General features: G+C 37.4%; 5 protein-coding genes and 1 long non-coding RNA gene across 7 annotated transcripts; 2 read left to right on the top strand and 4 right to left on the bottom strand.

The window, feature by feature from the left end:
* Positions 1–18393: 18393 nt before the first annotated feature.
* ndufa4l2a (NDUFA4 mitochondrial complex associated like 2a) lies at positions 18394–20552 on the bottom strand. Its single transcript, XM_060881335.1, has 4 exons — positions 20355–20552; positions 20004–20089; positions 19670–19730; positions 18394–19463 (listed from the first exon to the last, which is right to left on the bottom strand). Exons 1-4 carry the CDS (start codon positions 20394–20396, stop codon positions 19407–19409), a joined length of 246 nt encoding a protein of 81 aa, XP_060737318.1. The 5' UTR covers positions 20397–20552; the 3' UTR covers positions 18394–19406.
* Positions 20553–22818: 2266 nt separating this feature from the next.
* actr5 (actin related protein 5) lies at positions 22819–29215 on the bottom strand. The gene is made up of 9 exons (XM_060882361.1): positions 28796–29215; positions 28390–28622; positions 27501–27670; positions 27135–27352; positions 26886–27023; positions 25907–26008; positions 25580–25719; positions 24958–25090; positions 22819–23649 (listed from the first exon to the last, which is right to left on the bottom strand). Exons 1-9 carry the CDS (start codon positions 29177–29179, stop codon positions 23335–23337), a joined length of 1833 nt encoding a protein of 610 aa, XP_060738344.1. The 5' UTR covers positions 29180–29215; the 3' UTR covers positions 22819–23334.
* Positions 29216–35573: 6358 nt separating this feature from the next.
* LOC132853700 (vesicular inhibitory amino acid transporter-like) lies at positions 35574–39233 on the top strand. The gene is made up of 2 exons (XM_060881633.1): positions 35574–36232; positions 37560–39233. The coding sequence occupies exons 1-2, from the start codon at positions 35858–35860 to the stop codon at positions 38745–38747; spliced, it is 1563 nt and encodes a 520-aa protein (XP_060737616.1). The 5' UTR covers positions 35574–35857; the 3' UTR covers positions 38748–39233.
* A 9133-nt stretch (positions 39234–48366) lies between these two features.
* Positions 48367–49870, bottom strand: LOC132854079 (uncharacterized). The gene is made up of 3 exons (XR_009649225.1): positions 49759–49870; positions 49619–49679; positions 48367–48863 (listed from the first exon to the last, which is right to left on the bottom strand). It is a non-coding gene; the product is annotated as an uncharacterized LOC132854079 (long non-coding RNA).
* A 1474-nt stretch (positions 49871–51344) lies between these two features.
* Positions 51345–76147, top strand: bpifcl (BPI fold containing family C, like). 2 transcript variants are annotated; one of them, XM_060881278.1, is made up of 16 exons: positions 51345–51464; positions 51623–51750; positions 53447–53558; positions 57764–57892; positions 59053–59205; positions 59725–59788; positions 59882–59939; positions 62385–62476; positions 62824–63000; positions 72972–73031; positions 73587–73754; positions 74369–74436; positions 74545–74587; positions 74687–74750; positions 74845–74921; positions 75797–76147. In XM_060881278.1, exons 1-16 carry the CDS (start codon positions 51400–51402, stop codon positions 75860–75862), a joined length of 1524 nt encoding a protein of 507 aa, XP_060737261.1. In that variant the 5' UTR covers positions 51345–51399; the 3' UTR covers positions 75863–76147. The 2 variants fall into 2 exon arrangements, with proteins under 2 accessions (XP_060737261.1, XP_060737260.1); XM_060881277.1 differs by having other exon boundaries at positions 51346–51464; positions 51620–51750.
* A 557-nt stretch (positions 76148–76704) lies between these two features.
* si:dkey-11f4.7 (piezo-type mechanosensitive ion channel component 2) lies at positions 76705–121581 on the bottom strand. The gene is made up of 48 exons (XM_060881346.1): positions 121515–121581; positions 120651–120864; positions 120311–120476; positions 118358–118459; positions 117919–118045; positions 117502–117665; positions 115399–115662; positions 113519–113624; positions 112923–113110; positions 111483–111631; positions 111206–111373; positions 110978–111019; positions 110526–110558; positions 110310–110413; positions 110015–110178; positions 108200–108376; positions 107921–108067; positions 106661–106861; positions 106353–106557; positions 105629–105730; positions 105337–105502; positions 104473–104716; positions 103856–103952; positions 103105–103264; positions 102835–102924; positions 102284–102384; positions 99524–99636; positions 99316–99424; positions 99003–99074; positions 98210–98376; positions 97830–98023; positions 95474–95653; positions 95080–95343; positions 93289–93547; positions 92131–92319; positions 90632–90830; positions 84597–84729; positions 84017–84164; positions 83715–83929; positions 82634–82792; positions 81122–81269; positions 80805–80993; positions 80615–80707; positions 79544–79713; positions 79318–79434; positions 78762–78841; positions 77610–77829; positions 76705–77049 (listed from the first exon to the last, which is right to left on the bottom strand). The coding sequence occupies exons 1-48, from the start codon at positions 121564–121566 to the stop codon at positions 76794–76796; spliced, it is 7407 nt and encodes a 2468-aa protein (XP_060737329.1). The 5' UTR covers positions 121567–121581; the 3' UTR covers positions 76705–76793.
* Positions 121582–121896: the final 315 nt, after the last annotated feature.

The raw sequence follows: 121896 nt of genomic DNA on the forward strand, positions 1-121896 counted from the left end.
ATGCGGACTGAGTCGAAAACCACTCCCAGGAACATAATACGTTGGCTGGGGAGCAGTGAGCTCTTGGCAAAATTGACCCCGAGTCCTAGGCACTCTAAGTGGCTCAGGAGCACAGATCTGTGGTGGTCTAGCTCGGTTCGCGACTGGGCTAGAATGAGCCAGTCGTCGAGATAGTTCAGAATGCGGATTCCCATCTGTCTCAGAGGGGAAAGTGCCGCGTTCATGCACTTCGTGAAAGTGCGTGGAGCTAGAGACAGCCCAAAGGGAAGGACTGCATATTGGTAAGCCACACCCTCGAACGCGAATCTCAAGAATCGTCTGTGATGTGGGGCTATCTGGATGTGAAAGTAAGCGTCTTTCAGATCCAGCGAGAAGAACCAGTCCTCGGGGCAAATCTGCGTGAGGATCTGCTTCAGTGTCAACATCCTGAACTTCCGTTTCATGAGGGAGAGGTTCAGGAGTCTGAGGTCTAAGATGGGTCTGAGACCGGCATCTTTCTTGGGGACAATGAAATAACGGCTGTAGAACCCCGACCCGCTTTCTGAGGGAGGAACCATCTCTATGGCTCCCTTCCTCAACAGCGTCAGCACTTCGGTGCGGAGGACTTGGGCGGCGTCCGGCTTTACCAAAGTGGGAATCACCCCGCGAAAACGTGGGGGTCTCCGGGCGAACTGCAGTGAGTAGCCGCATTTTATTATTCCCAACACCCAAGTGACAAGGGGCTGGATAATGTCGGGTGGCAGGCCACTGATTAGGGGCCTGAACACTGACAAGTGTGGAAGAGGAAAATTGCTCTCTTTTAGAAAATGTGAAATCTTTATTGTGTTTGTCATAACAGTGCTTTGCGTGGACGCAACAACGGTGGGCCCAGGTCGCATAGCCAGCAGGCAAGAGAGCTTCTGGGGTGGTCCAGCCGTGGCGGGACTTTGCTCTTTCCTCTTCCTTCCCAAACGATCAGGAGGATTTAGAGGGCGTCGGGTCCAGCACAATCCTCTGCCGGGGGCCCTGACGTCCAGGCGGTTTAGCGCGCTTGGTGGGGCGAGCTGGGTGCTGCTCCTTAGGGGGCGCCACCTGGGGGGCAGAAGGGACAGGTTTGAGTCGGCGCAGTCCTGGGGCGACTCGGGGCGGAGGTGGAGCGCTTGGGCAGGAAGTGCCGCATAGCCTGGGACGACTTCTGTGCTGCGGTGAAGCGCTCCGTAAACCCTTCTACGGCCGGCCCGAAGAGACCGGATGGAGAGACTGGGGCATCTAGAAAGGCCACTTTGTCGCTCTCCTTAATCTCAGTGAGATTAAGCCAGAGGTGGCGCTCCAGCACAACCAGGTTGGCCATGGATCGTCCAATGGCTTGGGCTGTGGTTTTTGTGGCGCGCAGGGCCAGATCTGTGGCGCTGCGGAGGTCGCAAAAAGCAGGTTCACTAGGGCTCGACTCATCCAGGGAACGGAGAAGCTTTGCCTGGAACACCTGTAGAATGGCCATGGTGTGTAGTGCTGAAGCGGCTTGGCCCGCAGAAGTGTACGCTCTGCCAGCCATGGCAGATGTCATCCTGCAGGGCTTTGAAGGAAGGGCTCTCTTGCTTTTCCACCCCACAGCCGCGGGGGGGCAGAGATGAGCAGCCACGGCCTCGTCCAGGGGCGGCAATTGCTCATAGCCCTTCTCCTGAGAGCCGTCTACTGCGCCGAGAGCTGCAGAGGAAGTGCGTAGGCAGGCCGAGTAGGGGGCACGCCACGACTTTGTGAGCTCATCGTGCACCTCAGGGAAGAACGGGGCAGAACGCTGGCGGGGGGCCTGGCGGCTTCCCGGCAGGAACCACTCGTCCAGCCTGCTGCGCGTCGGCTCCTCAGGAGGGGCCCACTCCAGATGGAGATCTTCGACGGCTCTGGAGAGGATGCGGAGAAGCTCGGCATCCATCCCAGCTTTGGCGTCGATGGGCTCTCGCGACGGCAAGTGGGCGGGGTTAGAATCACCGGCCCAGTCTTCCGTTTCAGAAGCCGCGAGTGACATGGAGTCATCAAGCGGCTCGTCCTCCGATCCGCCAAATGAGACGAGGTCACTCACTTCAGCTGAGGGACGCTGCTCTGGGCGTGAGAAGAGGACGGGGGACGGCTCTCTCGTTGGGGAGGGTGAGGCACGCGGGCGCAGAGCCGGCGTGAGCTCACCCAAACCCGGGCGCTGAGCCCCTCTTCCCCGCTGTCGCTTCCTGGCCGGCTCGCGGGAGGAAAAGGACGGGGGGGCGTGAGGGGCGGGGTCACTTTCATTAAAGAAAGCGATCCGAGAGCGCAGAGAGGCGAGACTCATGCTCTCACAGAAGCAGCATGAGGACTCAGTGAGTGCAGTTTCAGCGTGGGATTTACCCAGGCAGGAAACGCACTCATCATGGCCGTCATTCTCATGCAGAGGGACTCTGCATATGCCACAGTTGTGACGCGGCATGGCCGCCGCCGTTAAAACGGCGTTTTTTGTAGGAATGCTCTTTTAGAGCGGTGAAAACCGCTGGAAAGCTCTTTTTTGTGATCGCCGGATGGCGGCAGGAGATCGCTGAGAAGCGGCTGCAAGCAGGAAGCCGGCAACCCGAGAACGGCGCACGAAACGGCTGTCTATAGAGCGCCGGCGCTGCAAGCGGTCGGCGGTCTCAGCTGGTCCGCTGCGGTGCCTATTCAACGGCGAAAAATCCAGCGAAGGCGTTCAGAAGAAATTCAGCGAAGTGAAGTCGTCGCTGAAGGAGTAAGATCTGATTTCCTCTGGCGATTTGCCTGCTTATATAGCTATACGCCCCGCCCCTTTTTAGCGGGCTTTGGCGCGCTGCATCGCCACAGGCTCGCGCAGCTACGCAGCGCCGTCATTGGTTTTAAAAAAGTTTACAGATTAAACCAATGGCAGTGCAGTTGCACTGCGTTATTGAAAAAAGGCTTCAGTATTGAGGAAAAAAGGAGCTTTTCCCCCATACGCAGTATGAGTGGAGTATCGAAAGGGAACATTTCCTGACTCGCTGCTCCAAAACACTTTAAAGTGGCTCAGTATTATAGCTCTGGTGACTGTGCATTGTGATTGGTCTATGTTTCAGTTTCATTGGCCAATCCCAGTATAAAAGTTTAAAAGACAAACATTTATATATATATATAACAGTACTATACAGTAGCTCATTTTACTATTGTTTAAATAGAAATGTAAATGTATGTATCTTGATGATACATTTTACACAGTATATTTATTGATCACAATTGAGAGGAAAAACTAATGATTTGCGGAGAAACTGGAAAGAATTATAACTGATTCTTAAATCCATAATTTATATAATATTTAAAAGAAATTAATTGCATAACATCACTATTTGTGCAAAAATATCCTATCTTCATAGATATTGTGTTTGGATGGTCAGTTGTGGCTAGGTTTTGTAAGTATGTGCAACACTCTATTGACATTGTTTTATCTGGTATTTCTACTGTGCATAGGTCCTGGGGTATTGGAGGCCTGCAAATGTTTGGAGAGAAATGTCACAAAAATGAATGACTCATGGCAGCTTATCTGCTTAGTTTCATATGTTATTCAGAAACAATTTCAATTTCTAAATAAAGCAGCTATTTTTCTATCACATTTCTGCTTGTGTGTGTGTGTGTGTGTGTGTGAGAGAGAGAGAGAGAGAGAGGGAGAAAGAATATCCAATTTGTATGCATATATGATCAGCTCTTTACTTCTACCTGCTGATTTTAAAATAGACCTCATGGTGGCAACTGATCTTGATTTTGTAGAAATATTCGAATACAATTTCAAAAAACTGTAAAATTTTACAATCCGTAACATTAACATCTCTTGGATAGGGATGTTAATGTTACAGATTGTAAAATGTTACAGTTTGAGTGCATTTTGCTTATAAATAGTAAGAGTAGCTAACTACAGTACAAACCTGATATATTTTTTAATAATTTTTTCTTTCTCATAATTGTACCATCAGAACATAATTAAAGGGCAAAATAAATCCAGGCTGAATGGGATTTGATATACCTGACCTTATTATGTAATGTATCTCTATTTGACCCAAAATTTGAATATCATGATGCATTTTACAAGCACAGACTCTGGTAACACTAGTGAGTATTTTCAGAAAATGGTATGACAGTGCTGACTCCAGTAACATATGACTTGTATCTATAGCAGGTACACTTGATGACCTGCAACATGATATGTGTGCCAAAATAAAATAGCATGTCTGCAGTCAACTTAGAGACTATAAGGTACCATTTACTCAGATAGAAACTAAAACACCTGCAACCTACAAGTACATGTGTAACACTCCTTTCCACTCCTGCCTGATAAGAGTGCTCTGGGTTTGCTATGTCCATGATTATACTGACTAACGGAAGAAAAAAGTATTATTTGAATTAATTATAAGTTATTTTGTAAACAAAATAATATATGACTTGAATAACTATTAGAATATGAATGTAAACAAGTCAAAGAGAAGGAGTGTAAACAGCTTGTATGAACAACGGAAGGAAATAAATCAAACATGCCAAGAGAAGTTTACGCAAATGAAATTAGCATTTTAAATTTAACAATACTAAACAAATTGGCATTTAGTTGAGAATGTGAAAAGGAAAAAAAACAAAAAACAAATATTAATCACTTGATGCTATAGCAAGTTATTTCAAATACCCAACAGTATCATTTCACAAACATGAACCCTTATCAATACGAAAATAAAACACTAAAACAATGCTATTAGCATAAAGAAAGAAACAAAAAAAAACACAAAGAGAAAAAACTTGGCAGGCCTGAATGATCGTGATTATTGTGGCACAAATCTACCTTGCCCCTTCTCCTAAAAACAATGAAACTTTATACTCACAGTCTCATGACCAATACCTGTAGTCCTGAGTGCAATCTAGAAACAATCTCCCAGGAAACAAAAAACTCAGTAACTCAGAATTTACTATTTGTCCAAAGCACTTACTAGAAACAGTGTCCGGCCAAAACTGACAGGAGTAAAAGTGGCAAAACGTCTGCAGAGGTTTTTTCTAACAAGCAACACCTCAGTGTGGCACTCCAGCACAAAATATCAGACAACTTCTTTCCTAGTCTTCAATTCCCCCATGCCATCACAAATAAACTGAACAGACAATGACCCAATGGGTCGCTTTAAATGATAAATTAAACTCTCTATGAAGCTAGGGTGTAATTTCCATGACCTTTGACACTTACATACTTAGACACTATACACACATACAACTACTGTATAACACACAAAAAAGAATGTTGAACATTTAAGTTGACTACATCCTCTCCCTCATGTCCCCATGAGAACTCTCTCTCTCGCTCTCTTTGTTGAGCTATACCTGCTACTCTCAATCTCCTAGTGTTCTGAGATTCTAGTCTGATTGCCTCGTCTTCCAGACCTACTTCATCAGTCCTGACATTCTAGAACTGTTTGGAGTCTTGCTGCCTGGTGTGCACTCTGCCTAGGATTGAGCTGCATGGTCAGACACTCCTGGGACTGCTGTGGATGGGGCCGCCTGGAGACTGTCATGCCTTCTTTGAACCAATGTTACGTCAGTCAGCTGTATGGTTAGGTCTATATCAGCAATCATTTGAAGACTTTGGCAGGAAGGAATTAGTGTTGAGTCTATGGTAAACTCAGAATTTTCGCTGACCCATTAGTTCCTGAAGAGCTCTCAGTTGCACAACTATAAACTATTGTAGAAAGGAATTTATTTACAGTACATTTACGTTATATACTGTCCAGTGTTACCCAAATGAGGATGGGTTCCCTTCTGAGCCTTGTTCTTCTCAACTCTATGTCTATGTGAACACTGGTGCTTCAACCTCTACCTGAACCACTCTGTAATCCCTACATGCTTTACACAGTCAACTTTCATTCCTGTCACAAAGAAACCCTATCTCAGTAGCCCTGAGCTCAGTTGTGATGAAGTGCATCATCATATCCTTTATACCCAAAAATGTGGACTTACTACAATTTGCATATCATTCCAACTGCTCATTCCAACCACAAAGGAGACCATAACGTACCTCCTTCATTCAGCCCTGAGTCACCTGGACAGTAGAAAGGGGAATTTTGTCAAAATACAGTTGACAACTACAGTTCAGCATTTAATATCAAAATTCCCTTTAAACTCCCAACCAAATTGGAGGTTACTGGTTACAAAATAAGAGACATGAAAACTAGAATGCAAGACAAAACCCAAAACCTATGTTACATTGCAAACTCAAACAAAACGGCAAACACTTAGGGTTAAATACACACAGGAAACTCATGACAACAAGAACTGAAGAACACATGACTACAACAACCAATCACAACATGACACATACACAAGACAAGACCTGGGCCATGAATCATCTGCAGACCTTTGCAATTAAGCAGAAGGTCCTGGTGCAGTGGTGGACCTAGATTGTGGAGCACTGGCTGAAGAGGTGGCCAAGGCAGAACAAAAAGTTCATGAACAACCTCCATGGTCACGGTATGGCATACGTGAGACTCTGGAACGACCTCCGTGGTCACATCATGGCAGAAGTGAGACTCGGAAATGACCTCTGTGGTCGCATCATGGCATATGTGAAACTTTGGAATGACCTCTGTGGTTGCATCATTGCATACTTGAAACTCAGGAACAACCTTTATTTTATGGTTGTATCATGGCAGACGAGGAACTCAGAAATGACCTCTGTGGTCGTATCATGGCAGATAGGAAACTCGTGTTGAAGTGGCCTTTGAATCAGACTATTAAGCTCATGAAAAATATGTAGCCCAAACGTACCAAATGGCCATAGCAGCAATGTGGAATATAGTGGTCAGTAACCCTTGGCTTGTGAGGACTACAGGGATACCTGCAGTATGTACTGACACAAGCAGGGCATCCTTCAGACTGGACATTAATCTCTTGTACGTATGGGAAACCTTGACGTCTTCATACATAACACTCATGACGACTCTGGGCACTGATATGGTGTCTAGGGTGGCTAATAACTCTGAGACAACCACCTTAAAGGCTGGAGAATCTGGAACAATGTCCATGACTTCTGAAGGCTCTGCTGTGTCAGCCATCTTGGCTGAGGGCTCTAGCATGGCAGCCATTTTGTGGGGAGGCTCAGGAGTTGTGGCCATGTTGTGAACAGGCACTGATCCGGCAGACATAACATGAACAGACTTTGGTTTGGCAGGCATAACATGAAGAGGCTTTGGCATATCAGGCATGACAAGGGCAGGCTTTAGATGATCTTTGTGTTTCTCCTCCATGACACCCACAGTGAAAGCAGATCCACTCAACCTCAAAGCAAATTCTGTGTATTGCTCTACAGTCCAGTGTGGGGAACATGATGGCATTAAACATGAAATTTCTCTTGATAAACCAAACCAAAAATGTCCCTGAGAGCTGAGTCATTACATTTTACCTGATAGCAAATTTCACAGGATTCATCCACAAAGTCCTCTATAGGTGGAGTCCCCTAATGAAGGTATGAAATCCTCACTGCTGGACCGATAGCGTGGGTGGTTGTCCTGTCACGTGTGTTGGCATAGGATCCAAATGCAGGTAGAAGATTTTAATGAAACAAAAGCACAAAGTAATCCAGTCAGGGTCAATGGAATGAGAATGTTGAGCACATGAAACAGCCATTACAGGTTACAAAATAAAAGACATGAAAACCAGAATGCAAGACAAACCCCAAAACCTAGGCTACATTGGTATGTTTACTTTTAAAATATATTTTTAAATATGCCTGTACATATTTACATGCCTGCTGGTTTGGGTTGTGTGGTTTAAAGGTTTAATGGAAGTCTTTTACTTTATATAGCATGGATTATACAGGAATGGATTATAGGAACTTTAATGGAAGTCTTTTACTTTATATCACATGGATTATACAGGAATGGATTATAGGAGCTATATTTTTTAATTAAATTCAGTTTATTTGTATAGCACAATACACATTGTCTCAAAGCAGCTTTACAGAAGTATTTTTTTTACAGAATATTTTAGTTAGGTTACCTTATATTTCTAATATCTAATATGGCAAGGAAAAACTTCCTCAAATAGAAACCTTGAGAACCAGGCTCAGAAGGGAACCATCCTCATTTAAGTGACACCAAAGTCAACTGGGGTTTCAAAGTAAAATGTGCTGTTCAAGCTATTTTCAAGAAGCACAAGGAAATGTGCAATGTCTCTCTCTCTTTGAACACTTTGGCAGGAAGGAATTAGTGTTAATCCATAATGAACAGTAATTACCCTGAACTATTATTTCCTTAGGAACTCTTGGTTGCACAATTTCACTTGACTATGAAGCGTTACACATAAACTGAAGAGGATAAATGAAAAAAAAAAAATGTTGAAAAAACACTATAAAACATATTATAAAACAAACTATATACACTTCACTTGCCTCTAGCAGATTTACACTAAGCACCTCTTATGTTCTACTTCAGCATGAATTGGCAGTCACCTTATAAATCCATCCATGTTGCCAAAGTAGAAGGGTGCTGGTATGGTATAGTGCTACAATCTGCTGTCTGGTAGTTTCAGGGTGTCTTCTTTTTTTCATTTACTAAATGATATTCAGCTGAATGATTTTTGACTCTCAGTGATTTCCAGTGACTGGAAACCCAGCTGCCAGTTTTTATCTATAAATTTACAGCAAAATATTTTATAATGTACAGTAAATAGACATGTTAATATAACAGAGTTACACATGTCTCTGTTCACCAATAAATAAATGTGATATTCAAATTGTTTCTTTCCTTTGCTTTTCACATGACAGACTTTCTATTGGATGAATAGTTCCTGCTGATGTTAGAACTATACTGTAAAGAACAAAATCTCTGAGAGTATTGGAGGAGGCATACGGCTCGTCTAGTGAAACAGCTAATAAGTAAAAGGTTATATTGTATACATTGACAGTTGTGAAGATTTTAGATTGTATATTGTATATATTGCATACCTTGTCAGTTGTGAAGAGATTTACAACTCATCTGGTCTTGCAATCCTACCACCTGCCCATTGGAACCACTCCCTTCCACTATGACCAAGACATTCTGCCCTTTATCACCACGATCATCAATGGATCCCTAACATCTGGTCATGTACCAACTACCTTCAAGAGCACAAGGGTTATTCCCATCCTGAAGAAACCTGCTTTGAATCCATCAGAAACCAGTAACTACAGACAAGTATCAATTCTTTCCCTTTCAAAAACTCTTAGTATATAGAGTTTATAGAGTATATAGTATATAGAGTATTCAAAAACGCATAGTCTATATTCAACTGTCTGCCTATCTCTCACAGAACAACCTCCAAGATCCCATCCGGTCTGGCTTTAAAGCAGCACATTCAACAGACAGCCCTTTTGGATGTCTCTGAAAAACTACATGCTGCCAGATCAGACAAGCTGTCATATGTCCTCGTCCTCCTCGACCTTTCAGCAGTGTTTGATACTGTCAACCACAAAACTCTCTTGTCCACCCTCAGGAGTCTTGAAATTTGCAGATCAGCATGGAATGGTTTGCTTCCTACCTGGAAGGTCGCTCATATCAGGGAAAAACAGCTTCTGTTTGGATCTCAGCATGTCTTGTAGACACATCATCATGGATGATGGCTCATCATTTTTATCTCAATCCTAGCAAAATTTTAATTGCTGATCATCCCAGGTGATTCATCCCCAGGTCATGATCTTGCATATCCCTGCATAACAATCTTGGGGTAACCATGGACGATCAACTGTCCTTTTCCACGCATGTTGCTAATGTGACACGCTCCGGTTCCTTCTCTACAACATTAGAAGGATTTGTCCATTTTTGTCCGCACAGGCTGCTCAGGCACTTGTTCACTCTCTTGTCAAGACTGGACTACTGCAACACACTTATGGCAGGTCTACCTATGTACGCAATTTGTCCTCTCCAAATAAACCAAAATGCAGCTGCATGACTTGTTTTCAACCTGCCTATGTTCTTGCATACCACCCCGCTGATGCGATCCCTCTACTGACTTCCGGTAGCTGCACGCCTCAGATTCATTACACTGATGCTTGCATACAAAGCCAAAAATGGACCATCTCCCTCTTAACTCAAAACCCTCATCACTCCTTGCACTGCACCTCACACCCTCAGAGCTACCAGCAATGCTCGACTGGTCTCACCATCTCTCAGGGTAAGAATACAACAAGACTCTTTTCTGTTCTGACACCAAGGTGGTGGAATCAACTTCCCCTAGATGGTTGAAGACCTACTTCTTCATGAAATACTTGAACTAGCACTTTCTCCCCTGTTTGTTGTGTGTGTATTTAAAAAAAATAAAATATATATGTTTTTTTGCTGTAAATTTAGGTGCTGCTTGGACTTGTTATCCTGATTGTAAGAAAAGAAAATCCACCAAAAGTATACAATGTAAATCTTGTAATATGTAAAACCTTAAAAATCCATATCCAGTACTGCTTATTACTAGTACTGCTAACCAGGTCCTGGACACATTGCCAACCCACTGGATTAATGAGATCATTTGTTGAATGATTCGTTAGACTCATTAAAACAAATAATTCTTGATTTGTTAGTATTCATGAGTAATTTATTAATAAAAGTTTATTAAAGTTATTTGTTTGAAAATCTGACTTCACCTGTTGTGCTGAAAATGCTTGGAAGATAGCAAAGACAGCGAACTAACAAGACAAAATGTTTTTGTGATTGAAGAAAAAGAATGATTACCACAAAATAAAGCATTAATTTCAGGCTAAACACCAAAATATAGTTTCTTTCACTGTTTTGCTGTAGATTCAGCTGAGGTGCTCAATAGAGGTGCAGCCCACATTAGGAATATTCAGCTAATATGCACTATTCACTGATGCTTTATGTAGTGCGCTCTGCACAATGGGACACGGAAGAATAAGCACAGAGACTGAAGAAAAGCAAACAGTGAGGTGGCTTTATTGTACTTTAAGGTAAAGGTGCAATTTCAGTGCAGCCAAAACCCCTGATAAGGTGAAAACAAACATGTCCCTCCTTTTCCAGGGTGATAGGGGCTCTTGTGCAGGGATCCAGGGTCCCAGCCGAGGAAGCATGAGGGTGGACAGCAGTAGTGAGGTGAAGCAGTCCTCTCCAGGAGCGTGGCTCAGGCTCAGCAGGCAGGCAGTGCGTCCTATGGAAGCAAATCTGTCCAGAAGGGAGAGCAACAGCACATCAGTAATCCAATTTTTCCCCCCTTACTGCTTTCTAGCCACAGAGCCTGGCTCTCCACTGTGTTGAAATACAGTTATTGGCTGTATCATAGAAAATGTTGAGCATCCATCCACCTGACACATCCCAAAGTCCAATATTGTGTTACATTATAATGATTTGCAGCAATATGGAAATTTTGTCTCTTTAATCTCTTTTTTTTATATTTATGGGGAAAGTGCTTCAAAGATGGAAACATGTCCTGCATTTCCAGGCAGATTACCATGTTTCTTGGGTCATAAGAGATGAGGGCCCTTCCAAGAATTTTGTGATGGCAGCATGCCCCAAGACAGGGACCCAAGTTTGGAACCAGGATCTGCCAGAAAATGAAGAGTACAAAGTATGCAGCATGTAACCCTACACCTATGGTGGGTGGATCAGGTGGTGAGAACCATTATAACTAAGCCTTTCAAAGCCTAGGGAAGGGCTGCATAAGGCCTTTAGAGGCCTGACACTAGGTTGAAAAGCACATCTGGTGAGGTAGGCGATGGTGCCCCAAAAAAGCGTTAAAGAAGGGAAGTGGACCACTCTCAGAGGCTTGAGCCCTCAAGCATCCATCCTCTTTTTAATTTAAATGGCAGAGATAACTGATCTTAAGTCTCCTCTCCCCATGTGAAGACACTACCCTAGCACAGAGTCTGATACAGACAACATTAGGTTCTCATCTGGCTCAGAAGAAATTTGTTAGCTGGATCTGTGCATAATTTCTTAATTTCGATCAAACGCTTGTTAATCTCTTCTATGTATATATTAAACTTTAGAGCAATATACTATTTATATATATCAGGGATCAGCTCGGACTTTCGGCCATATGCTGTTGTTGTTGTTGTTGTTGTCACGTGTCTGCCCCGCCTTCGTCTGCTCCTCCCTGTCTCCACACCTGTTCCCAATTGTGTCTCATTGTCTTTTGTATAAATGTGAGTCGCGTTGCCGATGGCAGCGTGGATTCATTGGTTACGTTTAGTCAAGGTTAGGTTTCGTCATTTGTATTATCGTAGTCCTCGTCATTTACTGTCATTGTCTTTATCATTTATTAAACCCTATTCATTTGAAGCTATCCTGTGTACGGGTCCGTCTCCTTCCTTCCCTGGTTGTGACTATATAGTGAGGGGGAAAAAATTTAGCTAACGTTATATTATGAATATGTTTTCGTAAGTAAAAGTAGATGGCCTTGTCCCAACTTTTTGTTGTGTTGATGCCTAATTTAATGTGAAAACTTAATGTGAAAATGCTACATTTTCTCAGTTTAAACATTTAATATGTTATATATGTTGTATTCTGAATAAAATATGAAATTTGAAACTTCCACATCATTGCATTCTGTTTTTATTCACAATTTTTGGAGTGTCCCAAAAGTGTCCCAACTTTTTTGGAATCGGGGTTGTACATGGAAGTAAAACTGCAATACAAGAAAAAAGTACAACTGCTGTAAGATTAAGTATAATTTTAGGTTTGCATAATAAAGAAGAACAGATGCAGTATGACTTCAGTTCAATGATAAACTGTAATGCGTATAAAGTAATTGCAGTCAATACACAACGCACTACATGTGTATAAGCAGTATAGGGCACTATAGGCATCTAGTGGCCAGATCATTGTATTACACATGTTTTCCTTTATGTTTGATGGCACCAATCGGCCAACATTTAATTACATGTCAAATGTTCTAGTACTATTTTTGACTTAAATAGTGCATTAATTTAAAAATACTATGAACGTTTTTTTTTATATATATTTTTATTTAAATAGAATTACAAGCAACTATTATTAAACTAGTACATTCTTTTTAAAAACGATAAAATTATTATACATCTCATGTTCAGTTTTGACCGCCAAAAACACAAATGTATACCAGAGATTTAAATGAATTATGTGTCCTTTGTGTTTCAATTAGAACTAATCTAAGAACAGCAATACGTTTTAATGCCTCAGCCAGTTACAGTATATAGTTCTGTATGAAGAGTCCATAAACAAGATCACAAGAAACGCGCTGAGAGAGTGGAAATGTAATAAAATCCAATTCTTATAGTCAGCAATTGTTCTTAATTCTATTAAAAAGTGAAAATGGTCACTGATGCTCAGGATGACAACAAGAAAGGGCCAGGGGATGTAACTTTTTAAACAGGATGATGATGTGTAAATATTTTCATAATTCATATCAAGAGCATATTTGTCATTTAGTACTGACCTTTATATGCCACAGACAGTACTTTTCCAGAATTCATTAAGTACTGTTTTCTCTGAACATCCAATTATAAAAGTTTACACTTTCTGGCTTTAAGTGCATCAAGATGCTTTCTTGAGCATCAAGATGCTTTCTTGAGCATGTGCACTGCTCAAATTTGATTGTTTCTCTCTGTTTTTTCCAGAAATGCATCCTGCTGAACAAAAGCTAAAATGTACAAAAATACAGTGTAAAGAAATAATGATGCCCCAGAAGGAGAGCAGGTAAGTTGTTCTGTCTGAATACTCAGAACCGAACTGGAAGTTGTGCATTAAAATCTAGCTCTTTGTATAAAACATTGAGTTTTTTCTGTATGTTCTCCTGTTTCTGTTATATTTCATCAATTACATCAAAATTGGAGCATGAGTGAGATTTAAGAGAAGTCAGTTATCAGCACTATGTTACCAAGTTAGCATTTGCTTATGACTTTTGGGTGAGAAACTCTTGCCACCCACTCTCTGAAAGGGAGAAAAGCACCAAATGCAGAGACCAGCAAGTGAGCTGGCTCACAATGTCTCCTTTTTAGTAGGTGACTTCTAATGTACTTTCTAAAGTAATTTTACAGGAGTTCAGGTGTATCAGTTCATATTGTGTGGTGTCACAGTATCTGTGAATGTAACCACTTCTAAAGCAAAATAATTTATACAAGACTCCATTTCATATATGGGAGAGTTTAGACAAAAAAAAATCCTTAATGAAAAACATTTTTGTGAAACATTCTATACTAGAATATTCTTCTAGTAGTTTACACTAGAATATAGTGACAATCATTGAAACACAAGGAACAAAAAGTAAAAAATTCCCAAAGGCAAGAAAAATAATCCACAGTAAAAGCTCCATGATAGAAAGGGCGGGGCTAACACCAGGGCGGGGCTAACACACATGATACAAAAAACAAAGGCACATGGCACAGATAAACAAAGCCTGCCAGTATGTCCCCCTGGTGTTCACGCAGGGAATAGTTAAATAGTTATATTTATATATTTTTTATATACTGTATTATATATTTCATAGAATTAAATAGTCACAGCCATACCTGACACTGCCAGAAGAATTGTTCGGAAGACAAAAAAAACCCATAAACAACTTTGAGAGAAATACAGGCTGCTCTAGAAAAAAGTGGTGTTGTTGCACTTTAAGAAGGAACTTGAACACAAATGACCTTCATGGTCGAATTGCCAGGAGAAAGCCGTTACTGCACTCATGCCACAAAAAGGCCTACCTTTAGTACACCAGATAGCACCTAGACAAGTCTCACAGCTTATGGAGCAGAACCATTTAGAGTGATGAGATCAAAAAGTAACTTTATTGTCACAACCATAAACACTACTGTATGTTTGGAGAGGAGTCAACAAGTCCTAGTTTTTTTCTTGTCATTACTATGTGCCACTGACTTACTGTGTCTTACTTACTATACTATGTCTGACTGACTCAACTGACTTACTCAGTTAACATCTGGCAAGTTCAATGAGTTATAGAAGTAATGTTAATGGGTCGGTCAAGGAAACAGTGTGGCTTAGTGGTTAGTACATTTGCCTCATGCCTTCAGGGTTGGGAATTTTATTCCTGCCTTTACCCTGTGTGCAGCATGTTCTCCCTGTACTTCAGAGTTTTTTCTCTCCAGTCCAAAGATAAGCATTCTTGGCTGATTGTCATCTCTAAGTAGGGTGTGAGTGTGTAATTGTGTGCTATGATGGGGTAGAACACCATCCTGGGTGTTCCACACTTTGTGCCCCAATTCCCCAGAATAGATTAAAGGATCCCCACTACCCTGTCTATTATAATCAGTACAGAAAATGAAAAAAGTTTGAATGAATACAATCCCTCCCTCTGTGGATTAATCTGATGGGTAAATGTGGCACTTACACTGCTACAACACTGTGATAGTAGACAGACCTTAGTAACTTTATAGTTAGTGTCATTGTCAAGCTTGGACATTCCCAGCTGGAACATTATTTGGTGTTCCGGCAGTTTGTGCTTAGTGCAATGTGTCATTGTTTATGTTCTGTATTCATGTGTGTTTGCCCTTCCTTACCCTTAATTTCTTCTTGCCCCTGAACACCTTTCCCATATGTGTCTGTAATTACCCTGTCTATTTATTCCTGCCGCATTGCATCATTGGAGTCCTTGCCTTTGAGTTGGTGTCTTGAGTTTCTGTGGTTTTGTTTCTTTGTTCCAGGTCCTGTATTTATTTTCTAGCTGTGTCACGTACCAGCCTAGTTTCCCCTAGTTTGTGTTTTTTTGCTCTTTGTTAATAAATTGTGCCGGTTTTGTTAACCCTTCATTTGATTTTGGATTTTTACCACTGAAAGGAACCATTCCACTGACAAATGGATGATATTTGAGTAAGAAAAACTCACAAAAAATCTGATCTTTGAAGTTTCCTGTGTGGCAGTAGCTCAAGAACACTATTTTTGAATGTTACTTATGTGTGTTGAGAAAAAGGTTTCTGTATCATTGATTAGACATTCGAGTACAATCGAGTACTGATGTTGCTAACCCTAAAATCAAAGTCTTGTTAAATTTTTATTTACTTTTTTTTTTTTGTTTTCTTTTTTAAAAGGAAACCTGCATGTATTAGTTCTAAGTTACAGTTCAAATCAATATGATTTAATCAGACAAATATTTCAAAAAGCCTTTGACACAAAGAATCTTAACAGAAATCTTAGTCCAGACATATAATGCCTGCATCTGTCCTCAGAGTGGGAATTTAATGTCACACTGTTCCCACTGAAAGACACTGTTTCATTCCCCTGAGAGAAGAGCTCATCCACACATGATCTTATCTGAACATTCTATCCCATTCTTTCAAATATGTTAAAATTTATAGACCAATGCTGACATTGCTACTCGCTATTAATATATAAATACATATTTAGATCAAAAGGTAAAATTAAAAGAAAGTAAAATACACTCTTTTGAGTACATTCAAAATTCTTGAATTAGCAATGCTTGTGCAATGCTTCTGGTTGATTGTCTTATTTTCAAAATGGCTTGCTTTCTATAGACAGATCTCTGAACTTCATGTTGGATTATTCTTTTTAACAACAAATGCAGTTTTCACACACACAAAAAAATAAAAAAAACTGACGTCAATCAAGAATAGATTTAACAGAGAATTTCTGTGCAATAAGAAACATATCAGTTATAAGTTCAAATATTTTGTACATGTAAAAAAAAGTCTGGGTTCAAACAAAAGGTGCTAGGTTATTAGCTGTATTATACATCTTGATGTACAAATCAAGAAATGAACGCTGAACTTCTGTTATATAATTTCATATTCATCTTTTGATTTCAAGCCCAATTTTCTTAGTATAGTGTAAAAAGATAAGAAGTGGCCTTGCTGTTCCAGTAACTTTGAAGAAAGACTGTATATCTCAGTTAGAATTGTTATTGTTTACCCTTGCTGTCCTCACCTCAATGCAGAACAGCTATGCATCTGTTATCTGTTATATATTCATATTTTCAAATGAATCCTACTCAAGTTTTTTATCATTATATGTCAGATGGCATTTGTAAATTATACAGCTGTAGTTTGCTTTAATCTCTCTCTCTCTCTCTCTCTCTCTCTCTCTCTCTCTCTCTCTCTCTCTTTCTCTTGCTCTCTCTGTGACAAATAGTAACTAAACCCTCTGTCCTATTTGGGCCCTTGCTGTCCCTTAATAAGTGGCATGCTTGTGACAAATTGCAAACACTGTAGTGTCTTTGATGCTTTGATGCTAGACAGTAGAGCATTCAGCTTTTCCATATTTAAAATCGTCTTTCTTTATTCTTTCTATCTAAAAAGGCACATGCCTTTTTTGATAACACAATTAAGTTCACAATATCTTATTGTTACTGTGATTTCTACAGCATCAGAGACAGTTGTGGAGGCCTGTTTTACTTCTAGCTACAAATTACCCTGGATTTATTTTGCCCTAATTTTTTAACAAAGCCAGACACTCCTTGAAGCTTTTGATCTCTTTTTTCCAGGGCTCTAGCATCTTGCACATATGGCACAATGTGCAAGACCATTTCAAAGACAAAATTATATTCAGCTGTTATTTACACACAAATACATTTACAGTAAGGGCAATATCAGGAAACACACTTGATTAGTTTATTAATTTTGGCAATTTTCGAAAGTTAGTTGCACCAAATTAAGAAAACACTGAGTTTGTTTTCAGAAACACAGGATCGGACTGAGGGAGGATTCTGTAAACAGCAACAACTACACACTTCCTATGTGTCTTGAGGCTATTCCGGTTGTGGAGAGCAGAGAGATTTGAAGATGTAATTGATAAATTGTAATAGGAGTATAGAAATTCAGAAACAAGCATAACAGAGCCTACATACAACATTTTAATGTGGATATGTTATATCTGCAAAATCCTTTAATGGAAAGCATTTTTTACACACGGCCAAGCTGTAGTCAAAAGCTCAACTCAAATCAATGAAGTAATAAACATCTGTTTCTTGCTGCCCTCCTCCCTCTCTCACTTTCTCATGACCTGTGTGTTTATAGTGCAAACCCAGGGAGGCCACTCTCTAAATGATGGTGTATGCTGATCTCTCAGTTCTGTTTACTTTGCATTCTACAAATAGGATTGCTTTTCACAGGAAGTTTACAGAATTTCATGTTTTTCTGACAATGTTCCTTCTGTGTAGGAACATGTGCAACTGTCAGTGCACCAACACAAAGACATACCATGAGTAAAGTACTTTATCCCAAAGAAGTGCATGTGTAGTGTGCACCAGAAACGTTCAGAGAAAGCCACCTAATTTGCTCTTTGTGTCAATACGGTGTTTTTTGCAATTGTTTACACATATGGTGACTCTGTGGTCCCTTGCCCAAAAACACAAAAAAACCCTAAAATTTCTATCCAAAATGACACACATATGCGTAGTATGAATAGTTCTGTCTACAGTCCGACAACACCCTGATGTGCTCAACAAAAAATAACACTATGAATACCCCATTAGTAAGTTTATTAAAGATTGTTACAGCAATGTTTACCTACTCAAAAATATGCAAACACACACATATCCAATACAGTAACAAACAGTCATTACAATATTTCCAATACAATATTACAATATTATATATAATATTTTCAAAACATACTACTTTTGAACATGTTGTTAAAAGCACATATTGTTAAAAGCACTATACAAATAAGTTGAAATGAACTGAAATTTATCTTTCCATGAATAACCTCCAATGCTGGGATATGTGAAGAAAGGATTTCACTGTACTATAATGAATATGTGACAAAATAAAGGCTTCTATTCTAATAGACTTACCCAACATTAACAGAGTTTTTCTTTTTTTAGTTCTAATTCAATATCCATTATTTCCAACAAATGCTGCAGCAATCTAAATTTCTAAATGAATGTTTGAATCTAAGCCAGCACCACTTCATGTCAATGATACAATGCTGCTTTACATGGATAATGGTGATAGCATGAATGGTGGGCTTTTGAAATAAGCACTTACTCATGTCTACACCATAACATCAGCATATCCAGGTGCCCCTTTGTCTTGGTCCTTATCTAATCACTGCTAACAAGCAGAAAATTCCATACATCCATCATCAAAGTTGTGTGTCATTCAAACATAAAAGATACACACAGACTGTAGTCTGGTGCCTGGTCCTTTCTTTAGACCAAGTACATTGTTCAACCCCCTTACAGACACTCAATATAGACACCATGTTAAAGACATATATTAGGTTTCATTTTTATTAATAATCTGGATCTTATAACAGTTAAAATCCAAACAACAAAGACATCTTAGATATGTGCAAAAAGAAAACTAAATATAGGCTTGTCTATCTCATTATGTTACCTTTGTGGAAGTATATTACAGTACAAAACCACATTGCATTACCTCAGTTAATTATTTTCTTAGTCAATCAACAATAATCTATATTTAAAATCCATGAAATACCCATTCTTTTGAGACAATGTTGATTATTAACATCTTCTGAGTTTTAGAAGTCAGGTCCTTCCTTTTTCAGGTTTTTGTAGTCTGTGTTTATAGCTAAAAACTAAATAAATATACAATACAGAGAGTAAACTTTAAATGCAACCACAAATAACTTGTTATATTCAAAAGAAAAATTGTTAGCAAATAATTAACCTTTAATAGATAATGAGCTATTATTATTAACACAGAAAAAAAATCATTCATGATCATTTTTCCTCTGTACAAAAGTAATTGATAAAAGGAAGATATTACATGTCTCACACACACCTTATACTGATAGGTAGGGCTGAGCTGATTCCATGGCTCCGGGTTGCTGGATTTGTTCCATCTATTAACATGGGAAAAAAGCAGCCATTTCACACCAAGAGGTGGGAAATGACACAGTACAAATTAAACATTAGCAAAGTTTTAAATAACATTAGGCATTTTTTTGATATCTGATACCTAGTGTTTATGGACAAAATCTCCTCATACCCATAGGATATTTCCTATTTCTCTGTTTTGCTTATGCATATAATTATATTTACTTGACTGAAACTAAATATCCGGCATCAGAATTACATAGGAAATATAGAAATAAATTGCAGTGAGTGGGCCTTACGTAACATGGGGTCCCTTGGCTAGCCGAACCAGATAAAGTGCAGCGCCTCCAATACCCAGGCAGATGAAAAAAAACTGTGGAATAAGCTGAAATAGAGCAAAAGAAAAATGGGTTAGTAATAACATTTTTAGGATACAATTATATAAATAGTCTAACCAAACTTAAATCTGTGAATATTAAAAAAAATTAAGAATAAATTATATAAACAGATTGCTTTATGTTCTATCATTTATTTCATTATGTATGCCCAATGTATTAATAAAGACGTGTTGCATGTAATCAGTATATCACATTCCTTTAAAGAGAATAAAATTTTTTTTAATATTGTAGTAATAAAATTCACAAACTTACTCCAGGGTGTTTCCTGGCATGATCACACATGGTTCGAAACATAGCTGCAATGTTCAACAAACAGAGACAAGAGGTAAATCCGTGGCAGGAGGGAGAAAAGGGGAAAATTTATGAGGTGGGAAGAAAGAGAGAGTGAGTGAGAGAGAGGGGGGAGGTAGATAGGTAAGAGAGAAACAAAGACAGCGTTATAAAGACAGGCTAAAGAATGAGTAAAAGAGAGAGAGAGAGAGAGAGAGAGAGAGAGAGAGAGAGAGAGAGAAAGAGAGGGGAGGAGAATAGCAGAAGAGAAACAGAGACATCCCACCAATGAAGGCTTTTATATTTTTGCAGATAAATCTAGTGAAACATACTTCAGAAATTGTATTTGTTACTATACTTCAGTAATATTTTCTGCATATTCATACATGATGTGAGTACTATGGAAATTGATAACATGTATGTGATTGCTAACTTGATAAGTTGATAATATAAAGGTCTTACATTTTTATTTAAGTATACTTTTTTAAATCTCAAAACTTTCTTCTTTTTCATACATCTAATGACTACATGCTAAACATCAGTCAAATGGGCTTAATTTAGTGTGTAATCATTTAATTTAAATACATCAGTGTAGAGAATACTATCAAAAGTTGTGCCAAATTTGACATCTGTGTACAAATTTTCCTCCTACATAATGTACATGCCGCACTTTGAATCATCTTGCCTGACCTCAATGAAATGTTTCAATATGCTTCTGTAAGATTTGTGTGACCTGAGGTATCTCCGCTGTCTCTCTGGAATGCATGAACTCACATGATCTCATATGAAAAAGCATGTCTAGGTAAGTTGACATTATGTTTTGCTAATTTTCTAATGTTCACTGGCTATATTTAACTAAGCTAGTGTGCTAGCTTAATCTAATACCAGATTAAACATCTATTGTAGATCTATAACAAGCACCAATTCCATCATTTAACATAAATGGCAAGTTTATGAACAACGGAAGATGCAGAGACGATATATTTCTGAAAGATAGAGAAAAAATATAGGATATCAAAGCAAATTGCATCATTTATGATGTTGATTTTTCTTCTTACAGTGAATATACTTTAGTACAGTCAGTAAAGTGAGAAGGTGTTATTCTACCATGAAATACTGATTTATGTGAAAAATAATTAAAACTTCAAAGAACTTTAAAGTTCATCATTTCGGTAATGTGATTTTTAGGTCAGTGTGTTATGAGTAACAATGCATGCTTTTTGAGTGATTTTGAACAAGCTCAAATTATTTAGAATAAAATGTGAAAATAACTTGATCTTGTGTTAACCACAGACCTAACTTTAGGCTTATATACAAAAATGCAGACGCATAAATGAAATTCTGCAGCACTCTATAACGTAGCAAATATAAAGTAAAGTACCCCTGAGGCTGGCAAAAGTATTTTACTGCTACTAAACACCAAATGCCATAGACATAAATACATCCTTGAACTTTGTCACAGTTGAATGAAGAGGTGTAGTACTTTTTGCCAGGCTTTCTGCACCCAGTATGAGCCTCTTAAAACCCCTCCATACAGTACATGCCTATGTATTCATATAGGATTCTGAAATTTGCATCATTGTCAGTAGCCCTTTTGTTATTTTTTATTCATGTGATCACCTGGGAGTGGTGGGAACTTTCCCTATGGATATTCAATTTGTGTATATATATATATATATATATATATATATATATCTATCTATCTATATATATATAGATAGATAGATAGATAGATAGATAGATAGATAAACAGACAATGCTCTTGTACGTAAAATGACCCCATGTAGACTTGGTTTGCCAAGATTTTTGTAGAAGTACTTTAGTGGCCTGCAGAGAGCCCTGACCTGAACCCCACTGAACATCTTTGGGATGAATGGGAATGCTGACTGTACACCAGGTCGCTTCACACTGACATCAGTGCCTGACCTCAATAAAACGTTTGCGGCTGAATAAGCACGAAGAGTTGAAGTTATTATTACAGCAAGGGAAGAGAACAGGGTATTGAAATCTGGAATAGGGTGTTTAACAAGCACATATTAGATTGATGGTCAGGTGTCAGCAAACTTTTGGCCGTATATTTGAATTCACCTTTTGCTTAAATATAGCATCTTCTCAAAATTCTAAACTAATACGAAGCCGAACTGTTCCTGCTTGTTTTTTATGAAAACGAACCCAAATATAGTAGACATTATATATTTCTTATTCTTGTACTTATTTTTTTTTTTTAAATAAAGCTGTGATTTTCTCTTTTTCACAGATCTGTTCTCATTCTGACACCTTAATGCTAACCAACATAAACAAACTAGCACACAAATCTGCTGTATAATGACTTGTTTTCATATCATATTTAAACTGTGGTGTTTGAAAAATAATTTCCACAAACTGGTTTCAGTTCAAAACCTGCTTTACTGAAAACTGAATGCACTTTCAAAAAAACAATTCTCTTAAAAAGTTACTACATATTAAATAAAAAAAAATGTAATTTACAAAACTACAAAATTCTATATCATATAATGAAACATGAAAAAATGATCTATTTTCAACATGTATGTATGTGAGCAATAATTTTATTTTCCCCAGGAAATCTAAGAATTTGATCATTTGAATGATTAGATTATATGCCCAGGGGGCCTTGTAGAAACAAGCAGCATTAAAAAAAAAATTAATGTTTTGTATATTGTTATAAAACTACACCATCTCAATACCCAGTGCTTCAGAAGACATAGTCCAGCTTAATACACTCGCTGTCCATGTGGCCCTATTTGAGAGGGTTTCTGAATATACAGACAACGAAGAAGAAGAATAGAATGGATCTGTTCAAAGAAATCCCAATTACCATTATTCTTATCTATAGCTTGTATTGTCTGAATTGTGTGTATATATGCTGAAATACAACTGTAAACTCATCCATTAATTCATCATCAAATCAAGGAACACTGGAGAACATGAGGGGACACTGTATCTATTGGGACACTTTAATCCCTGACGTTCCGCGGTTTGGTTCACAGGCCACATCAGTGTTCAAGCTTATTGTTGAAGTGCAAACATCCTGAGCATATTCTGTTGCTGAAAATGACAGTTCATTGCTGCGTGCTGCTGGTTTGCTGATGCACATGGGGATGAAGATGTTAGATGTGCAGTGCTCACTCAGGTACTCTCCTCCTTTCTCTTCATAGTCCTGTCGGGTGATCCAGCCATGAGATTCAGACTCATTTTTTAAAGCCCATTCACGTGCCCCAAACCAGGCATCCAGAGATGGCTGAGATGCCAATGAGACCTGCAAAAGTAAAAAAAAATAGTTGTTTTTCATGCTACAATGTTTAACCAAAACATAATTCTCCAAAATGTTTAGACATTTGTGTAAATTGTCTGATGCCAATATTAAGAATTAATAAAATAAATTAAGATAGATTAAGATTTTGAAATTTATATAAACATCAATCATGGTAATTTATGCTTGTAGATACTGACACAGTTTAGAACAGGGGACAATAAGGGAGACAGTTTTGTACCATTCTGTAGAAATTATGTGTGAAAGTCTCAGCCATTCTGGTATAATCAATCAAATAATTGGCTTATTAGATAATTGAATGAATGTGTAGATTTACAGTACATGAGTCCCTAATAAAGGAACTGTGAGTATATATCGTCGCTGTCGGGCGGAATCCTTGTATCTCCAAAACCGTTATTTTTCAGGAAATTAAAAAAACGCTGTACCTTATCTGCAGTGCACAGGGTTTAGTCTGCGTTACAGTAGATTGTCTTGCGCTAAATTCCTGTCCTCAGATGAGCACCAGAACTAGCGGGGGTCAAGATTTTTTTTTCTTTGAGCCCAGTGTTTTGAAGACATTTACCTCAGAAGACGTGTTGATTCGTTGCGACTCTTATTAAGGAGAAATATGCTGCGAAGCTCTCCCGTGGAGTGAGGAAGAGGTGGACAATGGAGTTATGAGATTTGTGCTCAAGCTATTTTCAAGACTTTAGATTGGTTAATAACTTGTAATAATAACAGACCCACGTGGGGACTGACCAATAGCATCGATATGTGAAAAAATATGAAATTGACAAAATTTGGACATACAGTCAAAGGTTTCAGCCAGACAGCGACGATATGTATGTATGCATGTATATACACACATTAACACACACATGTATGTGTGTATGAACATAAAGTCCCTTGTTCTACACTAAGTAACCTCTCTGTTGATCTGGAAAATACCGTGAAAGAAAATACCACCTTTTTTTTTTTTTTTTTTTTTTTTTTTTTTTACAGATTTTCAAATGTTGATGTCACCAATCTAATCCAGGTAGACCATCTTGATCTAACTGAGCCAAATTGATCTTGTGATACCATCCAATCGCATTCATTAACGTGCTTATAGGTGTCTTCATTATAACTACGCCAAATGATCAAAATATCACCAATGCTATGGCTAACCCTTCAATATTGCCCTCCCCGGGAAAGGAAATGTGCAGAGGGAAAAAAGTTTAATAATAAATAATTTTAAAAAACTTGTATCTCCTCCAAATTGCAAAGAAAAAAAACACTACTACAAAGCACTGTGTAAATGTATCCCTCTGTTACCTTAAAGTGTGACTGGAAAGGCCTCATAGCAAGCAGTTCTCTCTCAACTCTCTCTTTAACTCCAGGATAAAGGAGGTTTCCTCCAGTCAGATAAACATTTTCAGCTAACGTTGCCTGCAGTTGTGGAGTGTACCTGCACAACACAAATGCAGTGCACTTCTGAGTATCAAAACCCACTACATACATACACTTAAGCTATCATTAATTATCATATCAATGCTAGGTTGACCACATTCAGTAAACAAACATAAAAACAAACAGGTAATAACATATTGTATATTGACAGAACTAAAAATAAAGTAGTACATCCAGTGTTTAATCCCTATTAAATATTTATAGAAAACCAAAATGTAATCGAAATGGATTCCTAGTGAAAAACACTGCCATCTGGTGGTCAAATAATATATAAAATAAACCATTTATTCTCAATGTAAATCATACATATTAATAATGCAGCTAATAGAGTTAAACAGTCAACCCATAATTTATCTATTTAATGATCTACAACTGTCAACCCTTCAGTAGTGAATGATATGATCATCTTTCTAGACTAATTTTGAATCTTTAAATCTAAGTTCATCAACCTGATCTGCTTGGTCAGAAATGTAAGAAATACACTCACTGTTCTAGTACAAACTGTAGCGCCTCAGTGAGGCCCATCTGCTCCTCACCAATCAGATAAGGACGAAACAGAACCTCTGGAACCCGCAGTCTCTCAGTTCCCACAAACAGCTGGTGGTACTCTGCCATGTTAAACACTGGCTGCAAACAAAACATGTGAAGGAAGTAAAAATAATGGCAATTAGGTCAAGCATATCTAATAACTACGAAGAAAGTTGAACTTAGGGCATCCAAAAAAGGGTCTCAGGGACCCTGGAGGCTATCCTGGAGCAAACATGCAAACTACTAAGCCACCTAACATAACTTTAAAATAGTAATATGATATTACCTGGAAATGATCAGCTTTTTCTGCTTCAGAGCTCTCTTTATTTACATCAACATCCATGTCACCTTCATCCACAGGCTGCTCCAACTGCTCCAACTCTGTAATCTAAGAACGTACAAAAACAACCACACACAAGCAGAGACACACCTATTAACATACCTATTAGCTACAACTATATCATTACAAAGCACAGATGTTCTCCATTCAAAACAGGAAGTACAGTAAAAGTACTCTTACTTTTTTCTAAACTGCTACATCTATTACACTGAGGGAATTATCCATTTGACATTTTTTCTCTCATTTCTATTAATAGGGGAAAATATCACAAGGGTTTATATATTTATGTACCGGTTTGTCAGTAAAATTAACCCCACCCTTGTATTCTTAATACTGTGTGTTGTTTCCCACATGATCAGCAATGTGTCCTGTTTGTCCTAAGCAGTTAAAATGCCCACAGTTCCTCAGAAAAATCCTCCAGGTCCTGCACAGTCATTGCTTTTCCAGCATCTTCTACATATTTGATCCCTTTTCCAACAGAGGCTATATATATATATAAATAATCACGCACAAAGGACAACGGAGGGACTCATACACAACTACAACAAAACAAATATTCTGTTTAAAGATCTTTTTTCATTTAGTACTACCCTTTGAAAACTACATAAGATATTTACAACACCACTTTACACAGATCATCAGTATGTTTTTTTGTTTTTTTTTAAACATTCTGACTTTTTAAAAATTCTGCAAGACAAGAGCTGCATTTTGCTTTGTTAAACATAAAATATCTGAATAAAGCAAAATACACAAAAATGTATGCCATTAAAAAAATGCAACTCGAAAGTCTGGAAATGTGAGTCGACCAAAAATGTTTTCCATTTTGGACATCTTTTCACTTAAATGAAACTGTCTACATCGTGAACTTGATCACCGTGTAGTTCAGTCTCCCTTCAGCATCCTAACACACACTCAGATAAAATACCTCTGCTCGAGCTAGTCTGTGCTGCTCCACACTCAGACTGAGTTTGTTAATGTATGATTGTAATTCCTCAGCTGAGTCCATGTTCAGCTCCATCAGTCGTCTGTGAAATTGCTCCACTGCTCCCTCCTCCAGGAGCTCCTGCACAAAGAGAATGAGTGAGAGAAAGAGACAGAGAGAACGAGCAGAATGTGTGGCCCCATTAGAATACAACAGGACCTCACTGGCTATTTCTCTGCATGTTGTAGATACCTGCACAGTAAGCAACGTATGCAGTCTTTTCTGATCTTGCTGCAGTCTCTCTTCTCTGTGCCGATTACTCAGCTCCTCAAGCCGGCGAAGCTGCTGCACTCGTTTCTCCTGCCTCTCCTCCACACTAGCATACATCCCTGCTACCTTCCCCGAGAATGGCAGCTGCATGCGGTGAACCTCAGCCTCGTAAAACTCAGCACTACGCCACTTCTCCAACTCTGTACAGAGAAATTTTCAAAACAGTGAAACTTTTCAGCTGTGGACCTTTACACTACAGCATTTATGATTTCTATGGCATCTATCGTCAGGATAATGCTGCTGCAGTGTTGTCAATGTATAATGCACTAGATGATGGTAAGTTTTTACCCTGCTCATAATCCACGGCAACATAGCAGTGTTGATGCATCAGCTCCTCCATACGGCTGGGTGTGATGGCAGCCTGATGAGCAGGATATTTCAGCTGAAGAAGTCTCTGCATATACGCTGCAGCATGACTTCCTCCAACATTTATTCTCTTACAGTTAACAGCGTCCAATCTGTATAAAAATCAAGAAGCTTTTATTGTCATTTCAACTATATATAGCTGGTGCAGTACACTGTGAAATTGAATAACCTTCCTTCAGGACAATGGTGCTAAATAAAACACAGAGTACATAAAACAACACAAAAATAAGGACTAAGTAGAAATGAAAACAGTTTCACATAAAGTGCATCTGTGGAACAGTGCAAGGCAGGAGATGCGCAGAACACTACAGTAGCAGACACAGAACAGCACTGACTAAACATTTTGACAAAAACATTTTGTAGCGTGCAAGCGAAGATACAAGTGCACACCAATGAACAATCTGGAAAATACATAAATAGGCATCAGTAGTAATTTTTACAGGCAGGGTTTCAGTAGGTAGGTATGTTTGTAGAGTGTATATAAAACACTGTGTATGTGTGAGTGTGCGTGTGTGGGGGGGCACGTATCTTTGTTGAAGCATGTTTTTATTTTTTTTTTACAATTATTTTTTTCACTTACTGTAAAAAATGCTGTAAAAAATGACCTATAAATCATTATATAAGGATCATTATTATAGGAACATAATTTAAATCCAAGCAAGCTGTCCAACAGATACAGAAATAAAGTATGTCAGGTTTTGTAACATAAAAGCTACGCCCTTGCATAATAAATATATATTTTTTTTCCTTCTTTACATTAAGCAGGATAAAGTACTGACAGGGAAACAGAAGACAAGCCAAAGCTCTGCACCTGCCATTGATGATAGGCAATATGTGAGAACAGTGATATCCTGAAGACAACACCAAGCCAGTGTGTGGTTTATTGAATTGTGTGCTGCTGTAGTACAAACTGAAGAGGCTGTCAACACCATACGCCACTCGAGGTACTCCATAACACTCAAACAGCAGTTCAGACATCATCTGCCGGCAGTGAAGCGGGTTGCAAGGAGCCTCAGTAAAGACCAGGGGATGGTCCACATGACCCTGATCAGAAAGAACAGATAGTTAGAACATTACAGTCTGTTTTCAGTCACCCAGGTAATGTTGCAGTAGTGGGTCAGGACAAGTGAACTTGTGCCTTAAGATTCAGAAGGCATTCTGTTGTCCTTGGTGTCCAGGAACACAACAGGTATAAACAAGTTCGTGTCCTACAGTACCTCCGTTCCAATCCCGAGGTGTAGAAAGATGTAGTCCAACATAAGCTCTTGGATCTCAAAATTAACAACAACATTGCGGTCGAACTGACTCTTAAGCAGCCACCGGAGCGGCTCCAGATTCGGGATGTCGTTGCCGACCTGCGTTTCACTGCGTGCGGCTCCTCTGCTTCTCGCCGCTACCGATTTAAACAGCAGCACCGGAAGAGAATATTCTTCTCCTTTACAAGCCCAACCGGCTCGCGTTTGGAAAGATCCATTATCCACTACTATCGGAACGGGAGAAGGGTGTAAACATTCGGGTTTGACTTCGAACACGGGGTCAGGGGAACACTTAGCGTCGTGAAACGTAAATATTTTGCACGGAGGACCTGTGGCGGACGTCATTTTCAAATGGGTGTCACTTCAAAATAGGTCCGGATCGTTTTGTGTCAGCGTTTAATGTTCCTATTAAAAATGCTGCGTTTTGTAAAGGAGAGAGAGAGAGAGAGAGAGAGAGAGAGAGAGAGAGCGCGGGGGATCAGACCCTGGATCTGTGAGGAGGCAAAGCTGTCATATGCAACACACTGCTTCCTTAAATAAACTACTATGTAGGGAATAACACATCATAACATTCGGTAATAGGAAGAGAATCTACAATGACATGCATTTTAACCACTCATACATAAAGAGAGTCTACACACCTCAATTCTACACACAGAAATTCCAGATTTTCCTGGAAATTTCAGATTTTTGTAATGTAAAAAAAGTCATAAAGCAACCAACAAACTTAGTGATAAATAAATAAAAAGTGATCTTGGTTTCATCTAATTGCTGAAGAGCCCAAAGTGGAGAAAATGGGCCGCCACTGTGACATCACCAAGAACATAATGTCCCTCAAATATACATGAAAAATCAAGAAGAAAACGTATGGAGGCTGCAAAGAAACATACAGCATAGCAACATTAAAGGATTTGCAGGATCTGGCAAGTACTGGTCAATCCCTGCAGGTGGCAACAATCTCCTGTATTTTTCAGTCTGGAACAATCTAGTATATACAGTTTTTGAGGAAAATACAGTTTCCTCAAATAGTGTAGCAATGTGTTATGGTCTGATGAGACCCAGCACACTCTTTGGATATACCTTTTAAGATATATTTGGTCAAAAATAAAAATACCTTATCCCGGAAGTACACCATACATGCACAAAAATACAATGGTGGAAACATCATGCTCTGAGGTTGCATCTCTTTAGCTGACAGGCTCCTCTCAAGAGTGAATCATGAATAGCTCCAAATACCAATTTCTGGGAAAATATTGTAATATGATTACATTTATTTACATTATAACAGTAATTAAAAAAGACAAACTGCAAAAGAAAAATGCTAAATGACTGTCATTTAGTGGCATTTAGTGAAAGGCAATGCAGTTCTTTATTTAGTGTCTGTATATTCACGGTTCACTGCTCAAACACAAAGATTTAGCTCTAGTGACATTCATGAGCAGAACTAGGTCATTGCTGAAACGAGCGCAGAAAGGCACACATAGACATGCATACTCTTAAAGTAGGTGGAAAAAATGAGAGAAAGCGAGAGCAAGAGGGAAAGAGAGAGACAAAGAGAGAGAGAGAGAGAGAGAGAGAGAGAGAGAGAGAGAGAGAGAGAGAGAGATTAAGACTTGACTTAAACATCTCTTTAAAAAAGAAAGTGAGAAAAAATGAAAAAGAAAAAATTGAGGTCATGCAGTAGTAACTCAAATGATCGATGGAAAAACTAAAAAGAAAGTGCTGTTTCACATAAGTCACTGCACAGATGTATTCAGAAAACTATCATAATCAGCTTTACAATGCAATTATTTTTTAACCCACATATACTGTGAGTGTCAGTGTCAATATTCAGCCACAATGTAGTTTATCCATTCACTAAGCATTTGGAATGGATTTTGTGCTCAGAACAGTTCTCAGATCACAGGTCTCCAGTTCCTTGAAGGCTGTTAAAATCCCTTCTCTGGAGCAATGTTTAAACTGCATGCTGGCAACTCCTTGGATGACGTCTAATTCTTGAAGGATTCCAAAGTGATAATTTTTAGTGACAGTCCACCAGTTATTATAGGGCCCAGCATGAAGACCATATATTCCTGTTGTTGGGCCTGGCGAGGGTTCCATGACGACAAGTTGCTTCAATTACGATAAGCTCCACTTCCATTCCAGAATCCCTCTGCTCTGATGTTAGAACAGGGAAGTTCTTTAGCACTTATGCATTGTTCCTCTGAGTTTTCAGCAGTGTAGGGCAAAAATCCACCACCAATCCACACGTCCATATCTGTCCCTTAGATTGGGCGTCTGATCTTTATGTTCCGTGCATATCTCTTTTGCCAAAACACATTCAATTGTGAGGAGTTTGAAAACAGCTGTGTTTGGAAACCTGTTTCTCATTTTCTGAAATATGTAAAACCAGTCCAAAAGTTCAGGAGAAATCAAACAGGTGCTAACTTTCACCCACATGTGTTTGTCCATGAGAAAGAAGGAGGAAATGAAGATAGACATGCAAATAACCACAGCACTGCCCTGAGTCTCACTCTTTTCAGCAGAATCAGTCACACAAATCTCCACATTCAAAACTCTGAAGATTTTCAGAACTTACGTACACCATATAAGAGTTATCTTTATGAAAGATAACAGTTGCACTTACTTACTAAGTTCTTAGCTCTGTCTTTGTTTTATGTAACACCATGGTCCTGGAGAAATGTCTCATTTCAACAACAGCTATATATGGTTGAAATGACAATAAAAGCTTCTTGACTTGACTTGACTTGACTCCACAGTCACTCCGGGTTCTGGCACATACCTGCACCCATTATGGAGGGAGAGGGTTGACCTTCCCTGTGTGGGAGCAGCCACCATGGCGGCGTCTACAACATCACGTAACAAACGGGGAAAACTCAGACACACACACACACACACACACACACACACACACACACACACACACACACACACAGAACCACTTTACCATCAATATCTAAAGAGAAGGAAAAACACTTAAGAAACACTATTTTCTCTGCTTACTCGTGCCGAAGCACATCACTCTCGCACAGACTCCCAGCAGGACTCTTAAGTTCTTCCACAGTAGCCTCTATATAATCCTTGTCCATTCAGAGTTCACTTTGTGCATAGGGGCAATTTCATGCTGGAACATGTTTGGGCCTTTTAATTTCAGTGAAAAGAAATCACAATGCTGTACATTGAAGGCATTTAGAACAATTATTTGCTGTCAACTAAAGCCCATTAAGTTTAAGCCCACTGACAAGGGCAAAAGGATATTATACAATCAAGTTATATGCATATCTGTGACAGATACAGTAAAAGTGAATGGAGAAACCACTAGATGGTACCTGCTATAAGGCTTTAGCTGGATGTCCATATGATGTGAACCATTTCCCCTCCTCTCCTTTTTGTCTAGGTTAATACATTTTTTTCCCAGTATTACACTGGCCTGATTGCATATACATTTAGGCATTTAGGCGGAAACTTCCCACAAATTATGTGCATCTCATTAACTAGATCTAGTGCACAACTCGATTTCTAAAACTCTATCCTTACATTAACTGTTTGACTGCAGCAATTCCCAATCTATACTAATGGCGTATAAAGCAGACATAGGAGTGTGTCACAGCCCCACAAATGCCATTTCTCTGGAGGCTGATGAAGTTATAGATTGTACTGTAAAGAAGCCTCAGGGTGGACATTTTTCTTGTGCTAGAGCACCTTAATGTGCTAAATTTTGCTTTCAACATGCCTGTAATATTAAGGAGACAATAAAAATTACATAGATAATATACGTTTTTTTTACTTGAAAGAAAAAAGTTTCTATTTGTTTTTGTAAGCACAATGTTATAAGTTTTCTGCCAGTAGACTGGAAAAGTGGCCTATACAGTCAGGTTTATTGCAACTATTTGTAACAAGCTTTTTTTGTTGAACAGATGAAAAAAAAAAGATGGGGTCAGGTAATCAATCTTTATAATTATGATGCAAGGAGCGACGAATATATATATAGTAATATAATTACTGTACTGTATATCATAACTATCTAATAATCCACACATGTTTTGATTATTGTCCTCATTTTCCAGTCACTGATTGTGTGGTTACAACTGAAATCAATATTGTGTCTGGAAACTTGTCACAACTCATAAAACCCATAATGTAAGCATTATTCCACAGGATGTATGACAGTGTGCATGTTCCTTTGTTTATCATAGCACCTGTCCATGTAGTGCTTTCGGCATGTCCTTGTCATATTTTATTTGAGAATGCATCCATGAAGTCACATGATCACATGGTGTCTCTCAAAAGGCTTAGCTGAATCAATGTTGACTTGTGCTTATTAGAGCAAGAAAGACATAAAACAAAGCTTAGAAAACAAAATTACAAATTACCTGAAAAGTTTATCCTATATTACAAGCTACCTTATGTTCATTTTTGGACAATAATTACTGCTACAATTATCTCCACTGCAACAATAAGAGGGACTTTTATTGCCCTCAGTCAGATGCACTTATACACACATGCACACATAGAAACACAAGCTTGCGTGCATGCTTATTCATACGTCCCACCCCGCCTCCTCATCCCTAAAGTCTGCTCTCTTTTGTCCTTTTCCACAACTTGCTTTGTTTGATGCAGGTGCAGTTGAATTGTGTGACTGGCTGCACAAAGATTCAGAATGTTTCATTGTTCTTCAGTGCCTAAACTGACCAGACAAATTATAATAACTATTATTATTATTATTATTATTATTATTATTATTATTATTATATTAAAATTAATGATTATTAAGTGCATTGCAGAGTAAAAGGTTATCGCCTTTTTCTGTGTTCTCTAGGTTCCTTCCACTTCAAAATTGTAATTTTGTAATTGTCTTGAATGGGTCTGTGAGTGTGTGCAATATAATAAAATAATAGATATCAAGCTTTCAGGAATCAGATGTGTGTGTGTGTGTGTGTGTGTGTGTGTGTGTGTGTGTGTGTGTGTGTGTGTGTGTGAGAGAGAGAGAGAGAGAGAGAGAGAGAGAGAGAGAGAGAGAGAGAGAGAGATGACAGGAGGTAGAGAACGAACCTCTGAGAGAGACAGATCCTCTGACATCTACTGTAGGCTGCTGCTATATTTAGCGTATATATATATATGTGTGTGTGTGTGTGTGTGTGTGTGTGTGTGTGTGTGTGTGTGTGTGTGTGTGTGTGTGTGTTTGCGTGCGTGTGTGTGTGTGTGTGTGTGTGTGTGTGTGTGTGTGTGTGTGTGTGTGTGTGTGTGTGTGTACATATGTATATCATTTCTGAGATTTGTGTAAGTTTTGTGGACAGGGGATTTACGGGATGTTAATGTGAAATTTGTAATAAATAAAGGTTTTAAAAATGCTGTTCCGAATCGGGCTTCACTAAGCTTGGTTACTGTGTGCTGACCGTGGTCCTGAATTTATACTGACTGTGTCCACAAAGAGGGGCTTTTTAAATTCAAATATTATTTGTCAGATAGAAGACTATACCCAGGTGGACACGCAGTGAAATGCCACGACTGTCCGCGGCATAAAAATCGAATAAAATAGACTAAAACACTATAAAATAAATTATGACTGAAATGGTTGTGCAAGAAATAAAAGAATCTGTTATTTTAAAAGTACATTCAACAAAAGTGAATGAATGAATGAATGAATGAATGAATGAATGAATGAATGAATGAATGAACGCGTAAACGTTTGGTTGATGGATGGGTGCATAGATAGAAGAATGAAATGTAATAAAATTAAACAGCAACTCCAACATCTGTGAAAAATTAATAGCCTTTAGTAACCGATTCATGAAAGTTTTCGTTTGAACCATAAAATGTGTTATTATTATTCATCAATAGCTTAGAAATAAAAGATGAATATAAATAGCTAAACAAAAATAACCCTAGTTATTTGAATAGCTTTTTTTTTTTACCAACAAATTGAATTTTAAAACTATGATTATTATGATTCAATAGGTAAATGTTCTCACTTTCACTGTGTTGGAGACGAGCCTGTGGCTTCTTTAACACACTCGAGTGTGTGTAGTTTAAGATACATGATCCTATATAATAACAATACTACAACAATAGTATCTTATATACTAATAATATAATAAGAATACTCTGTATATTATTATGCGTTCACTCCCAAATGAACAACAGAAACATCTCACATAGCTTATTTTATATTCATAACTTCGCACATATGTCATATTAGGCATATCATTGATATCACATGAACGGGTTGGCAAAGGTGGGAAAAGATCTAGCTCGAGCTAATGTGAGATGGCCATAGGAAAGTAAAAACAGCATGAATGCCAGATGATCAGAAGGACGTAGCTGGCACAGTTTGAAAAAATGCATGTTTCACCATGTTACTATCAACTGTTATCACTTTAGAATGAATGTATTCTGTATTCCTCAAGAGTTTCATATTTCTATTCTTAATATTTCTATTCTAATACTTTTAATAATGAATTCTTTTCAAGACTTGAGAATTAATAGTTTATTATTAATGAATAAAATCCTTGAAAAGGGTTAACTATGTACTATTGCGTACTATTTATGTATTATTAATTTATGTATCACATAAAATGATTCATTCTAGTATAAAGTTGATAAATCATAACGACTTCGTATAGTATAAAAATTGACGCAAACCATGCCAGTAGCTGCACACACACACGCACAAACACACGCACACACACACGCACACACAGGCACACACACACACACACACACACACGCACTCGTGCGCAACTGGCCACACTGAGGAGTCGGTATGCGTCTACTACTGGACTAGATTTTAAAAGAAAACTACTTTTCTGTATTAGATTACACAATTCTTTCTTTGCCTTCGGATAAAAAATGAATTTCATAAAGAAAATATCAGGACGGATACTTTGAAGAGGAAAGACTTTAAACGGAATATGCAAAAGGGATGATTCGTGTTCGTTGATCTAGCTGCTTTGTTTTCGTAAAAAAAAAAAGGTGATTGTTTTATAATTATTGATCACCCGATCATCGACTAATTGAATAATTATGGCCCATCTAATACAGCACACGGTTTCAAATAAAATCTTTAGTCTAATGAACAGCGCGTCACATAAATCCGGAGCGAAGGTGAGCAGAGTGTTTGCGCGCCTTGGCTTCCAAACGGCCACCGATGATGAAGCTCTCGCTTTCGCCGATTGTGATGGCCTGGATTACGATTACAGACGTGGGCTAAGAATGGACGAAGTAAAGAGGAGCGACGAAACAGGTGGAATGGTGGTGGGAGACAGTCATTACCAAAGACACAGCACTAGTCCCTCTGAATCCCGAAAAAACAGCGACTCGAGTGAGGTGGAAGGAGCACAAGACAAACGGAAAATCACAGCATGGGATGCGGGCTGGAACGTCACCAATGCCATTCAGGTGCACAGCAGTTGCTCCAAATAGTTTTCCACATGTAGTTAAAAAATGATATCCATAATTCCCTTAATGCATAATTTGTTTCAGTCTACTATATATTATTTTTAAATCGGTGTAGAAAATGAGACATTGCAAACAAAATGTATTATCCAAAATAGTGAAAGAGATTCATATTAATAGTTAATAAAATAAAAAAAAGAAAAATAGGTTATAGGTATTATAACAATCATTCTGATAAAATAATAATTCTGATAAAATAATTCAGACGAGCTGCAATAAAACCCAATGTTTTTAACTATTTTTTATCAACTGAATTTATTTTTTATTTTTTTGCAAAGATGTTAAATGCATTCATTGAAAGACTGTAAACACTTGTTTTCATGTTTAAACATCATCACTCCCGGAAGGACCTCGTTCTATCACATCCGATTTTATTCAGTTTCGCTTGGGGCAAATTGGGGGCGATATCACGATTTCAAGTCTCCTTCACGTCGCACCCTGGACCGGTTTTCTAGACAATATTAAAAATAAAAACTATTAAAAAATACTAAAAGAACAGCAAATAATCAAATCAATGTTTTCAAACTGGCAATCCAACACATAAAAATACTCAAAAGGGAACCTCATCTATGTGACACCAAATATTGTGATGATAAAAAAATGTTCCCTTCTGTAATTGTATTCTATGTGGTCATAAGATGCAATGCATAACCAGAAAATTCATTTTAGTTATAACATGAAGTCTGTCTTGTTGACGTTATCACCTGTTCAATGGAAACAGCAGTAATTGTAGTTGCAGTCCAAAGCCTTCTCGAAGTGTCTCCAAGTGATCCATAGCTGCCTCCAACTGTGTCAGAGAGGGAGGGAGAGAATGAGAGAGATTTACACTATTCACAAAAGGCTTGGTTTAATAAATGTGCTTTCAGCCCTAAACACAGTGACTGTATGTGAGAACTGCTAACTTTGTTTATATCAAGTTTACTACTTGAGGTACCAACCACCAGCCTTTAATAGCCTTTTTGATCAGGTACTGCAGCGCAAGACCATTCAATACATTTTTACAATACAGAAATGGTTCTGTTATTATTAGCACACTATATGTATACTGTTTTTTTTTTTTTTTTTACCACTAAGACAGCCCAAAACAGCTTTTCTTAAGATACACTACATGTTGTATGCAACTTGCTGTTAGTAGTTAACAGCATAGATGTTCATTATACAGTAGTGTTTGATGTCTGCCATTGCAATGTTTCCTGTTTCAAACATTTGTGCTATATTGAAAGTATGTGTCATGTTTATTTAAGTAATTGTAATTATTTTTACACTGCAGGGTATGTTTGTGTTGGGCCTTCCCTATGCTGTCCTGCATGGTGGCTACCTGGGCCTCTTCCTCATCATCTTCTCAGCTGTGGTGTGCTGTTACACAGGCAAGATTCTCATCATGTGCCTCTATGAGGAGAATGAGGAGGGAGAGCGTGTACGTGTGCGTGACACTTATGTGGACATTGCTAATGCTTGCTGTGCGCCACGCTTCCCAGTGCTTGGTGGCCATGTTGTGAATGTGGCGCAGATCATTGAGCTGGTGATGACATGCATCCTTTATGTGGTTGTGAGTGGTAATCTAATGTATAACAGCTTTCCGGGCTTGCCCGTGTCACAGAAGACCTGGTCAGTGTTTGCTGCATTGGCTCTCCTGCCGTGCGCCTTCCTGCGCAACCTGAAGGCCGTTTCCAAGCTAAGTATGCTGTGTACAATTGTGCACTTCATCATCAATGTGATGGTGATTGCCTTCTGCCTGTCACATGCACAGGACTGGGCATGGGACAAGGTCAAGTTCTACATTGATGTCAAGAAGTTCCCTATCTCTATTGGCATTGTTGTTTTTAGCTACACATCACAAATCTTTCTGCCCTCACTTGAAGGCAACATGCAAAAGCCTGCTGAGTTTCACTGCATGTTGGAGTGGACACATATTGCTGCCTGCATCCTCAAGGGCCTGTTTGCCCTTGTAGCCTACCTCACATGGGCCGACGACACAAAAGAGGTGATTACAGATAATCTGCCACCTGGCATACGGATGTGGGTGAATATCTTTTTGGTGGCCAAGGCATTGCTCTCCTACCCACTGCCCTTCTTTGCTGCTGTAGATATCTTAGAAAAGTCCCTCTTTCAAGATGGAAATGGGACCCCATTTCCAAACTGCTATGGAACAGATGGGAGGCTTAAGTCTTGGGGGCTTGCCATGAGAATTGGACTTGTTGTTTTCACCCTTCTCATGGCTATCTTTGTTCCGCACTTTGCTTTGCTCATGGGCCTCACTGGAAGTCTCACTGGTGCTGGACTTTGCTTCATGCTACCCTGCTTATTCCACCTGAAGCTTCTCTGGCGCAAGCTTTTTTGGCATGAGGTCTTTTTTGACATTTCCATCTGTATAATAGGAAGCATATGCAGCATATCAGGGTTTATTTATTCCACTGAAGGACTCATTGAGGCCTTTAAGTATAACACCCCAGATTAAGGATATTATAGATTTTCTTAAATGCTAATGCAATGTTCCTTATTTGTATAAATGTCCATATTAGAGATGTGTTTCATTTTAAATTTATGTGTCCTTTTAAAACAATGCTGGTTTTTAATTATGTTGATTTATTTTCTTTACCAAAGGTGTTCAGATTCTTCAAACAAATTTAAAAATCATTTAGATCTAGGATTTTAAAAATTTTAATAGGAGAGAAATCCAAGTAACAAATGAGCTGAGTTTACCAAATATACACTGTCAGAAACTCTATGTAAAATTGCTGTAATAGACCGTATTTTATATTGTCCCCATTTTATATGTTTAGTTATATTGTTTTGTTACACGTGTGTGTAGTAATGAGTGATTCTTTGGTGCACATTGGGCTATGGAAAAGTGACTGAGTTGTTTAATGTAACCCAAACCTAGGATGGCCTTGTGGTGTGTTCATAATGTGTACTAGAATAAAGAGAGTGTACACCCTGAAGATATCCCTGAAGTCAATAAACTGAATATTTGTTTCATCAGTGACCATTTGGCTTTGTATAACAAATACATACAGTATATCCTCTAGTGCTCTTAAATATACTGAAGTGGTATTGCTCTCTCTCTTTGTGTATTTTTGTGTGTTACAGGTTTTCAAAAAATGAGCTCAGAAGGGTGAAGGCTATCACATGCTTCCTCCAAGACACACAAAACTATTACATCTTTAATCAAACTACACCTGGTGCAGTGTTACAACAAAAACACACTTTGTAAGGTATACATATATAAACTCAAAGACATCCACAGTTAGCTAATGACCTAATTGCCATGGGAGAGACCAACGCCATCCTTCACACCCAAAAATCATAATTAGCCATGCACCTTTGGATTCCAGGTCACAGATGGCATTGGCATAATAAAACTTAGAATCTCCCGGTGATAGCAGATGACAGCAACTTCTCCTATGTAAAATTAAACAAAATCCTATCTATGCTATGCAGTGTTGAAATTAGCTGACTACATTTTTAGTACTATTGCCTATATAATTTTAATTCATATAATCTATTTCATGTGCAATAATGGAGATAAAGTGAGTTATATGTATATTATATGCTGAGACATCAATAAAATGCACAATGAGTTTTTGTGATATGGTGCCTGTCATTGATAGGAGGAGAAGGCAGATTCAAGTGCAGGTATTTATTATTACAATAAAAAAACGGAACTAACTAACGGTGAAACATGAATACCAGAAAATACCAGAAACATATAGGAACAAGGCTAAGGTAAATAAACAAAAACATGAGATCAAAATGTGCCTAACAAAGAGAGTGTGAGAAATGGGAACTTAAATAGTGTAACTAATGACACATTACAAAACTGGTGATCAGGATCAAGCACAATGCAGCCACTAGCAGTATAGGGAAGTGTAGTAGAATCTTCAGTGGAACAAAGAGGTGAAAAAACTTCCTCAGTGGAGCAGGTGAGCAGTACAACACAGGAGAACATAATCAAGGCAGTAAATGGAATCAATAAGACGGGAGATTCAAGGTAGCACCAGCGTACGTGTTGGCTTGCCGTCTGCTCCACCAAATCTTAACTTTTCTTAAGAATACTGTCTTTGAATGCTAACATTTGACCATCAGATTTTGTTGCTTACTAAAAACTCAATGGAGTCTCCAGGGATACAATCAAGAATGTGGCCTGTTGTGCCTAATCAGTGCACTTCAATGGTCTTGCACCTGCCTGTGGTGTGTGTTCGCCGGTTGCCCTGGTGTATTAATAACAAAAAGGAAACTACGCATTAAGAGGGGAAATCACGGAGGTCTCTAAGTGAGGATTAGGAGAGAACTGAGTTCTTCTCTAATATAGCTATCATCATGCACTCACAGTATCAGGCAAACTGGCCTCTATTTGGCTCAGCATTCGTCGGATTTAATATATGCTATCATCTGCCCATTATTTCGGCCTTGACCTGGAAGCCTGACCTTCAGGCCCCTGTGAGACTGTGCATCAGAGGAGGGGGAGTGATCCCTCTAACAGTCAAAGCACATCCAGCACAGGTTTAATAAAGGATTCAAGTACATTGCTGCAGTCATGACTGAAAGAAAAATAAATAATTTTGAGTTATTTCACTCAAGCAGGGTGTCTTCTGGAGTTTTTTTTAGCAGAATCCTTTCAGAGAGGCAAACATTATCCAGGTACCAAGTGATGATTAGGTTATTTGAATACAAAAAGTCACGTCACATTTATTTACATACTTTATCAGACTATATACAATCCAGATGTTTCAGATATGAGATTACAGTATTCTATGGGAAGCAGAATATTACACTGTGTAAACTAGACAATTTAGTTTAAATGGTAGGAATTTATATTAAAACATTTTATATATTTTTATTTAGCCTACATTTATCTATCTATTTAACTATGACAGCCTCTCTGCCAGCGTCTTTCTTGACATTTGGTTTAACACCTGGCATTTTAAGACAAAGATCATGTAAACGCTGTGAAAGCGACTCCTATCTGAAATGCAGGATGTCTACTTGGCCACATCTGAGTTAGCTGCTGCACCACTAGAAGCTACCCCAACAGCTGTCCTAAGGTCTGTGTCAGTCCCTGCAGCAAGCTGTTCATCCAGTCCCGGCCCTGCGCATAGGCAGAATAGGCAAATGCTATGGGCACCGCCCACCACTAGGGGCGCCCGTGCGCCCAAATTATTATTTATATATATATATATATATATATATATATATATATATATATATATATATATATATATATATATATATATATATATATATATATATATATATATATATATATATATATATGTATATATATTTTATTACCTGAGAAGTATTTTATTTATATATTTATTATATATATTTTATTGCTGTAAGAAAGGCAAGGAAAGCAAGGTCTCCATAATATAGTTTTTTTATATAGTTTGTGCGTGTTTCCAAAATATTTTCAAAATAAAGAAAAACAGGACAAAGCTGTGCAGTTTGTTTCTGTGTAAGTTTATGAACAAAATGATCGGAACACAATTGTCTGTGATTCCAGGGGCACCAGGGAAATTTTGCCTAGGGCAGCAAATTGGCCAGGGTCGGCCCTGTGTTCATCCTCAGTGACTGCTCCCATGACCCCATGTACTACATCAGCACAGCAAAACCAATAAGGAAGCAGTAATTCTATAATTGAAATCTGTTGCTATGCTGAGGAGAAAGTAGTTGCCTGGAACCAAGACCCATTAGTGTGGTGGAAAACTCTTAAATAAACCTTTTGCTGGTTGTTTAATATTAATAATGATGACTATTAAATTACGCTATAAGATCACTCAGTATCGGATCGCTGTTGATTAAAAAGAAAATAATTGGTATCACTCTACTGTTCATTTAATTGTTGCTAGATTAGAATCCCCTAGATGTGATGAAAGAAGAAGAGGTGGAGAAGCTTTGATCTTCAAAAAAAAACAGTTTAAATTACAGACAATTACAGACAATTGACAGACAGCTGTAAGGCTTTTTACTGGTACAAAAAAAAGATCATATTACCCCAGGTTTGGCCTCTCTTCACTGGCTCCCAGTTCACTTTAGAATACAATTCAAGATTCTTTTAATTGTTTTTATAGCACTAATGGGACAGGCAGCCACTAACATTAAAGACCTAATTCATTCGTACTCAGCACCTCGGTCCCTTAGGTATTTTAAACAAGCTCTCCTACACGTTCCTAGATCTTGCGTTATAGCGGATAAAATATAGCGTTAAAAGCGGATATAGCATTTACAGTAGCTGCCTTATGGAATCTGGTCCCTCCAGACATTTTATTCGCTGGTTTCCCAGCCTCTTAAACTGACATTAGTGCTTATTGTTTAACTAATTATTTATTTTTACATCTTTGTTCTTTTCACTCATAGTTGGATAATATAATTTTAGCATGTGTTGCAATTTTTTGAAATTAGAACAATAACAATATGAACATTGCAAAAGGAGTTATCAAGACATTACTCTAATGACATATCAGAATATTTGTAAATGCAAATTTCAGTTACATGATATATACAATAAAAAAGCTTAATATACATTATATAGATTACAGACAAGGTTTTACAAAGAAGGTGAAAAAGCAGGTAAGCTCCTGTACAGACAATTAAAACAAGAAAAAGCTAATAACATTAACACGGCCATCAAGAAAGGAGATACTATGGTATCAATGTCAAATAAAATAAATTAAGTCTTTCAGAAGTACTATAAACAATTATATACATCTTCAGTATGGATGCCAGAAGCTGAAACAATTTTTTTCTGGTATAAAGAATTAAAAAAAGAAAGAAAAATCCTCCGCCATGGGCCTGCACACCCCTTGCGCATGAAGTGAGGCGACGTCCTCTTCGGTGAACTGGAAACAGAGCGACAGAACAGGTGTGTGGAGACAGGGAGGAGTGAACAAAGGTGGGGCAGACACGTGATACGGAACAGTAACAACTGCACATGGCCAAAAGTCAGGGCTGAGTCCTGACAATACCAGTCTCCCTGATCTTTTTGACTTATTTTTCTCAGATTTCTACCACAGATCTGATTTCACCATTTCATCCCATCAGTATTCTCTCACAATGCTCTGGAGCTAAATGGGAATTAAATTCTGTGATAATACACTCAAGATTTGCAGCAAATTTCATACACTATGCAAGACATTGTATTACAGTCAGTCATATGCATCAGTGTGGAAAAATACTGAAATCTGTATTGGCAAGCCAGATTTGTTTTGAAAACAATGGCAGTTTAAAGGGATAAATGTAATTGGTGATCTATATGCAAAATTAAATTTATCTGTCATACACTGATTTGTCGAAGAAATACAGCATGGTGAACCAAGGGAATTTTTGGAAATATCTGCAGATCAGACATTCAAGTGATAACCCTGTGTGTGTCTATTTTAAGTTGCCACATGAAGCTCAGACTGCTTCTATGTGTTATAAAGTGATGCTTAATGTGACTGCGGATAACTGTGGTAACCTGAAAAGAATATGGCAAAAATATTTGGGGATTGTTTGGAATACATACCATCTAGACATCATAGTATGGGTATAACTAAAAATAATTTATGTTGGAAATGTAAGAAAGAAGAGGGTACTTATCTATATGGGATATGGGAATGCCCTTTTGTTCACCCTTTTTGGTGTAAAGTTCTTAGAGTACTTAAAGAGTGATTGTGCTCTAATTTACCTGTGGAACCACAACTATGCTTTCTTGGAGATTAGTCAGTGGTACCCAACATAGCAAAAAATGGATTTACCCTTATTAAGATTGGGTGTATCACTACTGCTGGGAGGATTTTACACAAATGGAAATGCCTCCAAACCCCAGATCTGAAAGACTGGATTGATGGAATGATGGTCTTCTTCTTCTTCTTTTTGCTCTTCTATTTGAGCTTGGGATTCTAAGTGGAAAGCTAGACCATTTGACTGGGTTGATATGGCGGAGGGTGGTGCCTTCTGTGATTGTACTGTATCACTTGGTATCAGATGGCTCTTTCATTACGCAAGTGGGCACCCTCCCATAGCTCTTGGCAGTGTCCATGGCCATGGGCATGCTTTTGAGATGCACCAGCTTGCATGTCTATGAAATCTGAAGCACAGCAGTTAGGATGGTGGTATGACAATGAGTGTTACTTAAAGTAAGACCATGGGTGCTGCGGCATGGGAAGGGGCTCTAGAAATCTGGAGGGCAGATGGAGGCTGGTTCTCATCTGAGCACTTCAACACACTGTTTGACATTTGAGGTTAGAGATGGCCATCAGAAGGCATTGCACATGAGCTGGATAGTTTTATAGATGCCAGTGTGTCCTGAGCATCTGGAGGTGTGCACTCACTAAGTAGTATGGTGAGGGAGGTTCGCGGACACATACTTTCTATTGGGTGGGGATCAGAGGTGTCAAGCAACGAAGTACAAATACTTCGTTACTTTACTTAAGTAGAAATTTTGAGTATATATACTTTAATAGAGTAATTATTTTTTAGCAGACTTTTTACTTCTACTCCTTACATTTTCACGCAATTATCTGTACTTTCTACTCCTTACTTTTTAAAAATAGCCTCGTTACTCCTATTTCATTCCGGCTTGTCATAATTTAAAAAAACCTATCAAGATAAATTGTGCCATCCAGATAGAGTGAATGTGATTGTGGTTGGATGAGAAGTATAAACATATACCATTCCGACACCCTATTGGTTTGTACGCGACCCATCGCACCTACATATGACACAAATCACGTCACACTTCAGTTACCCAACGCTAGACACAGCAGACGGAGCCAAGAATGAAGGTGTCCGTGGCAAAGGCACAAAACTCAAACTCAATGTCTCAACAACTAAGCACCAGCACCAGCGAGGAATTTGGTAGCCAGGAAGACCAACCAACCCCAACCCTTATACTGTACATCCCTGGCCATACCTGGAAGAATTGTCTGAAATGGTTGGATGGGAAAATAAGTCATTGCGCAATCGCTGTAAGCTATGCGCACCCAAATACCACAAGCTAATGGCTTTCAAAACCTCGCCATCTATTTTGAAAAAGCATACTGAGGTGAGCTGAAATTTTGTTATTATCAGTCAATTATTAACAAATTTGAATTTGAAATTCTGTTATCTGAGCTTAAATTATTTCTATATTTATAAGTTACAGTAATTGTGCAAAGCTATAGTTTTTGTTATTTTCAGTCGATTATTGACAATATCGTAGTGGCCTAGTAATGTAGCCTACTAATAATGATAAATTTGCAATGTTTGCTGTGGCAAACTTGGGTACAGTACATGCCAATGGTTTGCTTGCTACCTGTAGGCTATGATTCAACATTGCAAACTAGTTTTGTGGCTCGGTGTGAGATTTGAAATTCAACTTTAACCAAAGGTTATCTGAGCTTATATTGTTACTACTGTATATGCAATATTTGTAAGTTAATTGTGCAAAGCTATAATCTACAGCTGGTTGATAAGTTATGTACTAAGGATAGTCATGATCCTGTCTGTGTATGAGTGCACATGCCTGTATGGGGCCCTATGGGTCCTTGTAAAGAGGTAATAGGCCCAATTATTAGCCAAATGCTGTTTAAAATGATTTTACTGTTAATTTTCTGTCATGCCAGCAGCTGTTTGTGGTCCTAAAACAGCTTTAAAGGGATAGTCCACACAAAAAGAAAAAATCTGTCATCATTTTCTCATCCTCATGTTGTTTTAAATCTGTATGAATTTATTTATTCTGATGAACTTCTTTTCCTCCTTGAAGAAGACCAGCCTTCTTGAAACGCCCCAGCAGTTGGATGCGTACCTGGGGTGCCAAGAAGACACAGTAGAGGTACTGAAGTCCTTCCCAGCTGTGTGCCAGCTATCACTTAAGCTTAATACGGCACTCCCTGCCTCAGCAGCCTGTGCAAGACTATTTAGTGTTGCAGGGCTGATCTTCAGGCCAAGAAGAGCATGCACTGGCTCAAAGAACTTTGAGAACCAGCTGCTTTTGTGGATGAAAAAGCCTTTTGTAACTCTTTGTCACATGTTCTGTGCTTAACTGATGTTGATTACCCTGTTGTTGTTTGAGTCCAATGTGTTTGTTTCAATAAATGTTATTGACGACATGCCTCTGAAGTTTGACTTTTTGCACCATTACAATACTTATAGCCAACTAGCCATATCTTCCGTTCCATGAAACACAGCTCAGTAGTACACATATATGGTTCTTTAATGTATTTGCATTGTGCTAAAATGTGTTCTTTTTTAATGGGCATATGCAGTATGCGGCTGAAACAGGTAGCCTAGTGCATCCCAAATTTTTCAACATTATCATATTAATATAACATTATAGTCATTATGGTGTTTAGAAATCTATATTTTTAAAGAGGTGGGGTAGTGCACAATAGACCCCCATGGCACAGCCTATGCTTTTGTCCTTAATGGCATATTTTCCGTGCATTACTTTTACTTTTATACTTTCAAAGTAGTTTTGAAACCAGTACTTTTACACTTTTACTTGAGTAAAAAGCTTGAGTTGATACTTCAACTTCTACAGACGTCTTTTTAAACCCTAGTATCTATACTACTACCTGAGTAATTAATGTGAATACTTTTGACACCTCTGGTGGGGACTCATGAGGAGGAACTTTGGTAGATATTCCCTTCTGTATCTCCTCCATGATAGCCCATAATGTACCAGGGTAACGACTACAGACAGAAGCAGAATGGGTTCAGGTATTGTATTGTCACTTCTTGTACTTTGATCTGGATCAAAAAGTCATTATAAAACTGAACCTGGTGAAGAAAAGCATCCAACAAGCCTGGCAGGGGTTAAGCTTTTTTGAAATTCTTTATATATTCAAGGTTTTTGTGATCAGTTATGACCTAGAATTGGCTGTTGGCAACCTCAAACCAGTGTCACCACTCCTCTACTGCCTCCATGATTGACAAGAGCTCCCAATTACCCACATAATAGTTAGTCTCTGCTGGGGTGAGCAGAGGGCACATGAAAATGTTTAGCTAGGTTGTCATTGTGATAAAACTACAACCCGGTTCCCTGAGAAGGGAATGAGTTGCTGAGTTAGGGCTGATGCTATGGGAATGCTTCTTTGAGGAAGTAGTGTCTGAAGCTCTGTGTGCACACGCTAATAATTAAATGGCTCAGGAAGGACACGTGACAAAGTGATTACATGCCAGCTAGTCCATACCAGGGCATCTAAGTCACATTATTCTAGCTTCTAGTTGTCTGAAGAAAGCGTGAGTGGACGCCCAGGGCATGGCCAGCGACGGAGCATATAATTCCCTTCTCAGGGAACCGGGTTACATACGCAACCTGGTGTAGTTCCCTTTCGAAGGGAACTCAACACCACTAGGTAAGGCACTGGATGAGACGATGCCCCTAGTAGAGTAATTGCCTCCACTCCTCAGTGCGCCAGGTGGGGGCAATCGACAGGGCCTGCAAATAACCTACTCTTTTAAGAGGGGCCAAGGCTAGGAGCAGAGCCGTCTTCAGGGTCAGAAACTTCTCATGGGCTCAAAGGGTGTTTGCAGAAGCCCCTTCCAGGACCACAGAGAGGTCCCAACAAGGGCCCTGGTACAACATCTCAATGACTGGCCACCACAGCATCCACAGCATCTCGATGACTGGCCACCACAGCATCCACAGTATCTCGATGACTGGCCACCACAGCATCCACAGCATCTCGATGACTGGCCACCACAGCAACCACAGCATCTCGATGACTGGGCCAGAATGAGGTGATAGAGGTGCTTTTTTGGTTACATCATGACTCACAGCAGATTGTAAGGGTGAGATTAACAAAGATACGTCTATATGAGTTCAGCTATTGTCTGACTAGCAAGAACATTGATGATGTGAGCACTCTCATTATTGACAAAAACGAATACTAAGTCTGAGCTGGGGCAGTCGCTGAGTAGTTGCTGAATATCTGCTCACCAGGCAGAGATGAAGCTGCAGACTCAACTAGCAGAGTTGTACCAGGGGAAGCACAGATGTTTCTGGTATACCTGGTATAGCCACACACTTGTTGCTAAGCTGCTTTACTTTTCCAACTGTTAGACTTTAAGGCCATTTGTAGACAATTTCACAATTTCATCTGAAAGCTTATGTAACCCTCTGCTTAGGTTAATGTAACTACTAACTAGTTTAAGTATTAAGAAATTAAAGCTGGGCTAGTATCAGAAGCTCTAGATACGACAGTGGAGCCTGAAATAATAACCGGTCATCAAAGAACAGACAACACAAAACATAAATTTGAGCATTGTATTATACAAAATGAAGGGCAGTTAATTACATTCCCTGCCTACCTAAGCCGGCTTCCTGAGTGCACAGTGCACAATAAAATCAAAATAAATCTTCAAGTAAAGAAAGAGTCCATGGAAGTTATGGATGTGTGTGTGTGGTTCCTAGAGTATGTTCTTTTCACTACCCGGGTAGATTTACGTGTGTTCTTATCTGTATTGCAAATGAAGGCACAGGATGATGCTGGTTCCAAAGATGCCACGGCTGGCCACACCGGACTCTTGTTCCGTTCACTTCTGCGGTTGGCTCGCCACTGACCGCTAGGGTCAGATCCAGATGGTCTATCCCTTTCTTAAAACCAATCTATACATACAGTACAGAATGTATTAATTACGATTGCCTCATTTCTGTTCAAATCTAATCAACTTTTCTTCATTCAAATGTCAAATCAAATATAACCAATTGTAAAGGTTATAAATACTCTAATCACTATGCAAATGAATATGCACACATCACACCAGATAACATAAGTCATTTCCAATGAACAACAATCAATCACTCATGTATTTCCATCTCACAGTACAAAATAAGTCAGAGAATCTAAGAAACCTAGTTCTGAAACCATATAGTTAGGTTTTTTCCCCCTTTTTTTTTTTTAAATCTACTTTTTCATCTATTCTTTTTAACAACTAAGATAAACTTCTACTCATCATATACATATCAAACATGTATATTCACAATTAAATGAACTTAATCACCCCTATTTTAAATACATTTATATTAACTTTTAACTCAACAAAACAGTATGAAGGCACCTTTAGCAGTGTAAACACTATTAAAGATCTTCTACATTGGTGTCTAGCTTAGCTGAGCTAGCATAACAAACCAAATAGAACTTGCAGTTAATTGTTAACAATTAGCATGCAGCTAGCGTGATTAGCGATTTTTTATGAGCATCTTAAATAACATAAAACAATCTGATTCTGTATCTATATGGCATCAAACAGCAAGAATCAGGTTCATAAATCCGATTGGTTTTAAAAGAACAGTACTTTGCTTCATAATGGAACTTGCACAATCAGCATAACCCTCATTAGCATTAGCACTACCATCCTTACCGGAGGTGTCTTGAGAAGCTCGTGGCCATGCGGCTTAACTCTCTCTCACAAAGTTTTTAACCTAATGGACACACAATATTTCAATATATAGTACAAGATTCTTCTCTTAATTTCTATCCTCTAGAGGATATTTCACATACCAGTCCTTGTTTGTTTTCTAGCAACGTCTTTACTGGAGGAAAAGCGTGTTTGTTTGTTTTTGTTTTATGAACTCCCTAGGGTGTATGCGCCACCTGCAGGCAGATTAGAGAGTTGCACTCCAGTAACCTTGTGTGGGTTACACTTACTTCTAGCAGTCATACTTGACAGAATTAAGAAGAATTATTTATTTTCACTCCTAGATGCACACAATCCAATGCCAATCAAAACCAGTGTCAACATTATCAAGAATTTATCAAGGATTTTAAAGGAAAAAAAATCCAGTCAAGTTTTATGACAGCGGAGTGAATTGAACTCATAGTTAAGGTTTTAAGTCTCACATCTACTTTTGTTGCTGGGGTAAAATACTTTCACTTCCTTTTCTGATTAAATTTATAAGGGAAGTAAATGAGCTTTTCTTTAACAATCTTCATAGGTCCAACACATTTAATCATGCACAGGTATTTTTAAAGTACATCTGCACTCAAAAACATGTAAACTGGAATGCAGGTAGGGTTGGGATAAGAATAGGACATGGGTGTTTCCAATCTGGACAGTCAAAACTCTATACATACTTTTTAAGGGTGTGGATATATTTGGTCAAATGTATGCATCACTTTGGATTTTTATTCATTAAAACATTATTTTTATAAGAAACATGCTAATTTATTGGCCACTTGTTTTTCTCACAGGTCCTTTACCTTTAATATCATAATTCATTTTAATTTTCTTTTGTTTTTATTTGTATAGTGCTTTTAATATTAGACATTGTCACAAAGCAGCTTTTCATAAATCTGGATCATGAATTAAAGGATTAAACAGTTAAAAGCACACTGAGGGGATGCTTGGTGCGAAAGTATTTTGAAGAATATCTTGGAAGGAGCACAGAACAGTGTTTTTGATTACAGCAACAGTTTTTAGAGATTATCCAGTGAAGCAGATGTTGGACACAAACTCTTTTGGGTTGTTGCACCCTTTACAGTGTTAATGTAGTACTATTAAAAGCAGATGGTGCATGCCAAGTTTGAACAAAAGAAGAAGCAGCTATGATGAATCAGGAAGTTTATTAGCATATATAATGATCAAAGTACAAGCAGAGACTTTGGCAAGTATAACTATAACAGCTTAACTAAAAAAGAGAGCCAGAAGGTATACAGGCATGGGGCACCCTGGGACACCAGCATCCTGCCACTTCACCAAATGCTTGAATGCCCTTTAAGTCCTATTTATGAACATAGCATATCATAATAATATGTCAACCAAAAGAGAATTTGTTCCTCATTTGGGGCTTGTTTCCACAAATGGTTTGTTTCCCTTCAAGTTATTTGAGAGTACAGTACTTTCTTGTTAACATGTCCATCATTTTGCATGCTTTTTAGTGGGAATTATTAACTCTAGAATTCAAATTTATCCCCAGACAATTTTTACTAATTAGACCAGCATATACAAATGGTTATATACTAACATTATAATTGGGATACTTTAATTCATTTTCTTAGAGGCATTAAAAATCAGACTGTCATGTGACAAAAAGTACTGTAGAAATTGAAACTCTGTGTGTGTGTGTGTGTGTGTCTTAAATTAAAAAAAAAGGAGCTACCTTTGGTTTCAGTTCACTATCTATAGGGGAAGTAAGTAGAATAATGACTTATGAAACAAGTTTGTTGAGCATAAATATACACTTCTGTGGAAGCAACAGCTTTAGACGGTAGGTAACAATGTGTTTTTCAATATCAATTTAACAACTGGATAAAAGTTTAAAAGTTGTTTTTCTTTTATGTACCTGTGTGTGTTGTGTGCTATAGAAAAGGCACTTTTTTTTCTAATAGAAAATGTTTTTTGTTGCTCAAACTCTTCACTCAGCAGGTCTAGCAAATCAGTAATCAAGGCCAAGATGTGGTTGATTGCTACTTTCCTCCTATTGGGAATAACACAGACACATGCTGAATATCCTGCATTGCAAGCTGTTCTGACACAGAAGGGATTGCAAAAAGGTAAGATGTTTCACTTTCTAGAAAGAGGAGACAAAAAGAGAAACCACACCGAAACAAAAGGACCATGAATAATCTTATCTAGCAACCATATGTACTCAATTCTGTAATAGGATCATTTTTTATGTATTTTATTGGAACCTAATTTGTTTAGTAGCAACTGGATTTAAATTTAAATGTTTTAAATGGTTTTACATGGCTATTCAGTTGGACTCCTCCATTGCTATCTTCATATTTTTTTTTTCAATTTGATATATTTTACATATTTTAGCTAATTAGCAATCATATTTAATAAATCCTATTGCTCTTTTCAACATAACATTAAAGGTTATGACCGAATGTGGTCAAAATTTCTGTCAGAGTGGGTGTGCATGGAATTATAAAGAAACCCTACATGTGAAACTAAAGACTTACAGTTTGATGAAAGAACGTCTGATCACATTGTATGACATCAAAATTCACTGCTATAACACCGCTGACCATTACTGATAGAAAGGCATTAATAGAATGGATTCATCTGAGGCTTTTAGCATTACAGTATCCCTTCACTGGTACTAAGAGGCACAAACATGTTTATGACAAGTGAGCACAATGCTGACTTGGTTTGCCAGGCTTGGTGTAAAAGCATTTAAGTGTCCTGCGCAAAACCTCAATCCCACCGAACACCTTTCAGATGAATTGGAAGGCTGGGTGTACCCCAAAGCATCCTTACTTAACATCATAGCCTGATCTCACTAATGCTCCAGTGACTAAATGAGCACAAATCCCCAGTGTCAGGCTCTGAAATTATTTAACAACAGTAATTTGTGGACTAATTCTTGAATGGAATGTTCAAAAAGCACATATGAATGTGATGGTCAAGTGTCCACATACATTTGGCTGTATAAAGTATGACAGGATGCAAATGATGATAATTTGTGACTATGACTGTAATCACATTGCATAAAGCAGCTTTACACTAAGATTTTGGAATGATTTAGACACAATTTCACTCTTAGTGACCTTCTAGATAAATTATATTAATCAATTGTGTATCACAAAATGTGAGAGGACAAGCAATGAAACTTGAAAATTAGGCATGTGATTATATTTCCTCTTTCCTTACCCTACTTCCAAAGTATTTGTACTGCTCTTGATTTCACATCATTAACTTTTGAGTACATGTATAAATCTTTTTTCTTTTTTAAAAGAAAAAATACAGATTTTCAGTACTCTATTCTATGTATTGTTTTTGCAATATTTCGACTCTGGATTCTGTCCTGACAGTAGGTGGTAAATCCTGCTGTTGTTATGCCTTAGTTGGGTACTGATGCCTCCAGTCACATTTCTGTGAACAAAAAAATCACAGCAGTTCCTGTTGTCGCTCTGAATCAGGTTTACTCTCCGGTGAATATTTTTTTGACACAAGTACACAACACGAGAGATTGTTCATGAGCGAGTGAAGAGCCAGAATCCTCAGAACTCCCTCTGCTGTTCTAATATTGTAAATGTAGAGATAATGCTCTTTACAGAAACCATTATTTATACTTAAAAAAAAAGTCTTGTAGGGACAATATAATGAGTAGATTCACTACATTCACATTATATAGTGGCTTATTATGTAATAATTTATTGTACAGGGTATGAATGTATGTATGTACTGTGCATGTGTGTTTACATACAAAATTGTGTTATTTACTTTGTCTTTATATGTGTACAGTATCTCACTGGGTAACCGACTGGCTTCAGAATGAACTGAGTATAATTACACTTCCAGAGATCAAAGGGAGCTTCGATATTCTTTTCGGCTCCATCCAATACTCCCTGCATGAGTAAGTACCTAAACTAGTGTCAAACATAATATTTATAAAAAAACAAAACAAAAAAAAACAAACTAACAAACCAAAAGCAATCTGATAAGTAAAGCAGTTAAATAGATAAAACTATGAATCTGTGGGTTGATATTCCTCAAACTGGGGCTACATACAGTCAGAGCCAGGGCGTGTAAGCTTTTGAAGAGGACGATCTGTATAAATTGTTAGTATTTTAGAGATCTTTTATTATTATTATTATTATTATTATTATTATTATTATTATTATTATTATTATTATTTAGTACTCCGCCTCAACACCTTTTGTAGCTTTTAAAGGGCAGTTGCCTTCTTGAGAATTAGTGAATGTTTGTATCATTTGTAATAGTTGTATATGAGGACTTCAGTTGTCCTCACTGTTAAAAACGGGATCTCAACACCATATAACACCTGTTGGAATGGGTTAGGTTAGTCAGATATGCAGAAGATGCTGGAAAAGCAAATAATGTACAGGATCTGTTAGGATTATAAGATCTGTGGGCAGTTTAACTGCTCAGGACAAATAAGTGACTCATGAACAATTATCACAAAACATAACAGTGTTAAGGATTACAATGTTAAGAATTACATGTGTGTAATTTATTTTTTAAATGCTTATTTTGTGCATATTCAGTTATTATTGTGTCTTGTAGACTATACGTAAACAAGTGTTATGTAAAATAGCTTATTAAGAACATCATTATTTTGTTTAAATAAAAACTACATGCATTTTTTTATGATCCCGCTTATGTAAAATAATAAACAAATAAGTAAATACATAAATAAACAAATAAATAAATGAACAAACAAACAAACAAATAAATAAATAACGGATATTCTGCAAGGTGTTTGTATCACTTCAACTGTAAAGTATTTTACTATTAGTTTTAGTATAGTTGCTGCATGATTTTCAGAAGTTTCGTGAGTAATATGCTTTATGAATAATTTTAATAGTAATTTTAATTACTATTTAGTTACTATTTAAAATAGTAACAAGTCTTGCTGTCCCAATATTTAAGTTCTACACACCAATCTACTACTTAAACTATGCATATGACTGTGCATTATGTGTAGTTGCAAATGAAAGGGCACACATTTACCACAATAGAAAAAACTGTGGTACAATTTTTTTTTTTTTTTACATATTTTTTATAACTGGTTTATTTTGTTACAGCATGTTCAATGGTGACTCCCCCTGTCCACCAGATGGAGCCATCTCCTGAGTATTTAATAATCCCTGGTTCAAGTTCACTTCCAAGGTTTTGAACATAAATACAGTGTGATCAGTATCGTCTATGTGAAGGATTGTTATTTGCTACTTTCTGACCATGCAGCCTGCTTTCTGACAACCCACTTTTCCCACAGTTTTGGATTATTTCCAAATCTCCAACTTTCTCAAATGGATTTCACACCGCCAGCCTCTGAGCATTGCTCACAGAATACTTTGCGTGCAGGAAATCCAGTGGAAATTGCCCAAATAGAGACACTCAGCCTACAGCAGGAAGAAATGATATTGGTCTTTCATGAACAATTGATCGCTCTCCAAACCACTAACTTCATCCTCATGCAAGCCTTTCACAGCACACACAGCACCAGGACCATGAAATGGGGATCCATTAAAGGTTTGATGGTACAGCAGATTGCAGCTGTGGTTACCTGAGACAGTGAGACGTTATCTTTTCCGACCAGCCTGAGGCCTACCATGAGGACAAAATGTGTGTTCATGATATCCCTGCTTTAGGACAGCAACCACCAGGTTTATAGCTCCTACAATTACTTTTCTAATCTGATTCACAAGGTCTTCAAATATCCAGCAGGGGTTCGGGATGTATGCACTCAACTGCTGCAGTGAAATTCAGCAATTTGGCTGCCCATAGTAGCCAGAATGATAACACACTCCCAGACATTTCTGAGATGGTATAAACCCACCACTCCAGGCCAGCAGCAATCAATCTGGATAATCTAATCAGGTCACAGCATCAACCTCCCTGAACCAATGCAGCTGGCTAAAAATGATTGCCAGAGACACAGCAATTCTCAGGCTCCGGCTCTGCTTCTACTGTGGCCAGGCTGGTCAATGATGCTCCTCATACCTAGAGAAACACCAACCACCAAGGGAAACCTGAGTCCTTGTCTTCAAAGTATTGCCTGCTTGACATATTTGCAAACCGCACCTTGCAGCTCTAGTTGACTTGGGCTCCATCATCAACATGATCTCTAAACAGCTGGTTAAGACCTCTATCTGCCCATCTCACCATGCATCACCTCTCTGTGGATCACTGCCATGGACAGCCAACCCATCAGCATCAGGTACATAACTCAAATACCATACCTCTCAGTTCTCAGTCTAAAAATCAGTTTGTTCCACACAGAGGAAATTCTATAATATGTAATCTCCTCTCCCTCAAACCCCATTATCTTTGGATTCCCCAAGTTTCCTTGCAGCAGAAAGAGTTAAACCACTGGTATTGCCTCAAGGACTGTTTACAGAAAAACCTCCTATGCTATACCACATCTGTGGAAAGACCCAAAGTTCAAGAGACTATGCATGTTCCCATGGAAAATAAGGATCAAAATAAAGTTTTAACAATGAGTGAGCTACCCAGCATCCCTCACATCAGCCAAGGGAATGCCACAAAGAACTCCTTCCAGACACATCCCAACCTCCTTCCGACCCAAGCTCATCCAGTGGGTGCACACTTCCTACACCTCAGGACACCAGAGCATCCAAAACTCCCCTACCCACTCGTCTATGGGCCTCATGCAATTCCAATGCATGTTGGGTTTCCAATCTCCATTGTTCCCATGGGAGGGGAAAAAAGATGTGCTGGCAGTTGCTGAATGGTTTCTAGGTTGTAGTGCAGAATGGCAGAGAGCTCACATATGATTACAGAGAACCATTCACCACCAAAGGCTCCAGGTAGACCACCAAAGATGCTCCCACCCTTAGTACCAACCAGGCCAATTGATATGGCTCTCCAGCTGGAATCTGCATCTAGGGGGCTCTGTAACGGCTTCAATGGTGAATCCCATAATCTGCAAGAGGGAGCCATCTCCAGAGTATTGAGCACTTCCTGGTTCAGGCTTACTTCTGGGGTTTAGAACAATTATACGTGTACATCAGCGGTGTCCAATCTTATCCACAAAAGGACAGTGTGGGTGCAGGTTTTCAGTCCAACCAAGCAGAAGCCACACCTGATTCCACCTGTTTAATCAGTTGTTCTTGGCTTTTAGTATACTCTGGTGTGGCTTCTGCTTGGTTGGAATGAAAACCTGCACCCACACCGGCCATTTCCCATGGTAGCATCAACCATGGGAAAGTATTGTTAGTTGCTACTATGTACCATGCCTTGTTACTCCCTTGCTTTTTTGTTTGCCTGTGCTAAACAATTGTTTATTTATTTTTGACTTACTTGATTTTAGATTTGTTTTTGGACTGTTTACTCTGTGTACCTGAAACACTTTGCCCACGGTTTTATTTTATTTGTATTAGTGTTTTCATGAAACTTCTGAAATGGATTTCACACTGTCAGCCTCTGAGCAATTCTCACATATACAAATTAGCTGTATTTTATTATTGCCTTGATGGAACGTGATTTTTGATGCTTTTTGTACAAGATCAAACAAGGACATAGCAATACACAAAACTGCTCAGTACTGTCTGGTGGGAAAACAATGAACAATACCTTTTGAAGCTATGACACAACTGGGTTTAAATATACAAATAATTAAAGGACGAACTGAAAGAAGGTGAGACTAATCGTAAAATACAAGGTAGACAGACAATTGCAGGAAAAGGGTGGAAATAAGACATGAATCAAAACAAAAATGAAAAAAAAAAACACTTAACAACATGTAAGTGCAGGCCAACATGTGTTAGGTGCTGCTTATGTATGCTGAGGTCCCTTGCTCATAGTTCTCAACACAAGGGAGAAATACATAACACGATACATACACAATATTTTCTATATTGTTAATGTTTACAAATGCATTTGTGTGGTGTTTCTTTCTTTTCTAACATAACTTCTAAAGGCTTTTAGAGGAATCAAAATAATATTACTAATAATCAAATGATTTTCGTTTGAATAAACTTAGGAAATGTTCTAGATTGTTTTTGTTAATACTGCTTTAAAGTGTTGATACTCCAACTTGTTTCTAATTTTTGCCTCTCTGTTCAAACTCCTCAGCATGACCATTGTACGCTGCGATTTGCCAGAGCCCTCTGTATCCTTTTCAGAAGGAACAGGTATGTCTCTCAAAATGCAGGGACTCTCCCTCGCCATTACTGGTCGCTGGAACACTGACTTTGGCTTCATGTGAGTGGGGATTTCTCTGGGTTTATCATATTGTTACTGCTATATTTAAGATATTATATAACTATGAATATATATATATATATATATATATATATATATATATATATATATATATATATATATATATATATATATATATATATATATATACACAAACTGGCTGTGGATTGTATGATTTTTGGTTTGTGTGTTGAATTTGGTTTGGATTATATGTATTGCATGCAGGTGATCTTTCATTTTTAAGTTTCACCATTGTGAAATGTTTTGCAGCATAGTCATAAATGATAACTTACCATACCTAGGTGCAGCGTGTAATTTGATAAATACATAAACAAGCAAAAAACAAACAAACAAACAAACAAACAAATAAATAAATAACCATAAAGGGGCATTTAGAAATTCAAATTTCTAATGTTTTTTTAATCACATGCACAGCCTACAATTCCCAAACTGTCCTGACATTGACCTGAAAATGCTTCCGAATATTGTGGAAAGAAAGAAAAACACTTTGAGTCTTAGCATTCATGCAGATGTTACTTTGACACATTCAACCTACCTTAATGGCAAGGCCTTTCCCTAATGACATTGGCATCCTTATGCTACACTCCCTGCTACACTGCAAAAATTGTTCAGGAATCATTTGAGGAACATGACAAAGGTTCAAGTTGTCGAATCGGCCTCCAGTTTCCTCAGATCACAATCTGATAAAATATTTGTTGGATGTTTTGGACAAAAAAATCTGATCCATGGAAGACCCACCTCACAACTTAAAGGACTAAAAAGTTGCTAAAGTCACAGCACACCTTCAGAGATATTGTTGAGTCCATGCCTATTGTGGTCATACCTGTTTTGGTTTTAATGTTATGGCTAATTGGTGTATTGTACCAAATTAAAATTGGTTGAAGGACTTGTGTGCATATGTAAATGTAATACTTAAATTTATAGTTTATTAATCAGCATTTTCTTTTTCCTGGATATTTTTGCATAGTGATAAGAAAATTAATTTAATCAATTTTACTGTGAATACATAATGTAACAAAATAGGGGAAAATGGATGCGTCTTGATTGCATTGTATACATTGTTTACTATAATGCCATTCTAAAGTTTATAAAGTATAAGTTAATACATCAAAATTAGACTAATATGTGCTTTACTGCAGACATGATGGTGGTTGGTTCGAAATGGCTGTTTATACCATCAATCTCAACGCATTGTTGGAGTTTCAGGACACTGAAGAGCACCTTTCCATTTCTACTGTCATGTGTAACGCCGATGTAGCAGCTATTCAGTTAAATTTCCATGGTGGCGCAAGGTAAGTCTAAATCTATTTAATCGTATTTAATGTAATACCTGATAGGAATTATAAAACACACGTAAGCACACAAGAACGTATCAACAACCAGATTTAGTCCACCTTTTTCTTTTAAAATAACCCATACTCTTCTGGAAAGGCTTTTCACTAGATTTCAGAGCGTGGCTGTGTGGATTTGTGAATTTGCACAGCCAGCATTCCAGTTTAATCCAAAAGTGTTCAGTGGGCTTGAGGTCAAATCTCTATGATGGTTACTCAAGTTTCATTAAAGGGAAACTGTAACTCTCTAACATATAAAAACATTTCATACAATTGTGTGCTTCCAGCTTTTGGGCAACAGTTAGGGTGAAGACCTACAAATATTCGGCCATATAGTGTATGTTTTCCATGCACATATCTAATCCATCTGCTTGTACTGGGCATACTGCATACATGAGATATATGGTATATATACAAGGAATATAAAAATATATATGATATATAAAATTATTATTAATCTCAATCTATAATATTTTCTAGTTTTCTCTTCCAGAGATTTGTAGAAATGTTCAGAGGACAAGTTAAAAATATGGTGCAACAACGGGTAGGTACTGTAGGAAACTTTTGTTTTAAAGTCATAATTCTTTGTATTGTAAGCCAAGTATGATATGATGTTATATTGCTTCTCTTCATCCAGATATGTCCAGAATTTCAGAAAGGAATTGAAACTATTGACATGTCCCTGGCTGCATCTGGTAATTCAATGACTAACTGCTTACATTCTTTATAAAGCTATGTAGTTAATATTTAGTATTACTAAAGTAACGAGGTGTAATAGTGTACATGTTTGTTGAATCTGTAACCATATTGAATCTGTAACCATATGACAAACAAATCAAACATGAGTAACGAAAATATGACAGTCTATAGTCAAATGCCCGCCAGCAACTCAGTGGTTTGACAGGAACCTGAACCAGGAGTTCCTGTCACAAAACAAGACTGAAAACTAAATATCTAATGTGAACTCAAAAGAATCTGATTTAAATTTTTACAGAAAAAAGCATGCTGTTTTTGTTTGTTTGTTTTTCTTTCTTTTGTATTATTTATCCAGATTTAATTCAAGTTTATTTGTATAGCGCTTTTTACAATTGACATTGTCTCAAAGCAGCTTTACAGAACATAAACATAGAACAAAAGGTTATTATAAAGAATAATATAAAGATTAATATAATACAAAATTCAAGATTAATATTAATATTAATATTATTGTAATATTAATTTACAATTCAGGATTATTGTTACATTTGAACAGTTTATTATATCAATAATATATGGGTAACAGAAATAAGTAAAATCCAAAGTAATATCCTTGCACTGGATTACCAGTCTACTGGATGTGTGAACTTACTTTGCTTGACACACTTTACAAAAAATCAGAAGGTGTGTTTGAAAGAGCATGTTTCCTTCTGCTGTCATCCATCACACACAAGACTAAAACACCATGGCTTTTAGTGTACATGCAGAAACAATAGCATTGTTGAGCACACGCTAACCTGCCTTTGTACATATGGAGGATTATAAAATCCAAAACATCAGTATGGTTTCCAAGTTGAATTGTAAAATGTTTTGTGATTTCATGCATGCTGATGACAAGCTCTTTTCCTGGTTAATACTTTCCTCATGATTGTGCTTTCACACAAAAAAGTCACAGAAACAGGGATAGGCAAAAGTACTAAGACAGTTACAAAAAAAAACAAGAAACAGCAAAAGCATTGGGATAGGAAAACAGGCACAGCATTAATCCAATATATTAGACGAAAGCACAGTCCTAATGTGCAATGTTCAACAGGGCAAAACAGGAATATCAGAGCTTAACAGGAAAAGAAGTCAGGAAATATTAGGGAAACACTAATCTCAATAAGGGGGGCACGGTGGCTTAGTGGTTAGCACCTTTGCCTCACACCTCCAGGGTTGGGGGTTCGATTCCCGCCTCTGCCTTGTGTGTGTGGAGTTTGCATATTCTCCCCGTGCCTCGGGGGTTTCCTCCGGGTACTCCGGTTTCCTCCACCGGTCCAAAGACATGCATGGCATCTCTGAAAATTTGTCCGTAGTGTGTGATGGCGTGAGTGAATGAGAATGTGTGTGTGTGCCCTGCGATGGGTTGGCACTCCGTCCAGGGTGTATCCTGCCTTGATGCCCGATGATGCCTGAGATAGGCACAGGCTCCCCGTGACCCAAGGTAATTTGGATAAGCGGTAGAAAATGAGTGAGTGAGTGAGAGTAATCTCAATAAAAGGCCTACAGATTAAAGGAACAGAAAATATACCCAACAATAAGGAACTGAAACCAATATTTATATAAAGAGTGAGAAACAAACCTACATAATGGGAAACAGGTATACAGTTAAAAATATGGAAACTGTGAATATGGGAGTGCTGGTGGTTGCTGGAGCTGTTGTCCATGGCAGCCATGTTTTTCGGCCATGTGAAACGAAGAGGTGACACTATACAATGTGACAACAGACATATAATAATAATAATAATAATAATAATAATAATAATAATAATAATAATAATAATAATAATAATAATAATAATAAATAAATAAATAAATAAATAAATAAAATAAAAAAAAAACATATTTTGCAGGTTGAATTTCACATCCGGGGGGCACGGTGGCTTAGTGGTTAGCACGTTCGCCTCGCACCTCCAGGGTCGGGGTTCGATTCCCGCCTCCGCCTTGTGTGTGTGGAGTTTGCATGTTCTCCCCGTGCCTCGGGGGTTTCCTCCGGGTACTCCGGTTTCCTCCCCCGGTCCAAAGACATGCATGGTAGGTTGATTGGCGTCTCTGGAAAATTGTCCCTAGTGTGTGATTGCTTGAGTGAATGAGTGTGTGTGTGTGCCCTGCGATGGGTTGGCACTCCGTCCAGGGTGTATCCTGCCTTGATGCCCAATGACGCCTGAGATAGGCACAGGCTCCCCGTGACCCGAGGTAGTTCGGATAAGCGGTAGAAGATGAATGAATGAATGAATGAATTTCACATCCTGATTAACTGTCAGACTAAAACACACTGATTGTGTTTTGAACAGCAGCATCAAATTATTGCTGCCTGACAACATAATGTAATGGAAAAAATATATATTTTTGTTTACACAAAGATTTGATTTTTACAGCTCCTCTTATTATCTTTTATTTAACAGATGTGATTCAGTTTGATTCTTATGTATATTTGAATCTTTCGCTGACTGATTCGCCTGTTGTGTTTGACAATGGATTTGAATTACATTCAAAGGTATGATGAACATTTCATTTGCTAACACAATGTCACTTGCTTGCAAAACAGATTTGGTTACACAAAGTTTTCTGTCTGTGGATTATGATTGTATGTTCTGGATTTCTAGGAATATTAAATGGAAGAAGGCCTGAGTGTTAAAATCAGCTTGAAGGAACAATTAAAATGTCCTCCTAATTAAATGCACCAAGGTTTATTTAATTAAATGTAAATCATATACATTAACATTAATTCTTTATGAGTCACCCTTCAAACTGTAGGCTATTAACTGATATGCTGAATACACATTTCTTTTGTTTTACACTGACCATTTTGGGATTAATAATGTTTTTGTTTCTTTGTGACAGGGTGAATTTTACAGTGCTAAATCTCCTTCTGAGCCACCATTTTCTCCCCACTATTTTAAGCTGCCATGGCAAGCAGATTACATGTTGTCAGTGGGTATGTCTGATTTCTGCATTAACTCAGCAACATATGCCTATCTTAAATCTGGAGTACTGAGTATCAACATCACAGATGGCATGGTGAGAATATCTGAAAATCTGAACATCTGAAAAATCATCTGTTTCTTCTTCTTACTACTAAATTGTTTTCAAATTACAAAATAATAATGGTAATTAATTAATTAAAAGTCTAGACCATTGTATAACTTTTATGATATAAATCAATCAATCAAGTCAGAATAGTATGATTTAGGTGGAAAACAGAAAAAGAAAACAGTTACACTAGCCTGGTTGAACAAGTGTGCATACACCTCAACTAATAATACTAAAGTTAACACTAAAGTTACAACAGCAAGTAGTCTTTTTTGGTAAGAATCTTCTAACTAAGCTCATCTTGAAACAGTAGTTGTATTGCATTTAAAATCTGTCAGATTGCAAGGTGATCTCTTGTGCACTTCACTTTTCAAGTCTACAGATGTTGACTTAGATCGAGGCTCTGACCAAACCATTCCAAAATTTTGATATTCGTCTGTGTGTGCTTTAACTCTCTACATTTGAATATATTGTCTTCTGGTAAAGTAGGTTCCTGACTTTTGTATACTATCTGCTTAACTCACTTTGTTCTAGAGTAGCGTGATTTAGAATTTTGTTATATTCTATACCATTGTTGATTTTATAGTGTTGGTCTTTGTTGTTCTCTCAGCTGATTAATCAGGAGTAGTTTCAGTCTCCCTTAAGGTGTGAATTGTGGGCAGGGCTTACTCTATCTCACATTGTAACATAAGTGTCTAGTACTGTTTTGATATATTCTACTGTACCTTAATTCTCACTCTTGGTTGACTGCAAATATGTGCCTCAAACCCATCTCTGTACTCAATTCCTACTGTCGCAGAGGTCTCTTGTCCACAGAGCAGAGGTCACAATCCCAGTAACCTCATCGACCCTCCTCTGTTGTGTAAGTCTCAAACAGTGGTGGTAGGTGGTCTCTGGAATTGCCAGTCTGCTGTAAAGAAAGCTGATTTTATCTCTGCTTTAACTTCCCATTACTCCTTTGATTTTCTTGCACTAAAAGAAACCTGGATATCCCCACAGAACACTGCTACACCAGCTACTTTATCCTCTGCCTATGCTTTCTCTCACTCACCATGAGAAACAGGCAGGGGTAGTGGTACAGGTTTATTGTTGTCAAAGAAATGGTGCTTTACACCTCTACTTTTGTCTCAATTGAACAAGAGAGTTGCAACAATCGAAGAGAGCTAAGATCATCAGAGAGAAAGTGGAAGAAATCACAACTTGATGCAGATCTTGATTCTTACCGAACACTCCTGGCAAAGTTCTCCTCAGATGTGACTTCTGCCAAGATTTCCTTCTACAAAGAAAAGCTTGAAGCTTCCTCACATGACTCTTGGAAATTCCACAACATCATCTCTTCTCTGCTCAACCCCCTGGCTCTTCCTTCTTCATCCTCTCTGACTGCAGAAGACTTTGCTTCCAGGAGAAGATTGAGGAAATCTGCCGGACCTTCACTTCAGCCCCAACTGCACTTACATCTCAGAGTATGGATTCCCCTACACCATCGTTGTCGCTGCTGTCGTTGTAGCAGCAGAAGAGATTTTACAACTCATCCAGTCTTGCAATCCTACCAAGACCTTCTGCCCTTCATTACCACAATCATCAATAGATCCATAGCATCTGGTCAGGTACCAACTACTTTTAAGAGAGCAAGGGTTATTCCCATCCTAAAGAAACCTGCTCTGGATCCATCAGACATCAGTAACTACAGACCAGTATCACTTCTCTTGTTTCTTTCAAAAATTCTTGAACGCATTGTCTATAATCATCTATCTGTCCATCTCTCACAGAACAACCTCCAAGATCCCAACCAGTCTGGCTTTAAAGCAGCTCATTCCAAAGAGACAGCACTTCTGGATCTGCACTTCAGATCAGCCAAACTGTCATCCGTTCTTATCCTCCTTGACCTTTCAGCAGCGTTTGATACGGTCAACCACAAGATACTCTTGTCCACCCTCAGGAGTCTTGGGATTTGCGGATCACCTTGGGAATGGTTCACTTCCTACCTGGAAGGATGCTCATATCAGGTAACATGGAGGGGAGAGACATCTTCTCCACGCAGACTCTCCACTGGTGTCCCACAGGGCTCAGTACTTGGTCCTCTTATTTTCTCCCTGTATACTCACTCTCTTGGTGAAGTTATTTCCTCACATGGGTTCTCTTACCACTGCTATGCTGATGATACACAACTTATCTTCTTTTTCCCACCCTCAGATTCCACAGCTCTCTCAGCATGTCTGGCAGAAATATCATCATGGATGACTGCTCATCAGTTAATTCTCAATCCTAACAATACTGAACTGCTGTTCATCCCAGGTGATTCATCCCCAGGTCATGATCTTGCTATATCCTTGCACAATGATCTGATCTCCCCTTCAGCCACAGCTCGCAACCATGGGATAACCATGGACAATAAACTGCACTTTTCCTCTCATGTTGCTAATGTGACTCGCTCATGTCGGTTTCTTCTCTACAACATTAGAAGGATTAGACCATTTTTGACCACACAGGCTGCTCAGGTACTTGTTCAGTCTCTTGTCATTTCTAGACTGGATTACTGCAACGCACTGCTGGCAGGTCTACCTATGAACGCAATCCGTCCTCTGCAAATGATCCAAAATGCAGCTGCCTGGCTTGTTTTCAACCTGCCAAAGTTCTCGCATACCACCCCACTGCTGCGATCCCTCCACTGGCTTCCGGTAGCTGCAGGCATCAGATTCAAAACACTGATGCTGGCCTACAAAGCCAAAAATGGGCCAGCTCCCTCCTACCTCAAAGCCCTCATCACTCCTCTCTCTGCACCCCACATCCTCAATCCCACATCCTACCAGCACTGCTCGACTGGTTCCACCATCTCTCAGGGTAAGAGGCAAGTATACTACAAGACTCTTCTCTGTTCTGGCACCAAGGTAGTAGAATAAACTTCCCCTAGAGGTCTGGACAGCTAAGTCACTGGCTATTTTCAAACGGCGGTTGAAGACCTACTTATTCAGGAAACACTTCGATTAGCACTTCTTTCTTTATCTTTTGCATTAAAAAAAACAAAAAAAAAAACACAACCTTTAACACTTTTTCATTGTAACTTTGAACAAATGTTTTAAACTCATGGTATCATAAGTATGTAACCTAGTGAGCCAGCATTAATGTAGTCAATGTTAGAGATTTAAGCACGTCGCTCTGGATAAGGGCGTCTGCCAAATGCTGTAAATGGAAATGTCTGAAACCATTCCTGTCTTGATTTGGATTTCTGCTTTGCATCACTGTTGTGCTTGAAGGTGAAATTGATATTCAACTTTAGCTGTTTATCAGAAGCCTGAATGGTATTGAAGCTATGGATGATTCAGTGCAAGCTGAAAAGACTTAGCCACATAACATAATTCATGTTCTTTAGGAGATAATATGTGCTATATACCATGTTTTATAAAACATCTTTTAGAATTATGACCAAAAAAGGTCTGTCTTTGGCTCGTTATACCTTATAATATACCATTATACCTATAAGCTTGTCACATTGTTTGATGTTATATATATACTGAACAAAATTATAAATGCAACACTTTTGTTTTTGCCTCCATTTTTCATCAGCTGAACTCAAAGATCTAAGACTTTTCCCATGTACACAAAAGGCCTATTTCTTTCAAATATTGCTTACATATCTGTCTAAATCTGTATTAGTGAGCAGTTCTCCTTTGCCAAGATAATCCAGCCACCTCACAGGTGTGGCATATCAAGATGCTGATTGGACAGCATGATTATTGCACAGGTGTGCCTTACGATAGCCACAGTAAAAGGCCACTCTAAAATGTGCAGTTTTATCACACAGTACAATGCCACAGATGTCGCAAGTTTAGAAGGAGCATGCGATTGGCATGATGACTGTAGGAATGTCCACCAGAGCTGTTGCCCATGAATTGAATGTTCATTTCTCTACCATAAGCCGTCTCCAAAGGCGTTTCAGAGAATTTGGCAGAACATCCAACCGGCCTCACAACCGCAGACAACGTGTAACCACTCCAGCCCAGGACCTCCACATCCAGCATCTTCACCACCAAGATCATCTAAGACCAGCCACCCAGACAGCTGCTGCAACAATCGGTTTGTATAAACAAAGAAGTTTGTCATCGTAACCGACTTGAGTGGGCAAATGCTCACATTCGATGGTGTCTGGCACTTTGGAGAGGTGTTCTCTTCACGGATGAATCCTGGTTTTCTCTGTACAAGGCAGATGGCAGACAGCGTGTATGGTGTCATGTTGGTGAGTGTTTGCTGATATCAACATTGTGGATCGAGTGGCCCATTGTGGTGGTGGGGTTATGGTATGGGCAGGCATATGTTATGCACAACGAACACAGGTGCATTTTATTGATGGCATTTTGAATGTACAGAGATACCGTGACGAAATCCTGAGGGCCATTGTTGTGCCTCTCATCCACGACCATCACATCATGTTTGCAGCATGATAATGCACAGACCCATGTTGCAAAGATCTGTAAACAATTCCTGGAAGTGGAAAACATCCCAGTTCTTGCATGGCCAGCATACTCACTGGACATGTCACCCAATGAGCATGTTTGAGATACTCTGGTTTGCCGTATAAGACAGCATGTTCCAGTTCCTGCCAATATCCAGCAACTTTGCACAGCCATTGAAGAGGAATGGACCAACATTCCACAGGCCACAATCAACAACCTGATCAACTCTATGCGAAGGAGATGTGTTGTGTGGCAAGTGGACCACCCGGACCCCTTAATACTATAAAAATGCACATTTAAGAGTGGCTTTTTATTGTGGACAGCCTAAGGCACACCTGTGCAATAATCATGCTGTCTAATCAGCATCTTGATATGCCACACCTGTGAGGTGGATGGATTACACAGATTAGGCAGATTTGTGAACCATATTTGAGAGATGTACCTTTCTATGTACCTTTCGTGTACACAGAAACTTAGTCTTAGATCTTTTAGTTCAGCTCAATATATATTGTTCAATATATATATATATATATATATATATATATATATATATATATATATATATATATATATATATATTTAGAGAGAGAGAGAGAGAGAGAGAGAGAGAGAGAGAGAGAGAGTGAGTATCTGTGAGTACACTCCTCACATTTTTGTAAATATTTTATTACATCTTTTCATGTGACAACACTGAAGAAATTACATTTTAACACTGTAAATTTACTGTCCCCTCAAAATAACTCAACACACAGCGATTATTGTCTAAACCGCTGTCCACAAAAGTGATTACACCCCTAAGTGAAAATGTCCAAATTGGGTCCAAAGTGTCAATATTTTTTGTGGCCACCATTATTTTCCAGCACTGCCTTAACCTCTTGGGCAAGGAGTTCACCAGAGCATCACCAGCCACTGGAGTCCTCTTCCACTCCTTTATGATGACATCATGGAGCTGGTAGGGTTATGGTCTGGAGACATGCTTGGCCAGTCCATCACCTTTATGCTTAGCTTCTTTAGCAAGACAGTGGTAGTCTTGGTGTGTTTGGGGTTGTTATTATGTTGGAATACTGCCCTGCAGCCCAGTCTCCGAGGGGAGGGGATCATGCTCTGCTTCAGTATGTCACAGTACATGTTGGCATTCATGGATCTCTCAATGAACTGTAGCTCCCCAGTGCTGGCAGCACTCATGCAGCCCCAGACCATAACACTCGCACCACCATGCTTGACTGTAGGCAAGACACACTTGTCTTTGTACTTCTCACCTGGGTGCCACCACACACTTGACAGCAGCTGAACCCCACCCCTTCAACCTCTGCAGGAATGCTGGCAGCATTCATATGTCTATTTCCCAAACACAACCTCTGGTTATGACACTGACCACATGCACTCAACTTCTTTGGTCGACCATGGTGAGGCCTGTTCTGAGTGGAACCTGTCCTGTTAAACCGCTGTATGGTCTTAGCCACCGCACTGCAGCTCAGTTTCAGGGACTGGGCAATCTTCTTATAGCCTACGCCATCTTTATAAAGAGCAACTTTTCTTTTTTTCCAGAGCCTCTGAGAGTTCTTTGCCATGAGGTGCCATGTTAAACATCCAGTGACCAGTATGAGAGAGAGAGAGAGAGAGAGAGAGAGAGCAATAACACCAAATTTAACACACCTGCTCCCCATTCAGACCTGAGACCTTGTAACACTAATGAGTCACATGACACCACAGAGAGAAAATGGCAAATTGGGCCCAATTTGGACTCTCACTTTTAAGGCCAGCGGGTTAGACATTAATGACTGTGTGTTGAGTTATTTTGAGGGGACAGCAAATTTACACTGTTATACAAGCTGTACACTCACTACTTTACACTGTAGCAAAGTGTCATTTCTTAAGTGTTATCACATGAAAAGGTATAATAAAATATTTACAAAAATGTGAGGGTATATATATATCAGAGATGGGGGACTCAAGTCATATGACCTGACTCGAGTCAGACTTAAGTCTCAAATCTGAGACTTGAGACTTGCTTGACAAATATTAAAAAAGACTCGACTTGACTTTGACTTGACATTCATGACTTGAGACTTACTTGTACTTACTTGTGACTTGAGTTAAAAGACTCGAAATAACTTTTTTTTTGTTCTTTTTTTTAATCTGTTTTTGAACGCATGCAAGAGCGTAATATAACTACGTGATGCAGCAGGCAAGAGCAGTGGCAGAGCCAGAGGGGTCTCCCTGACATCTGATTGGCCACACCAGGTGCCATCCCGAATTTTTATTTGATAGCATTGTAAGTTTGATGCTGATCGACATCTCATTTCACCTATCAAAAGAAGTCTTCGTTTGACGTTTGGTTGCGGCGCGCACTAACTAATAAACCTTAACAGTCGTGACGAAACATGGAAGGCGCTGCAATAATTAACCAAAAATAAAGTTCCTGTACCGGGATTTTGTGATGGACAGGACTCCCTGCAGTTTTGGGCTGTGAACAGACACACCCTCCCCTCTTTGTTCAAGGTAGCGGTAAGAGTTATGGCCATCCCTGCATCAAGTGCACCTGCTGAGCGTGTATTCAGCCATGGTGGGGTGATGATGCGATCACATCGCTCACAATTGAGTGACAAAGTTCTATCAAATTTAATTTTTTGCAAGTGCAATGTAGTGTAAATGGTTGGTCACTGTTTCTGTGGAAATGTCAGCTGTTTTGCAATAGCACTTATAATTGGTCTTCAGTGTTAGGCTTTGAGTGTAATATATATATATCTAAATACATAAACCTAAATATAAAAATTGAAAACACAGTCATATTCTTGTCTCGCATGCACACGCACACACATTCAATTTAAAGGGATAGTTCACCCAAAAATAAAAATTCTTTCATCATTTTCTCACCCTCATGATGTTACAAACATTCCTCAAAATATCTACATGTGTGTTCATCAAAACAAAGAAATTTATACAGGTTTGTAACATCATGAGGGTGAGAAAATGATGACAGAATTTAAATTTTTCTGTCATCAATCATCTCTCTCTCTCTCTTTCTCTCTCTCTCCAATAGTTAATTCACTTCAAGGTTTGTGTGATTCAATAATTTACATTTTTTGATTGACGTGATTGATTGTTGTTGTTATTCTGTTGTTAAAAAGGAAGGATCTAATTTAAGGATGTGTTCATGTCCCATTAAAAGGGAATGCCTGTTCAAAAAATGCCATTTGGTTGCATAGAAACCATTGCACTTTTTTTATATATACTTTTCCATGGTCTTCTGCCATGTTTGAGGCATATTGAACTTTTCATGCTTTCATGGTGACTTATTTCAGCTACATTTACATCTTAGGCTTTGTAGTTTTGATTTTTATTCATTTTTAGATTTTTATTGTATTTACAACTCACCTGTATGTGGACACCTTTTAAAAATAAATGCATATAATCATTTTTTGTTGCAAATAAAACTCTCATAGTTTTAAATACTGTAAATACCATAAATACTGTAGATTTAACTTTGTTTAATATATACATTTAGTTAAATCATCAAACATCTGTATGACTTGCCAGTGACTTGCTTGACTCAAGCTACGACTTGACTTGACTTGCTTGACATAAAGCAGTGACTTGACTTGACACTCACAAAAATTGACTCGGACTTGCTTGAGACTTGAAGGTTAAGACTTGAGACTTACTTGTGACTTGCACATGTGTGACTTACTCCCACCTATGGAATATATACATATATGTGTATGTATATATATATATATATATATATATATATATATATATATATATATATATATATATATACAGGGAGTGCAGAATTATTAGGCAAATGAGTATTTTGACCACATCATCCTCTTTATGCATGTTGTCTTACTCCAAGCTGTATAGGCTCGAAAGCCTACAACCAATTAAGCATATTAGGTGATGTGCATCTCTGTAATGAGAAGGGGTGTGGTCTAATGACATCTACACCCTATATCAGGTGTGCATAATTATTAGGCAACTTCCTTTCCTTTGGCAAAATGGGTCAAAAGAAGGACTTGACAGGCTCCGAAAAGTCAAAAATAGTGAGATATCTTGCAGAGGGATGCAGCACTCTTAAAATTGCCAAGCTTCTGAAGCGTGATCATCGAACAATCAAGCGTTTCATTCAAAATAGTCAACAGGGTCGCAAGAAGCGTGTGGAAAAACCAAGGCGCAAAATAACTGCCCATGAACTGAGAAAAGTCAAGCGTGCAGCTGCCAAGATGCCACTTGCCACCAGTTTTGCCATATTTCAGAGCTGCAACATCACTGGAGTGCCCAAAAGCACAAGGTGTGCAATACTCAGAGACATGGCCAAGGTAAGAAAGGCTGAAAAACGACCACCACTGAACAAGACACACAAGCTGAAACGTCAAGACTGGGCCAAGAAATATCTGAAGACTGATTTTTCTAAGGTTTTATGGACTGATGAAATGAGAGTGAGTCTTGATGGGCCAGATGGATGGGCTCGTGGCTGGATCGGTAAAGGGCAGAGAGCTCCAGTCCGACTGAGACGCCAGCAAGGTGGAGGTGGAGTACTGGTTTGGGCTGGTATCATCAAAGATGAGCTTGTGGGGCCTTTTTGGGTTGAGGATGGGGTCAAGCTCAACTCCCAGTCCTACTGCCAGTTTCTGGAAGACACCTTCTTCAAACAGTGGTACAGGAAGAAGTCTGCATCCTTCAAGAAAAACATGATTTTCATGCAGGACAATGCTCCATCACACGCGTCCAAGTACTCCACAGCGTGGCTGGCAAGAGGGGGTCTAAAAGAAGAAAAACTAATGACATGGCCTCCTTGTTCACCAGATCTGAACCCCATAGAGACCCTGTGGTCCATCATCAAATATGAGATTTACAAGGAGGGAAAACAGTACACCTCTCTGAAGAGTGTCTGGGAGGCTGTGGTTGCTGCTGCACGCAATGTTGACGGTGAACAGATCAAAACACTGACAGAATCCATGGATGGCAGGCTTTTGAGTGTCCTTGCAAAGAAAGGTGGCTATATTGGTCACTGGTTTGTTTTTGTTTTGTTTTTGAATGTCAGAAATGTATATTAGTGAATGTTGAGATGTAATATTGGTTTCACTGGTGAAAATAAATAATTGAAATGGGTATATATTTGTTTTTTGTTAAGTTGCCTAATAATTATGCACAGTAATAGTCACCTGCACACACAGATATCCTCCTAAAATAGCTAAAACTACAAACAAACTAAAAACTACTTCCAAAAATATTCAGCTTTGCTATTAATGAGTTTTTTGGGTTCATTGAGAACATGGTTGTTGTTCAATAATAAAATTAATCCTCAAAAATACAACTTCCCTAATAATTCTGCACTCCCTGTATATATATATATATATATGGGCAAATGGAATAAATACAAATAGAGAAATGAATACAAAAATCACTTTGTTTCTGCTGTGTAACACCATATTGCACAGAGCTTTAATGAATTCTCAAAGCATCAATGCTAACAAGTATTTGATATAATTTCTTGTTCTAAAGATCCCCAAGACCTCGCCTATTCACCTGAACACAAGCCAGTTTGGATTCCTGATTCCTAAGGTTTGTATTGGGATACTGTATGTATATCTTATAATGACCCAGACTGACTGGATAATCAGAACCTCCAGGATTTTTTGTGTGATTGTTGTGGCCCTAAATGTTTTATTTTGCTGCAGGTTTACCTTGCTTGTTAGTTTTTTAATTTGCTTTGCAACTTTGCATTTTATTTGTGCTTTTTTGCCTTTTAACGATTTTAAGCGCATGATTCTTCTTTTACACTACTACCAGTGAAGACACGTGTAGTTGCTTTGTATAACTGTACCAGTTACTTTGTATACTGTAACTGTACTAATGTTTAATGCATGTTGGTGGAGTGATGGTTCTGTAAACTCTGGTAATTTTGGAAAATTGCAAGCTCCTCTGAATATCATACAGCTTGCTTGTTTGCAAAATTGCTAAATCCTGTGGGGACTTTATAACATTATGTAAACAGGGATTCATAGTTTATAATCAATTAATTTTCACCAACATGATCTTTAACTTTAGTCTTGCAATCACTTAATCTTTAACTTTGGTCTTGCAATCACTTAATGACCATTTCCTTTTTATTTGAAGCTCCCCAAGTTGTATCCAGACATGGAGATGGAAGTACTGCTGTATGCCAGTGATACCCCACTTATTTCCTTTAATCAAAAAGTGATCACTGTGAACTTGTCTGCTGCAGGCAAATTCAGTGCTATCAAGACACCCACTAATTTGATCCCCCTCTTCAGACTGGATATGGTGAGAGCTTACTTCTTTTATTCAACATTTCTGATAGACATTTCATCCATTTAATTCTACAGCATTGCTCATTGGTCATAAATCTCCTACTTCCCAATGCATAAATCAATCATAGTCATAATGTTGAGTGATCTAATGTTTACCTTGGCTTATGATGCCAGTGTCTTGTAATGAATCCAGAATGTGAATTAAATAATGAATAGTGGAAAGTATAAAATGTGTCTGTCATGAAATATAAAAGAAACAATGCCAATCCAAATAAATTCCAAATCTCCCTAGGGGAGTGTTTATCAGTCATAATCTTGAAGTACTCTTGCCATTGCAAACAAGAGTTTTGCCTCTTCTAAAATCACTATATTGAGTCATTTGCAAAGAAAACCCCAAGATTAATTTCTACAAAGAGTGATCTTTGACATTTTAAGACCATTGGAAAGACCATTTTAAAAGAACCATTTGTATAAATAGAAATGAACTTTTGAAACATTGAAATTCATTGAACAATTTCCCACACCTTAAGCACTAAAATAGCACAATAGATGTATGCAATGAGTGGGGATTACACCTGAATAACACTTACACTAATTGTCTACATAATCATATTTTCCATCTTCAAGCAATATTCTTTTAGTGCTAAAGTCTGCATCGACCAGCAGCTGCTGAAGGGTGTTTTGGAAATGAAAAAGTAAGTGTACAATTAAATGTTTTATTCATCCAAACTTTGTTTAACTGAAAACATAAAAACAAAGAATAACTTTTACATTCTACCTTTTAAATTTTTGAATGGCTGAAGTTTGACCATGCTGCTTGGATCGACAGAGATCGGCGAATTCGAAGTATGTTCTTAAGAACGTCTCAACAATTTGATTTCAAGCTTATAATTGCAACACTGTTACGATTACAATATATCTGATATCATTCTGACCATTTTTTAGATTGCACCATTTGAGAATTTGATGAAGAATGTAATGAGCAGCATTGTACTTCCAAAGCTGAATGGTGAGAAATTAATCGTTGTAACATTTATAATATTTACATATGGTATCTTTTAATTTCTCTAACAATAATATGAAACAACAATATAACATTTTAGCCCAGCTGAAGGAAGGCATTCCTTTGCCGAATGTGAAGGGATTCAGCTTGAATAATTCAGTGATGACCATTGAAAACGTAAGTATCACTGGTAAGATAGCTGTTTATTTATATTGAAAATAGGTGTAAATGGAGTCATTCTAGCAGTGCCTTTACATTGTATGTGCTAGATCTCTTTTCTCACATTCTCTGAAATTCATTAAATTCAAGATTTGCCATATTTAGACACTTGTCCCAGTTAATATGGATAATGTGATGAAGTATGAAGATCACAGAAAATAACACAAAAGCAAACAAACTGAAAAGTGTTCCAACTGCAATTCATGTGCACAGAAGTAAGCTATCACAAAAAGTATTTACATATGAGTTTTCACTGGTAGTAGTTTAAAAGAAGACTCTTGTGCTTGCATTTTTGCTAAATCATTTTGCACCGTAAATTTTGACTAAAGTAAAATCAAGCAGTTACAGCTGCAGCAATCACAAACAGATTTTTTATATGTTTTGCTGGAAAGTCAGAGTGTTCCTGTCAAATTTATATACCTTGTGTTCAGATAATTCCACAAGTGTAAAAAAAAAAATGCATGGAAAAAATGCATTCAGCATAAATGTGTTGGAAATCTAGCAAAAACGTTTAGGTGACAAGATGTGTATGTATCACAATCTAAAACTGAGTACCTCCTGTTGATCTGCTGATTACAGTAAAAACCACGACAGTCAATCACACCAATGGCCATTTTCATTTATTTAAAATATATAACTTTACGTGTATATAGGTTTTTTTTTAGACATGGAGACTTTCAGTGAAGAGAGATATTAAATACTGTAGGAATGTGTTTGGAAGTAACTGCACATGTACAGGGTGTGTGATGTGTCTGTGCACATTAGTTGTATTTAGAATGATACTGTGTTTTAATGTCTTTTCAATGATACATGTTTATATTTTTTCTACCCAGGGATTTTTGTTTCTTGCAGCAGACATCAATAGTCCCTTCCAGTACCTGAAATCAGGCAAACTGTAACAACTGGACATATCTACATAATGAGAAATAATCACCATCATGACGATAAATATTTGTGTGTCTGTCATTACTGTTGCAGACAGATTTCATTAATCATTTGTAAAATAAAAATACACTGTCAAGTAATCATTTACTGTATTTTGCTGTATTGTAGTGTTGATTCTAGAACAGATATTATCTGATTATCTTATCCATCAAATCAGCCTGTTTATTCTTCAGTGTATTTTTTATGTTTATGGACTGTTCAGACACAAGCTAGCCATAAATTGTTCTATTAGTTTTCAATTGGTTCTTTGTCCTTTCCATTATTCATTTTTATAAGGTATTTTCTGTATGATAGAGCAAGGGTTCTTGATTATTGCCTTTCTATTGTCTATTTCTAAAGGGTGGCATAGATGTCCAAATGAATTGTCACTTGCTTGCAACTCAGATTTCCACAGAAATAAAATACATGAATAACATTAAAACGGAAATCACCTTTTTTCTGCTGCAGTGAAATGTGGATAAAATATAAATAGGCACATGCACTATAAACAGTAAGGCAGGGCTTAAGTCAATTCTCCTTAAGGAAAATGTGGCTGAAAGGATTTTAATACATCTCCCTAAAAGACTAATTTTTGGCATCAAGAGGTTCTGCAGCAAACCAAAAGAAATTTATGATCTGTTGTTTTCACTCCTGCAGCCTTTAAGCCCTGCAGTACCCTAATTTTGACCCTACTGACACATCAGTATGTGTCATATATACAATATAAAGCAGAATGGAAGTATAAAGAATTTCATGCTCAAGTGGTAAAGACTGATAATACATAGCATTGGGCAGTTTAGGAAATATTTAAATGGGCACTTAATTAGGAAAGCAAGACAACACTATTAAAATTCTGGTAGGACATTAAAAAAACAGCAATTATCACTTAAAGGAAGCTAAGAAATACTAGTCTGTTTTCTTTTCCCTGGTCATTTTGATCATGGTTTCAGGTGAACGGTATAAAAAGATGAGTTTCTCAAACAGTTGCTCTTCTAGTTCCATCTCGCCAGTCTCCCGAACAACGAAGATGTCGGTGCACAGTTTCAGCACACGGTCCACATTTGGTAGTTCCTCAAACATGATGGAACGAGATATTCCATTAAAGAACTCACGCACAAACTTACCAATCACCAACACCACTGACATGTACAGACCCACAATGCTGCACAACACACAAGACACAGAATGACAACTTGTAACTTTTTGCAGTGTTCTTTTAAAACAAAAAACAGCTTATGCACATTTTATACTATTTGCTGTGTGCATGTAGTTCAAGCTAAACATTCTTTGTCATGCTAATGTAATCCAATCTTTAATATTAAAACTATTCATTTATTCATTAATCTACATCTAATAATTTATGACTTATTTTCATAATAAGTTAAGGAATTGTTTTTGAATGCTGCCTAAATCAGTAAAAAGTGTTGTCAAGAATGTCAAGGAATATCCTCAAGAATGCTTCAAAAGCATTTAAGGTAGCTTTGTCCAATATTCCACAAATTAAAGTTATTAACATATATAATATATTCAAAATGTAAGAATAAATTCTTAATTTTTTTATTAAAATTCATTCAAAAAGTAAAAAAAAAATACTAAACATCAAATCAATGAAAATACAAGATTTAAAAAAGATCAGACACAAGAGTTATGTAAAAGAATCATAATTACTATCATGTAATATATGTATCTATTATGCCAAAAGAAAGAGAATAGCCTTCTTACCCATATCCAGCTAAGAATCCCAGGCTGGATGGACTGACTTTATCATTGAAGACCACTATTTCAATGTTCCGGCATCTGGTTATTGGATGGTCTGGACTGCACTCCTCCACCACCCACCAGTATGGCGCATTGCCCTCATTTCTACTGTTGGCTTGTTTCAGTTTGATGGACAAGGGGTGGAAGAAGACCAAATTATGGTCATCAGGGCGTTCAGAATGTTCTGTGAAGTTTAATACAACTGAAGGTCATTGCACACATTTGCATCAATAGATAAAAAATACATTATTATCACCATGGTGAATTATTTCCACTACTATATGCAGCTAAGTTGAGAAGCTACTGGGGGAGTAAATATTCATTTTGCAGATTTGAGTTGTTTCAGATGTGCCACTATAAGCTTTGCACATTTTGACATTTGGCATTTTCTTGTATTCCTCAATGCAAATATTTGCAACTTTTGTTATTTTCAGGTTATGCCACAGAATTTCAGTAGGATCTAAGTCTGGGGTTTTATTCAGCCATTCCAAAAATCACACCATTGTTTTTCTTTGCCATGTTCTTTGGCTCATTCTTGTTGGAGCATACATTTTCAAATGGAGAAGGTTCTCTACAGTATTTCACCTGATCTAGCTTCTCTGAGAATTGCTTTTCTTGCCCAGTTTGTTCTAATCTGGGTAGTGTCTGGGTTGTGTTATACTTTACCACTTTGCTGAAATGGATTTCACAGTGTTCTTTGCTGATATTTTAAGAATCTTTTCCAGTTTTTTCTTCCTATCTGCTTCATTCAGAAGCTTCACAGATAATTCCTTCGTCTTCGCTACATAATGACTGAACTGATCTGAGATTTTAACTCAGCGCTGAAAGTCAAAAATATTTATTGAGCAACTAAACAACAGCTGAATAGAGGGGGATTTAAAATGTCCACAGGTATATGTTGTCTCATGAGCTCTTTTAGGCTGACTTTTCCTTTTTTTTTAAATAATGCTCAGGACATCCTGTGTGTGTCATCATGATCAAACTGAACTGATTTCCAAAGTATATAACATACTTAGATTTCTTTTTTTAAGATAGTATTGTTCTATGAAAAAATAATACCACACAAGATCACATGATTTCTGGTGCCCAGTATTTATGAAAACATGAATGACTTGCCAACATTAAGTCTATGAGCCATTTTTGCTTCTGGTCCCGAGGGTCCTCGGATATATTTAGGCATCAGGTTTTCAATTATCCTAAAAATAAAACAAACACAAGAAGCATAAGAAAATGGACAACTGCTTAAAAATTGGATGAATATAAAGTCCTATTTTCATGCAAATCTCAATATATCCTAACATATCTGCACATATCCCCTTAGTTTAGTGTATTCCTTTTTTTCTCTTCCTCCATAAGGTTTTGTTTATCAGAATGGCTATATATTGTGTATGTTATAACTAGTATACCTTTTCCATTATTGTGTTGTGTTTTATGTTTTATCCATTACTATACAATTTGAAACATTTCTGCACTCTGTTATTCTCTGTTGTATATGTTAGTATGGGTTTAAATTTAGAAAAAAATGAAGAAATATGCTAAGGTGATGAGCATATTTGATTTAAGCTTGAAATATAGTTCATAAGTTACATATGTTGGGCATGAGGAAAAAAACATGAATAAAAAGAAAGCAATAGAAAGAAACAAGGAAAGAATTGTGAGTGAAAATACTTACACTGGTTTGGTACGTGTCCCTTTGAGCATTTGCACAAGGTTATGTTGCAGATCTTTGTCCTCATACTTTACAGTGTGTTCACCTATGGTCTCTACGTTCATGGCAATGGATGCATTTCTGCCAATAAGACAAAAAAAAGTTGAAGATATCTGGTGGTGCCAAGAAGGGAGGTATGTTTGTGTGTGTAAATCTTGGATTTATATCTCTGTGCGTGCATATACTGTACCTTGTTATGGTCCAGCGCATAGTAATGTAAATGTGTGAAGAATTGCTAAGTTCATGGATCATGGCTTCATGGCTTGCTGGACTGATGCTCCACAGCAAACTGGCATCACTTTTAACTTTTGCTATTACTATGTCCTCTGCCATGTAGTTTACTATGAACTGCATTGCAGACTGGTCGAGGTGAGAAAGTGTAAAAGATAAAAGAGATAAAAGTTAACAAGAGTAATCAAATATGGAATGTCTAGTACATATATTAGCTCATTTTCTCACACCATAAATACAACTCCATCTTCTGAAACATTCCCCATCTAGTCAACTAAGAAGTAAAGGTATTGAGGCAGCACTGAGGTTTATTTAAGTACTGGTTTATTTTAGCACATTTTAATAAATTTTTTAGAGCAAATTTGCCATCTCTGGCCACTGGGAGGAATTATAAAATATGTCTCATTAATTCCATGAGTGACAATGTGAAAAAACAAAATGAGAAAGCTTCTGATGGTCTACAGGAACTCATTCATTCATTCATTTTCTACCGCTTATCCAAACTACCTCGGGTCACGGGGAGCCTGTGCCTCAGGCGTCATCAGGCATCAAGGCAGGATACACCCTGGATGGAGTGCCAACCCATCGCAGGGCACACACACTCTCATTCACTCACGCAATCACACACTAAGGACAATTTTCCAGAGATGCCAATCAACCTACCATGCATGTCTTTGGAGCGGGGGGGAAACCGGAATACCCGGAGGAAACCCCCGAGGAGAACATGCAAACTCCACACACACAAGGCAGAGGCGGGAATCGAACCCCCAACCCTGGAGGTGTGAGGCGAACATGCTAACCACTAAGCCACCGTGCCCCCTACATGAATTCATGTAAGCCATTAATATTTTCTTTGGCCACAACTGTAGCCAGATAAATTCTTCTGTATTGTCTAAAAGCCTGAAGAATCAAGAACACATTTTGCTTTAACATCTCCATAACAAAGGCAAACTCACAAAAAAGTGATAAATTACTTAGATTACTATAAGAATACAACAGTTGTTATACAACATTTTATTTATGACTTTACCGGGTAAGTGGCATAAACATTTGTCATCTTTTGGTATGCAGCTTCAGAAAAAGGCATTAGATTCTGCTCTTGGGCACTCATGCTAAACAAAGGCTGAAACAAAAGTAAAAATACACAGACAAATAAATGAGTAAAGGCTTTAGTAATATAGATTTGATAAAAAATATTAAAACAATGTCAAATCTTTAACCTCATATCCTGATATGCTAAGCTGGATGGAAACATCTAACGGTTGATTGGTTACTCCAGCTACTGATTTGACCAGAGACATGAAGAGAAGTGGAAACCAGACAATGCAGATGAGGGAAAAAATTATCACACCACCCATACCATATTTAACCATTTTGTTTTTTTTCTGTCCAGGAATGTGAGGGTATTTCTGCGGGGAAAGACCGAGGGGAATATTAAATCAACCATTCACAACTCTAATCATAAATATGCATCAAGTTGTTTAATAGCCTTTAATTCTGTATAGCCTATTATGCATTTGTGTAAAAACTGTTCTACCTTCTCAGACTCTCTCCAGCACTTGAGAATGAATATGTTGGCATATATGTCTTCCACACAAATCCAACTAGACAAGCTGAGAGTGGTATCTGTCCATACCCAGTCCATCACAGCCCGCAGTTCGGTCAAAAAGGGAACCATTCGGAAGCTATGAGTGGAAAACAAACAAGGCAGATAAAGATAAAGAGGCACAAATAAGAAATGGTAAAAAAAAAGAAAAAAAAATGGTAAAAAAAAAGAAAAACCTGCCAGACCTTTACTTCTGCCCTGACTGCACTTACATTTCATGGTCAGGGTTCCTCTACTCCTTCACTTTCACATTTCTCAACCACAGTAGCAGAAGAGTTTACATCTAGAGTGTGGTAGGCATTCTGTAAAAGTCTAGGGATTCCTCTCATCACAAGCTCACTGCAGCTGTGAACACTACATTTATAGCAAATATCTCCAAAACCCTTTGATTCACTCCTCCACCAGCCTAAACCCTTTCCAGTGTTTCATAGGCTATCAACCACCCAGGTTTCCCTGGTCAGGTGAGCCCACAGAAGTACCCTCAATCATTGAGTGGTTTCATGGATGTAGAGAGGTATGGGAGACCAGCCACCTCTGACTCCAGTGGGCCATACTCAACCATCAGTTTCAGGCCCACCGCAGGAGAAGGCCCCATCCACAATACCAAATTGACAGATGGTGTGGCTCTCAACTATGAATCTCCACCTCAAACTTCCATGCAAGAAACTCAGCCTCTAGTTTTGCATTCAAGATTCAGCAGCAAATTAACACCCTTGCAATCTCACCCCCATGCACTGAAGTGAATGGAGAGCAAGCCTACCTCGTGCACCATCTAAATTCTCATAGGAGGAGGAGATTGCAAGACGTCATTTTTTGGCAGGAGTACACACCCAAAGAAAGATCCTGGTTTAACGCAAACAACTTTCTAGAACTTTCAATTATTGGAACTCTGAGTTCCATCAAACACACCCTGACCGCCCATCACCCAGACCTAGAGGGCGGCCAAGAAGAACACCAGGAGATGTTATTAGGAAGGGATAATCTGTAATAAATTACCCCACAATTCCCCCTCTGACTCACCAGATGGAACTCTGGCCAGAATACTGAATCTCTTGGGTCACTTCTGTGAACATTTAAACCTTCTGCATGTAGCTACTCACCACATAGAAACATGTTTCTATGCATGGCCTGTTTTTGCCTTTTTGGATTTCTCTTGCTGTTTCAATTTTTCCTGGTATTGACTGTGCTTTTGTGAACTGAGTTTGTCTTCTTCTGTTTTTTGGTTTTCTCTTTTCTAATACACACTTTCTAATACTACTACCACTGCATCTGGTATCCAATTACAGTAATATTGTACATCATGTTCTAGTACTTGCAACTGCTGTCCAGTTAATTAATTATATTATTATTTATTTACTTATTTTTTAAATAAAAACTCTCCTTCAACTGTCCAACAACCATTTAAATTTGTATTAGCTTGTAACTGATAGTGAAAGCACTAACCCCTGGAAGAGAAATAGATTGAGGTAGTTGTAGTTTTTAGTGAGGAAATTGCCCAGGACTCGATTTGGGTAGCCGCATTTGATCTGATATGCCGACAAGCCAAAGTAGATGCACTTCACAAAGTACCACAGCTGTGCAACATGATTTCTGTTAAATCTCCTGCAACAAAAAACAGTCAATTTAACTTAAACACATTCTAGTCAAAAGTACTCATTTCTACATTAAAGAACAGCATCAAAGCACAAAGATATTAAAGTTAAATGCAGGTTAATTTAACCACATTTTGGGTAAAAAAAGAGTCTTGCAGAATTTGCAAAATGTTAATTTTAAAAGCTATTTTACATAACATGTTTACATATAATCCAAAAAACAACAACAATAACTGAATCTACCAAATTAAACAGTTCAAACCTTTATACACTCTTGATTCTTAATGCTATGTGATAGTTGCTCATATGTCAGTTGTCCTGAGAAGTTAACCATGTCCTCAACATTCCTTCTATCATCTGCATATTTGGCCTCTTTTCAACAGCAGCTATATGCTTTTGAGATCCATCTTTTCACACTAAGTCCAACTGAGTTGCTCATACACTGTCAGGAATGTCATACTAGTGTTCGAATTAAGAGTCTCTTAAGTCCTGGAAAATATGGTCTGGGGACAGTTCAATAATATAAATCTGAGGCAACAGCACAATACATGTGGATGTGGTAGCTAAGTGGCTAAGGCATATTTATGTAAATGTATAAAAATGTTTATATATTTTCTGAAGAGCTGTAGTAAATGAAAAAACATAAGACCATTAAATTAAATAGTAAGTTGTAAAAAAATGATTCTGCAAAGCAAATGTAAACTAATGACCCCAACTGTATGGGTTTTATGTGAACTAAAATTTTATTATAAAATTAAAGACCCTATGTGGAAGTTTTTGTATGATGGTTAATGAAAAAATTACATTTTTAGACAATATTGTAAACTCTTCCACAGACAGCTGCTACAGAAAGCCAGGCATGAGCACAGCATAAAAGCATTTTTTTTGCAAGTTTTGCACAAATTTGTGACTATCACTGAGCAATTGTTTACCTCTCAGTGACGCCAGGGAGTATGAAGAACATCCAGAAGTGTATTCCAAAAACTAAAACCACCTGAAACACACACTTTCCTAACAAAGTTTTCCTCAGGTAGAGAGCCCGGTCAACAACCATAGTTGCAAATTGGATGAGAAGCATAACAAGGAAGGCCTCAGGTACTTGGTCCTCAGACAAGGATTCAGTGATATCAGCTGCTGCTGTATGTTTCTATTTAAACACAAGAATGAGTGTATAGACAATTAAAGAAATGAAAATAGAAATGTTAAAGAAAATTTAGAAAATTGTCAGCCTTACCCCAAAAGCCCAGTAGCCGAAGATGATGATGATAAAGTTCACAACGTCAATCAAGAACATCAGGGCATATACATCACATACAGGGCTGTAGTCAGGATGAATGATGTCATAGAAAAACTGTCTGATAGGTAAGTACACATGTAGAGCTCTAGAAAAACAAAAAAGAAAGCTTGTTGGAAAGCTTGTTGAAGCCCTGTAAAACTGTGTGCTTTTAATATACAAATAAAGCAATAAAGCTTGGAGTTAAACTCCAGTCAATATATTTAACAGAGATATAGTCATCTTTGGTAAAATGTGTATGATTAAGTAAATAATTAACAAAAGAAAAATTATTTTACAAAGAATACTGTAAGAGTTTTTTTTATAATATTAGACAGCAAGTCAAAATTAGGAACAAAATCACTGATTCACACATACCTTACTTATACTGTATGTAATAGAACACCAACACTAACTGAAAGTATAAACAACTTCCCAGTATATGGCAAATAATCCCAAAAGTAAATGATGCAATACTGCTAGCTTGAGTGAATTTTTGAAGTTTATCTTCTTTTTTTAAATTATGCTAGACTTCACTCACATTTCTATGATAGCAGTCTTAGCGTCAAGCATTTTTTCTCTAACCAGCTTTCTGAACTGTTCTTTTCTGGACAAAGGTACTCTGGAATGGGGTTTCCTCTTCTTTGGCTGATTTTGTTTCAACCGGCTTACATCTGTTGAAAATATACCAGCAACATTAATACGATTCAATAAATCTAGCATAAGTTCCAATTAAAACAAAGTTGACCATCCCATAGATAAGCTTTTTGAACTATGTGAAGATGTTGGATATTGTACTGTGATGTGAAATGTTTATATATAGAAAAAAACATGAATCATGTCTTAGTAAGGTTTGGAGTCACTTAACATATTATAATACACATTTCTGCAACAGTTTTTACTCAGTTCGTGTTTGATAATAAGGGAATGTGCTGTCTAACAAGATGTCTAACAAGATGTGTTTTCAACCAGCCCAAAAGAACCTACGTTCTACAAATCAACCCCTCTTCATTTTCTTACACTGGTTTCCTGTTGCCACCTGAATCAAATCATGGCCTTGATGTTCATGTACAAGACCTTGTACATGAATTTTGGTCAATTAACAACTGATGCTGGGTTGTGCCTGCTCAACAAGGCATAAGGCATGACATATAGCTTTGTTGTATTTTCTCATTCGTAAGTCACTTTGGATAAAAGAGTCTGCTAAATGAATAAATAAAAATGAAAATGTCATCATGTCAGTCAAAAATAATCAGTAAGGTGATTAGTAAGAATAACTGTTCATATGCAGATGCAAAGCTTTTTTTTCCTTTTGTATTCAGAAAGAATTTAGACTAGTTTACATCCTTATTTTATTAGGTTGCAGACATAACCTAAACGGATTAGGTTATTTTTGCATTAAACTGCAACATTCCCTGTCAAGGTTATGCCAAATTTCACTGATCACATGTCACTGATCACTCAAACATGTTTCATGTTACTATTCATTAGTACTCTTATTTAAGAATATTAAATCATTTCTGGTTTCCGTATCTTTCATTGTCAAACTTGTCTTGTTGTGTTGTGTTTGTCATGTGTCCTACAGCCTGTCTTGGTTGTTTTTGTGTTGCAGTTTTTAAAATAAATTGTCTGTACTTCCATCCACACTCGCCTGCTTTTCGTGACAATCTCCTGGAATATTACATTTAGACAAGCAATCATGTCAATACCAGTGACAAACCCTATCTCCCAAAAACCACCGCAGTCTACAAGTATAGCCACTCAGGACTCCGTTCTATAGCACAGTGCCCCATTAGAACATCCCAGCTCACCTGACTTTGGATCATGGACACCTGTTTTCAGTAATGCTATGTACACTATATAAACAAACTCCAAACACTGACACAATGTGAAGTATATTTACCTGATGTGCTAAACCTTTGTTCTCATGTTTGAGTTCTGTCTCATGGCTTGTTCATTGTCTCATGGTTTACTAATTCAGTTCTGCTTTGTATACCTGTTTTTATTCTCCTGTCTGCTTTCAATATAGTATATCACAACTGCACCCAACCTATCCTGCCTGGCACCTGTAATTTCAGCTCCTGAAATTGACCATAGGTGAATCCTGTTGGTATCGATTGCCCATTCTTATATTATCTAGCTGACTGGACATGATGACCAAAACACATAGCCAAGACATCAGAGACGTTTTAAGAAAAGTGTATGTGAAAGTCTTTGAGTGGTGTGACCAGATCACAGGCTGGAACCCTTGTAAATATTTATGGAGAGACTATAACTAGCATAATTATAATGCTTTTCATTCTGTTGACTGGATCTTCAAAAGAATGCCATATTTTTAGCATAATATACTGCAGGTTTAATTGAGTTAATTTACAGTCCTTATTAACTAATATCTACAGTACCATGTTATAAATATGTTATCTAAAACAATGTATATTTTAACATATTTACATGCACAAGGATTATTAATTCAATCAAAAATATTCTTTGGCATATAATTTTCAACAGTGTAACTGATGCCAGTCATGTCCATAACTGCATACTCCATATAGTTCTCCTAATCATATGATGACTACCCAATCCCCAGCCAAGAGCCATACGAGAAAAATCTGCTCTGAACCTCTTGAATCAACAGGTTTGTCTATTTCCTATTGTCTTTGCCCAACAGATTCCTGTATTACACACAATGCCATTCAACTAATTTCTGATAACTGCACCAGTTGGAATTCATATTCAGATGCAGCAGATCTTCAAATCAGTCCAGATTTCTCACCTATTTATCTGTGTACTCTTTTTAATCACAAATGGTCTCAAAGCTTTCAAGCTTTCATGCTTTCCTCACTAATGTGTGGTCCCTGGTGAACAAAATGGATGACATTTGACTTCACCAAAAACAGTAAGAGACCTATGGACTGTAGTGACTTTCACTAAAACATGGCTCAACGGCGGCATACCTGACAATGCTATCAAGCTAGTCGGATGCCACACACTCCAGGCAGACAGAACAGACGAATCCGGTAAGACCAGAGACAGAGAATTGTGCATTTATATTAACAAAAACCTGGTGTACAAACTCTGTCATTATAAGGAGACACTGCCCAGTTAAACTTGAATTTCTCATGGTTTAACATAGACCTTTTTATCTACCAAGGGAGTTCACCTCCACTATTGTTACCGCAGTGTATATCCCCCCAAATGCTAATGCCAAGTTTGCTATGAACAAGACTTTATGCAGCCATTAGCAAACTGCAGACTGCTTACCTGGAGTCTGCCTATATAGTTGCTGGTCATTTTAATCACTCAAACTTAAAGACTCACCACTTAAATTTCACCAACACATTTCCTGCGATACAAGAGGAAACAAAACTTTGGACTATGTTTATAAACACCACTGGAGCCTACACTGCAACCCCTCTCCCCCACCTGGGAAAGTCAGACGACCTTTCTTTGTTTCTCATCCCTCAGTACTCACCAGTCATCCAATGTGTGAAGCCTACAATAATGGCCATCAAAGTGTGGCCATCAAATAATCTGTACTTCAGGACAGGTTTCAACATACTGAATAGAATTTGTTTGCCTCTCAGGTGACTTGTGCCTCTAACATGGATTGATATTTACACTTCCTCTGTGCTCGATTAGATTAACACCACTACTGACAGTGTTACTACCCAGAAACAGATCACCAAATACTCAAATCAGAAGCCATGGATGAACAAGGAGGTACGGCTCCTGGTGCAGGCCCATAGCACAGATCAGGCGATGCACAGGTCTATAACACACCCAGAGCAAACCTGGGGCATCAAAAAGGCCAAGGCCAGGGCAAAATTGAGGCATCAAAATGGCCAAGTACTGCTATAAGCTAAAGGTAGAGACTCACTTCTTTATCTCCAACCCCAGAGGCATGTGGCAGGGTATCCAGGCCATCAGCGTCTATAAGCCTAACTACGTCCCCCATTAACCATAGACATCTCATCCCTGAGCAAGCTAAATTAATTTAGGCCAACTTCAACAGTAACAACAGAGAGATGGCCACTAAAACCAGACCCTCTGGAACCCTAAAGAGAACCATAAACTCACGCAAGGCTGCCGGACCAGACGGCATCCCTGGGCATGTCTTATGAACTTTTGTCTTATGTTTTATGAACATCTTCAACCTGTTCCTCACCCTAGCAACTGTGCAAACATGCTTTAACCCTCCGGTTTTCCTTTCCTGCATTCCTATGCAAATTAGGAGCGCCAAGTCAAGTTGACCTTGTCTGTTTTGACTGCTTATAAAAAAATGGATGTAAAAAAATTTAAAGTATATATGGTAGCCTCTTTTTTTTCAAAAAAGAAAAAAAACATTTCCAACATATTAACATATATTTTGCAAAAATATTTTGTAATATTTGGTATAATAAACCTCATTAATGCCTCATTTTCTAGTAAAAAAAAAAACAGAAATTTTGAATTATTTTCACTATAGAGGCACAAAAGCTGATGCACAATTACAAGTATATTTCAAAGCCAGGAGATTTTTTGAAACCATTTTGACCATTTTTAATGTCAGCAAATAATAAAACCTGTTTTTTCCTGGTCAAATTGTCTTGAATGCTTATAAATCAAAGATTATACAATTATCACCATTCTGGGTGATCAGCCTTACATTTGTGAACATTTTACACTTGTAATGTCTATTTTGTCTGTGTGTGTGTGTGTGTGTGTGTGTGTGTGTGTGTGTGAATGTGTGTGTGTCTGTGTAAAGCTTGTTGGTAGAGAAGATATTGCCCCCAGCTGGACAAATGCATACAAGTGTGAAATATTTACAATTGAGTAGCTTTTGTTTTTTCTGGAGGCCTAATGAAATGCAATGCCAATGCCTGTGTGTGTGTTGTGTGAGTGTGTGTTTTGGGTGCGTGTGTTAGTGGACATTTTATGTGTGCATTTTTGTGTCTGTATGTATGTTCATTATGCTGAAAAGGGCAAAAGTGTAACCTATTGCCCCACTAAATGTGGCCGGGTCCAACTGACCCTGGATGACTTGAGGAGGAAAGTACTGATTTTACGAACACATAAGTTCAATGAAAATAGACAAAATTAATTTTACTTGCAAAGTTCTTAATTTGGAACAATCCTGGTAAATTTCAGGCAAATATGTGGAAGAAAACCCAAGTTATGACACATTAAGTTTCCAGCAGAGGTCAAAATTGTCCTGAGGAAAACAGGAAGGTTAAATTCACCTCCACTGTCCCAGTTGTGAAACACTCCAACCTGATGTGCCTGAACAACTACCGCCCAGTAGCACTCACACCCATTATCATGAAGTGCTGACAGCAACTGGTCCTGGCACACTTACAGAACTGCCTTTCACACACATTGGACCCACATCAGTTTGCCTACTGGAGCAATAGGAGCACAGAGGATGCAGACTCCTCAGTGCTGCAATCTGTGCTCACATATCTGGACAATAATAACATATGCACGAATGCTGTTTGTGGACTTTAGCTCAGCATTTAATACTGTCACCTATTCTAAGCTAATCACCAAGCTTGGGGATCTAGGCATCAACACCTCCTGCTGTCCCTGGATTATGGATCTAATTCCATAATCATGTTTGCTGACAACACCACTGTGATTGACCTCGTCACCAACAATGATGATACAGCCTACAGGAAAGGAGTACAGCATCTGGCAGTATGGTGTGTCGACAACAACCTGCTCCTCAACACCAACAAAACAAAAGAGCTCATCATGGACTTCAGGAGGGAGAGAGGAGGCACACATTCCCCACCCCCATCAGTGAGTCTGACATTCCAGTTAGTTGATTGCTGTTTTGCCAGATAACACTGTGTTCATTTCACTATTTCTGCACACGTAATATTGTCTGAACATACAGTATTTACACTGGTCGGCGCTGTTTCTGTTTATTGTCTTTTGTGTATTGTCTTGTAATTTTTTGTTTGCACTGTCTTTTGTCCCGCACTGTCTTGGCTGTCTTGTCCTGCACTGTTTGCACCAGGTTGCACAGTTGCACTGTAGGTAGCTAGGAATAACTTACTAAGTCCTTAGCTCTGGCTTTGTTTTGTGTTGCACCATGGTCCTTGAAAAACGTTGTCTCATTTCACTGTGTACTGCAACAACTATATATGGTTGAAATGACAATAAAAGCTTCTTGACTCTTGACTTGAAAAAGGTTGGTGATGAGTGGACAAAAAGGTAGAAATTGGTGTCATAGTGTGTGTTGAAATCATGTTAACCCAGGAAAATGTAGGGGTTGTCTGGCTTTTAAATTTTTGAAGCACATTTCAAAAATTATGACCATAAAAATATTTCCAAATTAGGCCCAAATTTGTTACAATAGTGACACTATCACATTGACAGAACCCAATTTTCTCAGAACGTTCCTTAGACTCTCTTCAATTCACCAAAATTCACAACCTCTTATTTGGACAGTTCTATGGTTCTACAGCTGCTATAAATAACTTTGCCAGTAGAAGAAGAAGAAGAAGGTAAAATAACAATAGGGTTCCTACCTTCAGTAATAGGAGTGCTTATACATGCTTTAATGCATCTAATATTACACACACAATTACGCACCATGGCTTTCAGAATCTTCTTTTCTTCTGAAAAATAGCTTAGCAGTGGAGGTCTGGAGTGGCAAGAAACCAAGTCGTCTTTTTCTATCTCCCTTTTCTCCTTTTTCTGCTCCACTTAGCCTGTTTTTTGCTGCTTTCTTTTTCAGTTTCTTAAGGAAATCAGGCATCTCTACCTCTTTGTTGTCCCAGAGACCATGACACTGCAAAAAACACAGACAAACATATTTTTTCAGTCTCTAACATCTTCTGTAGGCATCTTCTGCCTTGCTCATACCTTTTAATTTATGACACATACCCACACACAATATTGTATTCTGAAAGACACAAATGAGGGTCTATAAAAAGGAGTGTTTCACTGACTAGCAATGATCTAATCACAGAATTATCTACAGACATGACTAGTTTACCTACTTATTAAAAGAGTGCATGAAAGCATCAGACGGAAGGGCTTTGGAATTATCTATATGGCAAGCATAATTTATTACAATTTAAAAGTGGTCAGAAATATAATGTCTTATATAGTCTTAATTACTAGTCTTAATCACAAAATCATTCCAGTAGACTGGAAAGTTTGTTCACAAAAAAATCCCACAATGCACTGTGAAAAACATGGCGCATTGATGCTTACTATGTTCCTTTACAGAAAATTACTTCATATTTTCTGAAGCCTTTCAACTCACAGAAAGTGTAAGACAGACAATCAAACAACTGTGGCTGCAAATGTAAGTAAATTGGTATTGTTGTAGCTCTCACATGATTACTTTCTTTAGTGATTTTAACTTGATTTGACATTCTAGTATATAGGTTTTCTTAAAGTCAAATCTTAAAGGCTTAATGATATAAAAAAAAAGACAACCTAGCCTACACTCCTGCTTGAAGTATCATGTCAGAAATTATTTTTCATAATGTGCTTTAATATCTTGCAAATAATGCCAATGCCTTTTGTTGAGAAATTGTAGTGTTAATGATTTACAATGCTGATTATTAATTAATCATTTTTACTTAGAACTTTGAGAGAATCAGTCAAAAACGTATAGAACTGGTTTCCTAATAAAATTGATTGAGATGTTGCCGTGTGTATACAAAGATTCATTAGTATTTTTTATCATTATATAATCCTATAATTATATAAAACTTAAATAATAAGTTATTTTAGTGTCATTGTTTTCATTATTATTATACAACAATAGAAAATGTATAAAATGAAGGAAAATTTATTCTATAAGCAGGTTCCTGAAAATGTACTTGATAGTGTAAAATTTAATGTAATGTTGTAATATGTTTTAAAAAATTGTTCTTCTACTTTGTATGTATGTAATTTATTATTTATAATAGTTATAATAGTTATTTATAATAAATACAGATTATTTATATATATATATATATATATATATATATATATATATATATATATATATATATATATATATATATACACACACACACACACACACACACACACACACACACACACACACACACACACACTGCCTTCAACACCTTGAGGATGGAACGATGGAAGAAAAGAGCAAGCAGCTGAATAAGATCAAACAGAACATAGCCATCTTTCTTTTCCACTCCTATGATGTTCGGCAGAGCAAACGGCCTCTCCGCATTAATGCCACGATATGCCGAGGTAGTCCAAGGAAAGAAGCCAAACTGGAAGAAGTACTTCACTACCACTGTAAGCTGAGAGAAAAAATTAAGAGGGTGTTTAGATGGTTTAATATTGCTATAGAACAAGCCATAGAGAGTCTTACCTCAGCTCATAAACAAATATTACAGAACAAGCAATAAAACTAGAGACTTTTTTCAGACTATCATATATTGTACAGCTCTTTCAACACACATTCTAAGCACATAGGATCAAAGAAACTACTACTTAAGGGCATCTCTGATGGAATTGTAGAATTTGACAGGGCTTTTAACACTACACATAACTCTGGTTTATTGCAGTTCTAAACCCAGTTTTTAACTCAGATAGATGAATGTGTCACACTTGAAATTTAGAAGCAGGGTTAGCACCTCTTTTTACCTGGGTTATCAAACCCAAGCATAGTTAGCAGTGCTTTTGTAATATTAACTTCGCATTGTGGTGCCAAACGTGCACAGTGTAAAACGTTTTGGTGTTTGCTTAACAACAAACACCTAATCAGAAATTGAACAGTGCATGCCCCATTTTATGTAAAAACCAGGACAAAGCAACAAATAACAAAAACAGCTAGGTAGCATCAAGTGGCAAAACACTGAGCATCATGGAAGAATGAGCTGTAGCATGGAAACAAAGACACTAATGTCATAATATCAAATATCAATGTCTGCCTGCTTAACTATGCAACAAACTTAAATAGATGCACACTTTATTTATCCAATCATGGTTGTTGACACCACAAATATGGAAGGAAGATTATTAAACCAGGGTTTAACTGTTCCAAGTGTGAAAAATACTTATTTGAGAAGATAATCTTCTAAAGTGCATACACTAAACGGTAAAGTACATAGTAGCTAATGAGATCCTATGTTAACAAGGGTGCATATTTACAAAAACAAAAGAAACTAGCATAAAAATTAAGCATTTGAGGTCCTCGGTGAACCATTCCATATTTCTACATAAAACCCAGTGACCCATGAAAGGGAACACCATAGCCTTGCACTGACCTCAGTGTAGATGATGGCAGTCATCCAGAATCGCTTAGTGGGCCGAGGAACAGAGAGCATAGCCCAGAGAAAGATGAGTATGGGGAGGAAGAGCGTGAGCAGCGAGGCAGACACCATGTGATTTAGAATGATGACGAAGTAGCAGAGCATCTCTGACTGCGAGACCATGGTGTTATAAAGGGCAAAGAAGAGCTGCAGGAACCGCGGAATCGAGAGGTAAAACTTATCCGACTCATCAATTTCTGGAATCTGGAACATACTTTTGGGGTTTGGGTATGTTTTCATGAATTGCTTGATACACTGATGCACTGTAAAAAAATACAACTAGACAATAGATTGTCAGATGTGACAATATCAAATCATGACACATTTAGGGAGAGGATGTAAACTTTTGTAAAACAGTATATAAACACAATGATAGTGCAAAATTTTCTGGGACCGTAAATATCTTTATATATCAGATTTTGAAGAGCAGTACAAAAAAAAAAAAAAAAAAAAAAAAAAGGTGAAAAAAAAAAGTCTAACAAAACAACAAATTTACACCTATCAACCTTTTCAACAGTGTACAACCAATCATGTTACTTTTTGAGCATCAGTGATTGTTTGCACCTTTTGTAATAGTTGTTTAGTTGTCCTAAGTGTAAAAAAAAAGATGAGACTCAAAATCACATAGCCTGTTAGAAAAGGCTCAAATATGTAGTACATGCTGAAAATGCAAAGAATGTGCAGGACCTGTGGGCAACTTAAGTGCTCAGGAGGCTCATGAACAACTATCACTATTGTAACAAATCATAAACAGTTTTTGATCATCTAGGTATTTACACAGTATTAGGAATCAAAGGGGTCCAAAATTTTGAACTGGTTCTTTATGTAACTTCAGTTATTCTTGTGTCTTATGAATTCTAATAAACTTTCTGTCAGGACCACTTTGTCAAAAGAGAATTTATTAGATGATATGCATACAGTACAGTTAGTGTTGGCGGTATGGTTCTGTTCTGGGCAAGAATCCACGCTCCCGTCTATGCGCATGCATGGACAGAGTGGGGAGAGCAGCGACTAGAAAATAGAATAGACCTCCGTATAACAGAACCACTAATCATGCATAGTATTAGATATGCTCGCTTACGTGTTTTTGGAAAGTAATAAATGAATGAATGGATAAATAAATAATTAAATAATTAGAGAGAGAGGGGGAGAGAGAGAAAAAAATATGTGGAGATTTATGATGTAAACTGGTACAACGAACACGGGTTCCGTCATGGTGGAGTTGGGGTTGGAGGAGGGAGTTTAAATCGCGGCAGCAGCGAAGCGCTAGAGCGGCTCTATGAATGGGAATTTAAATGGTCGGGTAATATGGATGTCTTAACCGGATTGGTGCGCGTCGTGGACAGCTGATTAACAGCTGATGCACGCTTGAAGACGTGGCCTGCCAGAACTAACGCGATGCTTGATTAACATTTACCTCACAAACAACTCACTTTATTACTGATCATGAACTCTATTTCTTGCACAGGACTGTATATAAGGACTCAGTCATTTGTCTTGCAAAGTTACCAAACCATAGATGTAGTCACAGCTTCCTTTGTTTTGGATCTTGTATTGAAATACCTTATCTCTGTCTCATGTTTTAAATTTTTATTGTTTTGTCTGCAAGCTTGATTAATAAAGCTTTTTTTACCTGCATGTGCATCTTTATCTGTTTCTTGATAAATACTAGTTTGATTATAGTTTATATAATCAAAAATAATACTTTACATAATCAAATATAATAGCTGAATAGTTTGATCTCACTTGTTAAGCAGCAGTTCACTGGCAGTGAGAGCTCTGGTCTCCTGAGTAAGTGGATGAGGTTCTGAAATACTCTCGCTTTCCACCTCCATGACCAACGACTCCAGTGATGCTGACTTAAGCAATTCATATTTCTTCTCAAATTGCTCATCTTCTTGCTTGTCCTCCCTTTCTTCTCTCTCATCCTCTTTCCCATCCTGCCATTCACTGTTCATTTTGTCATCTGCTTCTTGATTCTCTTCCCATATAGTATGTGGCTCTTCGGTGCTTCAGAGAGAATGATAAGATAAGATGAAAGAATAATAGAATAATAATAGTAGTAAAAAACTAATATGAGAAATATTTATTAAACAACGTATACTCCGAAAATCTAGGAAATATCAATAGTAAATCCTACTCCAGCAGAAGGTCCGCTTGATCAAATGAAACTATGTCTACATTGGCCGATCTACAAAGTTTCTGACGTCGCTGTTCAGAGGAGAGTTCAGTTTTGGGAGACACTAAAGAGGTGGCATCATCAAGGTCATCATTGAGAGTTGGCTGCCGTGACATTAGCATGGTCTCATCAGTCTGACAGCTAAAAAAAACAAATGTAAAGAAACAGGAATAGAAAATATTTACAAATGAGACATTACTAGCTACGGTATATAATGAACTGTTTATTAATGTTTTAGTGTTATTTAATATTTTTTATCCTTAACAATTTTTTTTATGTAAAATAAATTTCATCTGGCCATGGTCTGGACTAAAGTGCTATCTTGAGCCACCTATCTAGTGTAACTTTCCAGTCTAGCATTCTATCTTGTACATAATGTGACTGAGTAATGAGCTAAACAGGATCTTCTATGGAACATTTTTAATGGGGCACAAGCACCAATAAAATTTTGTTGATAAATCATGGTCTGATGTGGTAGATTACAATAGATTTGTCTGAAAATAGACTTTCCTTTTCATTAACATTATCATTTAAATCATCTAAATTATTTAAAACAAGGCTGATTGTAAAGCCATTTTAAAATGCCCCAAAACCCCCTAGAAATTCTTCCTAAAATTAATTTTTATTGATCCTTTACCCTAGTAGAGACTACTCTCTAGAACTCCAATGGCCGTAACTATGTTTCAAAAAAATGTTTTTACAAAATTTGGTATATGTTTATAATTATCAGATATGTAATAATATTTTATCCAATTTAATTCCGTTTTGGGGTTTGTTACTATATGTTTCAGAAAGATCAGAACGTTTATCTACGGCATAGTACATAGTGCAATACTACCTGCAATGAAATGCTTGAAAAGCTTTTTAAAATATGGGTGTCACAAATAGAATCAAAATGGAACAAAAATTGACTAAAAATTATAAGAAAAAAATTATTTCTTATTCTAGAATAGAACTATATAGAAAGGGGAAAATATATACAAATACTGTATAATAACAGAATACAGATCAGTGGCAAAACAATATAACTATTATGAAAAAAAAAAACTGTGTGCAATTGTGTGTTATTATAGTGTAATTCACTGTATGAAATATGTGCTGTGCAATATCCAGTTGAGGTAGTGGATGTTGAAATAGTCAAAGTTCTAATTGCTATTTCATTAAAATTGATGTTTATAATAAATCTTTATAAAAAACAACTCCGAAGCAATCTGACCCAGGGGACCAACAAACTCACTCATTCTATGTAATGCAATTCCTGTCATGCATTATTATACAGGTGAGTTTGTTGGTCATGTGGGAAAATAATTTTAAGTCATTGTTTTATTTCCTTTTAGTTTTAGCATATTTGTGTGGATCATGTAGAAGCCCACTCAAGTTACAATGCTAGTTAAATTCAAACTTTACATTAGTCTTGTGGTTCGTGTATCTCATTAATATGAAAGGAAAGGGCAAGATAACTCAGGTTATCATCTGTCTCTTTGTGCCATTTGTCCCATTGTTCAAGGTGGCAATGGGTTTCAAGGTCTGAGTCAAGAAGGAATGCCAAGCATTAGAGGTGAACTTGTTGCTATGATAATGAAGGGGTCTAAGAAAGACTGTTATGTTAATGGGATTAAGGGTGGGTGAAAGTCCAGGATCTTGTGTGGGGCTGTTACAATCTTTCATGCTTTGATTGTCACCCGAGTGTTTTGTCTCTATCTGATGGGATTGCCCCTAAAATGTGTATATTTACAATGTATTACAACTTTAAGTCAGACTTGATGACTGCAGCGCCCGTGCCAGTACGCACAAGGATATCCAAATCTCCTGGTCTTCTCTGGAAAAAGTTTACAACAGTCCCTTGGGACAGACTGATGAATGACCACTATAAGCCAAACCCTGGAGGATAAATAACCACACTCTGACTAATGAGAGGACAGTTAACTCACATATCACTTGCATGAAAATCCTTTGGTATGCTTTAATATTTTACCACATAAAAATGAACCAAGTTGATGTGAAAATTCAACATTGTAATAATTGAAGTTCCCAGCTTCAGAAACAAGCAGAGATCCACAGGCCTAAAGATTTTTGTATCGTTTTAGATCTGTAGTTAAGGTTGGAAGTTTTGCTTAATGATGCCAGTCCTTCCCTTGAGTTCCATACTTATGGTTTTTAAGGCATGAAAGTAAAAAACTCACACTTGTGCAACTTTTTTTGTTTTATCCAGCAGGATTCCAGTCATTATGCACACACATTTCATCCAGATCTGTAACCTGTATTTGTTTCGATCAGAATAATTTGGTAACATTCCTAAGAAGCAAGACAAGGTCACCTGGATAGACTGCTGTTCCAGGAGAGTTTGGAATTGGCACTCCTTAGTTGGGCATAGCCATGAGGCATGATAGGCAATGGTGGTGGTGAGCTGGCGCTTGTAATTATCTCCTCATCCAACAGTGTTTGTGTGTTCTGTCTTGACAGGTGGTTCTGGTAATATTTATGAATACTTTCATGGGACACATCTTTACCCTAAAGACAGACACAGAGGGGAATAAAGAAAATGAATGAAGTGCAATTAGACTACTGTTTTACAAGAGTGTGTTACAGAAAAGCTGTATCTATATCGCTATCAAGCAATGACTGAAATCAATCTTTTATTTTTTTTTTTAAATATATTTATTAGCGTATTTTTTCAAAACGACATTAATCATGTACCTTGTTCTGTTGCTGGCTTAGCAGTGCCCTTTCCAAGCGTAACACCTTCGAGATATCCAAATTGTCCTTACAGAATGAGTTCAAAGCCGCAGTTATATCATCAATAAGTGACCAAATGAAGACCAAGCTAAACTTCAAACCATCAATAATCCGCTCGGATAGTTTAGCTGTGAGACAAAAATAAAAGAATATTTTATAATCACGCCATTTAAAAGAATCAGGCTTGTGCTTGACATTATAATCAAATTCTTCATTGCTTTTTTAACTACACTGATTAGACATAACTACTACATTAACTGAAACTACTGACAGGTGCTGTGTATGTTGTTACAATGGCACTTGTCAAGGGGTAGACAGTTATTTCTCGAAGTTGATGTGTTGGAAGCAGGTAAAATGGGCAAGTTTAAGTATCTATGCGACTTTGAAAAGAGGCAAATAGTGATAGACAACTGAGCCAGAGCATCTCCAATACAGCAGGTCATGGGCACCCAAGGCTCAATGTGCAATCCAACAGAATCAATACTTTAGCACAAACTGCAGTTAATGCTGGCTATGATAGAATAGTAACAAAACAAATAGTATATTAATAGGTCATAATATAATGCTGTTTTAATATTATAGCTGATCTGTGTATTTGAATTCCAAATGTCTTATATTCCTGTGATTGAAATATGCAGCTCAGGAAAAACTGCAAAAAGGGGTCAAATCGGCATAAGTTGCATACAGTAAAGACAGTTAGGCCTGAATACATTTCATTTCACAGAAAGTCTTTATGAGCCAAAACAAATGGTACCTTTCTCTTCCTCCTTTGGTTCAAGACTGGAATCTTCTATCTCACCATCACTTGACATGAAACTTTCTGTGCCTGTACATAACAATATGTTTTCAGATTTTTATTTATGCCAGTTACATAAAGTACAATATAGAATAATGCATTGAAAAAGAACATTTTAAAGAACTAATAAAAAGTACATTTTTAACTTATATACAATTTAAAGTAAAAGATCACCCTGACCAGAGCAAACACACATTTGCTAAAATACAATACATACTGTATAATAATCATATCAGAAAATCACACTGTATATGTGTTTATGTGACTGTACTCTGTTCATTGCACAGTTCTCTCTTCTCTTCTCTCATCAGTTGAACCTCCTCCTTCTTATGGGTCTTAAGAGCAGCCTTGGACCCTGCTGACCAAGCTTCATATGCCAACTATGAAGGCAAAATGAGGAGAAACATAATTTTTAATAATATAAATTTGTGTGTGGTCCTCTCTAGCTTCTAGTTCTGTTTCATACTGCTATTTCTAACCTGAAGAGCAGATTTCTTTTTCATCACAGATTCTTCTTCTATTTTGCTGTCCACTTCACCCTCCTCTTCTTCACTGTCACTTTCAAAGAGGCGATACCCACAGGTGTCCCAGACTATTCACACACACACACACACACACACACACACACACACACACACACACACACACACACACACACACACACCTTTCTTTGCATGTATGTTGAAGTGTGAAACACTTTTCATGGCTGCAGTAGGATTCCATTTGTGCTATTCTAAATGATCCTTTTATGATTTATTATTTTTAAAATAAAAAAAAAAGGTTTTTAAGGATGAGCAGGTATGCTTAAACTTTTCACTCATGGTGTCTGCAAATATGTAGGATCCTGTAATTATAAACTAAAAAGCTGATAAGTCAGCCAAATGTGTTTACTCACCAGAAGGGCGAGAGGTCCATGGTTTCCACCATTCCGTGTGATCACTTTCTTCTAGAAAATGGAAGGTTGTGAATGTTACAGTGTTTCTCTGGCTTAGTGGAAGATTGCCATAGTGAGGTCTATCTATATTAGTGTAGTTTGTGGCCCCACATACACTACATGGCCTGATCATGACCCCCATATGTGCTGGTTGAACATTCTGTTCCAGATTTATTCCATCCCATATTACTCATGGAATTAAAATTACTAATATGGAACTAATATTACTCATTAGATTAAAAAAAAAAAACAGGTCTGTGGCGATTTGCCCATTAAGAACATTAGTGAGGTCAGGCACTTGTGACGAATGAGGAGACCTGGGGCCAGTCAGCATTTTAGTTCATCTAACACAAAGGTGTTTAGTGGTGCTGAGGTCAAAACTCATGCATGTGAGTTTGTCCATACCAGGCATGGCAGTCCATGTCTTTATGGGTCAGATTTGCTGGAACAGAATTGGATCCCTTAGTTTCATTGAATAAAATCTTTTAAATGCTACAGCATACAAAGTCATCCTATACAATTTTGCACTTCAATGTCTGTGACAACAATCTGGGAAAGGCCCAGCTATGGATGAACACATACATTTGACCATATGATATACTGTGGGGAGCCTATAAATGGTCTTTTTTTTCCTATTCTATGTTCCTTCTCTAGCCACTGCAGTCAGCCAGTGTATCCAATGTGTACTGGTGATCATCCAATTTTGCTCACTCATTGAAAGGCATTTAATAACTCAATGCCCTCCTTTGACCTGTGCAAGTATGCTTGTGCAGGTACTTCCTTTACCCAATAGTGTGAACTGTCTTTAGACAGTGGAGCACCCTTATGATTCTTTACTCACACAAACTGCTGGTTGCTGTGCTACCAGCTGGCTGTCACGTCGATGTTATTTTGGAGAGCCCACTGAACACAGGGTTGGTCTGGGCACTTCCGCAAGAGCAGATAGGGTGAAAGGTTTATTCATATTTTGTAAAACAAATGAGTTTGGCTGGAATATTTGAATTCTGTTCCAAAAACAAACACTACAGACAACTCACATCAGCTGATACCCAGTAAAAAGTTATAATCCAAAGATATTTTATATCTATTTTTGTAATTTTTTAAATGTCAAATTGTAAAAACTACCTAAAACCAAGTCTACATCCCAAAGCATAATCACCTTCTAGATAAGGATGCTGTGGGGTGTAGGCTTGCTGTCCCAGCCTGACAATTATAGAAGGCTTCATAATAAAATAACATACAAATCAAATCAGTTTCTATTGTAATTACTTAATAGAATTTCTGAGGAAACTTTAAATGTTCAGAAAGAGTTTCATGCAGGAGATTTTACTTAAAGTCCCATAATAAACCAAACACTTGGGTTCTTTTTTAAGTTCTAAAATTGCTTTTTTAAACTACTACTAGTTGCCACTAGTGTCTATATCAGTGGCATAGATCTCATGATGTTTTTTGCTTTTACTACTGCTACACTTTAAAAAACTCTTAGAGCTTAGGCTTAGCTTCAGAAATTGGGTTAGGTATTTGTTTAGCTGTGTCAAATGGAAAATCCAATTTTAGTATTGCTAAATCATCCTTAATTTCACCCTGCAATACATACGAGTTGCATTACTGCATTATGTTTTGATTTCCAAAATGCTTTTATAGTTAACTGCATCAATCTCCAGGGGATTAGTAACAGCAAATAAGAATGTTCTTGGCTATACTAAGCACTTCAGTTTTTTCTGTATAAGTGCTGAACAGCCAATCCATCTACCTTTCTCTCTTCCTGCTGTGATACAACAAGGGAACTAACTTAAATAGAGGGCTCAGTCATTCTGTCTCCTTTTTTGCTTCACATCAGGCAACAATGCAGAGTCAGAGGACAGTAATGAGTAGTCAGCTGTATGGCCTATTTTGCTATCAGTATTATGGTATCTATATATAGGGTTTCATTATAGGTGCTGAACAGCCAAGCCCTCTGACTGTCAGCTGTATTGCCTTTTTCTCTCGGTATAACAAAATCCACCAAATCCAAATCCACCAGGGCTTAGCAGAACACAACTCAATCCAAGAGTCTGAGAAAGTTGGGAAAAAAATGAATGAATGCACTCCCTCTTCAGCAAGCCAAGAAAGGGAAAGTGGATGAACATGACAGAGCTGAAACCAATTATAAGCAACCCATTTGAGGCCACAATAATGATAACTAATAATGCCAGAAAACAATCAAATGAAAAATAAAAAGGGATCAGCTACTAGACCGGGAAATGTCCAAACATTAAGTATTTTATTTCAAATTGTTAGAGCACAGAAATGTAAATCGGATTACCTTTTTGCTCTGCATCACTTTTTTGTCCAGGCCCTTTTGTGTCCAGTGTTGTAGTAGCCTGTTCTGGTGGATTCTTTTGTTTTGACTTGATTTTCTCCATCCTAGAAAGAAAATAAATGTTAGATAACATTTTTAAAATGGGCTTTTAAGCAAAACACTAACCCATTGTACCCAGGACCTCTAATAGAATCCACTTTTCTAAGAAGGCTTGCTAATATTTCAGAAAAGATAAATTTGGAAATATTTTCTATTTTTGCTGTGGGGATTTGCCTAATCCAGTCCTAAAGCTTTGTAAGTTCGGGCACTGATTTGGGGACATCTGGTATGCTGTTTGCATTCCAATTTATCCCAAAGGTGTTCAGTGGGTTTGAGGTCAGGACTCTTGAGTGCAAATCACTTGAGTGATCACTCAACTGGCAAATATAGGCCTCACTTTGTGCAGATTATAGACATCATGTGCCACCAACTTTGTGGTGAATTTCAGAACTTACAGAACTTTCTCATCTCGTAGAAAGTAATACAACACCACACACACACACACACACACATACTGTTTTTTCAACAGCTCCACAGATTTCTTCTCTAACTCCAATCTAGCTGCCACACGTTTCTTAACTTTGGCTTCAAATAGTTCTGCACCCCTTAAACAGATGAAAACAACAGATTTTAGTTCGGATCAGTGTATTTTATTATACATGTACAGCAATCATAACATTAACCATACAATCAGCATATTGACTAAACTACTAAATGTGCCTTTTATAAATCAAATGTACAGAAAAAAATCTGTATATGTTCAGAAGACCGTGTCAGTTTCTTACCTGGATGCAAGAATTTTAGCAGCTTTAAGGTCTGATACAACATACAAGAAGTAGTAACTAAGAAATACTCTCCTCTGAACCAGTAGCACAGTAAAACAAACTGCATCCCATACAATACCAGCCTCTCCAACTGGCAGCTCGCAGTCATCATTATGTGAAGCTGCATGCACAAACAGATAAAGAATATATAGACATGCACACATCTTTATAAGTACATCTACATTTTCATATACATACAAAAGATGTTTGGTCTAAATGTTTTATGCAAAATTTAAGTAAAAGCCTTTAGATGAAAATAATTTAAGAATAATTAAAAAATAATACATTCACTTAAAACTGCTACTAATCATCTGTGTTCAGTCTGCTACTTTAAATAAACTATCAAATCAATGCAAAAATTGTAAGACTGATGTATGCAGCCGTGAACATTGTGTGAGCATGCAATGATATCTGAACAAATAAGGGAGGCCTGAGAACTTGTAAATAACCAAAAACTGTCACTATATGTTAACTTAAGACACCATTTTAATTATGAACAAATATGGTGATAACTCTTTACAAATTTACATACTTTATATACGTAAAATCCTTTACGTATATATAGTGCTCTTGTGTACTGTGCATCTTAATGTAGCATATGTTTTGTACATCTTAATGTGGCATATGTAAATATGTACTATATAAACACACAGCTTTGTTTATCATCATCTGCTTAAAGCTGCAGGACAAGACAAGGTTAATATTTACTTACGCACATCATAGCCTTTGATAGTACAGAACATACTGAAAGCCTGAATGAGCCAACAGGCTTTCTTTAAAAGACTGTCCAGATAACCACAGGATCCCAGCTAGACTCACACAGACACAGACAAAGACACACACAGACACAGACACACGAAGAGTGAATTAACACACTGGACAATAGAATTAGGCTAAAGAAAAAAAAAGGCTAAAGAATGTAATATAGTGCAACTTAACCCAAATTACATTAAACACACAGACTATTTACAGTATGTGTATAATTATGTATTATTAAATACTATATGGATTATTTATCTGGAAATTCCTATAAATAAATCTACTAAATTATGTCTGTAATTACTTTATGTAATTACGTACTCAAAATACAGTATAAAAAGGCATACATCCAGTGTTGCTGCACTATGTTACTTATTCAACCACAAAATGAAGCAACTTGGCATGTAACATTTGATAAAAATACATTTCTTTCATTTTCAACATCTTGTTAACAGTTTTTTTGCGTCTGTTTCTTTGTCACTGTTTCCCCAGTGGTGATTGTTGAATGATGCATCATTTTTTCTCATTTTGATTGTTGAATTTAATTTTATTATTTGCATGCATACTTACAGAGATAAAGTTTTTCATACAAATCACCACACAGGTGTACGCAATAAGGCAGTCCCACAGTCTGAGTATGTAGCATACAGGCTGCAGTAGCACTGTGTCTCCAAAAAGCATGAAATAGAAGCAGGCCACTAGATAGCCCAGGCAGAATATGTTGATACGTGTCGTGCCAGTGATGAAGACCAGGCATAAAACAAACCAGAAGAAGTAACTAAATACAAAGACCTTTGCCATGTCAAGATATGACCTGAAAACACAAACACGCACAAACACACACACACACAATAATACAGATTTAGTTTTATAATATGACCAGGAGTCATATATATAGCAAACATATAGCAAAGCTTTAGGATTTTCCTATCTTCCAACTCATACATAATTATCACTTATAAATATGTTTCTACGTCAGATGATCTTTTCTGTTTGCCTCATGCTCAGTAAGTCATCCTACCATTTTTCTGTCTGTTATTCTTCTTGTTTTCTCGTTTCCTGCTTCTGTCTGCCCTGAATTGCTCTGTTTGCTGATTGGTTGGATTATTGGACTGTTTGACTCTGATTACAGATTACCCTCTGGATTATTCAGCTCATGGACATTTTTCACTTCTCACAGGAGTTACCTGTATTTCTTCATACAGATTCTGTGTGTGGATTCATTATTGGCTTATTTTTGTGTGATTGAGAGATTATTCTGTAACCATGTTTTTGCTCAGCATCACTGTGCGGTAATAAAAAAAAATAAAGACAAAAGAAAAAAGAAAGTAAAAAATTTTTTTTTTGACGTTTTTGAGTTAGCTGCATAGGAGCAATGCCAAAAATATCACAAGCTCAAGTAGTATAAACCTTGTCAGACACACAAAAACACACCGGCAGTGCAGAAAATTGCCAACTGCTGTGTACTGGTTAAGAGAGCGAGAGTCTAATTTTCTGCTGATCTCCACATTGTCCCCTGCCACGAGTCTCACAGAGGCCTTATTCTCTTCTTCAAACACCTCCCACTGCAGAGAGGCTACCAACAACAGCAAGAAGTCATCTACAGAGAAAATAGAAAGCAAAAATAATGATAACATCTATGAAAGTGAATAACCCATGAGTAATAATAAGAATGAAAATATTTGATGTTAGTAAACTAAAATATTGTGTGTATGAACAGACTCACAAAATATGAAAGTGGGGTTAGGCTGCATGGCAAAATCTGGCAAATACAACCACTTTATCTGATTGGAGCTGAGAGCTTTAGAGCCTATCCTCCAAGCATAATCTGCAGCACAATGGATACATTATCGTCAGCATGTTAAATTATTGTCAGCAATTATTGCCATACACTGTAAGGCATTTCAAGATGGATCAATTTAGAAACAAGTTCGCCTCACTTTTTTTAAAAGGGGAGTAAGCTCATCTTGAAGATAACTTTTGTTGAACTGACAAGAAGTCAAGACAATTAATTATTTTAAGCTTTATTTTGGAAAACATATAACCTTGAGTTCATTATTCAAAACTTGTCTTGCCAATAGGAATTTACATAAATTAATGGGGAAATCATTTTTTACATTGTACTAATCGGAGAACTGGTTTTATAAAATAATACTATTTACTATAATTATTTTTTCTTTATTTCTTATTATTTATTTTATAATTTTGAGGGTTTGATTAACTGCAAAATGCAACTAACCAAATAATGCGTAAACAAAAGCTTCTAAAAATATCGAATACATTTCAGAAAAACAAATAAATAATTTTCCTATAAAGCGAGCTATGCTTGTATCCTTAATGCTATTTCAACCTAAAATAAAAGTTAGTTAAACATGACATATTATACTGTTCTGCAATTGCACTATACTGTGCATTAAAGAATGCTTCTTTACAAATATTATTTAGCGTACCAATACAGAGTGCAGGAGGCAGCCCGATACAGAGCAAATACTGAAGCACCATTAGGCTGGCAGTAAAGCAGCAGTATCTAGGCCAAACTTCACCAATAGCCTTCCTGCGACGGCGTCCCAAAACTGCTATCAGTGCAAATGAGTGAAGAAGTGCATAGAAATCCATCCTCTGGCCAATCACATTCACTGCCACTACAAATGATATCTTGAACAGAAACATGTGGGTTACAGATTAAACCCCCTTCCTCAACAGCAATGCCTGTAGAATTATTCATATAAACTGTAGAGTCACAAACAGTATGCTTTACCTCAAGGCCAAACTTGTAGAAAAAGTAATTGCAGAAATATTTGAGGCAGGGCAGGATGCCATGATCCAGGTGCTGCCATGTTACATTGTTAAAAACAGTGCCTTTGAGAGGAGGTTTTATGTTCAAATGGAGACAGTGGTAGAGCTGGTGCCGATGGACAGTCACATCAAACACAAGGAGGCCCAGTATTAATAAATGATTCTGTAGACACATACACAGTATAAAAACAGCATAAAACAAGGTTATACATTTTATATGCTCACCTAAATCATTCATGTGGTTATCTAATCAGTGATCGCATGGCAGCATACATCCAATCATGCAGATTAACTACACAAAGTAACTATTTCCATTAACTGAACACACATTTTATTTAGATAACACTCCATTCTGGATAAACTCTAGATACTGCTGTATGTGAAAATCCCAGAAGATATTAAATACTAATAATCTGGCACCACCAATCATGACAAGCATTACCCTGGTTGCATGTATCTGTAAGCTATCTGTATCAGTATGACTCTAAGTGCTCAGTAAGTATGCACTGGTGTTGTGGATAATCAATACAAACTAATGAGTATGATGAGCCAAAAACATGAGGGTATTTAAGTAAAATATGTGGTCCGGTTATATAAATGCCACACCTTATAAAAGGACTTGATAAGCAACCAGCTAATCATTGAACTGTGATAACAGTTACCTTTCGATGCTTTTTATGATTTGTTCATGGCTATAAATTTACTCAAAATTCCAAGGACCAATTTAAACCGGAAAGGGGATCGTGCATTTGCGGCAGTAGCACCTAGACTGTGGAATAGCTTACCCATGTACGTCAGGGATGCTGATTCAGTACACGTTTTTAAAATACAACTTAAGACATACATGTTTTCCATGGCATTCTTGTTCCAAGGTTTTCTTGTTGAAATATTTTTTATTATTACTGTTAATGTGTATATTGCTATTATTAAAATTTTATTTATTTCTTTTTTATACTTAGATGTTGTAAAGCACATTGGTCAACATGTGTTGTTTGAATAGTGCAATACAAATAAAGTTGACATTGACATAAATAAGTGCTTGTGTTTTGCTTCGTACTTGTGGTTTGTTACCACATTTGACTAGCACTATGGACTTCAAACTAAAGCTACGATAATTAGTTTTTTTTTATTATTAATGCACTAAACATTAAGGAACTGATTGTTTGTTTGTTCATTTATTTGTTTGTTTTCGAATACTGCACATTACTAATAAGTAACACACCTGTAGGCAAGGCAAAATGGCATCCCCACATTTTCTCAAACTGCCAATCCACATAGATGGATCTACAGGTTCAATATACAAAAGAGATTTCTGCAAAAGCTGTTCCACATTCCCATTGTACCAGGTCTGATTAGACATCAGCAAATCCTTAAAAGAAACAAGCAAGTGTATTTAATTATACAAAATTAAAGCATACAAAATGTACAGAGGTATACTCTAGTACTTTAATAATGGTGTGAAATAATCCTAGAGCAAGCTCACAGTGATGCAGAAACTCACAGTGGTGCAATTAACAGAAAACTCTGCTGGTTTGATGAATTTCAACTGATACATCATTTTACACACAACCATCACGCATGCCCAGACAGAGGATACAGTGGAGGCCATTGGCCGCAGTCTTGCATATGGGACAGCAAATGTCCATGATACCAGGAATACAAAATTCATCAGAGACACCTATATAACAAAGAGAGAAACACACTTACTGCTTCAAAGATGACAGAAGATTTTAAAAGTATGCAGTTCAATATTTATCCATCACTTATCCTCTACAGGGTCATGGGGAACATGGAGAATATCTCAGCAGACTCTGGGCAGAAGGTGGGGGACACCCTCAATTTAGGCTAACACTTGATCATCTATGGGCATAATTGCAAATACTCTCACACAACCATTCACACAATACATGCAATTAAGATACGGCAGTCATCCTACATTGTATGTCTTTAGACATGGGGAGGAAAACCAAAGGTAACTCCCAAAGCAAAGAACAAGCAAACTCCACAAGCACTGCAACAACTGGTTAAATACTAGAATAAAACACTTAATGGCAGAGAAGTGAGGCAAAAGTGCTAACCACTAAGCCATCACTATCCTTCATAGCTCAATATGTAAAAATCAAAGGCTATAAAATGGTGAAGGATCCAGAGTTTTAAGGGCAACCAAGAATCCTAAGACAGAGTGATGGACAGTCAACAAAACAGACAGAATCAAAATAGCTACTCACATTAAAAAGGATTAGAAATATCATCCAAATAGAGGCAGATTTTTCAATTACTCTAGATTAGATGAAGGGAGGACAATTTGTCTATGAATTTGAAAATAACCAATAAATTTAGAACATGTTTTTAATGCAAATAACTTATAATTAAATGTATAATTATAATTATGTGATGTATGAACTAGGAAGGTATACTGGATTCCTTTATAGTCATGGCCATCACTCTTTGAAGGCCTGCTGAAAGAAAATTTAACTTTCCAGCTAAGCTTCCTTTTATGGGGATCATGTTGTGAGTGAAATCAAAATATCATCAAGGACTCATTTATATATCACATCTCTTTTAATACTAATACTACTTATTATATACATAAAAAGGTTAAGTAACCATCGTAAGGCATCACTACATACTCATAATGAAAATACACACAGTTCTCACGCTTTTGTCTTCGGTAATATGCTTTATCCTATTCAGTCACACTGTGTATTAAGCATGAAACTGCCAGTGCATCTCAGGGCACCAGGACAGGCACACACATACATTAATTTACTATTTACTATATATGTTATATTTTCTCATCTTTAGCTAGAAGACATTTGACTTGCACTGGCACTACCAGTGAAACCATGGCAATATCCTACTAGTAACCAGCAGGGAGAACTTTGTGTGACGCATATTGAACAATTGCTCTCAGCATGAACACAGTCAAATAACAATAGTAGAGGTCTGGAAGCCTTAGAATTTAATTTAAATATATGCAAATGTGGAATAAGTAATAGTATTTTTCACGGCTAGTGTACACTGACCAACTTCACTGAATCTGCCTAGAGTTTGTTTTAATTGTGTTTTGATCTGCTTCACTTCTTCATGACAGGACAAATCATTTGTAGCCCCTGCAATACTGCATTTTATTATGCAAAACTATGCTTCTGAATTTATTCCAGCATATCAACAGGACATTAGTTCAAGATTTAGCCTTTCACATATCACATGCTTAAATGCTCTGAATCTAAAAATTTGTAAAATCTGAAAATTCTTATTTAAAACACCATGCTGTGGTGTAGCTAAGAGTTTGATGTGTATGTGTGTATCTTACCTCTTTTAGGCTAACCCAGATGATGCCTGCAGCAACAAGTTTGAGGCTATTCAGCTCCAGCAATCTCCAACAACACTCCTGACCCTTAGCCAACCACAGCAGGGCATGTAACATGAATAAGCTTATCCGATCCACCTTTAAAAACCATTTGTTCATTGTTGATTCTAAAATACACAGACACACATATGATCATCTCTCTGTTTTCAATGAGTGTTAGTAAACTAGTCTTTCACAGTGTTAAATCAAAGTGCATTATTAAGGATGCGTCACAAGAGGATCGTAACTAATTCCTTACCTTTTTCTTCTGTTTCTTCTTCCTCATCTTTAACTGATGTGGAATTAAGTTCTAAGCTGCCCAACAGATCATCCCCCTCTGCACTCATCTGCTCTTTTACCAGCCTGCCACAGAGCACATAGTCAGGATATTTATCCTATAAAATATTTGCAAATATTTGCTGCAAATATTATAGCTTAGCATTTAAACAATGAAACAGTAAAAACAAAGATTTACCGGTTTTGTAATTTTTTGATGTTTTCTTTTATCCTGAAATTAATAGAAAAATATTTCCAAAACAAGTATAACTACTATAAAGAATTAATAATAACAGAGTACCACATATGTTTCATATCACACATATTCTAAAACAATTTTACACAGACTGGCTCTTAAATTTGTCACATTTCCCTAAGTTTTTTTAGGTATACAAAATTATAGTTACATCAAATTTAGTCATTTTAAAATGGTCATTTTGACTTGAAAATGTTAAAATCTTGCAATGTATATGAGTTTACCTCCAGGCAGCACCTGTTTTTAATGAAGCACTTATTGTGAGTGAGGCAGCAACCAGATGACGTTCCACAAAGATTTAAGTTTTACTGATATTTTGTAGTTTTTGTTTGGTTTTGAATAATAATAATAATTAAACTTTAATAGAACAAGAACCTCCAGATTTGTGGACTTACATATCTGATATAATTTTCAGTGTCTCTCTCAGATCTTCTTCTCTGGAGTGAAATAAGGACAGAATCAAATCATGATCGTTGTATACATCTCTTAATTTCTGTGATATGAAAATAGATGAGGCCTTCAAGTATAAGGTCCCACATCACATGCAAATTAGATCACACTATTAGGGATAAGAGTAAATCCGAACATAATCTTTAAGATTGTAAGAGAAGTATTTAACTCACGTGGAAGTACCATCACACACAGGAACATTCTGTAGGTCAGTAAGAGTGAGAAAATCACAGTTAAAGTAGTGCAATTGTAGGATGCAGGCCAGTAAGAAGGCAGCAGGAAGCAAAATCTGTGCAAATAACTCTACAGTGTCAAATTGCTCCAGACCAAGATCTCGAAGTCTGAAAGAAATAAGTTGAACACATTTTTCAGGTATGAATTATTTGTTTTAAACAGAAACATTGATTCAGCACTACAGGATTATGGTTAACAGTGTGTTGTTGCACTTACCCCTCTTCTGACATGCCTATGATTTGACGAAACAGGCCTGAAACAGTCTTAAACTGGTACATGTAAATTAGAATCAAAACCAGCATGGAATATCCAACCACAACAGCCCAGAAGTACTTCAGAACGTGCCGCCATACATCATACTGGACCTAAATAGGAGAATATGGCATTATAGTGCTGATTCTGTTCTGTTACTGTAACCTGATATCCCTAGTCGCAAGCTGGGACATGGTGTTGTGATGCTGTTACCATCCCAAAGTTAATTATTTTCGATTGGCTCATTCGGACAATTTTATTTCTCTTAATCCATATAATAAACAGTAATTCTCTCAATTTTTCTTGACGTTAATAAGAAACAGTGCAGCTTGTTAGTAAGAAACCAAAAAGCACAACTTCTTCAACCTTTCCCTGTGAAGGATTAAAGGAACAGCTTTACTTCTGTCTGCCACAGAATTTAATACATATTTAAAACATCTGTAAATATTAAATAGTATTAAAATGTCTCCTTACAGAAAACTTCACAATAACAATTTTCTTTTTAATTTTTTAAATAACAACAATTTGTAATCTGTTTTGATTGCCTGAAATATTTTCTATACAAGCCATTAAATGTCATTACTGAAACAGTGGCATATCATGTATAATAAAAATATGATAATGTTGTCACTATTGTTCAAGCCATGCTCTCTCACTTGCCCACATTCGGTAACTGCTAGATCAAGGTAGATCTACATTCCCTGTCCACTGACCATGAGGCAGGAATACACTCCAGCTGAGACACCAGTCCATCACAGTGCAGCATGCACATACTTCCACACACTCAATCAATAGGAATAGGAAAGAATAGGAAATATCTCAGCCAATCCATCTACCGGCATGTTTAGGAGGAAACCAGAGAACCAGACAAACATAAGGAGAACCAGAGCCAGGTTGTTATGACATGATGAACAACATTTGACCAACAGATTAATGAATATGTGCTATAGTCACATATTCAACATACATGCAATTGAATGGATGGTAGGTTTAATGGCTCACCACTGTTTTGGAGTTTATTCCTACACTAAGGCCATATGAGCATTGTCATATCCCAGTAACCACTAACCAAAGCAATAAAGACAACCTAGTAATTCAGAGACAAACAACAGGCAAGTGTTTGTTACCTATGAGCAAAGACAAGTAGAAATGATCAGAAAAGCACATTAGAATAGCAAAATAACTGCACTTATTAGATACACTGGGAGCTGAGCAGGCAAACACAGCAAGGCACTGAGAAAATTCAGCCAGGAGTGAATCTAACTTAGAGTGAACCTCATACATTTATTGATTATGCATATGCAAGTCTCTAAAGTGGGGGGTCCATTCAAAACTTCTGAACGTGTCAAAAGTGTCTAAAGTTTCTTATGTATTTGCAACTAAGAAATGTAAAGGAAGACTCACCTGGTAGAGAACCACGCAGAAGAGGAACAAACAGATGTAAAGGATTTTGTAGACAACCACTTTCCCAGAGAAACTGATGACAAAAAACATGGAGCAGCAGCAGACAATCCAGTACTTCACCAAAAGGCCTCTAAGAAATGCTCCTATTCTATTCACCATGCTGGAGGATTCAGTTTTATCAGCTATGCCTAAACACAAACACAAATCCGTTTTAGAGATATAGCACCGGCAACAAGGCTTGAGAAGAAATTATAACTAAGATTTTAACAATGCAAGTCACCAGTTGCTGTACTATGAAGTCACCAGTATGTATTTCTACTATTGGTTGCTATAATAAAATTAACCGGTGGGTGGGGAAAATAGTTTTCTGTCCACTAAAAAGTTTTCTGATTAGTGGGATGTGGTCATGTGACATTCTAGGGCACATTACACAATTGGAGTATTGTGCTCATTTTGGGATAACAATGAATATCAATATACTAAAACATTTCTATATACTTCGATGCAGAATAAACAAGTTGTTTCTTACATATTTTTTCACCTGTTTTAATGCACCCTACGTTCTAATAATATTTCTGAAGAAAAAAGATTCATACTTGTACTTTTGACCTCATGGAGACTCTCTTCTTTCAGCTGTTGCTCTTCTTGTTTCTCAATTAACTGTTGTCGTAGCAACATCCAGAAACTAAATGAATAAATCATCTTCAAAAATGGAAGAAACTAGTGTTAATGCCGTTAAAACCTAATGCATACAAACAAATTATGAAATTTGTCCATCATTTTTGTTCTCAAACCAAATATCCAGAACATATTTCATTTATGTATCACAACACCTCTGTCCTCAAACACATTTTGCATTTCAAGGTACTGTTTAGCAGCTCTCATTTAAAGGAATGCAACCAACAATACACAACATGACTTCTTCCCTTGAACCAGATCTATATCAGACTGGTTGTCATAGTCCTCATCTGAGCAAGTGCTGTGTTCTCACTTTGCCTAAACACACTAGGGCTTCATTTTTACATTACTTCATTTTAAATAATTACATACAATTCCAATTCTGATTGGGCCACCCTTAGCAGCAAGAACTGCAATCAAGCATTTGTGATAACTTACAATGAGTCTGTTACAGCACTGTGGAGGAATTTTGGTCCACTCATCTTTCCAGAATTGTTGTAATTCTGCCACATTGGAGGGTTTTCGAGCATGAACCGCCTTTTTAAGGTCATGCCACAGCATCTCAATTGGATTCAGGTCAGGACTTTGACTAGGCCACTCCACTAGCCACAAGACATGGCGTGTTTTGGATCATTGTCCTGCTGCAGAACCCAAGTTTGCTTCAGCTTGAGGTCACGAACAGATGGCCGCACATTGTCCTTCAGGATTTTTTGGTAGACAGCAGCTTCCATGCTTCCATTTATCACAGCAACTATTCCAGGTCCTGAAGCAGCAAAACAGCCCCAGACCATCACACTACCACCACCATATTTTACTGTTGGTATGATGCTCTATTTCTGATATGCAATATTACTTTTACATTAGATGTAATGGGACACACACCTTTCAAAAAGTTAAACTTTTGTCTCATCAGTCCACAGTATTTTCCCAAAAGACTTGGGGATCATCAAGATGTTTTCTGGCAAAACTTAGACAAGCCTTTATGTTCTTTTTGCTCATCAGTGGTTTTCGTCTTGGAACTCTGCCATGCAGGCCAATTTTGCCCAGCCTCTTTCTTATGGTGGTGTCATGAACACTGATTTTAACTGACCTTACCTGCACTTCTTTGGATGTTGTTGTGGGGTCTTTTGTGACATCCTGAATGAGTCTTTGCTGCGCTTTTGGGGTAATTTTGATCGGCCAGCCACTCCAGGGAAGGTTCACCACTGTTTCATTTTTTTGACATTTGTGGATAATGGCTCTCACTGTGGTTCGCTGGCGTCCCAAAGCTTTAGATATGGCTTTATAACATTTTCCAGATTGATAGATCTCAATTACATACTTTCTCATTTATTCCTGAATTTCTGCGGATCTTGGCATGATGTGTAGCTTTTGAGGATCTTTTGGTCTACTTCACTTTGTCAGTCAGGTCTTATTTAAGTGATTTCTTGATTGCGAACAGGTGTGGCAGTAATCAGGCCTGGGTGTGGCTAGAGAAATTGAACTCAGGTGTGATAAACCACAGTTATGGTATGTTTTAATGGGGGGCAAACACTTTTTCACATGGGGCCATGTAGGTTTGGATTTTGTTTTCCCTTAATAATAAAAACCTTCATTTAAAAACTGCATGTTGTGTTTACTTGTGTTGTCTTTGACTATTATTTACATTTGTTTGATCTGAAACATTAATGTTTGACAAACCTGCAAAACAATAAAAAATCAGGAAGAGGGCAAACACTTTTTCACACCACTGTATATAAATCTGTTTAAATTTATATTTTTAACCCACTCTGTGCTGGTATTTTAGACTGTAATTTACCTTTGCTCCCAGGTGAAGACAAGGTGTTTGATAAGTGTAGAGATCAAAATCAACCAGAACAGCTTTGGGGAGAGCAGGAAAAAGCTCACTGTGATGGAGACGGAAAGCACTAATAAAGCCAGCCACTAACAGCAGTGTGCAATAAACAGCAAGAAACGGAGCACTGATCATGGTGTACTCCCGCCGGTGCCTTGACATCCAGATAACACAGGACCATATCAACAAGGCAAATGTGAGCCAGGAATTGTAAGTGATGCTCCATATCTGCACACACACACACACACACACACACACACACAGAAATGTTGCAATATATGATATATGCCATTTTGTTTTTTTTTAATTAAATACATACTTCTACACAAAACTGTTATAATAAAATGTGAACTGAAAATTTAAAGGTGAGGGAAAAAAGCAAAAAAAACATAAAATAGTAACAATGGCTATAAATAATTCTTAAATCATTATTCTTATTATATTATTACATAATTTGCATTTATGTACATGAAAATATACACTGCTCAAACAAATTAAAGGAACACTTAGCAAACACATCAGATCTCAAAGGGGAAACTAAATCCAGACGAGCATGGAGGCCAATCAGTGGTATCAATTCCTTCATCCTCCAGATGAAGACTGCTCTAGTCTGACAATGGGTCCAAGGATTTCATCCCAATACCTAAAGGCAGTCAGTGTGCCATTGTATAGCCTTTAGAGTTCTGTGTTTTTCTTAGGCAGCATAGCATAGAAGGCAGCATAGCATTCTTCATGGCCTTTCATGTCTCACATGTGCTCAGTGTGAATCTGCTCGCATCTTTGAAAAGCACAGGGCACCAGTGGCAGTCCTGTCAATTCTGATGTTATATATCAAACTCCACAGTGCCGGGCAGTGAGCACAGGGCCCACTAGTGGACGTTGGGTCCTCAGGAACCCCTATCAAGACTGTTTATGATTGTTTGCTCCGAGACATTCGCACCAGTGGCCTACTGGGGGTAATTTTGTAGGGCTGTGGCAGTGCTTATCCTGCTCCTCCTTGCACAAAGGAGCAGATACTGTCCTGGTGATGTGTTAAGGACTTTCTACAGCCCTGTCCAGATTTTCAAGAGTAGTTGCCTCAAGGTATTGCCTCATGCAACCAGTAGAGACACTGACCCTAGCCAAATGCAAAATGAATCAGAAAAACAATCAGAAATGATGAGGAGGGAAAAATGTCAGTGGCCTCTACCTGTAAAACCATTCCTGGTTTGGGTATTGTCTTAATGTTACCCCTCTAATCAAGCAGCTGAAACTGATTAACAACCCCCTCTGCTACTTAACAGACCAGATCAATATCCCTTAACTGACTTGATGCTATGATTAAAAAGTGTTCCTTTAATTTTTTTGAGAACTGTATTTTGGCAACACAAAATATAATACAAAAAACTATTATTATTATTATTATTATTATTATTATTATTATTATTATTATTATTATTATTATTATTATTATTTTGTTGTTGTCTAATCACCAATCAATGAAAAAGAATAATCCAAGATTAGTTAGTTAGCCACCCTAAATTATGACATCTACTAAATGCTGTAAACATCATACATCAATCTTCTTGCCAGTACAATTAAAATCAAGACATTTTATATTTAGTGTGTGTGCCCTGCGATGGGTCGGCACATCCCGGCCAGGGTGTATCCTGCCTTGATGCCCGATGACGCCTGAGATAGGCACAGACTCCCCGTGACCCGAGGTAGTTCGGATAAGCGGTAGAAAATGAGTGAGTGAGTGAGTGAGTGAGTGAGTGAGTGAGTGAGTAAATAGTTTAGAAAAACTTTAGCTAAGTTTAGATTACAGAAACATTTTTACTTTACTAAAAGATTGAATTTGGTTCACTGTTTGTTTGTTTTTAACCAGTGGTGCAGAGTATGAAATTAGCAACCAGTATGCTAAATTACACTAAATATATAAAGGAAAAAAAAAAAACAAAGAAAAAATTTAAAAGAAAAAGAAAATATGACTATAAAATTTTGTGTTATCTTTTACGATAATTTTCTGAAAAAGAAATTGACAGACATATGCAAAAACACACTATATACACATGAATGGAGTGTTACCATCATAATGATAAGCGCAATAATGTAGCTCTGTCTCATAATAGACAGACAAATCAGAGTGAAGGCACTCGCTTTAGAAGTAGAAAATGGCTCTTCGTCAGTTAGTGCTTCCGTTACTCCATCTCCAGTAGCACAGCTCACATCTCCTTGTTCTTCTGCAGCATCTGAAAACAAGTGAAAAGTTTGTTATTTTGTAAATATTATTGGCAATAATAATAATAATAATAATAATAATAATAATAACTATTCTTATTCTTATTATTAATATTCTTATTATTAATATTATTATTATTATTATTATTATTATTATTATTATTATTATTATTATTATTATTATTGTTGTTATTATTTCTTTTGTATTTTTTATTATAAATAGTATTCAAATAAATTAAATGACAAATGGTTTAGACATAGTACCATAAGAGCAATCATGCTGGATGTACATTGGTAGGGAACGACACTGTAGATAGTCAGCATCTGATAGAAGTGGGTCCAGCCCAGAAGGATTATTGTTCTGCCAACTGTTGTTTAGCATCATAATATGCTAGGAAGAATTAAAAAAAAAAGAAGACATTTTTAAGCCTGTTGTGATTATAACCGTGTGTGTGTGTGTAATGCTATTCATTTTCTGTAGCACTTATCCTTGTCCTATAATTGTACATAATTATATTTTATGTTTCACTAATTTTAATTGTTTCAATTTTAGAAAGTAGCATTAATGGCATTAATGAAAAATGTAAGACCTTTCCCACAATAAAACCTGCTTACTTTTATTACTTTCAATTATTGTGTGTGTGTGTGTGTGTGTGTGTGTGTGTGTGTGTGTGTGTGTGTGTGTGTGTGTGTGTTACATTACATCTGTCATTCCAGATGAAAGGTAGTCACCATCAGCTATTTTTGGGAAACTAGACAGAATGCTTGATTCTTTTGAAGGACGTTCAAGCTCTTCTTCATCATCCTTAAAGAAAAATACTATAATCAGCTTTTTTATAAACAATCAAATAAGGAACCCATGTATGCATTTCTGTGAAATAAACATTCAGATGTAGTGGTAAAAGTCGCATTTGTCTGAATAACAAATGTCTTCGGTTCAAGCCATTTTTATTGCAAACTCAAAGTCAAAATTAATTGTCATTTCAAAATCATTTTGGAGAAAATCAAAGAGAGAATAATGTTGCCTGCATAAGTATTAAGGTTCAGCAAGCTTCAGATAGAAAATATAAGTGACTAATAATTGGCCTTCACCCAGGGGCGGTTCTAGGATTTAATCTTTAGGGGGGCTTAGCCCTCAGTGAGAATTAAAAACAAGAAGATTTTTATATTATATATTGTATGACTACATAGTAAGCCAAAAGTTATGGTATTATTTAAAATGGCAAAAGTGGACACCATAATCTTATGCATGATGTAATGTTGCCAGTCTTGAATCAAATCAGTTCATGTATGTGTGCTTTCTCTACAAACAGTGTGTCCATTGAATGCAGTTAGAGCTGGAGGCTATTGCTTTTATAAACAATAAAAATTATGTTAAAATGCAGGACATGTCGTCGAAGGGAAAGAAAATTATTTATCAGTTTGATCCAAGAGCGATTTTTTTACTTTGCTTTTACGCGCAAAAAATTATACTTTTAGTTTTAGGGTGGCTGAGATCAAAGACAGGGGGGCTGGAGCCACCCTAAAGAAGGCCTAGAACCGCCCCTGCCTTCACCTGTAAAATATTAAAACAAAAATGAGTTCTGTTGAACAGTGATTGAAGAGATGGTCAGTCTAAAGTTACAGCATGAAAATGAACATTCTAATTAAGTAAAAGTGTCACATATTGCAAGCACTATCTAGACAAGTTCTTTTCTCAAAACTCAAAAGCAAGACAGAGACTGGTGAGGGAGGCTACAATGTGGCCAACAGTTACTCTGACTGATTTACAGAGTACAGTGGCTGAGGGTGACATAAGGGTCTACCAAATAAACATTTCAGGAGCTTAGCATAATTGAGAAGTGTATGCAAACATGATTAAAATTAAAAATTGCTCAAGAAGAGCTATATGAAAGCATGAATGTGACACGGGAAGATATATTGGTATCATCAAACCCAGACAAAATACTTTAATTTTGCAAATTTCAAAGTATAATGAGTGGTGGAAACCTAATGTAGACCTCACCTTGAATTACAGTACACCATCCCTACACTGAAACATGGTGGTGGCAGCATCATGCTCTAGGGGACACTTTACATCTTCAGAAACTGTGCTTCTTGTTAAAATTGTAAAGTGAAACACAAGGCTAAAGCAAAGCAGGTATGTTGCAAAACATCATGTCCTGATCTTAATACAATCAAGAATTGTGGTAGGGTTTGCAAATTGCAGTCAACAAACCACATCCAACCACCCTGAAGAACCTGGAGCAAATATACCATGAAGAATAGTTAAAAATCACTCATTCAGTGTGCAAAGCTGGTAGGTACTTACCCCAACACACTAAAAGCTGTTCTTTCAGCTTATCAATGGTTTACCATGTCTGAAAGGGTTAAATATTTATGCAAACAGCACTTTTCACCCTGTTCACCCTGGGGTATATATATCTGGGGTATATATTTCTCCAGAGGTCAAAAGGGCAAAAAGACATTAGCACAAGATTGAACTTATGGTGAACTTGTGGTCAGTGTTCCATAGAATTGATTGAATATGTTTGTCCATAAATAAGTGATGTCTATATCCTCATGTCCTCCATTAGAAATGAGTTTGCAACTATTCATTAATTGTCTTTGCCTGTTACGTTGTATATTTCTCCTACTTTTTTTAAAAATGAAGTACCTCTCTAGCTGTTACAGCCCATTTTTGTAGAAGAGCCACAAGTGTGTAGTAGAGTACTAGGAGTAACAGCGGGTTTATTATCATAGGCCAGCTCATATCTGGATGCAGGCCCAGACTATATGGCTCTGATGAGTTTGTGTGGATAAAGGCGGTCATGCCAAATAACCTAAGAAAGAAAGAGAGACGGAAAAGAGAAAAGGAAAGAAGGAAGGAAGGAAGGAAAGAAGGAAGGAAGACTATTTACAATAACAAATGGGTGATTCCAATTTTTCATTATCCATATTTATAATTCACTTATAGGTAGATACTGTACATTGACTTTCTTCTGATGCCATAGTACCTTGCATAAATGTCCTCAGGAGGTATGAGATGCTGAAACAGAGGTAGCTGATAGAGGTAGAGAACCAGGATGTGTCCACCACTAAATATACTCATCATTATACACAATGTGCTGAAATGGAGCAGGTCAATAGAGAAGCCTAGTATCCAACACCACACAAGGCACAGGAAGCACCCGAAATATAATGCTGATGTCAAGGAAGGTAGCGCTATACCTGTTTAAATAAAGACAATAAAAACAATACCAGAATTTGTTAAGGGGCAGCAGATATTGAGGCATCATGTCCTGATCTTAATACAAGATCTGTATGTGTGCTAAGGATGTAACCTAATGTGAATACATTATTCAAATTTTAAATAAATGTAAATGCAGATATAGGTTGAGTGTTACAAAATATTAATTAAGATATAAGTTATTATAAAAGTTGCATTTAGGTTTTTTGTTTTTTTTGTTGGTGGTGTTTTTTTGTTTGTTTGTTTGTCTTCATTACTGCTCTTAATAAGCTACTTCACGTATAGTATATTCACAGACCTTTACATGTAATCCACAATAATAATTGAATTTTACGCAAATAAACCGGGTCAAAGAATTGTATTAAATTCTTAATACTGTGTGTTGTTACCTGGATGATTAACAATTTTAATTTTTTTTCTGATAGTTGTTCTATCAAATGAGTAACCTGTTTGTCCTGAGCAGTGCTATTCAGAAAATTTTCCTGGACTATAAGCAGATCTCAGTAAGTATTTCTACCTCTGAAGCTTTTGTTTTTTAAGCACCACACTCACTCTTTGTTTAACTCTGAATACAAATACAGCAACAGATACAGATACTATAATTGTATTATTATATAATTGTGTGTATTACCTGCAAGCCCCAGCAGGACAGTGACTACTACTTTTCCAGCAGTGTTCATCATAGTCGAGAGCAGTAGTCTTAGACCAGCTGCGAAAACAATTAGTTTCTGCACAAACTGAGGGGTTTCTGGGGGTGCTTTAATCTGTCCTGTACTCTCTGTAGATGAAGCCTCACTCTCTTCTTCATACTCTGAGTCAGATGTTTCGGATGCTTCCTAAAGAACCGATGTAAAATTCTTAGTTTAAAAAAATCTAATAAAAAATGAACAGTTGAAGTTAAAAGTTTACATAATAATGTACAACTCAGCCAAATATATGCAAACATACAATTTCTGACATTTAGGCTATTAGTTACTATTTTCTCATTCCACCACCTTTAACCCTTTTTACCA

The sequence above is a fragment of the Tachysurus vachellii genome, chromosome 11 (assembly GCF_030014155.1).
Source record: "Tachysurus vachellii isolate PV-2020 chromosome 11, HZAU_Pvac_v1, whole genome shotgun sequence".
Lineage (NCBI taxonomy): Eukaryota > Metazoa > Chordata > Actinopteri > Siluriformes > Bagridae > Tachysurus > Tachysurus vachellii.

Excerpts from the sequence above, each read along its gene's own strand:
- ndufa4l2a (XM_060881335.1), bottom strand. The coding sequence starts at position 20,396 with ATGTTTCGAACCATGTGTGATCATGCCAGGAAACACCCTGGA. Across the intron at positions 20,090-20,354 it reads ATGCCAGGAAACACCCTGGA|CTTATTCCACAGTTTTTTTT; the intron begins GTAAGTTTGTGA and ends GCTCTATTTCAG. Across the intron at positions 19,731-20,003 it reads GCCAAGGGACCCCATGTTAC|ATGGAACAAATCCAGCAACC; the intron begins GTAAGGCCCACT and ends CCATGTTAATAG.
- actr5 (XM_060882361.1), bottom strand. The coding sequence starts at position 29,179 with ATGACGTCCGCCACAGGTCCTCCGTGCAAAATATTTACGTTTCACGAC. Across the intron at positions 28,623-28,795 it reads ACCTCGGGATTGGAACGGAG|GGTCATGTGGACCATCCCCT; the intron begins GTACTGTAGGAC and ends CTTTCTGATCAG. Across the intron at positions 25,720-25,906 it reads AAAAAGCTGATCATTTCCAG|CCAGTGTTTAACATGGCAGA; the intron begins GTAATATCATAT and ends TTTTGTTTGCAG.
- LOC132853700 (XM_060881633.1), top strand. The coding sequence starts at position 35,858 with ATGGCCCATCTAATACAGCACACGGTTTCAAATAAAATCTTTAGTCTA. Across the intron at positions 36,233-37,559 it reads ACGTCACCAATGCCATTCAG|GGTATGTTTGTGTTGGGCCT; the intron begins GTGCACAGCAGT and ends TTTACACTGCAG.
- bpifcl (XM_060881277.1), top strand. The coding sequence starts at position 51,400 with ATGACTTATGAAACAAGTTTGTTGAGCATAAATATACACTTCTGTGGA. Across the intron at positions 57,893-59,052 it reads AACACTGACTTTGGCTTCAT|ACATGATGGTGGTTGGTTCG; the intron begins GTGAGTGGGGAT and ends GCTTTACTGCAG. Across the intron at positions 74,922-75,796 it reads CAGTGATGACCATTGAAAAC|GGATTTTTGTTTCTTGCAGC; the intron begins GTAAGTATCACT and ends TTTTCTACCCAG.
- si:dkey-11f4.7 (XM_060881346.1), bottom strand. The coding sequence starts at position 121,566 with ATGATGAACACTGCTGGAAAAGTAGTAGTCACTGTCCTGCTGGGGCTT. Across the intron at positions 99,637-102,283 it reads AAGTGATGCAGAGCAAAAAG|TCTGGGACACCTGTGGGTAT; the intron begins GTAATCCGATTT and ends GTGTGTGAATAG. Across the intron at positions 82,793-83,714 it reads CTCCCTGGCGTCACTGAGAG|GAGATTTAACAGAAATCATG; the intron begins GTAAACAATTGC and ends TTTTTGTTGCAG.